The following is a 144,179-nucleotide window of genomic DNA, read 5'->3' on the forward strand; positions in this document are numbered from 1 at the left end:
GTCTTCTACCTGCATGAGACATTTTGTGAGATTCAGACTTTGCTAACGGCCATTGCTGCGATTTATGTACGTCACCATCACTACCATTGAAATAGCCTAAATAAACAGGTTTTTGTGACCCTAGGCTATGACCTCTTTGGCCTAGGGGCCCGAAACTCACCAGTCATGTTCCCCCTAAGGGTCCCTACAATGCTAGAAAATTTGCCACTGCTGAGTAATTGCCCTTTGAAAAGATGTGAGATTTTGGAACTGTAAATAGGAGGCCCAATGAAAGCCTATGGGTGATTTTACCAAATTTGGAGCCCTGTAACTCTGGTTTGCAGAGATGTAGGGAACCCATCTTTGGAGCCCAAGTCTAACAATATGTCTTCTACCTGCATGAGACATTTCGTGAGATTCAGACGTTGCTAACGGCCATTGCTGCGATTTATGTACGTCAGACTCGCCACCATTGAAATTGCCCAAATAAACAGGTTTTGTGACCCTAGGCTATGACCTCTTCAGCCTAGGACTGCATTGAACGCGACCCACGCATTGTGCGCATTCTGGACAACACCAATTACTGGGTTTATACCCTTCTGGATCCACGGTACAAACACAATGTTCCAAAACTGCTTGAAGAAAGAGCCAGACAGGTCAAAATGGAAGAATACCAGCAGGCCCTTGTGGAGACTTTAGAGAGGAGATTGACATCCTCCCCCTCCTCTAGCCAGTTGTACGCCGACAGACTGACTTCCGCAAACCCAGGACGACCAGGAGGGCAGCAAACAACACAAGCCGCAGCTAGTGCCCAAAAGGGAATGGTATCGGCAGTGTCCTTGGAGTGGGAACATTTTCTGACACCCATGCAGCAGCACACAGAACAGCAAGCGTGCAGATCCACCTCCAACACCGATCGCCTGGAGAAGATGGTCAAGGACTACATGTCAGATGGCGCAGCTGTGTTGAACAATCCATCTGCACCCTTCAACTATTGGGTATCGAAGCTAGACACCTGGCACAAACTGGCAATGTACGCAATAGAGGTGCTGGCTTGCCCGGCAGCCAGCGTTATGTCGGAACGCTGTTTCAGTGCTGCCGGAGGCATCGTCACAGATCGGCGGCGTATCCGCCTCTCCACAGAAAATGCAGACCGTCTGACTCAAATTAAAATGAATCAATCCTGGATTGGAAACGACTACGCAACACTCCCGGACCCCAACCAAGTAACATGAACAATGAACATCTGTGATGGGTTAGCGTTTCCGGTCCCTGTTTATTGAACCTCTCATCTGTATTACATTTATGACTGCATGGCGACAAAATGCAAATTGCTATCCGCACGCTTCTTGTCCTCATGCAAGGCCTGGGTTGTTGTGTCTCAAAGCGTGGCCTTCTCCTCCTGCGCCACCCTCCTCCTGTTCCATCACGTGTGCTGCTGCTGGGTTAGCGTTACCGGTCCCTTTTCCTGGAACCTCTTATATGTATTACATTTATGACTGCATGCCGACAAAAAGCATGTTACCTGTGCAAAGAAAACAGACATTTCCCGCATTTAAAAGACAGTTTTCCCTTTGAAACTTTAAAATCGATTTTCTCAAAAACTATAAGCTCTTTTTGCTAATTTTTTTTTCCTCTTGTACCCACTCCCAAGGTGCACATACCCTGTAAATTTGGGGTATGTAGCATGTAAGGAGGCTTTACAAAGCACAAAAGTTCGGGTCCCCATTGACTTCCATTATGTCCGGAGTTCGGGTCGAACACCCGAACATCGCGGCCATGTTCGGCCTGTTCGGCCCGAACCCGAACATCTAGATGTTCGCCCAACACTAGTGCCATGCAGGGTACATGTTTCAACTTTCCCAAATTCAAAGCGGAAAGAAGATTGCTGCCATTGTCACACACCACGTTGCCGATCTCCAGCTGGTGCGGGGTCAGCCACTGATCCACCTGTTTGTTAAGAGCAGCCAGGAGAGCTGCTCCAGTGTGACTCTCCGATTTTAGGCAAGACATGTCTAAGATGGCGTGACACCGTCATACCTGGCATGCAGCATAGGCCCTGCAGAGCTGGGGCTGTGTAGCTGGAGAGGATATCGCGGCACCAGCCAAGGAGGAGGAGGATGACGACAGCAAAGAGGATGTAGCAGGCGGAGAGGAGGTGGCAGGAAGCCTGCCTTCAAGCCGTGGAGGTGTCACAAGTTGGTCCGCTGCACAGCCTCGTACTCCCTGCTTGCCATCGGTCACCAGGTTGACCCAATGGGCTATGTAAGTAATGTAGCTGCCCTGACCGTGCTTGGCAGACCAGGCATCCGTGGTCAGGTGGACCCTTGACCCAAAGCTGTGTGCCAGAGATGACACCACTTGCCTCTCCAGTTCACGGTGCAGTTTGGGTATCGCATTTTTAGAGAAATAATTGAGGCCTGGCATCTTCCACTGCGGTGTCTCAATGGCCACAAATTTACAGAAGGCCTCAGAGTCCACCAGCTTGTATGGTAACAGCTAGTGAGCTAACAGTTCCGCCACACCAGCTGTCAGATGCCAGGCAAGGGGGTGACTGGCAGAAATTGGCTTCTTCCGCTCAAAGATTTCCTTCACAGACACCTGGCTGCTGTGGGAAGAGGAGCAGGAACCGCTCAAGGTCAGCGGAGGAGTGGAGGAGGGTGCCTGTGAAGGTGCAAGGGAGAAAGCAGCTGAAGATGCTGCACCTGAAAGAGGAAGAGGAGAAGGAGGGTGGCTTGTCTTTTGTGTGCTGCTTTTACTCAGGTGCTCTTCCCATTGCAGTTTGTGCTTTTTCTCCAGGTGCCTTCGTAAGGCACTTGTCCCTACGTGAGTGTTGGCTTTTCCAGGGCTCAATTTTTGGAGGCAGAGAGAACAGATGGCTTTGCTCCGATCTAAGGCAGACACACTAAAAAATGTCCAAACCGCTGAGCCCCCCTGGGGTGATGGCACTATGGTGGCCTCAGCAGCTGATGTTGAAGGGCATGTTGGCTGGCTGTCCATAGGTGGCGATACATGGCGCCGGACACTGCCAGTAGCTGTTTCTGATGATGAGCTCCCCCTGCTTCTTTTGGCAACTCATCTCCTCCTACTCCTCTCTGACTCCCCCTCTGAACTGTCCCCCTGTTCATCTCCTCTATTGGGAACATACGTGGGATCCATATCATCGTCATCATCATAATCATCCTGCCCAGCTTCGTTTGCCTCAGACACCTCCAAAACTGCACCAACAGCAGGTAGTTCATAATCTTCCTCCTCACACGTTACGTCCATAGTGTCGCCTAACTCACACATATGAGGTGGTGTAACTTGCTTAGCGCCTTCATCTTGTTGTTGCAGTAGTGGCTGGGAATCAGTGATTTCACCACCAAATAACTCCTGCAAAGTGTCAAGTGCAGCGGATGTGGTGCTTGTAGTAGCGCTGGTGGCTGCGGGAGATAAGGTGTTCTGTGTAAAATAGTCAACCACGTCCTGACAATCTTGGGAGTTGATGGCATGTGCCTTCTTCTGAGCACTGTACTTTGGGCCAAGGCTGCACAAAATCACATCAACACGACCTCGCACAGACCTGCTGGTGCCGGGTGGCCTTCCTCTGGGTCTGCCTCTACCTCTTCCTCTACCTGTTTTGTCCGTTTTGTCCATATCGGGGGGGGGGGGGGGAATGAAGTGAACAGGGATGAGCAGAAACTACGCTAGTGCGAATTTACGCATCGTAGTTCGCATCTACGCATTGTAGTTCGTAGGCGAAGTCTCAAAACTACGCTTACGATTTTACGCGTAGTGAAGTACCGTTACGCGTAGTTTACGCCCCTATGCGTAGTTCTCATGTGTATTGCAAAGTAAACTACGAATGCGTTATTCGCGTCTATTTTTTCACGTACGAATGTATGCATACAAAATTACGCATTGGAAAGGGGAATGTACGCACAGAAGAGTTACTAATACAAGCATTTGCAGAGGAATTCATGCGTACATTTTTATGCATAATGGCATAGGCATCCGCATGTACTATGCTACGCACTACGCGTAAGTGCGTATTTTAATGCATAGTCTACGAAATGCATACGAAGCAAATATTTGATTTTGAAGCCGTAGGTTGGCGAAGCGTAATTGCGTAAAACTACGCGTAGTTCCAGCGTAGCGAAGTTGGCTGACTACGACCATCTCTGGAAGTGAAAGGTATGCACTGACTTGACTAATACAATGTGCAGTCACACAGGTGTAGTTAACAGGTATGCATGAAGTGGTATATCACACTGCGTCCACTCACGTAGGTAGGTGGGTGCACTGAACACAACAGATAGGTATATGCAGTGATGAGGTGGGTTCACTCAACACAACAGCTAGGTACATGCAGTGATGAGGTGGGTTCACTGAACACAACAGCTAGGTATATGCAGTGATGAGGTAGGTTCACTGAACACAACAGCTAGGTATATGCTGTGATGAGGTGGGTTCACTGAACACAACAGCTAGGTATATGCTGTGATGAGGTGGGTTCACTCAACACAAAAGGTAGGTATATGCAGTGATGAGGTGGGTTCACTGAACACAAAAGGTAGGTATATGCAGTGATGAGGTGGGTTCGCTCAACACAAAAGGTAGGTATATTCAGTGATGAGGTGGGTTCACTCAACACAACAGCTAGGTATATGCAGTGATGAGGTGGGTTCACTGAACACAACAGCTAGGTATATGCAGTGATGAGGTGGGTTCACTGAACACAACAGCTAGGTATATGCTGTGATGAGGTTGGTTCACTCAACACAAAAGATAGGTATATGCAGTGATGAGGTGGGTTCACTGAACACAAAAGGTAGGTATATGCAGTGATGAGGTGGGTTCACTCAACACAAAAGGTAGGTATATGCAGTGATGAGGAGGGTTCACTAAACATAACAGGTACTAGGTATATGCAGTGATGGGTATTACAATGTGCACCTGTCACACAGGTAGTCACTGAGTGTGCTGGGCCTTGCTGGCAGTGGCACACACACAGTATGAATTAGCAAGCCTGTCTATGCAACACAAGCGTCAGTGGGACACACAGAAAAAAAAATAGATCACAAGAACAAGATTAGCTCTCAAAAGAGCTGTTGTGTGGTGCTATTTAAGCAATAAGAATCAGCCAGGAGCAAGCTAACAAGCCTATAACAGCCTAACTAATCTTTCCCTATGAGTGTCTGCCAGCAGCTGTCCCTTCTCTCACTATTGCAGGTACACGAGTGAGTGTAATGGCCGGCGGAGCCTGCCTTATATAAGGTGGGGAGTGGCTCCAGGAGAGAGTGTAGCCTGATTGGCTACAATGTGCCTGCTGACTGTGATGTAGAGGGTCAAAGTTGACCCTAATGGTGCACTATGGGGGTGAACCAAACTTCCGGAAAAGCTTGCGTTACATGGCGAACGCGAACCACCGGAAGTTCACCTGGAACCGTTCACAGGCGAACCATTCGGGCCATCTCTAGTAATCATGCATGGGTCCAGGAAGCATAGTAAGGATAGAGAGCAGGGTGGCTTTAGCTAATAGTTTCCTGGTCCAAAGTTACATTAGGAAAAAAAAAACACATTTCAATTAAATCCGATTTAAATAAATACAATGCACTTAATTTTAAAGAGGAACTTTACTGAATATAAATGTATGAATACAATTTGTATTTTGTACAACATTCATTTAGTCATTGTCTGCCCATTGTAAAACCTGTCCTCACCCTGATTTACAGCCTTAATGTATCTATTTATCACATATGGTTACATCTTTACTACAGGCAAGGTACATCGCTGTGGAATGTTATCCCCCTCCCCATGTGAAGTGTGCAGAAACAGCACCTGGGCCCATATGCAATTAACTTTTTATTTTTCTCTTTCACACTGGACCCTTTCACACTGGAGCGGTGTGGTGCGCATTTCAGCTTGACGCCACCCAATGTAAGTCTATGGGTTAAATCACATTACATGTCCGGTCCCTGAACATGCAGTCTGAAACTGGACATAATCTTAATTACAATTGAATTAATATTTTATGTTTTTTTTTTTTCTCTACGATCATGTTTGGTTGAATTCACAAACTCATTCTCTCATATGGCAATGGCTGGTAACCTGGTTACCATGCAAAGCCATAGCGTTTTTGAAGATTCATGCCTTTCACATTTTTCATAGCAACAACCATGTCGGTGGCAGATGGTCGATTCCTTGGTTCATAAGAAAAGCAGGATTTCAAAAGGGGCAGCTGCTTAAAATGCATTGAAGCTAATGAACGTGGTGGTCGTTGCAGGTTCATATCATGAAATATTTCTGTGCGTGTGGTCCAAGGCATTGCCTTAGTGAAAAGTTCAACAACTGTAGCTCCACCTGACCACATGTCAGACTTTCTGCTTGCTGGCTTTCCTTGCATGAGGCATTCAGGGGCCATGTAATAAACAGTCCCTCCCAATTGCCCAATCTTCTCATACATATCTGGACAAATGGTTATTCGAATATTTGCCAACCCCCAGTCTGTTAGAAGAGTTTTTTTTGTTCTTGCTTCAACCTATACAAAAAATGATACAGGTGATGTCTCCCAATACTATTGGAAATAAAATAACAAATGTATAATCTATAGGCAGTGATGAACTTACTAGAATATTAGCAGGTTTAATATCTTGATGTATTATATTTTTGGAATGAATATATTGCAAGGCTTGCATCAACTCTAGGCCAACATATAATTTATCTTCCTCTGAGATCTATAAAAAGCAAAAGAAAACAACAATATCAAGCTCCTATTTTGCACCAGAGTATGATTTATTCATCTATTTGTACTTGTTCAAAGTTCCGCAAGACTTGCAAGATAACATGTAGATCACCTTAGAACAGCACACAGAGACAAAGGGGGCCCAAATGGTGTAGTAGTGTCACTCAGTTATCAAATATGAAGATGTGAAGAGATACTCCCAAAATTAGGCAGTTAGGCAAGATCCCCAGGAGTTTGGTTAATCCATCTGGTAGGCCAATTGTATTTTGGGATCTACTCTAAGACATTGAATCTGCCAAAATACATTGACAGCTTTCTAAATGGTCTTATTTAAAATACCGTATCTTACATTAAATTGTACCCGAGGTGACATGTGACACGATGAGCTAGACATGTGTTTATATATTGACAAGGATACAGACTCTTATGCTGTGCACCTTCTGTTTTTTTTCTGCCTGAATTATCTATTCAGCTATGGAACAGTTTAAAAGGTCAATGATCCATGCATTTATACTCTGGGACACTTGAGACATTGCAATTAGAGATGGCTCGAACCTCAGTTGTAGTCAGTGTAGTTGTCAGTGAGAGAGTGTACTGATTGCTGTGTGCAAGCAGGTTCACTGATTCGCGTGCATATTAAATGGACGCTACTCAGTTCGGCACGGTGAGAGCCAAATGACAGCTCTCACCTCTGCCGCTAAACCAAATCAAATCAAAGTCAAATCAAATCAAATCAAAGATAGCTTTATTGGCATGACCAAGATTAATTACAGGTATTGCCAAAACAAGGGGAAAAAGGGGGGACATGGAAGGGGGTGGGGTATGGGGACAATGGCTAAGCAGTCTGTGGGCATTTTTTAGGTTTACAGTTCTGTTATGTTCCTCTCAGTCTGTGGCATGCTGTGACATAGTGTGCAGCGATTGTCACTGTGGATTCCTCTTCTCCCAGTAGGATATATGTTTTTCTCTTGTCTTCTAGTGTGAGAAAGTCTGGGAATAGTTCCAACAATTTCTTAAAGTAAGTGTCCCTGGTTGCAGTATATTTGGGGCAGTGCAGCAGGAAGTGGCTTTCATCCTCAAGGGTCTTCTGCTCACAGTGTTGGCATAGTCTCTCTTCCCTGGGTTTGTACGTCTGTCTGTGTCTCCCAGACTCTATTTCGAGGTTGTGAGCACTCAATCTGTAGACACTCAGGATTTTCCTCTCTTGAGAGTTTTGCAGCTTTTCCAGGTATGGGGCCATTTTATATTCTCTTTGTAGAGACTGGTATATGGTTAGCTTTTGTGACTGTTTTATTTCACTCCTCCATTTTTCCACATAGTCTTAGCTGTGGTGTGTTTTATCTGGACTTTTGTTATGACCTGTGGGTCGGGGGTTGGAGGGAGTATAGAGCTGACCACGACTTTCAGTGCACATGGCTTTTCTTGGTCTTCAATGTGCAGCATAGTATTTAACTCCGAGGCGGAGTTAAATACTATTCCCCCTCCGAGTTGTCGCAACTCGGAGGGAGATGTAATTCGGGGTCTGGCAGCCGCCAGAGCCCCAAATTACCGTTACATGCCCCGCGCAGCATAGCATTGCTGCTATGGGGCACCCAGTTTCAGCGCTCGGTTCTCAGAGCCGCGCGCCAAAATCATCTGTTTCACACTGATTCTATCTGTTACTGCTCTATTACTGAATGTATTCTTGTATTTAGCTAGCCAGTGAGTGATTAACTTAAGTTAGATGTAGTCAGTGTAGTAGTCAGTGACAGTGTAATGATTTGTTGTGCTTAGTGCAGGCAGGTTCAACTTCACACTTATTCTACTGCTCTATTACTGTATACTGTGCTAGCTAAGCCAGCCAGCCAGTGATCAACTTTAGTTAGTTGTGGTCAGTCACTAAGTTTAGTCAGTGACATTGTACTGCTCTATTAGTGCACTGCAGGCAGACCGCTGTCCATTAATTTTTGTGCCCTTTTATTATTTTACTGTAAATCACTTGTATTCAGCTCATAGCCAGTGATCAACTTCAGTTAGTTGCAGTCACTGCCACTGGTCAGTCACTAAGTTTAGTCAGTGACATTGTACTGTTCTATTAGTGCAGGCAGACCGATGTCCACTAATATTTGTGCTCTTTATTATTTTACTGTATCACTTGTATTCAGCTCATAGCCAGTGATCAACTTCATTTAGTTGCAGTCACTGCCACTGTTCAGTCACTAAGTTTAGTCCGTGACGTTGTACTGTTCTATTAGTGCAGGCAGACCGCTGTACACTATTTTTTTTTGCTCTTTATTATTTTATTGTATCACTTGTATTCAGCTCATTAGCCAGTGACCAACTTCAGTTAGTTGCAGTCACTGTGACTGTTCAGTGACTAAGTGACATTGTACAATGCTAGTGGCATGCAGACAGTTACTTTGCTGTGCACATAGTGCAGTCAGACTGCGGTGCTGTCCAGAGATTCTCATGGTCTATTACTGTATTCAGTATTTGTGCCATCTGCACATTTTTTTTGTTCTTTTCTGAAAAATCAATAAAAGCCCCCTGTTATATTCTGTCTGTCCCCAGGCCCACACACATATTGACTGTAAAAAGCATCACACTTTCTCCACCTTGAAATCTTGTGCCTAGTATGCAGCATGTCTGGCAGGGGTCGTGCATGTGGCAGGAGAGGGAGTGCCATTGCCTCCGCCACTTCTGGGACTGGTCCACGGCCAGGGAGGGGGTGCTCTGCTGAAGGGGGTGCAGCAGAGAGGCATCTATCCGCAGCACAGCCTGGGCCGAGTCAACCGACACTGGTGACACCCATTTTAAGCACCTTGGCTCGACGATGTGTGGTCGTTCAGGAGCTTTACTCACAGGCAATGATGGACATGACGGAGGAGCAGCCCATCATGAGTTTCTCACAGACCTCTGCTGTGAGCAGCACTCCCAGCGGCAGCAGCAGCCAATGCCCCACACAAGTTGTGACAATTACCCCAGCAGCCAGTGGTCAGCAGCCCTCCCCAGACAAGAGCGTTTTGTCCCTCAGTCCAGCGTCTGGGCGAGTATTGATGGCTGCCGTTGAGGAGATGATGGGGCCTGATGTGGAGGAGGATGTTGTGCTCGGGCCAGCATCCCATGTTTTTTTTTTTTTTTAGGATGATGAGGGGTCTGTGTCTGGGGATGTTGGGGTGGAAGAGGTGGTGGGTGGGTCAGGAGAAGAGTTCTTTAATTATGAAGGTGAGGATGAACTACTAAAGACGTTTTACTACTAAAGTCTGTGTTCCCAATGCCAGGGTCCACGGTTACATACAATTTTTGGGCACAATTCTCGTGCTATAGTGCCACAAATGAGAGGCCATGCCTTTCTGTGCTGCTGCTGAGTCCTTATTCCTCCTCCTCCTGCTGCTGCTGATGTTGTGTTTAGCTACTAAAGTCTGTGTTCCGAATGCCAGGGTCCATGGATACTTACAATGCCTTTCTGTTCTGCTGCTGAGTGGTTAGTCCTTCTCCTCCTCCTGCTGCTGATGTTGGAATTTAATACTTAAGTTTGTGTTCCCCAGGGGCAAATCCAGGATTTTCAAGGAAGGGATTCCTTAAAGGTCTCCCCCTCAGCTACGCACAATACAGTATAATAATATGGTAGGGTATCATGCTGGGTACACATAATGCAATTTCCTGTCCAACTGACAGGATCTGACAAGTATTTCCTAAATGTCCGATCTGCTCCCGATCAACAACGGGATTAATCAGAACCAGTTTGTATTCAGATAATAATAAGGACTGCCGACATTAATGAAGGGAAAGTGAAGCATTCACACAGCAGGAGCACAGGGCTGTGCTCATACCTGGCTCTGTTAAAGGAATACTGTAGGGGGAAAATTAGTTGACCTTATCCGGGGCTTCTAATGGTCCCCTGCAGACATCCTGTGCCCGCGCAGCTACTCACCGATGCTCCGGCCCCGCCTCCGGTTCACTTCTGAAATTTCAGCCTTTAAAGTCTGAAAACCACTGCACCTTCGTTGCCGTGTCCTCGGTCCCACTGATATCACCAGGAGCGTACTGCGCAGGCACAGACCATACTGGCCCTGCACAGTACGCTCCTGGTGACATCAGCGGGAGTGAGGACACAGCGATGCAGGCGCAGTGGTTTTCAGACTTTAAAGTATGAAATCCCAGAAGTGAACCGGATGTGGAGCCGGAGCATCAGTGAGTGGCTGTGCAGGCACAGGATGTCTTCGGGGGACCATTAAAAGCCCCGGGTAAGTTAAACTCAGTTTCCCCCGACCCCCCTTCAGTATTCCTTTAAGTTCCCCAGAGCTGCTCCATGCTCTGTACACATGCTGCTGCACCATGCTCTGTACACACGCTGCTGCACCATGCTCTGTACACACGCTGCTGCTCCATCCAAAGTCAACTGTAGCAGGGAAAGAAAGGGGTCAGTGCTGTGAGCTGCAGGATGCGTGCAAATATTCTGGTGTCTCAACTTGTGCCCCAGACACTGCACCAGCCCTGGTTTGAGGGGGGATTCTGGGAAGCTGTAATCCACCCCTGCATTTGCCTATGTTCCCACTGCCAGGGTCCACAGATGCATACAATTTTTGGGCACAATTATCATACTGAGGTACCACCTGTTAGGTGCCTTGCCTTTCTGTGCTGCTGCTGAGTGGTTAGTCCTCCTTCTTCTCCTGCTGCTGATGTTGGAATTTAATACTTAAGTCTGTGTTCCCACTGCCAGGGTCCATGGATGCATACAATTTTGGGGCACACTTATCATGCTGAGGTACCACCAGTTAGGTGTTTTGCCTTTCTGTTCTGCTGCTGAGTGGTTAGTCAATCTCCTCCTCCTACTGCTGATGTTGGAATTTAATATTTAAGACTGTGTTCCTAATGCAAGGGTCCATGGATACTTACAATTTTTGGGCAAAATTCTCATGCTGTGGTGCCACCAATGAGGGGCCAAGCCTTTCTGTGCTACTGCTGAGTCCTTAGTCCTCCTCCTTCTGCTGCTGCTGATGTCGTGTTTAACTACTAAAATCTGCGTTCCCAACGCCAGGGTCCATGGATACTTACAATTTTTGGGCACAATCCTCATGCTGTAGTGCCACCAATGAGGGACCATGCCTTTCTGTGCTGCTGCTGAATCCTTAGTCCTCCTCCTGCTGCTGCTGATGTTGTGTTTTACAACTAAAGTCTGTGTACCTACCACCAGGGTCCACTGATGCTACAATTTTTGGGCTGATAATTTATCGTGCTGTGGTGCCACCAGTGAGGTACCATACTCTTCTTCTGTGCTGCCGCAGAGTGCTGCTTAGTACTTCTGTTGCCGCCTCTCATGTCGTATTTAATGACAACAGCAGTCTGTGTAACCACCACCAGGGTCCATGGATGCTACAATGTTTGGGCTGATTTATTATGCTTTGGTGCCACCAGTGAGGTGCCATGGTCATTCTATGCTGCCGCGCTGACCACTTAGTCCTCCTCCTGCTGCTGCTGCTGATGTTCTATTTCACTACTAATGTCTGTGTTCCCACTGCCAGGGTCCACGGACAACTTTGCTGCCATGTCATTGCTATCGATGCAAGAAAAAAAAACATTTACAAAAACCTCTCTGGGTGTTTTTGTGGCATCTGCCACTCATCCTTCTCAGTGGTACCACCACCATCAGGTGCCATTGGGACTCGCCATCACCTCTGCGATTGCCTAAAGTGTATTTCCCTGTTTAAAACCAATTGTTACCAATTAATAGCCCCATATAAAGTGTTCCAATTAATAGCCCCATATAAAGTGTTAATTTAACTTTATAATCCATTTTCTCAAAAACGAAAAGTTCTGTTGGTATTTGTTTGTTTCCATGCAATTTGGGGGATTGTAGCATGTATGGGGGCTTTAATAATAGCTTAAACGCTATTCCGTGATCACTGCTGTGATTAGCCATGATTGCTTCATTCAGTCGAATTCGTGAGTCCGTCTCAAATCCAGAAATTAATCACACCGTTTCCGGATTTTTTTTCAATCATGGACAAATATGTTGAATCATGATTGGGGGTATCTGAGCACCACTTGTTATGGACGGCTTGAAGCTGTACCTTGTGTCATCTCTTTCCACTAGTTTCACAAGGAAAATCATGCACTGCCAGAGAAGGTTGCACAGCTACTTAATAGTGTTTCAGCTTCCACATCAGGATATTATGGATGGCTTGAAGCTGTACATTGTGGCATCTCTCTCCACTAGTTCCACAAGGAAAATCATGCGCTGCCAGAGAAGGTTGTGTGCTGGCAGACAGTGGGACTACAAATGCCAGCAGGCAACTGTCTGTGGGCTGCATCTATGCAGTGTCACCCACAAAAACAGCTATGCTTTAGTAAGTTAAATTACACAAATACAGTGGGAAGATATGCACTGGTATAATCTATATATATAATAGAGTAAGTGCCTCAACCTTCAAACAAGAAGAAGAAGTAGCGCCCTGCCCACAGGGCCGGTCCAAGCAGGAAGAAGGGGCTGGTCCAAGCAAGAAGAAGAAGTAGTGTCATATCAAACCAAGGGCAAAGAGGGATAATTTGCATATTCAGTAGCAGTGGGTAACCACAAATGTTCACTTATAGCTGAATTATTGCAGATTTGCTTCTGTTTTAAGAAGGAAAATTACACCAAGCTTTGCTTTTTTTAGTAGGAGGGCTTTTTGGTCTCTTTTATCCTCCTATATACATTCCGAGTGGTTTGGGTCACCCTGAGCTGCTTGGTTACTCTGTTGTACTGGTCCAAGCCCTATCTCATACACCCATATCAATCCCTGCTATGTACTGATGAGGACCAAAAGTCTGAAATAGACTGCCACATGTGGGTTTGATATGACTAGGTACAATTTAAAGCTATAGGGCTTGATTCACAAAGCAGCGCAAACTGTTTAGCACGGCTGTGCTAAACAGTTAACACGTAAAGTGCTGTTTGTGGACTTCTGTGCGTGCAAAGTGCCGTGATTTGCGCTATTGCGGTCTTTAGCGTGCACAATTTGTGCGATCGCGGACTCTTTTATCCTCCTATATATATTCTTAGTAGTTTGGGTCACCCTGAGCTGCTTGGTTACTCTGTTGTATTGGTCCAAGCCCTATCTCATACAGCCATATCAATCCCTGCCAAGTACTGATGAGGACTGAAAGTCTGAAATAGGCTGTCACATGTGGGTTTGATATGACTGTGTAAAATGTAAAGCTATAGGGCCTGATTCACAAAGCAGTGCCAACTGTTTAGCATGGGTGTGCTAAACAGTTAGCACGTGAAGTGCCGCGATTCGTGCGATTACGGTCTTTTGTGTGTGCAATTTGCCGCAAGTCGCACGATTGCGGAGTTTTGCGCGTGCAAACTGCTGCGATTCGTGCAAATTGTGCGCGCAAAAGACCGCTATCGCGCAAATCGCGGCACTTTGCGCGTGCAAAAGTCCACGAATGGCACTTCACGTGCTAACTGTTTAGCACACCCGTGCTAAACAGTTTGCACTGCTTTGTGAATCAGGCCCATAGGCTTGCTTGACTTACCAAGGGTGAAAAGGAATAATTTGCATATTTAGTAGCGGTGCATTGTGGGTAACCACAAATGTTCACTTATAGCTGAATTATTGCAGATTTGCTTCTGTTTTAAGAAGCCAAATTACACCAAGCTTTGATTTTTTTTTTAGTAGAAGGTCTTTTTGGTCCCTTTTATCCCCCTATACATTCCGAGTGGTTTGGGTCGCCCTGAGCTGCTTGGTTACTCTGTTGTACTGGTCCAAGCCCTATCTCATACAGCCATATTAATCCCTACCATGTGCTGATGAGAACCAAACATCTGAAACAGACTGTCTACATGTGGGTTTGATATGACTGTGTAAAATTTAAAGCTATAGGCTTGCTATACACCAGTGGATCTGGATGTTTGCTTGGGTTACTAAGGGTGAAAAATAATAATTGGCATATTTAGTAGTAGTGTATTGTGGGTAACCACTAATGTTTACTTATAGCTGAATTATTGCAGATTTCCTTCTTTTTTAAAAAGGCAAATTACACCAATACAGTGGGCGGCATTGCAGGAAGTGACAACAGTGGAACACACGCTGGAACACGGAAGAGGTGAGGCATCCCCGCCCGCTGCCTCTTACTAATAGTGGCGGCTGCTACTGTGCTTAAGCAGGAGGGGGAGCGCACTTGGGGGACCTAGGTGAGGGAGGGAGCGGGGGGGGGGGGGGGTGTCCTGCTGAGCTTAAGCTGGAGGGGGAGCACACATGAGGGACCCAGTTGAGGGGGGGTCCCCGCCGCTGTGCCCAATATCCCCTTCCTGCCCTCTACCCCCTTATGCGGCGTATGCTACGCCGCGGGTCGGCTAGTACAGTATAATACAGTGTGCTGGCAGACACAGTGGTGGGACTACAAATACCAGCAGGCAGCAACTGTCTGTGGGCTGTATAAATGCACTGGTATAATACAGTGTGCTGGGCCTGGCATAGTACAGCAAGGGCCACCTGCAACAGACAGGGCTGTATCTATGCATGTCAGTGTCACACACACACACACACACAGAAAAAAAACACATCAAAAGAATATAAGCTCTCAAAAGAGGTTTTTTTTTTTTTTGGGTGCTTTCAGTAACAAATTTCATTGAGGAGAAAGTTAACAGCCTAACTAAAGCTTTCCAGATCTTGAGCGATGTTTCTCCCTGCTCTCACTAAAACAGCAGCAGCAGACGAGAAAATACCAGATGCTGCTGCATTTTTAAAGGGATACTGTAGGGATCGAGGACACGGCAATGCAGGCGCAGTGGTTTTCTGACTTTAAAGTCAGAAATTCCAGAAGTGAACTGGAGGCGGGGCCGGAGCATCGGTGAGTGGCTGCGCCAACACAGGATGTCTGCGGGGGACCATTAGAAGCCCCGGGTAAGTTCAACTCATTTTCCCCCGACCCCCCTACAGTATCCCTTTAACCACTTGAGGACCACAGTCTTTCTACCCCTTAAGGACCAGAGCCTTTTTCTCCATTCAGACCACTGCAGCTTTCACGGTTTATTGCTCGGTCATACAACCTACCACCTAAATGGATTTTACCTCCTTTTCTTGTCACTAATACAGCTTTCTTTTGTTGCTATTTGATTGTTGCTGCAAGTTTAACTTTTTATTATATTCATCAAAAAAGACATGAATTTTGTCAAAAAAATGACTTTTTTAACTTTCTGTGCTGACATTTTTTAAATAAAGTAAAATTTCCTATACATTTGAGCACGAAAGTTATTCTGCTACATGTCTTTGATAAAAAAAAAACATTCAGTGTATATTTATTGGATTGGGTAAAAGTTATAGCGTTTACAAACTATGGTGCCAAAAGTGAATTTTCCCATTTTCAAGCATCTCTGACTTTTCTGCCCACCTGTCATGTTTCATGAGGGGCTAAAATTCCAGGATAGTATAAATACCCCCCAAATGACCCCATTTTGGAAAGAAGACATCCCAAAGTATTCACTGAGAGGCATGGTGAGTTCATAGAAGATTTTATTTTTTGTCACAAGTTAGCGGAAAATGACACTTTGTGACAAAAAAAAAAAAAGTTTCCATTTCTTCTAACTTGCGACAAAAAAAAATGAAATCTGCCACGGACTCACCATGCCCCTCTCTGAATACCTTGAAGGGTCTACTTTCCAAAATGGGGTCATTTGTGGGGTGTGTTTACTGTCCTGGCATTTTGGGGGGTGCCTAATTGTAAGCACCCCTGTAAAGCCTAAAGGTGCTCATTGGACTTTGGGCCCCTTAGCGCAGTTAGGCTGCAAAAAAGTGCCACACATGTGGTATTGCTGTACTTATGAGAAGTAGTATAATGTGTTTTGGGGTGTATTTTTACACATACTCATGCTGGGTGGGAGAAATATCTCTGTAAATGACAATTTTTTTATTTTTTTTACAGACAATTGTCCATTTACAGAGATATTTCTCCCACTCAGCATGGGTATGTGTAAAAATACACCCCAAAACACATTATACTACTTCTCCTGAGTACGGCGATACCACATGTGTGGCACTTTTTTGCACCCTAACTGCGCTAAGGGGCCCAAAGTCCAATGAGTACCTTTAGGATTTCACAGGTCATTTTGAGGCATTTGTTTTTAAGACTACTCCTCACAGTTTAGGGCCCCTAAAATGCCAGGGCAGTATAGGAACCCCACAAATGACCCCATTTTAGAAAGAAGACACCCCAAGGTATTCCGTTAGGAGTATGGTGAGTTCATAGAAGATTTTATTTTTTGTCACAAGTTAGCGGAAATTGATTTGAAGTGATTTTTTTCACAAAGTGTCATTTTCCGCTAACTTGTAACAAAAAATAAAATCTTCTATGAACTTACCATACTCCTAACGGAATACCTTGGGGTGTCTTCTTTCTAAAATGGGGTCATTTGTGGGGTTCCTATACTGCCCTGGCATTTTAGGGGCCCTAAACTGTGAGGAGTAGTCTTAAAAACAAATGTCTCAAAATGACCCTTGAAATCCTAAAGGTACTCATTGGACTTTGGGCCCTTTAGCGCACTTAGGGTGCAAAAAAGTGCCACACATGTGGTACCGCCGTACTTAGGAGAAGTAGTATAATGTGTTTTGGGGTGTATTTTTACATATACCCATTCTGGGTGGGAGAAATATCTCTGTAAATGACAATTGTTTGATTTTTTTTACACACAATTGTCCATTTACAGAGAGATTTCTCCCACTCAGCATGGGTATGTGTAAAAATACACCCCAAAACCCATTATACTACTTCTCCTGAGTACGGCAATACCACATGTGTGGCACTTTTTTGCACCCTAACTGCGCTAAGGGGCCCAAAGTCCAATGAGTACCTTTAGGATTTCACAGGTCATTTTTGTTTCAAGACTACTCCTCACGGTTTAGGGCCCCTAAAATGCCAGGGCAGTATAGGAACCCCACTAATGACCCCATTTTAGAAAGAAGACACCCCAAGGTATTCCGTTAGGAGTATGGTGAGTTCATAGAAGATTTTATTTTTTCACAAGTTAGCGGAAATTGATTTTAATTGTTTTTCTTCACAAAGTGTCATATTCCGCTAACTTGTGACAAAAAATAAAATCTTCTATGAACTCACCATACTCCTAACGGAATACCTTTGGGTGTCTTCTTTCTAGAATGGGGTCATTTGTGGGGTTCCTATACTGCCCTGGCATTTTAGGGGCCCTAAACCGTGAGGAGTAGTCTTGAAACCAAATGTCGCAAAATGACCTGTAAGATCCTAAAGGTACTCATTGGACTTTGGGCCCCTTAGCGCACTTAGGGTGTAAAAAAGTGCCACACATGTGGTACCGCCGTACTCAGGAGAAGTAGTATAATGTGTTTTGTGATGTATTTTTACACATACCCATGCTGGGTGGTAGAAATATCTCTGTACATAACAATTGTTTGATTTTTTTTACACACAATTGTCCATTTACAGAGAGATTTCTCCCACCCAGCATGGGTATGTGTAAAAATACACCCCAAAACACATTATACTACTTCTCCCGAGTACGGCGATACCACATGTGTGACACTTTTTTTGCAGCCTAGGTGCGCTAAGGGGCCCAACGTCCTATTCACAGGTCATTTTAAAGCATTTGTTTTCTAGACTACTCCTCACGATTTAGGGCCCCTAAAATGCCAGGGCAGTATAGGAACCCCACAAGTGACCCCATTTTAGAAAGAAGACACCCCAAGGTATTCCGTTAGGTGTATGGCGAGTTCATAGAAGATTTTATTTTTTGTCACAAGTTAGTGAAAAATGACACTTTGTGAAAAAAAACAATAAAAATCAATTTCCGCTAACTTTTGACAAAAATAAAATCTTCTATGAACTCGTCATACACCTAACAGAATACCTTGGGGTGTCTTTTTTCTAAAATGGGGTCACTTGTGGGGTTCCTATACCGCCCTGGCATTTTACGGGCCCAAAACCGTGAGTAGTCTGGAAACCAAATGTCTCAAAATGACTGTTCAGGGGTATAAGCATCTGCAAATTTTGATGACAGGTGGTCTATGAGGGGGCGAATTTTGTGGAACCGGTCATAAGCAGGGTGGCCTTTTAGATGACAGGTTGTATTGGGCCTGATCTGATGGATAGGAGTGCTAGGGGGGTGACAGGAGGTGATTGATGGGTGTCTCAGGGGGTGATTAGAGGGGAAAATAGATGCACTCAATGCACTGGGGAGGTGAACGGAAAGGGGTCTGAGGGGGATCTGAGGGTTTGGCCGAGTGATCAGGAGCCCACACGGGGCAAATGAGGGCCTGATCTGATGGGTAGGTGTGCTAGGGGGTGACAGGTGGTGACAGGAGGTGATTGATGGGTGTCTCAAGGTGTGATTAGTGGGGGGAATAGATGCAAGTAATGCACTGGCGAGGTGATCAGGGCTGGGGTCTGAGGGTGTGGGCGGGTGATTGGGTGCCCTAGGGGCAGATAGGGGTCTAATCTGATGGGTAGCAGTGACAGGGGGTGATTGATGGGTAATTAGTGGGTGTTTAGAGGAGAGAACAGATGCAATGCACTTGGGAGGTGATCTAACTGCGGGTCTGCAGGCGATCGGATGGTGTGGGTGGGTGATCAGATTGCCCGCAAGGGGCAGGTTAGGGACTGATTGATGGGTGGCAGTGACAGGGGGTGACAGGGGGTGATTGATGGGTGATAGGTGATTGGCAGGTGATTGACAGGTGATCAGTGGGTTATTACAGGGAAAAACAGATGTAATTAATGCACTGGCGAATTGATAAGGGGGGGGTCTGAGGGCAATCTGAGCGTGTGGGCGGGTGATTGGGTGCCCGCAAGGGGCAGATTAGGGTCTGATCTGATATGTAACAGTGACAGGTGGTGATAGGGGGTGATTGATGGGTAATTAGTGGGTGTTTAGAGAAGATAACAGATGTAAACAATACATTTGGGAGGTAATCTGACGGCGGGTTTGTGGGCGATCTAATGGTGTGGGTGGGTGATCAGATTGCCCGCAAGGGGCAGGTTAGGGGCTGATTGATGGGTGGCAGTGACAGGGGGTGATTGATGGGTGGCAGTGACAGGGGGTGATTGATGGATGATTGATAGGTGATTGACAGGTGATCAGTGGGCAGACGCGTATCTACTGGGATGCACATATGGCAAATGCCCTGGGTGCCTCCCCCTTCGAACAACATGGGGGGCGCAGAGTGAGAGTCATGAAAATCACCCTGCAGCCTGGACGGCTCAGTCTCCCTCATATATTTACATCAGCTGGCACAGGAACTTCCGGGAGGGAAGGAGGCGGAACCAGCAGCATGTGAGCCAGCCAGGAGGAAAGGGCAGCGCTGTATGGTAAAGCTATTGGGAGAAGGATTCCGAACTCTTTTCTCTCTTACTGTTTTTGCAGCCCCCTCCTGTGTTCCCCCACCACAGATTGTGTCTCTGTCCCAGGAGATAGCTGCAGCGCTGCGCTGGCGCTCCGAGCTGATGCTGCTGGTCTGACAGGATGTCCCACTCTTTCTCTTCATTGCAGCTCTCGCATTCCTCAAGCTTTCTTCATGTATGTTGTGTTTACTGACAATTATTTATGACACCCTCTGCTCTGTCTGTGAACCTTAACCATCGCCCTGCTGGCAGCTCTTTGGCAAGCTTTACTTCTCTCTTGTACACTTGTGGGTGTGTGTGCGTCTGGTACTTGTAGTGCTGTGTGTGTGTGTGGTGTGCCTGGGACTTGTAGTGTGTGTGTGTGTGTGTATGGTGTGCCTGGGACTTGTAGTGCTGCGTGTGTGTATATATGTATGGTGTGCCTGGGACTTGTAGTGCTGCGTGTGTGTATATATGTATGGTATGCCTGGGACTTGTAGTGCTGTGTGTGGTGTGCCTGGGACTTGTAGTGCTGTGTGTGTGTGGTGTGCCTGGGACTTGTAGTGCTGTGTGTGTGTGTGGTGTGCCTGGGACTTGTAGTGCTGTGTGTGTGTGTGTGGTGTGCCTGGGACTTGTAGTGCTGTGTGTGTGTGTGGTGTGCCTGGGACTTGTAGTGCCTTGTGTGTGTGGTGTGCCTGGGACTTGTAGTGCTCTGTGTGTGTGTGGTGTGCCTGGGACTTGTAGTGCTGTGTGTTTGGTATGCCTGGGACTTTTAGTGCTGTGTGTGTGTGGTGTGCCTGGGACTTGTAGTGCTCTGTGTGTGTATGGTGTGCCTGGGATTTGTGGTGTGTGTGTGTGTGGTGTGCCTGGGACATGTAGTGCTTTGTGTGTGTGGTGTGCCTGGGACATGTAGTGCTTTGTGTGTGTGGTGTGCCTGGGACATGTAGTGCTTTGTGTGTGTGGTGTGCCTGGGACATGTAGTGCTTTGTGTGTGTGGTGTGCCTGGGACATGTAGTGCTTTGTGTGTGTGGTGTGCCTGGGACATGTAGTGCCTTGTGTGTGTGGTGTGCCTGGGACATGTAGTGCCTTGTGTGTGTGGTGTGCCTGGGACTTGTAGTGCTGTGTGTGTGTGTGGTGTGCCTGGGACTTGTAGTGCTGTGTGTGTGTGTGGTGTGCCTGGGACTTGTAGTGCTGTGTGTGTGTGTGGTGTGCCTGGGACTTGTAGTGCTGTGTGTGTGTGTGTGGTGTGCCTGGGACTTGTAGTGCTGTGTGTGTGTGTGGTGTGCCTGGGACTTGTAGTGCCTTGTGTGTGTGGTGTGCCTGGGACTTGTAGTGCTCTGTGTGTGTGTGGTGTGCCTGGGACTTGTAGTGCTGTGTGTTTGGTATGCCTGGGACTTTTAGTGCTGTGTGTGTGTGGTGTGCCTGGGACTTGTAGTGCGCTGTGTGTGTATGGTGTGCCTGGGATTTGTGGTGTGTGTGTGTGTGGTGTGCCTGGGACATGTAGTGCTTTGTGTGTGTGGTGTGCCTGGGACATGTAGTGCTTTGTGTGTGTGGTGTGCCTGGGACATGTAGTGCTTTGTGTGTGTGGTGTGCCTGGGACATGTAGTGCTTTGTGTGTGTGGTGTGCCTGGGACATGTAGTGCTTTGTGTGTGTGGTGTGCCTGGGACATGTAGTGCCTTGTGTGTGTGGTGTGCCTGGGACATGTAGTGCCTTGTGTGTGTGGTGTGCCTGGGACATGTAGTGCCTTGTGTGTGTGGTGTGCCTGGGACTTGTAGTGCTCTGTGTGTGTGTGGTGTGCCTGGGACTTGTAGTGCTCTGTGTGTGTGTGGTGTGCCTGGGACTTGTAGTGCTCTGTGTGTGTGTGTGTGTGTGTGTGGTGTGCCTGGGACTTGTAGTGCTGTGTGTTTGGTATGCCTGGGACTTTTAGTGCTGTGTGTGTATGGTGTGCCTGGGACTTGTAGTGCTCTATGTGTGTATGGTGTGCCTGGGATTTGTGGTGTGTGTGTGTGTTGTGCCTGGGACTTGTAGTGCTGTGTGTGTGTGTGTGTGTGTGTGTGTGTGCCTGGTTCTTGAAGTGCTGTGTGTGGTTTGCATTTGTCACTTGGGGGGGCCTCACACTAGCTGCAGTTGTCACTTGGGGAGCAGCATTTATAACTTGGAGGGCCTCACTTTAGCTGCATGTATCTACATGTATCAATAAGAACATGTGGCCATGCCAACAGTTTAGACCCTCCAGAATTCACCTACAGGGCAAGTTATTTACTCTACTCCATCTGTAGGAAGATTAGGTGTCTACATTTTTTAGCAATTTGTAAAGGAAAAATTGCATCACTCCACCCCCATTTTTGAAAGGGGCGCAAATTAAGTTCTTGCCATGGGCGCCATCTTCCCTAGATACGCCACTGTCAGTGGGTTATTACAGGGAAGAACAGATGTAACTAATGCACTGGCGAATTGATAAGGGGGGGTCTGAGGGCAATCTGAGCGTGTGGGCGGGTGATTGGGTGCCCGCAAGGGGCAGATTAGGGTCTGATCTGATAGGTAACAGTGACAGGTGGTGATAGGGGGTGATTGATGGGTGATTGATGGGTAATTAGTGGGTGTTTAGAGAAGATAACAGATGTAAACAATACATTTGGGAGGTAATCTGACGGCAGGTTTGCGGGCGATCTAATGGTGTGGGTGGGTGATCAGATTGCCCGCAAGGGGCAGGTTAGGGGCTGATTGATGGGTGGCAGTGACAGGGGGTGATTGATGGGTGATAGGTGATTGGCAGGTGATTGACAGGTGATCAGTGGGTTATTACAGGGAAGAACAGATGTAATTAATGCACTGGTGAATTGATAAGGGGGGGTCAGAGGGCAATCTGAGCGTGTGGGCGGGTGATTGGGTGCCCGCAAGGGGCAGATTAGAGTCTGATCTGATAGGTAAAAGTGACAGGTGGTGATAGGGGGTGATTGATGGGTAATTAGTGGGTGTTTAGAGGAGAGAATAGATGTAAACAATAGATTTGGGAGGTGATCTGATGTCGGATCTGCGGGCAATCTATTGGTGTGGGTGGGTGATCAGATTGCCCGCAAGGGGCAGGTTAGGGGCTGATTGATGGGTGGCAGTGACAGGGGGTGACAGGGGGTGATTGATGGGTGATAGGTGATTGGCAGGTGATTGACAGGTGATCAGTGGGTTATTACAGGGAAGAACAGATGTAATTAATGCACTGGTGAATTGATAAGGGGGGGTCAGAGGGCAATCTGAGCGTGTTGGCGGGTGATTGGGTGCCCGCAAGGGGCAGATTAGGGTCTGATCTGATAGGTCAAAGTGACAGGTGGTGATAGGGGGTGATTGATGGGTGATTGATGGGTAATTAGTGGGTGTTTAGAGGAGAGAATAGATGTAAACAATGGATTTGGGAGGTGATCTGATGTCGGATCTGCGGGCGATCTATTGGTGTGTGGGGGGGGGGTGATCAGATTGCCCGCAAGGGGCAGCTTAGGGGCTGATTGTTGGGTGGCAGTGACAGGGGGTGATTGATGGGTGATTGATGGGTGATTGATGGGTGATTGACAGGTGATCAGGGGGGACAGATGCATACAGTACACAGGGGGGGGGTTCTGGGGGGGGGGGTCTGGGGAGAATCTGAGGGGTGGGGGGGTGATCAGGAGGGGGCAGGGGGGGGGGATGAAAAAAAAATAGCGTTGACAGATAGTGACAGGGAGTGATTGATGGGTTATTAGGGGGGTGATTGGGTGCAAACAGTGGTCTGGGGGGTGGGCAGGGGGGGGTCTGAGGGGTGCTGTGGGTGATCAGGGGGGGGGGGGCAGATCAGTGTGTTTGGGTGCGACATAGGGTGGCTGCAGCCTGCCCTGGTGGTCCCTCGGACACTGGGACCACCAGGGCAGGAGGCAGCTTGTATAATACACTTTGTATACATTACAAAGTGTATTATACACTTTGTAGCGGCGATCGCGGGGTTAACATCCCGCCGGCGCTTCCGTATGGCCAGTTGCCGGGGAAGCGCACGTCATCAATGACGCGATCGCTTCCCCGGCATGTAAATAGGACGCAACGCCCTAAGGCGTATTGCGGTCCTTTAGCTGTCCACTTTGCCGCCGCCCATGGGCTGTGGGCGGTCGGCAAGTGGTTAAATGAGGGGCAGGGGTCCAGGAAGGAGTGCAGCCTGATTGGCTGCCATGTGTCTGCTGACTATGATGCTGAGGGTCAAAGTTTAGCCCAATGATGAGGTATAGGGGTGGGTCGAACGCGCCATGTGTTCGTTACCCTCGGAGGGCAGGGATGACTGAGATCCATGCGGACTACCCGCCAGGCGAACCGTTTGGGCCATCTCTAATTGCAATTGAGCAGATATTTTAAAACATTAAATCTGCCTTGTAAATGTTTGTACATAAAATAAAGCCTTTAGATATCTAAAAAAGTCATTTTTAGGAGTAGGAGGACGGATCCAATTGGTTATATCTTTAGTTTATTTTCATCTCGGGTACACTTTAAAGATGTCATTTATTTATTCAGTGATGTGGAATAGGAAAATGGATGACAATTATGCATAGCAGATGTGTCATATCTTTATACTATAATAAACCCTTCCAAAGGGGGACAAAATAGTGACATTTTATTTAAAAGGGATGGATACATGTGTCAAGAACAAACAGAGTTTATATTGTATTCTATAACATCTATATTAACTCACAACTATTTCTTGTTCGGGGATCAGTACCATCTGCAATGTATTGGCACAGCTATGGGGACCAGGTTTGCGCTTCGGTTTGCCAATCAGTTCATGCCTGCATGGGAACGATCAGTTCCAGACCTGGTCACATGGCAACATTTTATAGATACTATAAAACTGATTGGGGAGGGGGGTGATTTACACTCCCTCAGTGATTATTGCAATTGACTGAATGATAATTTTGGGTTTGGGTATCGACAGTTGCCATTTAGAGACACAGCTGCATTGCTAAATTGTGTGCTTGTCATGTTTCTGCAGAGGATGGACCAAACTGTGTTTTGTTCAGTTTGATCACTGCTTGACTGAATATTTCGAGAGCTGACAGCTACAATTTTTGATTGTTTCTTTTGTGTAAGTAATTTTTATTAAATTTTTGCACATGGGTAAACAGGTTTTCAGTAGCTAAACAAGGATATTTGCATAGAAGGCTTATACAGTATTATAACAGTTTTCTTAACATGTTTATAACAAGAATTTGAACCTATAGAAAATAAAATGATAAATGAACAGTTGTCCTGAACAGTAGGACCTACTAAGATTAGGAACATTGTATAGTATACCAGTGGTGTAAAGGTCTCCTCTTATGGGAGAGGTAAAGGTTTTCCTATACAATGATCAGCAGCAAGGAGGCTATGGCAGCCCCTAGTGGGTATAAATGTGGGGTAGGAGTTCTAGATATCCGACCTAGAGAGGTGGTCATAAATATCCAAAATGTAGAATCTTTATTTAGATAGTAGGGTATTCGGTAGAAGCTTTGTATTTAGGTTACAGAGGACCTGGACTGCACTAATTGTTAGTGACCAGGACTTGTAACTCCTAGGGTGGTCTGGCAGAATAGTGGAACGGGGGATGGGAAGGGGGGGGGGAGAGGGGTCACACTTCAGGTGAGGGTGATTATGGTATTAAGGGTTAGCTGTTTATGTTATTAGGTCTATTTCTAAATCTAAATCTAAATCTCCATGGGATAGTATACGATGAGTACATCGTCTGCAAAGAGACAAATTTTGGATGATAAATGTTGTAAGGGGATGCCAGTGATCCTTGGATTGGATCTGATGGTTTCCGCTAGAGTTTCCATTACTAGGATGAAGATTAAGGGTGAGAGGGGACACCCCTGCCTCGTTCCGTTAGATATATCAAACGATTTAGATAGGAACCCAGATACATTCACACATGCTGAAGGGGATTTGTAAAGGGCCATGATGGCTTGGTGAAACTTCCCATTTACCCCAAATTTAGATAATACTGAACTCAGGAATCCCCAATGGACTCTGTCAAAGGCCTTCTCCGCGTCCAAGGACAGAAGCAGAGAAGGCCTTCGACCAGCCTCCAAGGAGTGCAGTAAGTTCAAGATTCTTCTAGTTCCATCTGCCGCTTGCCGGCCCTTTACAAATCCTACCTGGTCTAGCGAGATTATTTCCAATAAAATATTTAGTAGCCTATTGGCTAGTAATTTAGAGTAAAACTTTAGGTCACAGTTTAGTAACGAGATCGGACGGAAGTTGGAGGGGCTTGAGGGGTCCTTTCCAGGTTTCGGAATTACAGAAATAGTGGCTTTGGTGAACTCAGGGGGGATATGCCCCGTGGAGGAGAAATTATTGAAAAGGGAGTTCAATTTAGGGGCTAGTTGGGTGCTATAGGTTTTGTAAAATTCATTTGAGTAGCCATCGGGGCCTGGGGCTTTGTTAGATTTTGCCTTTAATATGACGTTGAGGGTTTCTGAAACTGTGAAGGGGGAGTTAAGTTCGTTTAGTTTGGTTTCAGGAATTGAGGGAAGGTTGAGGGCTGCTAAGAAACTAGATATCTTTTCTAGAGAAGGCTGAGGGGTTTCCTTGTCGTTTTTTAGGTTATATAAAGCTTTGTAAAAATCGCTGAAGGCGTCTGCAATTGCTTGAGGATCAAAAAGTTGTTGTTTTGTGAATGGGTGAATGAGTTTCGTTATTTTCCCTTTTGCTTGTCTATACTGGATCAGCCGGGCAAGTATCGGGCTGGCTTTGTTACTTTGATGATAGTAGGACATTTTTAGTCTGGTAAGTCTGAAGTCATATTCTGCTGCTAGTAAGGATCTCAACTCTTGTCTTAGGTTAAACAGGGCGCGTTCCCCTGCTAGAGTAGGATTAGCTTTGTGGGATATCTCTAGAGTTTTAATTTTATCTAGTAAGGAGTTTAAATTGAGAGTTTTGGATTTTTTGTTTTGGGCCCCTAATTTAATTAGGATGCCTCTGACATAGGCCTTGAAGGCTAGCCAGGTGGTAGCCTCTCCATCTTCCGTCCCATTGTTTAGATCAAAATACTCTTGGATGCCTTTGAGTATAGCTATTTTGTTTTCTTCAGAATTGAGCAAAGAGTTATTAATTCTCCACGGAGGTCTGGGAGACTTTGAGTAGTTAAAGTCAATTTGTAAGGTGATGGAGGCATGGTTTGACCATGTGATAGAGTGTATGTCCGACTTAGTAACTTTCAGGAGTGACCATCTGTTTACTAAGAAGATGTCAATTCTTGAGTAAGAGTGGTGGACCTGTGAGAAAAAGGTGTAGTCTTTTTCCGTGCCATGGGAGGTTCTCCAGGGATTAAATAGGTCTAACTGGGCTAATAAGGTAGATAAGTTGGGGGTATGTTTGTTGTGGTTTCTAGAAGAGTCCAAGCTTGGGTCAACCATTAGATTTAGATCTCCACCAATAACTAAGCCTGGAGGGTTGTCTTTGATCACTTTGGATAGGAGATTTTTCAAAAATTTGTGTTGGCCTGAGTTGGGAGCATATATGTTTAGGAGAGTACAAGGGGCTTGGTTGATAGTGCAGGAGATTAGGAGGAATCGGCCATGATTGTCGTTCTCAATGGAGTTAATCTTGACGGAAAGGTCTTTGTGAAATGCCACAAGAACGCCTCTTTTTTTTTATGAAAGTTATTGCAGATTATCTGCGGATAGTTGGGGTGGGTGCATTTAGGTGATATTCCTTCTATAAAGTCGGTTTCTTGTAAAAAGAGGATGTCTGTTTTTAATCTGATAGTTTCTTTCCACATGGAGTGTCTTTTTACTGGGGAGTTAAGACCTTTGACATTAACAGAGGTAAAGTTAACCATATTCTTTGTTGGGGCTGATGGTGACGCGGAAGATTAAGTGAGTGAATAGTGGGTTATAGATTTTAAGCCTTAACCAGAGGTGCGAAGGGGTGGAGGGGTAGGAAACGGGTGAAGACCATCCTTGCTTGTTAGGTGGGTACCAGGTGTCATCTAGGAAGATTTGGAGGATGATAGATGATACGTTTTGGTCGGATATTAGTCCTGCCATGTATGAGCTGCAAAACATAGCTCCCTGGAGGGGGAGAGAGTGACAGGGAACCCATTTTGTGGGTAATGTCACCTTGATTGAAATCATCAGGGTTGGGTGTAGGAGCTTGCTGCACCCTCTATGAGATTAGGTGCCAGTCTTGTGAGACTTTAGCTGCGGGTTGAGTGTGCTGAGGTTTCGGGGTAATTTCAATTACTTTAATTCCCCATGATAAGAGTAGTTTTGATCCGTCCCCAGGAGTGTGGATGATGAAAGTTTTCCCGCCTTTTGGAATGAGTAGTTTTGTTGGGAATCCCCAATGGTAGAGGATTTTATTATCTCTCAGAGCTTTGGTGATGGGTAGTAAGGCTCTCCGTTTAGCCAAGGTAGCTTGAGATAGGTCTGAGTAAAGGGTTATTCCTTTGTATGGTTCCAGAAGGGTCCCATTTTGTTTGATATGTTGGAGCAGGCTGTCTTTTGTGTGATAAAATTGGAAGTTGCAGATTACATCGCGAGGGACGTTGTCAGGGAGGTGTTGTGGCTTCGGTAGCCTGTGCACTCGCTCAATGGACTTCTCGATATCTGTGAGCTGAGGAAGCGTGGTGTGCACTAGATTTGTAATGTAATCTCTCAGCTGGGATTGCTGAATGGATTCATCCACTCCTCTGAATTTAAGGTTTGACCTTCTATTTCTGTCTTCTAAATCTGCAGCTTTCATTTTGAGCCAATTGATGTCTTGCTGATTGTGCTCCCAGCATTCTACTGTGTTGTTGTGCTCTTTGGTTAAGAGGGCTACACTGTGTTCTACGGTGGCCACTCTGTCCCCTAGATGGCTGATCGATTGTTGTAGGTGGTTAGTGACTTGTAAGAAGTCAGAAGCAATTGAGGATTTAAGTGACAGCAGGAGGTCTTTTAGATATGCCTGTGTTACTCCTTGCTCTGAGGCCGGGAATTGTTCCAGAACGGTGAGCTGATCTGGGGGAGGGACATCTAAGATGGCTGCCTGGCTTACCTCTTGTGGAGCCGAGAGTCTGGGTCTGGACTTCACCGGGCTTCTGCTGGTGGGAGAAGCTGTTTCTGGTGACGAGTCACCCGTGATGCCGCCGGTAAGAGATGTTTCTGGCCAGGGCTTTGTTGCTGCAGGTTCTCGGAGCGCCGCTGTGGTGTCCGCCTCCCCACCGTCGCCATCTTTGCTTGTGGAGCGGGCATGTATGCCCGCGAAGATCTCTGGCAGTTTTTGCATTTTCGGAGGCCCCTTTTTGCGCTTGAGCGATGCCTCTAGGTCCATCGGGGATTCCACCATGTGGTCTTTCCGAAAAGAGACAAGAAGGCCTCTCTGGCTTGCTTTGGTGCCGATTTATAGAGGGTGGCTGTGCGGAGCTCCTGCTCTAAGCGTCCGGCATGTACACGCGGCGGACACGCCCCCCAATTTTTGATTGTTTCTTAAAAAGGCAGTGAGAGTACATTTACATATTGGAGGTGTCAATGTACATATGGGTCTGGAACAATAATTCAGTTTTGTCCTGATCTTGTGGATGAGGAGGACTCCAACTTTACATTGTACCATTTATTTTACTGGGGGGGGGGGGGGGGGGGGGGGGCTACCCTGTTCCTTTTGGTGCAGTTGTGCTTGGTCTGCCAGAGGGCATAATACATGCCAGAAAATTTCAATAATTCACTTATTGAAATTGTGCAGTTTTAGGACCTCCCCAAATCTGAGTTTTGGGGCTCATTCAGGCCCAGTGTCCTTAAAAAGAACTAGGTGAGAATCGAGCAACTTGCCTACAATCGTACATTATTTACAGTAAATGATATATTATATAATTACAGTGATGTGAAAAACTATTTGCCCCCTTCCTGATTTCTTATTCTTTTGCATGTTTGTCACACTAAAATGTTTCTGCTCATCAAAAACCGTTAACTATTAGTCAAATATAACATAATTGAACACAAAATGCAGTTTTAAATGATGGTTTTTATTATTTAGTGAGAAATAAACTCCAAATCTACATGGCCCTGTGTGAAAAAGTAATTGCCCACCTTGTTAAAAAATAACTTAACTGTGGTTTATCAGACCTGAGTTCAATTTCTGTAGTCACCCCCAGGCCTGATTACTGCCACACCTGTTTCAATCAAGAAATCACTTAAATAGGAGCTATCTGACACAGAGAAGTAGACCAAAAGCACCTCAAAAGCTAGACACTATGCCAAGATCCAAAGAAATTCAGGAACAAATGAGAACAAAAGTAATTGAGATCTTTCAGTCTGCTGAAGGTTATAAAGCCATTTCTAAAGCTTTGGGACTCCAGCGAACCACAGTGAGAGCCATTATCCACAAATGGCAAAAACATGGAACAGTGATGAACCTTCCCAGGAGTGGTCGGCCGACCAAAATTACCCCAAGAGCGCAGAGAAAATTCATCCAAGAGGCCACAAAAGACCCCAGGACTACATCTAAAGAACTGCAGGCCTCACTTGCCTCAATTAAGGTCAGTGTTCACGACTCCACCATAAGAAAGAGACTGGGCAAAAACGGCCTGCATTGCAGATATCCAAGGCACAAACCACTTTTAAGCAAAAAGAACATTAAGGCTCATCTCAATTTTGCTAAAAAACATCTCAATGATTGCCAAGACTTTTGGGAAAATACCTTGTGGACCGACAAGACCAAAGTTTAACTTTTTGGAAGGTGAGTGTCCCGTTACATCTGGCGTAGAAGTAACACAGCATTTCAGCAAAAGAACATCATACCAACAGTAAAATATGGTGGTGGTAGTGTGATAGTCTGGGGTTGTTTTGCTGCTTCAGGACCTGGAAGGCTTGCTGTGATAGATGGAACCATGAATTCTACTGTCTACCAAAAATTCCTGAAGGAGAATGTCCGGCCATCTGTTTGTCAACTCAAGCTGAAGCAATCTTGGGTGCTGCAGGAGGACAATGACCCAAAACACACCAGCAAATCCACCTCTGAATGGCTGAAGAAAAACAAAATGACGACTTTGGAGTGGTCTAGTCAAAGTCCTTACCTGAATCCTATTGAGATGTTGTGGCATGACCTTAAAAAGGTGGTTCATGCTAGAAAACCCTCAAATAAAGTTGAATTACAACCATTCTGCAAAGATGAGAGGGCCAAAATTCCTCCAGAGCACTGTAAAAGACCTGTTGCAAGTTATCGCAAACGCTCGATTGCAGTTATTGCTGCTAAGGGTGGCCCAACCAGTTATTAGGTCCAGGGGGCAATTTCTTTTCCACACAGGGCCATGTAGGTTTGGAGTTTTTTTTCTCACTAAATAATAAAAACCATCATTTAAAACTGCATTTTGTGTTCAATTATGTTATCTTTGACTAATAGTTAAAGGTTTTTGATGAGCAGAAACATTTAAGTGTGACAAACATGCAAAAGAATGAGAAATCAGGAAGGGGGCAAATCGTTTTTCACATCACTGTATATCTTATTTCACTGGAATCGATTCCTAATCCAGGAGGTTAATGTGTCATGAGGATTGTGTCTAAATGTGGTAATGGTCTCATGCATTCATAGCTAGCTTACCACAAATTACATGGCAATTTAACCAATCATGGCAGTGACTAAAGTATTGGATTTTATTTAGCTGCTAATTTAGTTGGCATCATTCATTCTTTAAAATAATCACCCTAAATACATTGGGCCAGATTCAATTTGCTTTTTCTCCTAGGTGATGTTTTCACATTATAAATAAAGTGCCACTAGCAAGCAAGAAAATATGCCAAATAATTTTGATAGTAATATTCACATACTTTTTGCTACTTTTTCAACTGCAAAGTGCTGAAAGTTATTTTAAACAGAAGATGAAAAATTATCTCCTGAGAGAAAACTTAGGAGAAAAGGGGAATTGGATCAGGTCCATTGTGGCATCCAGATTCCAGGAGTGAATTATTTTCAATCTCATTGCTTAAAAACACGCTTCCAAATGCTCTTTTCTTGCAATATTGCATAGTTATTTATTGATTTCATTAATTAATGTTTCTAAATATATAAATCACATCTTTAAATTAGGAGACAGCAACCGAATGGACTCAACACCTTGTTACTTATCAATCAGAAACTTCCCTCATGAATAGTCGACAAACACCATGCCAACAAATTACAAAATATCAACACAAGTCAAATTGGATCTTGGGTGCATGTAGATATATAAAATGTAGATATATATACAAAAATGCTAATAAAGATTACTTTTATATATCTACATGCACCCAAGATCCAATTCATTAACTTGAGTTGGTATAATGTTTTTAAATGTTCCCATCGCAACTTACATACAAATAACAATGTATTGCTGATTATGGCTTACCTGCACTTTAGAGGTAGGTCCGTAAAGTATTTTTTCCAAATTATCTCCATGAATGTACTCATTTGCCAGCAGAATATGCCTGTCTGTTCTTGTGGCTGCCATGAGCTTCACTATGTTGGGATGATGTAATTCCCTAAATAAGACATTTTTTTTACACTTTTTGCATCTGTGTGTGTTTTTAGTTTCAAATTTTGGCAAAGAACTTTACAGTATTTAGAAATACTTGAATTATAGCACAGCTTTCACAAATAAAACCACGTGTTCCAGGTCAAGAGTAGTCAGAACAGGCAGACGGTCGATACCAGGGAATCAAATAACAAGGTACGGCATGCAGGAACGGGTGACCAGACACACATAGGTTTCAGGCAAAATGATCTGGCAGTTTACTAATGGCAGAGGCTGTCTGAAGCTTATGTGACTATTTGCAAATGTCCAGAGTGTTCCACCTGCAGGTGGGCTGAAGAACTGTATATTTCACAACTTGAAAGGGTAACATCCGCTGATGGACAGTGGAAGTCCAAACAAAAGTCCATAAACGCTGCCAGGATACCAGCAGGTACAGTTCATGACAGGGGCTCTAGTGGCAGATTTAAAGATGCTTTGTTGGCGCTCCCTGTTTTTTAGGATGGTGGTATCCCAGCGAGAAGTGGTGAGTCAGTAGGTTCAAGAAAAAAGGAAAAGAAAGAAGACAGGATAAATAAAAGAAAAAATAAGTGACATAAACAACTAAAGAATACAGTAAAAAAAAATATGGGGATCACCTTATTAAAGGAGGTTCCCAGATACCTTCTCCATTACCCATCCTACCTTCATGTATGGGGGTAGTTACCCCCACCTCTATAACATAGAAGTAAGGATGTTCCCCTGGTTCATGATATAAATAGGGCTTTGTAAGGGATGAGGAGGCTTGTCAAGAGGCGACACAGACCTCCCCCACTCCATATCATGTTCCAACCTCTTGTCCCCCATGCAGGCTTGTATATCCAAGTTACCTAATATGGGCATTATCAACCTGCATTGCCCATGACATTCACAACAAGAGGAAAGTGTGTGCATCAAACCTGCAAACTTGGCCTAATTGGCTTAATCAAGAGACATTGTTCATGCAAATTTGAATTTGCTTTTGCTTGCCAGAATATGCAGGGTTTTTTAACTAAAAACACTGCAAAACTATGCCCTGCGGGGATTAGTCAGTGCAGCATTTAACACCTTACCAAGGGCGCAAGAGGAGGTTCCCCATGCTCCCATGAAATGGGGGGCAGCAGAACAGAGCTCCAAGCCCTCTCACTGCTCAGAGACCCTGCAGCTGCACCCCAAGGGATGAGAAGCACAGGCACCCCCCCCCAAGCATGGCCAGTGCCAGAGGGAGCCATCCACACCACTCTCCGAAGGGATAGCTACCTACCTTTTAACACATTGCGTCCACATATGTCATTCAAAGGCTGCCAAATGAGCACAACCTGGGTGCTATCACACAGAGACGGGAGTGAAGCATGGGCCACCCCAAGCTGGTAACAGCTCAGGGGTGGCTCCCACGCACCACACCCAAGGGAGGGGGGTGAGGACAGGCGCAGATACCTTCCCCTGAGAGGGCCACCCACCACCCACCTCCAAAGGATAGAAGTGAACCGCATTCACAACAAGAGAAAAGTGTGTGCATCAAACCAAATGAAACCTGATATATCTGGCTTTGCAAACTTGGCCTAATTGGCTTAATAAAGAGGCATTGCTCATGAAAATTTGTATTTGCTTTTGCATGCCAGGATGTGCAGGGTCTTTTAACTAATTACACTGCAAAACTATGCCCTGCGGGGATTAATCAGCTCAGCATTTAGCACCTTACCAGGGGTGCCGCAAAGAGGCCCCCATGCTCCCATGAAACGAGGGGCAGCTTTAACAGAGCTCCAAGCCCTCTCACTGCTCAGAGACCCTGCAGCTGCACCCCGGGGAGGGAGGCTGGGAAGTGCAGACGCCCCTCCCCCCAAGCATGGCCAGTGCCAGGGGGAGCTGTCCACACCCGTCTCCCAAAGGATAGGTACTTACCTTTTTATGATATATCAGGTTCCACTTGGTTTGATGCACACACTTTTCTCTTGTTGTGAATGCGGTTCATTTCTATCCTTTGGAGGTGGGTGGCCCTCTAAGGGGAAGCTGTATGCGCCTTCCCTCCCCCCCTTGGGGTGCGGTGCGCGGGAGCCACCCCTGAGCTGTAACCAGCTTGGGGTGTCCCATGCTCCGCTCCCCTTTTCATTTGTTTGCTCGCAGGTTGTGCTCATTTGGCAGCCTTAGTATTGCATACATGGACGTCACGCAATGCGTTAAAAGGTAGGTAAACCTATCCTTTGGTAGAAGGGTGTGGACGGCTCCCCCTGAGACTGGCCATGCTTGGGGGGCTGCCTGCGCTTCTTAGCCTCCCCTGGGGTGCAGCTGCAGGGTCTCTGAGCAGTGAGGGCTTGGAGCTCTGTTAATGTTACCCCTCGTTTCTTGAAAGCATGGGGGTCCTCCTTGCGGTGCCCCTGGTAGGGTGCTAAATGCTGTGCTGACTAATCACGGATGGTCGTAGTCAGCCAACTTCACTACGCTTGAACTACGCATAGTTTTACGAAACTACGGCTTCGAAATCAAATATTCGCTTCATATGCATTTCGTAGACTACGTGTTAAAATACGCAATTACGCGTAGTGCGAAGCATAGTGTATGCGGACACTTATGCCATTTATGCAGAAAAATGTACGCATGAATTCCTCTGCAAATGCCTATACCAGGAATTCTTCTATGCGTACATTCCCCTTTCCAATGTGTAATTTTTGTACCTGGAATAACGCGTATAACACATTTGTAGTTTACTTCGCAATACACATGTGAACTACGCATAGGAGGCGTAAACTACGTGTAAAGATACTTCGCTATGCGTAAAATCGTAACCATAGTTTTGAAACTTCGCCTACGAACTACGATGCGTAGATGCGAACTACGATGCGTAAATTCGCACTGGCGTAGTTTCTGCTCATCCCTGGGTATAATTAGTTAAAAGACCCTGCATATTCTGGCATGTGAAAGCAAATGCAAATTTACATGAGCAATGCCTCTTGATTAAGCCAATTATGCCAAGTTTGCAAAGCCAGATATATCAGGTTCCACTTGGTTTGATGCATACACTTTCCTCTTGTTGTCCCTGACATGGAGGAACTTTGCAGGAGAGGGGCAGAAAACCTTCCCTTCACTAGTGATGGCCCAAACTGTTTACAGGCGGATAGTTTCTGGCGAAGAACGCATGTTTGTGTCGGCAGGCAAACACATGGCATACTGACCTGCTCCCTATACATCATCATGGAGCCAAACTTTGACCCCTCACTCCAGTCAGCAGGCACATGGCAGCCAATCAGCTAGCACTCCCTCCTGGACCACAACCCTCCATAAAAACGCTAGCATGGCAGCAATTTTACCCTCTGTCTGTGGCTGCTGTGAAGGAGTGTAGGGAGAGAGCATTTCTGCAGATAGGGAAAGCATTATGCTGGCCTCTGTTCTGTGTCCCCACTGAGTTTCTTGCTGTTGTGTCCTGAACAGTGCTGCTCATCCAGATTCCGGATATCCAGGTAACCCAGATATCCAACCTTTTTTCAGCTATCTGACCAGATTCGGATATCGGATACCTGGGCCCAAATCCGGATAGCTATGAAGATAGTCGCCAACTTTTGAAACATGTCGATGTAAGAAGGGCTCTTTGATAAATTAATCAAGCTGTCTCCACTGTTTGCAACAAAGTATGCATAGTGCGCAATATACGGCTTGCCTACACAAGCTCTGAGAGCAGCGGCCGCATTGGAACGCAGAGTGGGATGCAGGAGCCCGGAAGGGAAGTGACGTCACTCCCAGCTGGCAAACCACCCGGAAGCTGCACAGCCGGAACGAACGGAGCCGCAAGAGGATTACAGACGGACGCTATACCGGAGGAGGCGGCAAGAGGGAGCTGGAAAAGATTTCTGCTTGCGAGGCTACCGACCGGAGCCCGCATGAAACATCAGTAAAGCGGCAAGACGCGTAAGTGATTGCATGTGCTCCTCACTGAGGGGGAAAACCTCCCTAAAAAACGGAGGGTAGTGAAGTATATATACAAAAAGACTTGCCTAGTATACTCATCTGCACTGATTCTTTTTGAGATTTTTATATGGGGAATAATTTTTTATAGAGATTCAGGTGGCTCCATAGTATGCATGGGAGTATGCATGTGGATATGAAAGGGGCTTATTGTCTAAACTCCATTTCTAAGAAGTGTAAGATACGTGTAAGAGTCTGCAGACAAGATACTTCTTGAGGAACTTTTAAAAAAAACAGTGCATGATTTTTTATGATTCTATTTTTAATTGAAACAAACGGAATTTTATATAAAGACAAATAAACATACAAGTAACTAAAAACTTAGACACGAGCAATGTTCTCTTTTTTCTTTTTTGTTCTCCTAGCCCTTATCAAAGCCATAGGTCTCCAGTGGAGCAAAACCAAGCTACTAGATATGTTCAGCCTGAAAAATCAGGTTGTTGGTCATGTGGTCAACCGGCCATGCTGGATAAAATGGTTTGTGAATCCTGTTTTATGGAATTAGGAAGAGAAAAGGATTCTGACAATCAACAGATAATGTCTTTCATCCAGCAAGCAGTACAGGAATCATTTAATAAATTATCTGCTGCTCAAGCAACTTCTGTAGCGCAGCAGGCTCAGTCCGAGGAAGCTTCAACCTCGGCAATGCCATCACCAATGGGGTTCGACTTTGCACTTTGATCCCAGCTTTTGTGTCTGAAATAAAATCGGCGATAGGTTGGGAGGAAGACAAAACAACGTTACAGGAACCTGACAAATACTATCATCACTTGGATAGGCAGCCAAACAACTTTCCCTTTATGAAGGTAATTAAATAAATCTTTACGAAAGAGTGGAGTAAAGTGGATCAAAAGCCATCACTTTCAAATCGCTTTGCAAAATTATACCCATTAAGTGATGAAGATGCGAAAGTTATGGAATCTGCACCAGTGGTGGATGCATCCATCATGAGGCTAGCACGTCATGTGACTCTTCCCATGGACGATGCTGTATCTTTCAGCAACCCTCTTGACAGAAAGGTGGATACTGATATCAAGAAGGTGTTTCTGGCAGCCGGGGCAGCGTACAGGCCGGCGATAGCCTTAACCTCTCTGGCAAAAGCTGCTAAAGTGTGGATAGAGAATATTGAATTAGCTCTAAATTCTGATGCAGATAGACAAGATATAATAAAGGCCTTGGATGAGTTAAAATTAACCAGTGACTTTATGGGAGAGCCGGCCATAGACACCATTAGGTCATCAGCTAGAGCAATGCTTCATAACGTAACGGCAAGAAGAGCTCTTTGGCTAAAATCGTGGTCGGCAGACCAGTCATCTAGGAACAATTGGTGCAAGGTCCCTTTTGATGGGAAGCATCTCTTTGGCCCAGAGATGGATGACGCAATATCAAAAGTTACGGGAGGAAAATCAGGATTGTTACCCCAGGATAGAAAAACTCGTCCTTTTCGTCAGAAAACATCTAGGAAGCAAGCTTCGACAAGGTTTTAGCAAGCAAAATCATATAGGCCAGGGAGACAGTTTAACAAGAACTGGAAGGGTTCACAGTCATTTCTCAAATCAGGAAAACCAAAGTCTACCCTCAGTTCAGGACAAAGTCTGAAGGTACGTCCACCCAGTCACCCCCTGTAGGAGCAAGATTGCGCTACTTTTGGAAGAACTGGGTGGAATCAATAGACGATCCCTGGGTTCGAAGAACCCTGGAAAAGGGACATTCATGGAGATTCAAGAGGACTCCTCCACTAGCAAGATATGTGCAAACAAGAGTACCAAAGAATATGCAGAAGCGTCTGGTTTTGGAAGAGTATGTCGACTCCCTAGTGCAAGTGGAGGCAGTACTGCCGGTTTCCCGCAAAGACAGGTCCAGGGGAATATATTCTCCCTTATTCTTAGTGCCAAAGACGTCAGGGGGTTGGAGGCCGGTCTTAGACCTAAAATTCCTAAACAAGCATATAAAAATCCGACATTTCAGGATGGAGTCTTTGCAAACCATAATAAAGATGGTGAAGATAGGAGATTGGATGTCAACAATCGATCTCTCGGATGCATACCTACACATACCAATCAGACGCAGCTTTCAGAAATACCTAAGGTTCTCAATCAACAACAAGCATTGGTAATTCCAAAGTCTGCCATTTGGTCTCTCTGTAACCAATTTCTTGATTACTACAAGATTAATACTATTTCTGTGTGATATTTGTAATAACGGAAAGCTACTTCCTTATTTTAAAGAAAAATGTTAACAATTTATTAACTAAAGGAAACAGTGTTCAACCAATGTCCATAAAATATACAATTGTCTAACCAAAATGAACTTCTTCACTTTGGGTTGTTTTGACTGCAACTATCTATAAATGCACCAATTACTTGCCTATAATATAACAATATGCCATTACTCTTTCTCTTTAATAAATATCAATATCTGCTCTCTTCTTTTCTTCGACAACATTGAGTAATACTTGTTCTGCAAAAGAACCCTTTGTTAGCACTTTCAACATCTATCGCAATTTCATTTAAGGATATTTAGTGTTTACCAAATGCAATTTTTCTAATTGTTTCCAAACTGAGCTGAGTCTTTCCTAGACAGTCTTCACTTCTTTGCATGAGACCAAAAGAGCTTATTCAAATTTTCTAAAAAGTTACCTCCACTGAGTATTAATTGACTAACAGTTTTCTGTCCCTTGTCAGAGTCTCAACAAGAATGCTCAGTGAGAATAGAGTAAATAAAAACCTATTTTGTAAGACTTCCTAAGAGTGTGTTGCTTCCTAAATGTTCCAGGACAAAGATAATATGCAGGTATCCAGTGTCCGAAGTACTCCTTGGCCTAATAAAATCATGCTAATTTGTAATCCACAGGAAATCCTTAGAAGCCGTAGACTGGTTGCTAATAACTTTTTCTTTCACTCCAGGATATAAAACTCTCTCTCTTTCTTATTAACACTCAGAAGGAAAGTTCTTTAGCTCTTATGTAGATGTGTTATATTTTGCAGAAAACAAAGATGTACATCCAGGATAACAGTATTCTCTTTTCTTTATAGTCTTTCTGCTTGAATATCGTCAGTAAAGTTAAAGGTAATTTTTCAATTATCTTATTTTGAACCGATAAGAATGTATTTATAAATATCTTCTATGCTTCTTCTTTTTCAGCAACAAAGAACTAACAACTGAGGTAATTATCTTCTTAACTTTTCTATTTAATCAGTCCAGAACCACTACAAGAGAATACACACATATCTGCTAGGTGCTACAGTATATGTATCTTTGAGGCACAGGGGACATAAGAAAGGGACACTTGTTAGGAGTAACACAGCTGACTTTACTTGCTGGAGGTATACACAGCTGACAATAGTCTAAAAATTAATGGTATAATTTTCAGTATTAAAGTTTTGGTTAGCAGATATAGTGATATTCTGCTGCATAGATATGTTTATATTTCACTTTACATCTTAGGCAGTAGAAAACAAACACCAATCATAGGGCAGAATGCATCACAGCGGCTCCACATCTCAGTTTTGACAGGAATTTTGTTCAGCAGCTTTCAAACAGTTTTAGTGTTATCTGGACACTATTCTTTAAATAACACATTTGCTGACTGTAGTTTCGCTTACGTTATGTTATTTCATCGTCACACTTTTTCTTGTTTGCTTCTTTTCCATATACTGACTTCAATGTTTCTCTTTTTCTCTTTGGGTGCTTTGATTTCTCCTTTTAAAGGTGTATCTGAGCTATCTTTTATCATGTCACTCACTGGATTACTCAGTCTGTAAAAGCTCTGACTGAATGCTCTCTGGTTTCCCCGGCAACAAAGTCACTTATTTTCACAGCCTCTCTCACACCTCTCATCTGTGTCTCTCTGTTATATTGCCCTTCTTGCCTCTACTTGGTCCTGTCAGCTCTCCATGTCCCCCAAAGTATATCACGATCGCCTCCAGGCAAAAATTTCTGCCCCATCCTTCCTCTCCGCTGTCCCCAGACTCTCTGACAGGAAACCAGTAATTACTGGTTTAAATATAACCACTCCCCCACCTGCACACTGGAGACATTTCTAGAAAAGCTGTGTGGCTCACTGTCCGTTGAGAGGGGCGTGCATATCTCACACGTGCAGCACCGCCCTCTCTAGAGAGCAGAGTGGCCATATTAACTACTGGCCACTCACTCTTTTTGCTAGCAGTCTAACGCCAGCACTGCTCTTAGCAGCAGCGCTGGCCTGGCTAATATACATAAAAAAAAAAAAAAGTTTTCTTTTTGTAGCTGGCTACATCTCGACAGCTTCCAGAACCTTTTCGAAGATACTTCTTCCTGTAATAGCATCTTTGAGGCAGAAAGGTCTAAGAGTTTTCCACTGCCTAGACAACATCCTACTTGTCAATCAAAATCTTGCAGTGTTGCTGCAACATCAACAGCTGCTTCTAGAGGAGTTGCAGAGATTGGGATGGTTGGTGAACTTTCAAAAGAGCCAGCTGACCCCTTCGTAGGACATGATATTCTTGGGTGCCAGGTTCATCACGAAAGATAACAGAGTGTGCTTGCCCATACAGAAGATCATTATGATTCAGCAAAAGGTGAAGGCAGTATTGTCGCAGCGCACCATTCTAGCAAAACAGTGCCTAAGTCTTCTGGGGAGGTTCTCTTCAGTGATTCCAATGGTGAAGTGGGCACATTGGAATCTAAGAGTGTTTCAGAACTTTTTTCTCAGGTCATGGAACAAGAGGAATCTGTTACAGTCAGAAGTAGAGATGGGCCGAACGGTTCGCCGGCGAACGGTTCCACGCGAACTTCGGTGGTTCGCGTCCCGCTGGCGAACCTTTGCGGAAGTTCGGTTCGCCCCATAATGCACCTTGAGGGTCAACTTTGACCCTCTACATCACAGTCAGCAGGCCCAGTGTATCCAATTAGGCTACACTAGCCCCTGGAGCCCCACCCCCCCTTATAAGGCAGGCAGCGGCGGCCATTACGGTCACTCGTGTGCTGCCTGCGTTAGTGAGAGTAGGGCGAGCTGCTGCAGACTGTCTCTCAGGGAAAGATTAGTTAGGCTTAACTTGTTCCTGTCTGGATGCATACCTGTTCTGTGAACCCACCACTGCATACCTGTGCTGTGAACCCACCACTGCATACCTGTGCTGTGAACCCACCACTGCATACCTGTTCTGTGAACCCACCACTGCATACCTGTGCTGTGAACCCACCACTGCATACCTGTTCAGTGAACCCACCACTGCATACCTGTGCTGTGAACCCACCACTGCATACCTGTTCAGTGAACCCACCACTGCATACCTGTGCTGTGAACCCACCACTGCATACCTGTTCTGTGAACCCACCACTGCATACCTGTTCTGTTCAGTGGACCCGCCACTGTATACCTGTTTAGTGAACCCGCCACTGCATACCTGTTCAGTGAACCCGCCACTGCATACCTGTTGTGTTCAGTGAACCCGCCACTGTATACCTGTACTGTTCAGTGAACCCGCCACTGCATACCTGTTCTGTTCAGTGGACCCGCCACTGTATACCTGTTTAGTGAACCCGCCACTGCATACCTGTTGTGTTCAGTGAACCTGCCACAGTATACCTGTACTGTTCAGTGAACCCGCCACTGCATACCTGTTCTGTGAACCCACCACTGCATACCTGTTCAGTGAACCCACCACTGCATACCTGTTGTGTTCAGTGAACCCGCCACTGCATACCTGTTCTGTTCAGTGGACCCGCCACTGCATACCTGTTGTGTTCAGTGAACCTGCCACTGTATACCTGTTCTGTTCAGTGAACCCGCCACTGCATACCTGTTCTGTGAACCCACCACTGCATACCTGTTCAGTGAACCCACCACTGCATACCTGTTCTGTTCAGTGAACCTGCCACTGCATACCTGTTCTGTTCAGTGGACCCGCCACTGTATACCTGTTTAGTGAACCCGCCACTGCATACCTGCTGTGTTCAGTGAACCTGCCACTGCATACCTGTTCTGTGAACCCGCCACTGTATACCTGTTCTGTTCAGTGAACCCGCCACTGTATACCTGTTCAGTGAACCCGCCACTGCATACCTGTTGTGTTCAGTGAACCCGCCACTGTATACCTGTACTGTTCATTGAACCTGCCACTGCATACCTGTTCTGTTCAGTGAACCCACCGCATCAGTGCGCATACCTGTGCAGTTAAGTGAACCCACCTACCTACGTGAGTGCACGCAGTGTGATATACCACTCCGTGCATACCCGATATGGAAAAAACAGGTAGAGGAGGGATAGTGCCAGAGCCAGAGGAAGGCCACCCGGCAGGTCTGCGCGAGGTCGTGTAAATGTAATTTCGTGTGGACCTGGCCCACAGTACAGTGCTCGGAAGAAGGCACGTCCCATCACGTCCCAAGATTGTCAGGACGTTGTTGAGTATTTAGCGACACAGAACACCTCATCTTGCTCAGCCACCAGCGCTACTACTAGCACCACTTCCGCTGCATTTGACACTTCGCAAGAATTATTTACTGGTGAAATCACTGATGCACAGCCATTGTTGTTACAGCCAGATGAATTTTCACCAGCTCATATGTCTGCGTTACGCGGCAACACTATGGATGTAACGTGTAAGGAGGATGAAGGACCTACTGATGGTGCATGTTTGAATTTTTCTGAGTCAAGCGAAGCTGGGCAGGATGATTACGATGATGACGATGATAGGGATCCTCTGTATGTTCCCAATAGAGGAGATGAAGAGGGGGACAGTTCAGAGGGGGAGTCAGAGAGTAGTAGGAGGATAGAAGTTGCTGAAAGAAGCTGGGGCAGCTCTTCGTCAGAAACAGCTGGTGGCAGAGCCCGGCACCATGTATCGCCACCTATGTACAGCCAGCCAACTTGCCCTTCAGCATCAGCTGCTGAGGTCCTCATAGTGCCCACATCCCAGGGTGGCTCAGCGGTGTGGAAATTTTTTAATGTGTGTGCCTCAGATCGGAGCAAAGCCATCTGTTCGCTCTGCCAACAAAAATTGAGCCGTGGAAAGGCCAACACTCACGTAGGGACAAGTGCCTTACGAAGGCACCTGGAGAAAAGGCACAAACAGCAATGGGATGGCCACCTGAGCAAAAGCAGCAGCAGCACACAAAAGAAAAGTCACCCTCCTTCTCCTCTTCCTCCTTCAGGTGCATCATCTGCTTCTGCCGCTTTCTCCCTTCCACCTTCACAGGCACCCTCCTCCACTCCGCCTCTGCCCTTGAGCGGTTCCTGCTCCTCTGCCCACAGCAGCAGTCAGGTGTCCGTGAAGGAAATGTTTGAGCGGAAGAAGCCAATTTCGGCCAGTCACCCCCTTGCCCGGCATCTGACAGCTGGCGTGGCGGAACTGTTAGCTCGCCAGCTGTTACCATACCGACTGGTGGACTCTGAGGCCTTCCGTAAATTTGTGGCCATCGGAACACCGCAGTGGAAGATGCCAGGCCGCACTTATTTTTCGAGAAAGGCCATACCCCAACTGCACCGTGAAGTTGAGAGGCAAGTGGTGTCATCTCTTGCGAAGAGCGTTGGGGCAAGGGTACACCTGACCACGGATGCCTGGTCTGCCAAGCATGGGCAGGGCCGCTACATTACGTACACAGCCCATTGGGTGAACCTGGTGGTGAACGATGGCAAGCAGGGCGCAGCGGACCAAATTGTGACACCTCCACGGCTTGCAGGCAGGCCTCCTGCCACCTCCTCTCCTCCTGCTACATGCTCTTCGCTGTCCTCCTCCTCCTTGGCTGAGTGGCAGTTCTCCTCTCCAGCTACACAGCCCCAGCTCCGCAGGGCCTATGCTGCATGCCAGGTACGACGGTGTCACGCAGTGTTAGACATGTCTTGTCTCAAAGCGGAGAGTCACACTGGAGCAGCTCTCCTGGCTGCTCTTAAGAAACAGGTTGATGAGTGGCTGACCCCGCACCACCTGGAGATAGGCAACGTGGTGTGCGACAACGGCAGCAATCTGCTTGCCGCTTTGCATATGGGGAAGCTGACACACATACCCTGCATGGCACATGTCATGAATCTAGTGGTTCAAAGATTTGTGGCAAAGTACCCTGGCTTAGCGGATGTCCTGAAGCCGGCCAGGAAGTTCTGTGGGCATTTGAGGCGGTCTTACACAGCCATGGCACGCTTTGCGGAAATTCAGCGCAAAAACAACATGCCGGTGAGACGCCTCATTTGCGATAGCCCGACTCGATGGAACTCGACCCTGCTCATGTTCTCCCGCCTGCTAGAACAGAAGAAAGCCGTCACCCAGTACCTCTACAACTACAGTAGAACGAAACAGTCTGGGAAGATGGGGATGTTCTGGCCCGACAACTGGACACTGATGAAAAATGCATGCAGGCTCATGCGGCCGTTTGAGGAGGTGACCAACCTGGTGAGCCGCAGTGAGGGAACCATCAGCGACTTAATTCCCTTACGCTTACTTCTTGGAGCGTGCTGTGCGTAGAGTGGCGGATGAAGCTGTGAATGAGCGTGACCAGGAACCGCTATGGCAGGAACAGGCATGGGACCAATTTTCATCAGACCCAGCTGTTTCCTCAACACCTGCGGCAGCACAGAGGGGGGAGGAGGAGGAAGAAGAGAAGTCGTGTGCAGAAGATGAGTCAGACTCAGAGGATGATGAGCAAGGTGTTTCTTTGGGGGAGGAGGAGGAGGAGGGGACAGCGGCAGGAGAACAACCGCAGCAGGCGTCGCAGGGGGCTTGTGCTGCTCAACCTTCCCGTGGTATTGTTCGCGGCTGGGGGGAGGAGGTTGACTTACCTGACGTCACTGAGGAAGAGCAAGAGGAGATGGAGGGTACTGGATCCGACTTTGTGCAGATGTCGTCTTTTATGCTGTCCTGCCTGTTGAGGGACCCCCGTATAAAAAACCTCAAGGGGAATGAGCTGTACTGGGTGGCCACACTACTAGACCCTCGGTACAGGCACAAAGTGGCGGACCTGTTACCAACTCACCGGAAGGTGGAAAGGATGCAGCACATGCAGAACCAGCTGTCAACTATGCTTTACAATGCCTTTAAGGGTGATGTGACAGCACAACGCCAGCAAGGTACCACTGCCACTAATCCTCCTCCCGTGTCCACGCAGTCAAAGACAGGACGCTCCAGCGATCTCATGGTGATGTCGGACATGCGGACGTTCTTTAGTCCAACGCCTCGCCGTAGCCCTTCCGGATCCACCCTCCACCAACGCCTGGAACGGCAGGTAGCCGACTACCTGGCCTTAAGTGTGGATGTAGACACTGCTGTGAACAGCGATGAGGAACCCTTGAACTATAGGGTGCGCAGGCTTGACCTGTGGCCAGAGCTGTCCCAATTTGCCATCCAACTTCTCTCCTGCCCTGCCGCAAGCGTCCTGTCAGAGAGGACCTTCAGCGCAGCTGGAGGCATTGTCACAGAGAAGAGAAGTCGCCTAAGTCACAAAAGTGTTAAGTACCTCTCCTTTATCAAAATGAATGAGGCATGGATCCCGGAGGGCTGCTGCCCGCCCCAAGACTAAGTCAGTCCCCGCACACACAGCATCTCTGCCTGCACGCCGTGTGACTGGCTGCCTGGGCTGCCCCAAGAAGACTAAGTCGCTCCCAGTCCCTCCACACAGCATGTCTGCCTGCAGGCCGCTTGACTACCTTCTCCGCCACCACCAACAGGGTCCGGGACTCCAGGCGGATTGCTGAATTTTTTAGGCCGCTGCTAGCAGCGGCCGCTGTAATAATTTTTATGGTGCGTGTACATGACTGCCTAATTTTTCTGGCTGCACTGCGGGCAGCTGCAACAACAAAAGAAAAGGCATGTACAAGCACCCATTCCCCTTCGTGATCATTACCTTGCCGTGGTGAAGGGGCTTGCGTATCACAATGAAGCAATGACCGGCGCATAGATGAGTGTCTCGGGGGGCACACAAAAGATAATAAGGTCGTTGCTTCATTGTGGTCAGACCAAATTTGATCAGCTGGACAGTCACTGTTCTGTCATTCGGCTACATCAGCCAGGCGACCATATGGGCTGTAAAGCCACCAAAACCTGCACTCTCGCCATGGTGCGCACCAGTCCAGCACGGCCGTCACTACACAAACAGCTGTTTGCGGTGCGTTACACGGTGAGTTTGGTGTGTCAGTGTGAAGCAGTACCTTAATTACACTACCTGATTGATGTATACACATGCAAGATGTTTTAAAGCACTTTAGGCCTGTCATTTAGCATTCAATGTGATTTCTGCCCTTAAAACGCTGCTTTGCGTCAAATCCAGATTTCTCCTGGGGACTTTTGGCGTGTATCCCACTCCGCCATGCCCCCCTCCAGGTGTTAGACCCCGTGAAACATCTTTTCCATCACTTTTGTGGCCAGCATAATTTTTTTTTTTTTTTCAAAGTTCGCATCCCCATTGAAGTCTATTGCGGTTTGCGAACTTTAACGCGAACCGAACCTTCCGCGGAAGTTCGCGAACCCAGTTCGCGAACCTAAAATCGGAGGTTCGGCCCAACTCTAGTCAGAAGTTCATTCTACCTTTGTCAGTAAGGAACTCTCTTTATTGGTGGACTTGCAAGCACCATCTGCGGTTATGCCACCAGATTCAGCAGGAGGAGCCTGTGGTGATCCCAACAGACGCGAGTTTAAAAGGATGGGGGGCAAACTGCAAGGATGTGTGTGTCCAGGAGAAGTGGAGAATCTTTCCTCATCAGATTCCATCAAACATTCTGGAGCTCAGGGCAGCCTTCTTAGCTCTGTGAGCCTTCCGTCACTTGATAATAGGCAGATCAGTCTTGCTCCAAATAGACAATACGACAGCTGTCTCCTATATCCGAAGGCAAGGGGGGACAAGGAGTCAACCCATGTTGCGGGAAACTACGCACATCATGAATTGGGCACAGAGCAATCTTTCCAACCTGTCGGCAATTTACCTTCCAGGATCTCAGAATATTCTAGCGGATCAACTCAGCAGACAATTCTCCAATGCTCACGAGTCACGAGTGGGCCCTGAACCCAAGTGTGTTTCAGAAAATTGTTCAGAAGTGGGGTCTTTCGCAGGTAGATCTCTTTGCGTCTCACAAGAATACGAAGTTGAAGAAGTTCTTTTCTCTGCATCACCATCCAGCAGCATTGGGGACGGATTGTCTAGCGCACCCTTGGACATTCGAACTAGGGTATGCCTTCCCTCCGTTTCCAGTAATTAGTAATTCCTCCAAAAGCTATTGAAGGAGTCATGCATGATCATAGCTATATTGCCTTATTGGCCAAGGAGGCCGTGGTTTACACTTCTATGGGAGATTAGTGTGGAGGAACCATGGCAGCTTCCAGCAATGCCGGATCTGCTTTATCAAGGGAATCTGCTATACCCCAACAGCAGCAACCTCAGTTTAATGGCATGGAGGTTGAGAGGAAGAAATATAGAGACCTAGGATGTTCAGAGGAAGTGACCACTACTTTATTGAAGGCAAGAAAGACATCTACTAATACCACGTATCACAGAGTGTGGGAGAGGTTTGCTTCCTTTGCTATTTTGGAAAAATTTGATATGCTTAATCCAAAGGTACAGGATATCCTTAACTTCCTTCAAACAGGGGTGGAAAAGCAGTTAAGCCTGTCAGCCATTAAGGTGCAGATATCTGCCTTGTCTGCACTAACTAGCGAGAGATGGGCCTTTAACCCATTGGTAATGCAATTTGTTCAAGGAGTGCAGAAGATTAGGCCTCCCCGAAAACCTTTCTTCCCGCAGTGGGATTTATGTGTTGTCTTGGACGTCCTGAAAAGTCCTCCCTTTCATCCAGTGGAGTCCGCTTCTTTATGGAATATAACTCTACAAACAATCTTCCTTGTGGCCATAGCTTCTGCAAAAAGAGTTTTGGATTTACAGGCTCTGGGATGTTCTCAGAACCTTCTGCAATTTTATCCAGATGGACTTGTAATCAGACCAGTACTTCAGCACATTCCAAAGGTAGCATCATCTTTTCATATAAATCAAGAATTAACATTACCAACTTTCCCAGTGGACCATGAGTGTTACCCATTGGATGTAGGAAGGAGTGTGAGAGCTTACTTAGACAAGACAGTGGAATTCAGGTCCTCAGATTGTCTCTTTGTTAATGTGCAGGGTCCTAGAAAATGATATCCAGTAACATCCAGAACCATTGCTAACTGGCTGGTAAAAATGATTCAGAAGAGCTACAGAATAAAAGGTTTAAATGTGCCAGAGCAAATCCATGCTCATTCGACTAGAGGAATGGCTGCCTCATGGGCATCTTTTTCAAAAGTATTAGGAGAAACCATTTGTAGGGCAGCTAGCTGGTCTTCTTCTCATACCTTCTTAATGCATTATCATGTTGATCCTGCTTCTCTCACTACTCTTGAATTTGGAAGAGCTGTATTGTCTTCAGTCGATAAATAAATTGTTTTCTTTTTCATTCCCTCCCTCTTGTATGATATTTTATGTCCCAGGAGTAGTGTTGGGCGAACATCTAGATGTTCGGGTTCGGGCCGAACAGGCCGAACATGGCCGCGATGTTCGGGTGTTCGACCCGAACTCCGAACATAATGGAAGTCAATGGGGACCCGAACTTTTGTGCTTTGTAAAGCCTCCTTACATGCTACATACCCCAAATTTACAGGGTATGTGCACCTTGGGAGTGGGTACAAGAGGAAAAAAAATTTAGCAAAAAGAGCTTATAGTTTTTGAGAAAATTGATTGTAAAGTTTCAAAGGAAAAATTGTCTTTTAAATGCTGAAAATGTCATGTTTCTTTGCACAGGTAACATGGTTTTTACCGCCAGGCAGTCATAAATGTAATAAAGATAAGAGGTTCCATAAACAGGGACCGGTAACGCTAACCCAGCAGCAGCACAGAGCACACGTGATGGAACAGGAGGAGGCGCAGGAGGAGAAGGCCACGCTTTTTGAGACAACAACCCAGGCCTTGCATGAGGACAAGAAGCGTGCGGATAGCATGCTTTTTACCGCCATGCAGTCATAAATGTAATAAAGATAAGAGGTTCAATAAACAGGGACCGGTAACGCTAACCCAGCAGCAGCAGCAGCACACGTGATGGAACAGGAGGCGGCGCAGGAGGAGAAGGCCACGCTTTTTGAGACAACAACCCAGGCCTTGCATGAGGACAAGAAGCGTGCGGATATAGCAGCAATGCTTTTTGCCGCCATGCAGTCATAAATGTAATAAAGAGAAGAGGTTCCATAAACAGGGACCGGTAACGCTAACCCAGCAGCAGCAGCAGCACAGAGCACACGTGATGGAACAGGAGGAGGCGCAGGAGGAGAAGGCCACGCTTTGAGACACAACAACCCAGGCCTTGCATGAGGACAAGAAGCGTGCGGATAGCATGCTTTTTACCGCCATGCAGTCATAAATGTAATAAAGATAAGAGGTTCAATAAACAGGGACCGGTAACGCTAACCCAGCAGCAGCAGCAGCACAGAGCACACGTGATGGAACAGGAGGAGGCGCAGGAGGAGAAGGCTACGCTTTGAGACACAACAACCCAGGCCTTGCATGAGGACAAGAAGCGTGCGGATATAGCAATGCTTTTTGCCGCCATGCAGTCATAAATGTAATAAAGAGAAGAGGTTCCATAAACAGGGACCGGTAACGCTAACCCAGCAGCAGCAGCACAGAGCACACGTGATGGAACAGGAGGAGGCACAGGAGGAGAAGGCCACGCTTTTTGAGACGCAACCCAGGCCTTGCATGAGGACAAAAAGCGTGCGGATATAGCAATGCTTTTTGCCGCCATGCAGTCATAAATGTAATACAGATGAGAGGTTCCATAAACAGGGACTGGAAACGCTAACCCAGCAGCAGCAGCACACGTGATGGAACAGGAGCAGGCGCAGGAGGAGAAGGCCATGCTTTTTGAGACACAACAACCCAGGCCTTGCATGAGGACAAAAAGCGTGCGGATATAGCAGCAATGCTTTTTGCCGCCATGCAGTCATAAATGTAATACAGATGAGAGGTTCAATAAACAGGGACCGGAAACGCTAAACCATCCCAGATGTTCATTGGTCATGTTACTTGGTTGGGGTCCTGGAGTGTTGCGTAGTCGTTTCCAATCCAGGATTGATTCATTTTAATTTGAGTCAGACGGTCTGCATTTTCTGTGGAGAGGCGGATACGCCGATCTGTGGCGATGCCTCCGGCAGCACTGAAACAGCGTTCCGACATAACGCTGGCTGCCGGGCAAGCCAGCACCTCTATTGCGTACATTGCCAGTTCGTGCCAGGTGTCTAGCTTCGATACCCAATAGTTGAAGGGTGCAGATGGATTGTTAGACACAGCTACGCCATCTGACATGTAGTCCTTGACCATCTTCTCCAGGCGATCGGTGTTGGAGGTGGATCTGCACGCTTGCTGTTCTGTGGGCTGCTGCTGCATGGGTGTCAGAAAATTTTCCCACTCCAAGGACACTGCCGATACCATTCCCTTTTGGGCACTAGCTGCGGCTTGTGTTGTTTGCTGCCCTCCTGGTCGTCCTGGGTTTGCGGAAGTCAGTCTGTCGGCGTACAACTGGCTAGAGGAGGGGGAGGATGTCAATCTCCTCTCTAAAGTCTCCACAAGGGCCTGCTGGTATTCTTCCATTTTGACCTGTCTGACTCTTCAAGCAGTTTTGGAACATTGTGTTTGTACCGTGGATCCAGAAGGGTATATAAACCCAGTAATTGGTGTTGTCCCGAATGCGCACAATGCGTGGGTCGCGTTCAATGCAGTTTAGCATGAATTGAGCCATGTGTGCCAGAGTCCTACCAGAATCCTCATCATCCTCTTGTGAGCGTTGTGATAGTTGTTGTGATGCATCATAGTCGTCACCTTCTTCCTGGTCTGCTTCTGCTGACCATTCGCGCTGAATTGTGGAAGTCCAACGTGCACCGCTCTGGCCCTCGTCAGTGGTGGCAGGAAATTCCTGCTCCAACTCCAGCTGTTACTCCTCCTCTTCTTCATCATGTGTCAGCTTAGCCAACCTTAAAGCGCGAATGAGATTACTCCCATTATCACACACAACCATGGCCGGTTTCAGGTCCAGCGGTGCCAGCCACAAATCCATCTGTTCCTTTATTCCCCTCCAAATTTCCTCCCCTGTGTGCTGCTTATCCCCAAGGCAGATCAGCTTCAGCAACGCTTGCTGACGCATGCCAACAGCTGTGCTGCACTGCTTCCACGATCCTACTGCTGCTGGGTTAGCGTTTCCGGATGAGGTACAGCTTTGAGATGCGTTGGAGGAGAAGGAGTCAGAGAGGTAGGTGCTGTTGTTATCCAGTGGGAGGGACGGCGGTGCAGGTGTTTGCGGCGTGGGCAACACCCGCGCCGTAGCAGGTGAGGATTCGCTGCCAAGCTCCACAAGGTTCACCCAGTGCGCGGTAAGGGAGATGTATCGACCCTGGCCGAACGCACTCGTCCAGGTGTCAGTGGTGAGGTGAACCTTGCAGGCAACGGCATTCTTCAAGCTTCGGGTTATTTTGCTGACCACGTGCTCATGCAACTCAGGCACTGCAGAGCGCGCAAAGTGGTAGCGGCTGGGAACCACGTAACGTGGGATGGCCACTGACATCATGCCCTTGAAGCTGTTTGTCTCCACCACTCGATATGGCAGCATTTCGCAGGCCAGAAGCTTGGCTATGCTGGCTCTTACTGCCACGGCCCGGGGGTCATTTGCTGGCAATTTCCTCTTGCGCTCAAACATCTCCGAGACAGACAACTGAACCATAGGGCTGCACAACGAAGGGCTGTTGGTTGTTGTGTTTGATGAACACTGGGAGACCTCAAGAGCACTACTCCGGAAAGTGACAGTGTCAGCGTCATCTGATTTTTTGGAATGTTTTGAACCACGCAATGGCTGGGCTACTGCTGCTGCTGAGGCGGGTCTGGTGGGGAGTCTGGTGAACCCAAGGGAGGCAGTGTTGCTGGTGGTACCCTGTCCTGCCGCGTTTGCCCACAGAGTGGGATGTTTGGATAGCATGTGGCGGCTCATGCTGGTGGTGGAGAGGTTGTTAATACTTTTCCACCTGCTCAGGCGGGTCTTGCACACCTTGCAAATCGCCATGGTAACATCCTCAGTGCAGTCTTCAAAGAAAGCCCAGACTTTGGAGCACCTGCCTTGCTGGCGATTTCTGTTTGCGCCTCTTTTGCCTCTCACTTGAACTTCCACGCTTGTGGTGCCTGAAATTGCGCCGCCTACCTTGTGGCACAAGGCGAACTCGTGCAGCAGTGGGTTCTTCAACAGACTCATCTGTGCTGCTGCTACGACGGCGATGTTCTCGTTCACAAACAAAATCTGGGTCTATGTCCACATTGTCCATACCCTCCTCTTCCATCTCCTCAAACTCGTCATATGTCATTGTGGGGGGCCGCCGCCGTGGAGTACAGCTCCCCAGCACAACCGTCAGGGGAAACACCTCTTCCCTTGCCCCTCCCTCTTTCACCGGATTTCTTCCTCATTTCACTTATCCTTACAGTACACGCTGACTGGCAGCAGTACAGTGGCAGTACAGAAATGCTATACAGTGGTGGGTGAGCGGTGTACCACTATTGCCAGCAGCGACACAGAGCACAATGCTATACAGTGGCGGGTGAGCGGTGTACTACTGTTCCCAGCAGACAAAGAGTGGCAGTAAACACAATGCTATATAGTGTGGCTGAGCCGTGTACACAGAGTGGCAGTAAACACAATGCTATATAGTCTGCTATATAGTCACCCCGAACGGGGTGATGTTCTGCAGCACCCGAACAGTGGCGAACACTGTTCGCCCAACACTACTGGGAACGCAGATTTTAGTACCTAAACACACGATACAACATGTTTTCCGGGGTCGGACTCTGAGGCACATACAGATGGTCCCGATCATCATCCTCATCATCATACAACTCTTCTCCTGAGTCTGACCCACCCACCACCTCTGCCACCCCAACATCCCCAGACACAGTCACAGACCCCTCATCGTCCTCAACATTAACTTGGGATGCTGGCCTGAGCCCGACCTCCTCCTCCACATCAGGCCCCATCATCTCCTCAATGGCAGCCCTCATTAATCGCTCTGGCGCCGGACCGATGGACACAACGTTCTCCTCCGGGGAGGGCCGCTGCTGACCACTGGCTGCTGGGGTGGATGTTATAGCTTGCGTGGGGCGTTGGCTGTTGCTGTTGTTGGGAGTGCTGCTCACAGCGGAGGTCTCTGAGGAACTCATGGTGAGCTCATATAGTGGTTGACGGTGAGTGGAGTATTACTGATCCCAGCAATATACACACTGACTGGCAGAGTACGCAATGCTATATAGTCTGGCTGAGCCGTGTACACAGAGTGGCAGTGAACAATGCTATATAGTCTGGCTGAGCGGTGTACACAGAGTGGCAGTACACACAATGCTATATAGTCTGGCTGAGCCATGTACACAGAGTGGCAGTAAACAATAGTATATAGTCTGGCTGAGCGGTGTACACAGAGTGTCAGTAAACAATGGTATATAGTCTGGCTGAGCGGTGTACACAGAGTGTCAGTAAACAATGGTATATAGTCTGGCTGAGCGGTGTACACAGAGTGTCAGTAAACAATGGTATATAGTCTGGCTGAGCGGTGTACACAGAGTGGCAGTAAACACAATGCTATATATAGCGTGGTTGAGCGAGGTGCACAGTGGCAGTACACACAATGCTATATAGTCAGGCTAAGCCGTGTACACAGAGTGTCAGAAAACACAATGCTATATATAGCGTGGCTGAGCGAGGTGCACAGTGGCAGTACACACAATGCTATATAGCCAGGCTAAGCCGTGTACACAGAGTGTCAGAAAACACAATGCTATATATAGCGTGGCTGAGCGAGGTACACAGTGGCAGTAAACAATATATAGTGTGGCTGAACGAGCGGTGTACCACTATTCCCAGCAGACACAGAACAGTACACAGAATGCTATATAGTGTGGCTGAACGAGCGGTGTACTACTGTTCCCAGCAGACACAGAACAGTACACAGAATGCTATATAGTGTGGCTGAACGAGCGGTGTACCACTATTCCCAGCAGACACAGAACAGTACACAGAATGCTATATAGTGTGGCTGAACGAGCGGTGTACCACTATTCCCAGCAGACACAGAACAGTACACAGAATGCTATATAGTGTGGCTGAACGAGCGGTGTACTACTGTTCCCAGCAGACACAGAACAGTACACAGAATGCTATATAGTGTGGCTGAACGAGCGGTGTACTACTGTTCCCAGCAGACACAGAACAGTACACAGAATGCTATATAGTGTGGCTGAACGAGCGGTGTACCACTATTCCCAGCAGACACAGAACAGTACACAGAATGCTATATAGTGTGGCTGAACGAGCGGTGTACCACTATTCCCAGCAGACACAGAACAGTACACAGAATGCTATATAGTGTGGCTGAACGAGCGGTGTACTACTGTTCCCAGCAGACACAGAACAGTACACAGAATGCTATATAGTGTGGCTGAACGAGCGGTGTACTACTGTTCCCAGCAGACACAGAACAGTACACAGAATGCTATATAGTGTGGCTGAACGAGCGGTGTACTACTGTTCCCAGCAGACACAGAACAGTACACAGAATGCTATATAGTGTGGCTGAGCGAGGTACACAGTGGCAGTAAACAATGCTATATATAGTGTGGCTGAGCGAGCGGTGTACTACTGTTCCCAGCTGCGACACACAATGACTGGGGGGGACCCTGGCTAGCGTGGCTGGAGCGCGAACTACCCTGCCTGCCTACCCAAAGCTAAACCCACAGACAAATGGCGGAGATATGACGTGGTTCGGGTATTTATTTACCCGAACCACGTGACCGTTCGGCCAATCAGAGCGCGTTCGGGTCCGAACCACGTGACCCGTTCGGCCAATCACAGCGCTAGCCGAACGTTCGGGGAACGTTCGGCCATGCGCTCTTAGTTCGGCCATGTGGCCGAACGGTTTGGCCGAGCACCGTCAGGTGTTCGGCCGAACTCGAACATCACCCGAACAGGGTGATGTTCTGCAGAACCCGAACAGTGGCGAACACTGTTCGCCCAACACTACCCAGGAGTATGCCACCATCTTTGTGTCCAGGAAACAGGAAAATTGAATACTCACCTTTCGGTAATTTTCCTTTCCTGGAACAGAAAATGGCGGCATACGAATCCCTCCCTCCTGTTCATTTGAGGACTGATTTTCACGAGAATGGCGGGGGGGGGGGGGGGGGGGGGGGGAGCGGGGTTGTTTAATTTATTAGCAAATCTGTTCTATGGGGTCAGGGGGCGGAGCCTAACCCAGGAGTATGCCGCCATCTTCTGTTCCAGGAAAGAAAAATTAACGAAAGGTGAGTATTCAATTTTCCTGTTTCTACAGTGAAGGGTGGGCAAATCAGGCAGAGGAAAGTAAAGGAGGAAATAACATCAGGATTGGCTTCAAAATAGCCACAATTAAAATGGAAAATGCTAAGAAGGATTTTCTCTTTTTTTACTGTACAAAAATCACTAAAGTCAAACCGTGGACAGTGCAATACATATGTTATGTAAGTAGAGCAAGTATTTACAGTATATATGTGGTGCTTTTTTTTCTGAGATAGTATTGCCTATTAACCTTCCTGACGGTAACCCCACTGGAGGTTTTCTCAGGCCCTGGTGGGCCGATTTGCATAATTTTTTTTTTGCTGCACGCAGCTAGCACTTTGCTAGCTGCGTGAGCACACCGATCACCGCCGCCCCGCGCTCGATCACCGCTATCCACCTATCTTTGAATGGGATTTCCTGATCGGAGATCGCCCTGGGCTCGTTACATGATTTAAAAAATTTTTTTTAAAAAGACTGCTGCGCTGCCCCTTGGCGGATTTTAATAGACCGCCAGGAGGGTTAAAGAGACATGGCTGTTATTTCATTTCTCAATTAAAAAATGGCTAACGTTTTCCTTTAAGGGCTCCAAGTCATACAGTGTAGCAACAATGGCACTTTCAGGGCACTTATCCCAGCGTTTAAGGGTCCATATATACTTTAAATTTTGATTGGCCAATCACTGACCAATGTCACCACCTCCATGTAGTATGAAGTTCAACAGATATTGGCCCCTATGCAATTCACTTTTTCTCCATAGTTTTCTCCCAGGTGATATTTTTAAACTTGTCAATAAAATGCCTTTTAAGCAACCAGAAAGCTAGAAAATGCTCAAAATAATTTTGATAGTACTTATTCATCTACTTTTTGGTATTTTTTTAGTTGAAAAGTGTTGGAAAGTTATTTAAAATTGAGGATTAAAAATTATCTCCTAGGAGAAAACTCAGGTGAAAAAGAGAATTGCATATGGCCCATTGAATACTATGAGCAAATTGTGTATGTAAGCTCTCACACTACATTGAGGTGGTAAAATTGGTTAGTGATTGACCAATTAAAATTGGATGCACCCTTAGTGGAAATATGGCAGCACTTGATATAGCCCAGTGCCCAAACTCTCCAAACTTGACCTTCTCATTGTGGACAGAAATGTTACATAAGTTCTTCTACTACTCTGGCAATGAACTTTAAAGAGAACCTGTAACAAAAAAAATGCAGGCAGTCCCGAAGTGTCCCAGAATCCTTCCTTGGACAAGGCTGCCAACCGCTGATTTATTTACCTTTCTTGGCTCCAGCGGGGGTGCTGTTGTGGCTCTCCACTCGGAGATAAGCGAAAAATAGCCGATCTCCGTCGAGTCCTCTCTACTGCGCAGGCGACTTGCGCCTGTGCAGTAGAGCGGCCCAACAGCGATCGGCTATTTTTGCCTATCTCCGAGTGGAGAGCCGATACTGTGCCTGCGCTGGAGTTGGGAAGGTAAATATTTACATCCCCGCCGTTCCGAAGGAATTCCGTTGCCGCCGTGGGACACAGGAGGACGGGGGAAGCCTCCATAGTATCCGGAAGCTTCCCCCACCTGAGGTTTCTTTAAACAAGAGTATAGCTCATGTAGTAGAGATATTCTTTACAGCAGACAAGTAGAGTACTGTGCACACAAGCAAGTGAAAGAGGTACAGATGTATAGTCTGAAAATTGTAGGTGGCTATGAGCGCTCCTCAATCAGACCTACGTGTATCTCAATTGGAACTGTATATATCGTAAAAATTAAATGAATGAACATGTATCTATGGATCGCCACACAGTGGGGGGTAAACACCCTATTTGCATATATAGTATTTATCTGTGCAGGCGCTCAACATCAAGTCTCAACAATAATGACAGTTCCAGTATTTCAAGTCAATAGCAACAGTTCCAATTCCTGATGGACTTTATAGGTTAATAGTGACAGTTCAAATTGCTGATAATCTTCATAAACTCCACTCAAACAGACAGACCCACACTGGGTACTCTCACCGGATTTGCAGGCTGATTGTATTACAGATCAGCTAAAACGCGTATTTTTGATGACATCCCATCGGTCTCCAATCGAGCTTTTATCTAGAACTCAAACAGGGATACAAGGACATAGCGTAATCCAGTATACACTATAACGCAAGTGACATCAAGTGTAGCACTTTCACCCATACAGTGCCAAAACGGTGACAACCCTTCACCGATACTATGAAGGTAATGGTAACCGCTCACCAGATCACAGTGCTGACCACTTGTAGGAGATCAGCTAATGCGCTTTGTGATCCACCTTCAGAGTATGCAGCCTTCTTCCTGGTTACCTCAAACTCAGAAACAAACGCTGCATAGCGTAACTCTGTATTTATTAAAAGATTAAAATCACAGCAATACACTCACAAACATCCTTGAATCATGCGCATGTAAATAAATCCTCAGAAGGTCTCGTTAGCGTCCGTTTTCATCTGCAGCATGATTCAAGGATGTTTGTGAGTGTATTGCTGTGATTTTAATCTTTTAATAAATACAGAGTTACGCTATGCAGCGTTTGTTTCTGAGTTTGAGGTAACCAGGAAGAAGGCTGCATACTCTGAAGGTGGATCACAAAGCGCATTAGCTGATCTCCTACAAGTGGTCAGCACTGTGATCTGGTGAGCGGTTACCATTACCTTCATAGTATCGGTGAAGGGTTGTCACCGTTTTGGCACTGTATGGGTGAAAGTGCTACACTTGATGTCACTTGCGTTATAGTGTATACTGGATTACGCTATGTCCTTGTATCCCTGTTTGAGTTCTAGATAAAAGCTCGATTGGAGACCGATGGGATATCATCAAAAATACGCGTTTTAGCTGATCTGTAATACAATCAGCCTGCAAATCCGGTGAGAGTACCCAGTGTGGGTCTGTCTGTTTGAGTGGAGTTTATGAAGATTATCAGCAATTTGAACTGTCACTATTAACCTATATAGTTCATCAGGAATTGGAACTGTTACTATTGACTTGAAATACTGGAACTGTCATTATTGTTGAGACTTGATGTTGAGCGCCTGCACAGATAAATACTACAGATGTATAGTGCTTGAAGGACAGTGCATTCTCTTGCTTTACATTAGTTCTTCTCACATCATTTTAAAGACATTTGTGCAAAGCAAATCATACATAAAAAAGAAGAAAAAACCTTACATGCCAACTTGAATTTCATGAATTATAACCTTAATGTCTCCCCTTGCACAGCAGATTTCCTTAACAGCTGCAGGTGTGCCTTGATAAGTGCCTTTGTACACCTTCCCAAAGGCTCCTTCTCCAAGAATATAACGCCTATCAAACTGTATTTCTTCTCTGGGTACAAACTGCACTGGGGGAAGTCGTGCTGCTGTGGATAAAACAGATTCAAACTCATAAATAATTAGTCATTTTCTGAGTTCAGGAAAACAGGTTTTTTTTTTTTTGTCATTTGCATTTTTGTGCAACACACTCAGCATTTTGCTCCTGCACTCTCATCTTTATATATAAAGAGATATATTTATTAAACTGCAGTAAGCAGAATAACATATGTAAAGTTTTATCGCACCATGTGTAGAGCAGAATGCCATACATAACATGCAATACATTACGCTCTACTCATTGTGCATGAGACTTTACGCACATTTTTCTGCTTAAAGGGGAACTTCAGCCTAAACAAACATACTGTCATTAAGTTACATGAGTTATGTTAATTAGAATAGATAGGTAATATAATCTCTTACCCTGTTTTAAAAGAACAGGCACATGTTTTTGATTCATGGGGGCTGCCATCTTTGTCATGGGGGCAGCCATATTTTTGGTTGAAAGGAGGTGACAAGGAGCAGGAGACACAGTTCCAACTGTCCTGTGTCCTGATTACCCCTCCCAGCTGCACGCACTAGGCTTCAAATGTCAAATTCAAAATGTAAGAAAAAAAATTGCACCAAAACAGCAGAACAAGAGCAACAACAGCAGAAATCCCATCATGCTTTGCTCAGCATCAGGGGAAAAATGCCCTGGCAGTTTTCCTCTGTGCAGCTAAAAATCTTGTATAAGAGAAACAAAGTTCTGATGCTGTGAAACTGTTAAAGAAACACCAGGCCTTTTCAGTGCTGTTGAGTCGATTTTTAGTCTGGAGGTTCACTTTAATGCAATTTACTGAATACATTCCAAAATGCCTTGCTTTTTCTTGGATGTCTTTTAATCTATTTGGAGCTGTTTCTCAAAAAACAGAAGTTTGCCTTTTTCACCACCTAGCAACCACGTCACACCGATAAGCATGAATGAACATGGCGGCTCCCCCAGTTTCACATAATGTCAATTGGCGTTAAGTCCTGGGGACATGGTTTGCAGGGGATCCCGCGCACCGATGCGCGTGCATCCCACTTGAATGACAGAGTTTGCTCCGCCATCAGTCTACCTCGCCACTAGGAGACTGTTAGACGGCGAATGTATGTGTGTCTTTTGGAGGTAGGAAGTAAGTCTGCTCCAAGAAGTTTCTGCATGTAGCGTTGGTGGTATAGTGGTGAGCATAGCTGCCTTCAAAGCAGTTGACCAAGGTTCGATTCCTGTCCAATGTTTGTAAGCGTGCTTTTGACATCCTACAAATCCCTGGAAGACAAGACAAGAGGAGGAGGAGGAGGAGGGGGAGAAGGGAGGGTAAAAAAAAAAGCACAAGAACAAGATAAGCTCTCAAAAGAGCTGTTGTGGGTTGCTATTTTAGGAATAACAATCAGCCAGGAGCAAGCTAACAAGCCTACAAGAGCCTAACTAATCTTTCCCTATGAAAGTCTGTCAGCACCTTTCTTTTCACTAATTACTACAGGGGCACGAACGACTATAATGGCCGGCGCTGCCTGCCTTATATAAGGGGTGGGGTGGCTCCAGGAGATAGTGTAGCCTGATTGGCTACAATGGGCCTGCTGACTGTGATGTAGTGGGTCAAAGTTGACCCTAATGGTGCACTATGGGGGCGAACCGAACTTCCGGGAAAGTTCGCATTCGCATGCGATCGCGAACCACCCAAAGTTCGCCTGGAACCGTTTGCCGGCGAATCGTTCGGGCCATCTTGTGAGTGCTAAATTGACAGGCGTTTGCAAATAAATCACTTCTAGAAGTCTTATTAGCATATGAATTAGACCATAAATTTCAGATGCCCGGATTTGAGATTCTGAACAGTGAGGAGCGAAAATGCCAATACTTCTTTTGCATAAATTTTCGCAAAAATGTTAGCAAAATACTTGCGGTAAAAATGTTGTTTTCCACATTTTCATGCTTTTCGTGTTAAAAATATTATTTTTCTGTGATTTTGCAAAAAAATGCAAAAACGTGAAAATACAAGCTAGTTTTTGTTAATTTTTTTTTGTCAAATCAAAAATAGGATTTTCGATGCGAAAATGACGCACCAGTGTGTCATCTCGCTCATCGTGTGATTAGCAGGGAACGAGCACCCGTTCCCTGCAGGGGGACGGAGGAGACGGCCGTGGACAGCCTGCCAGCTGCAATCGGAGCTGACAGGCTGTACATGAAAAAAAATGTACAGCTGTCCCCAGAAGAGGCTCACAATCTGATCCCTTTCACAATCTGATCCCTCTCACAGGCTGATGCCTATGAGAGGTGATTATAGTAGTGGATCTCAGGGGGAGGGAGGGAATTTTTTGTTTTTTAAGTTTTTTTTTATTTATTTAAAATAAAATAACGTTAAAATTGATTTAAAAAAACCAAACACATTGCAGCAATCAGATCCCACCAACAGAAAGCTCTGTTGGTGTGAAGAAAAGGGAGTAAAATTAATTTGGCTGCTAAGTTGTATGACTGTGCAATGAATCGTTAAAGTGGCTCAGTGCTTAATTGTAAAAAAAATTGCCAGGTCACTAGGAGGATATAAGCCTGTGGTCCTCGAGAGGTTCATTAAAACCAGGGTTTAAGCAGGAATAAACTCCCTAGAGGACTTATTCTGCAATTACATCTTATCAGGTTTTCAAGAATTGTATCACAAATACCATATCCCTCAAGACCTTTTTACATTTTTAGCTATTGTTTTTTAGTATTTATATACCACTGACATCTTCCACAGCACTATAAAGAGTGTATATAGTCTTGACACTAACTGTCCCTCAGAGGGGCTTACAATTTAATTCCTACCATAGTCATATGTCCATATTATTATTATTTGGAATTATTGTATCTTCTAGGGCCAATTTTAGGAGAAAGTCAATTAAAGTGGACTTGAACTGTTGCCCAGGACAGAAGGAAACCATAGAGAAATGTACCCTGTATGTATTTGGAGAGTTTAGCCTGTCTAATTCACCCTCATCTGCAAAAGTTCGAGTTTGAGCGAATCATGCAAACTGCAATAGACTTCAATAGGCAGGTTAACTTTAAAAACTTCAAACACTGTTTCTGGCCACAAAAGTGATGGAAAAGATGTTTCATGGGGTCTAACACCTGGAGGGGGGCATGGCGGAGTGGGATAAACATCAAAAGTCCCGGGGAAAATTACAGATTTGATGCAGAGCAGGGTTATAATCCCTAAAGGGCAGAAATCGCATTGCATTGGATGCCTAAAGTGCTTGAAAACATCTTGCGTGTGTATACATTGATTATTACTTAGTGTAAGTAATGTACTGCTTCACACTGACAGACCAAACTCACTGTGTAACGAACCGCAAACAGCTGTTTGTGTAGTGATGGCCGTGCTGGACTGGTGCGCACGATGGCGAGAGTGCAGCCGAAAGCACTTTTCAAGCCTAAATGGTCGGGCTGAGGTAGCTCAATGACAGAACACCAGTAACTGTCCAGCTGATCGAATTTGGTCTGTCCACAATGAAGCAATGACCTTATTTACTTTGGTGTGCCCCCCAACACACTCATATAGCCGGTCATTGCGTCATTGTGATACGCAAGCCCCTTCATCGCGGCAAGGTAACGATCACAAAGGTGAATTTACACTTGTACTTGCCTTTTGTTTTGTTGTTGCAGCCACAGTGCAACCAGAAAAATTAGGCAGGCATGTACACGCAGCAGAAAAAAATATTCTTTTTGTTAGCAGCCTAAAAAATTAGGCATTCACCTGGAGTCCTAGACCCTCTTGGTGGTGGCGGAGAAAGCAGTCAAGCGGCCTGCAGGTAGAGATGCTGTGTGGGGACTGACTTAGTCTTCGGGCAGGCAGTAGCCCTACAGGATCCATGTCTTATTCATTTTGATAAAGGTGAGGTACTGAACACTTTTTTGACGTTTTTTCTTCTCACTGACAATGCCTCCGGCTGCGCTGAAGTTCCTTTCTAGGAAGCTTGAGGCAGGGCAAGCCCGGAGTTGGATGGCAAATTGTGACAGCTCTGGCCACAGGCCAAGCCTGCGCACCCAGTAGTCCAGGGGTTCATCACTGCTCAGACTGTCGATGGTTCTTTCTCTACCATTGTTAAAGCTTATATATATTTTATTAAATTACTTTTTTTCTGCTGTTTGTGCAGTTCCTTCAACAAGAATCTGTTATGGAGGGCAAGTCTGCCATTCATTCAACTGTATGATAAACTTCTCATGGTACTTTCTCAGTACCATGGTGACCACGGGTAACGGGCCTGGAATCAGGGTTCGATTCCGGTCCGTAGTGGGAGCCTGAGAAACGGCTACCACCACACGTCCAAGGAAGGCAGCAGGCACGGCACGCAAGTCCTGACTCAGGGAGGTAGTGACAAAAATAACAATACAGGAGGACTCTTTTGAGGCCCTGCTGTATAATGATGAGACAAATACACTTGAAAACCTTTAACAAGAATCTGTTATGGAGGGAAAGTCTGCCATCCATTCAAGTGAAAGGTATGCACTGACTGCCAGGTATAATACAATGTGCAGTCACAGATGCAGTGAAACGTATGCACTGACTGGACTAATACAGTGTGCAGTAACACAGATGCAGTGAAATGTATACACTGACTGCTGGTATAATACAATGTGCAGTCACACAGATGCAGTGAAAAGGTATGAAGTAACTGGTATAATACAATGTGCAGCCACACAGATGCAGTGAAAGGTATGCAGTGACTGGTATATAAAACAATGTGCAGACACACAGATGCAGTGAAAGGTATGCAGTGACTGGTATAATACAATGTGCAGTCACAGATGCAGTGAAAGGTATTCACTGACTGATATATAAAACAGTGTACACTCACACAGATGCAGTGAAAGGTATGCAATGGCTGTTATAATACAATGTGCAGTTACACAGATGCAGTGAAAGGTATGCAGTGACTGATATAATACAATGTGCAGTCACAGATGCAGTGAAAGGTATGCACTGACTGGTATATAAAACAGGGTGCAGTCACACAGATGCAGTGAAAGGTATGCAGTGACTGGTATAATACAATGTGCAGTCACACAGATGCAGTGAAAGGTCGGGCTAGTAAAAAAGGGCGCACAGGGATAGTGGACAAAAAGGGCGCCGCCATAGACTGCAATGCAAAATATCGGCTATTCGGCGCCCGGCAGGAAAAAAGGGCGCCCGAGAAATAGCGGTTACAAAGATCGTGTTAACAAAAGTTTTCGTTTACAAAATAAGGTTTATAACAAATATCGTTTACAAGTTCGTTTTGAGTTTGTGTTATACTTATTTTTTCGTTTTTAAATTTCGCTTATATCAGTTTTAACTTATTTTTTAGTTTTAAAATTTCGCTTACAAAAGTATAAGAACTACATTTTCGTTTACACTTCTTTGATCATTTAAAAATTTGTTTTCATATGTATAATGCTTAAATACCGTTTTCAACCTTATTGTATTAGAAATACATCGCTTTTGGTATTAACATTTATTTTTACACTTATAATGCGTTGATTATAGTTAATAAAATATCGCTTTTAATATTACTGTTATTTTAAGTTTTCGAATGCGTACATGATTGTAAGGCTATCTATTGTATTGTATATATTTATATATACTTTTCTCTATTTATAATATTAATGTATATGTGATTTTAAGGCTATTTATTCTATTACAAATATATAAATTATTTTATTCAAGTTATTTGTAGAGAAGATAAATTTTTTTTTTCATGTTATTTGTAGAGAAGTATTTTAAGGATTAAATATATTATTGTTTATATGTGTTTAGAGTGTTTGTGCGGTGGGGATGGTTAGGTTTAGGCATTACCAGGGGGTCTAGGGGTTAGGGATAGGTACAGGGAGGGTTAGGTATAGTTACAGTATAATATAGGCAACCAGGGGGTGGATAGGGTTAGGCACCACCAGGGGGGTCTTAGGGTTAGGCACCACCAGGGGGGTCTTAGGGTTAGGCACCAACCGGGGGGGTCTTAGGGTTAGGCACCACCAGGGGGGTCTTAGGGTTAGGCACCACCAGGGGGTCTTAGGGTTAGGCACCACCAGGGGGGTCTTAGGGTTAGGCACCACCAGGGGGGTCTTAGGGTTAGGCACCACCAGGGGGGTCTTAGGGTTAGGCACCACCAGGGGGTCTTAGGGTTAGGCACCACCAGGGGGGTCTTAGGGTTAGGCACCACCAGGGGAGTCTAGGGGTTAGGGATAGGTACAGGGAGGGCTCTGTGTGAGAGTAAGGTTAGGTATAGTTACAGCACAATATATGTAATATATACAATTTATTAAATTATATATATTTAAACAAAGAGGGGTCTAGGGGTTAGGGATAGGGAGAAATCTGTGTGAGCCTACAGTTTGGTAAAATTACAGTAAAATATCTTTAAAACCTACCATTGCATTGCTATGCTTAATACAAGTCTAAATATCGTTTTTGTTATAGACGCAATTTGATGTTTTTTTCAGAATTCGTTTGTTGTTATAGACGGTATTTTGCCATTTCATTTCCGTTTATTTAACCTATTTAGCACTAAATTTACGTTTACAACCTCTTAAACGAAAAATATGGTTTTGCATTAAAACTTACAATTTCGGCTATACCCCGCGCCCTTTTTTCCAGGCGCCCTTTTTTGATAGACGCGTGAAAGGTATGCAGTGACTGGTATATAAAACAGTGTGCAGTCACACAGATGCAGTGAAAGGTATGCAGTGACTGGTATAATACAATGCGCAGTCACAGATGCAGTGAAAGGTATTCACTGACTGGTATATAAAACAGTGTGCAGACCCTGCTTCCTAAACCAGATGCTGATCACTCTACCCCAGCAGGATTTAGACCTATATCTATTCTTAACAATGATATTAAACTCTTTGCTAAAATCCTGGCTTCCAGATTTGGTTCTATGGTGGGTGATCTCGTTGCTCCCGCTCAAACTGGATTCATTCCAGGTAGGCAAGGCTCTGATAATGTGAGACTAGCAGTTAATGTATTACAGGATGCTGAACTTAAGAATTCCAGGTTCATGATGTTAGGTCTAGATATTAGTAAGGCATTTGATTCAGTGGGTTGGCAATATTTGACCGCTGCTTTGGAAGGCTTTGGCCTGACCGGCCCTATAATTACAGCAGTTTCAGCATTATATGACTCCCCATCTACAGTATTCCGCATCCCTGGTGCATCATCTGCTCCTGTTCAGCTCAAACGTGGGACCCGTCAGGGTTGCCCTCTCTCGCCATTGCTATTTGCTCTCGCTTTGGAGCCCCTAGCGGTGGCGATTAGACGTCATCCAGACATCCATGGTTATGGAATTGACAATGTTAAATTAACCTTGTATGCTGACGATGCACTCCTGTTCTTGACTAGACTCATAACAACCATGCACAACTTGTTTCAAATATTAGATAAGTTCGCAAAATGTTCTGGCCTTACGGTAAACCCCTCTAAATCCACAGCTCTTCCGATCAATCTATATCCACATACAATCAAATGGATAGACTCTACATATGGGTTCAAATGGAGTAAAACTAAATTTAAATATTTGGGAGTCTTTCTTACTCCTCGCTATGGGGACCTGCACGGAACTAACTTCTTGCATGCAGTTAACAGTATTACTCAACTCTTGAAGACTTGGTCCTCATAAGGTCTCATGGCTAGGTAGATGTGTAGCATGTAAAATGATCATTCTCCCCAAACTGTTATATTTGTTTCGCATGCTCCCAATAACTATATCTAAAAAATCCTTGTCTAGCATACAGTCACAGATTAATAAATTTATTTGGGATGGCAAACCAGCTAGAATTCGAGCGCAAGTCCTGTACAGACCTCCTCTGAAGGGTGGCATCGGTTTACCTAGTCTTTGGCACTATTATTTAGCTTCTAAACTTAGTCAAATCTTAGATTGGGGAATAAATTCTAACCCCCCTACCTGGTATCAGTTTGAATCTACTTCAATCTTTTCATTTCATTTCATTTATCTTCATTGGTCACAGTCGTATCTAAAAGAGACACATTAACTCTCGCTAGCAAGAACAGGATTGTTTCGTCCCTGACTAAGCTGTGGATTTCGATTGCCGCTTCATATAAGCTTATGACCCTTCCCTCCTCCAGGATCTCCATTTTTGGTAATCCTCGTTTTATTCCTGCTTTTAGGAACCCACAATTGTTTTCCTGGTGGAGGGACAAGGGCCTTTTTACTGCTAATAAATTTTGGATCTGTGATGTTCCAATTACATTTAATATGCTCAGATTTAGTCAAGATGCTCCCCCGGAAGAGGCATTCCGATTTTGTCAAATTAAACATTACTTCTCCTCCATCTTTTCTTCACCTCCAGTGTTTGATCCCTCGATGTTTGAGTCACTTTATTTTGGATTCTCATGACGAAAAGGATTAATTTCATCTTTATATGCCCTGTTGTTAGGCCGTGATAGTGAGAATAAAATGTCATATATAAGAGCCTGGGAACGAGACTTGGGAATTCAATTAGATCTTACAAATTGGTCTTATATCCGAACCACTGTCTCTAGTGTAGTCAAGTCTAATATGGTTAAGGACACGGCGTTTAAGATCTTATTTCGCTGGTATTATACCCCGGCTAAAATTCATAAAATTTATCCCTCAGTTCCATCGACTTGTTTTAGAGGATGTGGAATGGAAGGATCGTTGATGCATGTCTTTTGGGACTGCCCCAGAGCGCAGCGGTTTTGGGACTCATGGAAAACTATGATTCAGGAGGTGTTTGGCTTTCCGGTTTCATTGTCTGCTTCCCAGGCCCTGTTATATACCTTCAACGATGATGTGCCAGGTAGATTTAGGCCTCTATATAGATATATGCTACTAGCCGCTCAGTGGTCAATAGCCTTCAAATGGAAATCCACCGATCTGGAGCTAACACTGGTTACTCAACGACTGGACCTAATGATGATTATGGATCGGGTGTATTATTATAGTATTGAGAATATGACAAGATTTGATCTCATTTGGGAATCCTGGAAAATATATAGGCGTTCTTAATCTCCCCTGGACATATGTGTATATTAATCACAGTATGATACATAAGATTGGAGTTATCTAGGACTCTTGTAATCAGATGTTATATGAAGGGTTTTATTTTAGTTCTTTATTATTTTGTGTGTTTCTTTATTTTTATGTATGTGTTAGAGAGAGCATTATAATATCATTTTGTGGACTTAAAGGACGAACTGCTTCCTGGGATCTCAGCTGGAGGTACTTGGTGCCCCATTTCCCAGGCCGAGCGGCCAGACTATCTGAATCAGGCTCTCTTGAGGCTCTCTCTTTTTCTTTGATGTTTAGTTGGAGTGTTAACACTTTTTATCTGTTTTGCTTTCAAAAGCTTTGTATTTTTTGCTGATCTGCTCAATAAAGCTTTTTAATACGTAAAACAAATAAAAAAATAAAAGAGTGTGCAGTCACACAGATGCAGTGAAAGGTATGCAGTGACTGATATAATACAATGTGCAGTCACACAGATGCAGTGATAGGTATGCATTGACTGGTATATAAAACAGTCACACAGATTCAATGAAAGGTACTGACTGCTAGTGTAATACAATGTGCATTCACACAGATGCAGTGAAAGGTATGCAGCGACTGGTATAATACAATGTGCAGTCACACAGATGCAGTGATAGGTATGCATTGACTGGTATATAAAACAGTCACACAGATTCAATGAAAGGTACTGACTGCTAGTGTAATACAATGTGCATTCACACAGACAGGGGTCGAGTCCTGCGTGCACAGCGCAGGCCCAGTATGGTCTGTGTCTGCGCAGTACACTCCTGGTGACATCAGCGGGAGCGAGGACACGGCAACGCAGGCGCAGTGGTTTTCTGACTTTAAAGTCAGAAATTCCAGAAGTGAACTGGAGGCGGGGCCAGAGCATCGGTGAGCGGCTGCGCGGGCACAGGATGTCTGCGGGGGACCATTAGAAGCCCCGGGTAAGTTCAGCTCATTTTCCCCCGACCCCCCTACAGTATCCCTTTAAGTTGATGAAATTGATCATTGTATATGAAGAACAACGGTTGGTTGATTTGAGGTTGCAGGTCTCGGAGGTCAAACAGACTCTTGCAAGGCTTGACACCCTTAATGTCATTCTCAAACAAGGAGTCAGTTTTGCCAGCAGAAAGGCCCCCACATTGGGGAGCATTTTGTCCCCTAGCTTGTTTACCACCGGCACACAACGACCGTGCTGGTTAACTACCCAAGGTTCATACAGATGCAATTTTTCTACTTGTAATTATTGCAGTGTTCATAACACCACTCGATCTATCATCTCCCTCTCTAACGGAAAAGGTTTTCCCATTAGACAATACATCAATTGTCACACGAAGTCCGTTGTCTATCTTATTTCATGTTCCTTATGTCAGGTACAATATGTGGGGTGTACTACCCGACACCTCAGACAACGGATAAGTGAACACTATAGAGGAGCTGGCTGGCTTACTGTAGAAATATCTAATGTGGCTAAGCATTTTAGGTCGGTCCACTCCGGTGACATGTCCTCATTTTCATTCCAAGGTATAGAGCGTGTCCAAAGACCTTTGAGAGGAGGGGACGCCTATAAACGTCTTCTCACTCGAGAAGCATATTGGATTTTCCAGCTAGGGACACGCTCACCGAGAGGCCTTAACGCCAGATGGGACTTACACTCAGTCACCTGAGAGAGAGATACATATAGGCCTCAATTCACTAACCTTAACTCCTGTCTTTAATACCTCTTCTGAGCTGTTTTACAGTTATCACAATTACATCACCATGGTGATAACTGTAAAACAGCTCAGAAGAGTTATTAAAGACAGGAGTTAAGCTTAGTGAATTGAGGCCATATTGTCCTTGTGTTTCTGCTTCTGTGCTTTTGTCCTTGTTTTGTCTTGCCTTGAACCATGTGTTTGCTATATACAATATTGTTTGTATTTATTGCTGCGTAATCTTGCAACGTATCTAATCCTTAGCATTTTATACTTCCTGTATATGTTTTTATGCTGATCACATTGTTTGGGTTACTGCCCAATCTTTTATGATACATTTTTTGTGAAGGTGGAGCCTTGAGTAGGTGGTGTTGGGTGTGGTCCCACTCCTTTTAAGGATCACCTTTGCTCACCTGCACCTATGCTATGATTAAGGACGTGCAACGTCCGAAACATGTCAGCATGTGGTGATGGTTTTTAGCCCTTATGTGTTGATTCAATAAAGCCGTTTGATTCTACCGACATCGTGCGGAACTCACTTTCTACAGCAATACACCTGGCTACATATACTGGGGCCACTATACACCTGGCTACATATACTGGGGCCACTATACACCTGGCTACATATACTGGGGCCACTATACACCTGGCTACATATACTGGGGCCACTATACACCTGGCTACATATACTGGGGCCTCTATACACCTGGCTACATATACTGGGGCCACTATACACCTGGCTACATATACTGGGGCCACTATACACCTGGCTACATATACTGGGGGCCACTATACACCTGGCTACATATACTGGGGCCACTATACACCTGGCTACATATACTGGGGCCACTATACACCTTGCTACATATACTGGGGGCCACTATACACCTGGCTACATATACTGGGGCCACTATACACCTGGCTACATATACTGGGGCCACTATACACCTGGCTACATATACTGGGGCCACTATACACCTGGCTACATATACTGGGGCCACTATACACCTGGCTACATATACTGGGGCCACTATACACCTGGCTACATATACTGGGGCCACTATACACCTGGCTACATATACTGGGGCCACTATACACCTGGCTACATATACTGGGGCCACTATACACCTGGCTACATATACTGGGGCCACTATACACCTGGCTACATATACTGGGGCCACTATACACCTGGCTACTTATACTGGGGCGGTACTTATCCGTTAGCCGGGCGCATCCGGCAGGTGGCGCTAATTACTATTCCCCCTCCAGGCCGACATGGATAGTAGGGAAAGATGTAACTCTGGTGGAGTTTTGTCGCCACCTGCCGGATGCGCCCGGCTAACGGATAAGTACCACTGGGGCCACTATACACCTGGCTACATATACTGGGGCCACTATACATCTGGCTACATATACTGGGGACACTATACACCTGGCTACATATACTGGGGACACCTATACACCTGGCTATACTGGGGACACCTGAACACCTGGTTACATATACTGGGGACACCTGGCTATACTGGGGACACCTATAGACCTGGCTACCTATTCTGGGGACATCTATACACTTGGCCACCTATTCTGGGGACAACTATACACATGGCTACTTATACTGGGGACACCTATAGACCTGGCTAGCAATACAGGGGGTACCTATTTTGGGAGAATTGCTGTCAGCTATGTATTTTTGGGGAACCGCTGATGCCAGATTACGTGTATTTTGGGGAACCGCTGCCAGATTGTGTATGTACGGGGACCACTGCTGCCAGATTACATGTATTTTACATGTATTTTGGGTGATCTACTACCAGGTTTCACGTATTTTGGGAAACTGCTTCCAGATTATGTGTATTTTTCGGCGCGCCGCGCTTCACGCTGCGCACAGGTTTTTGGGGTGAGTCCACTCACTTCTTTTTCCAGGACTAGACCCCTGCACACAGATGCAGTGAAAGGTATGCAGTGACTGATATAATACAATGGGCAGTCACAGATGCAGTGAAAGGTATGCACTGACTGGTAAATAAAACAGTGTGCAGTCACACAGATGCAATGAAAGGTACTGACCGCTGGTGTAATACAATGTGCATTCACAGAGATGAAGTGAAAGGTGCTGCTGCCAGATTGTCTATTTTGGGGGAACCACTGCCATATTATCTGTATTTTGGAGGAACCTCTGCCAGATTATGTGTATTTTTGGTGAAATGCTGTCAGATCTACTTTTTGGGGATACACTACGACAGATCTCAAACTTCCCCTGGCAGACCTTTTATACCACTGCTAAGGCCATGTATATTTGGCCCCACCCGTGACCACGCCCACGCTATGCTTAACCACGCCCATTTTTCGGCGCGCCACGCTTCACGCGGCGCACAGGTTTTTGGGGTGAGTCCACTCACTTCTTTTTCCAGGACTAGACCCCTGCACACAGATGCAGTGAAAGGTATGCAGTGACTGATATAATACAATGGGCAGTCACAGATGCAGTGAAAGGTATGCAGTGACTGATATAATACAATGGGCAGTCACAGATGCAGTGAAAGGTATGCACTGACTGGTAAATAAAACAGTGTGCAGTCACACAGATGCAATGAAAGGTACTGACCGCTGGTGTAATACAATGTGCATTCACAGAGATGAAGTGAAAGGTATGCACTGACTGTGCTGGGCCTGGCACAGTATAGCAATTAGCAAGGGCCAGCTGCGACAGACAGGGCTGTATATGCAGTGTCAGTGGCACAAAAAAAAAAATCCCAAGAACATTACGTCTTAAAAAAGCTTTTTGTGGTGCTTTTCAGGAATAAATATCAGAAAGTAGCAAGCTAACAGACCTCCTAACTATCGCTTTCCCTATCTCTCCAATGTCTCTCCCTTCTCTCACTAATATCAGCAGCAGACATAGTGAGAAAATGGCCGACGCTGCTGCCTTTTATGGGGGGGGGGGGGTCCAGGAGGTAGTGCAGCCTGATTGGCTGCCATGTGTCTGCTGACTGTGACGTAGAGGGTCAAAGTTTAGCCCAATGAAGTAGTATAGGGGGCGGGTCAAACTCGCTATTTGTTTGTGTTTCGACGCGAATGCGAACCCCCCATTGTTCGCGCGAAGAAGTTCGCCGGAGAACCGTTCGGGCCATCTCTACAGATAAGCTAATTTGAAAGCACAGGATGTTAACAATATATAAGAAAAATACCTACATTCTTTAAACCCTGTGACCACAATACCACAACTAATTAGTGGGTTTTGAAATAGATCCACAAGACACTATGAAGGGGGTTAAACAGCTTAAAATAATCTCAAATTGTACTTGTGCTGATAGTGTTCTAAAATTCGTTTTTCTGAGTGCACGACCTGTGTGTGCACCCCACACACTGTAATTTTACGAGAGGTGCAGACAATAATGTAAATATTGCAACTGATAAAACCCTTAAAGTGAACGGGAACCGCATTTAAAAAAAATGAGACAGATACTTACCCAAGGAGAGGGAAGGCTCTGGGTCCTATAGAGCCTTCCAGCTCCTCTCCTGGTCCCCTCATTCCAGTGCTGGCTCGCCCGGTAGCAGTATTTGACTAATTTAGTCAAATACTGCTTTACCCGGCCGAAGGAGGCTTCAGAAGTCTTCAGGGAGACCGAGTGCTCCTGAAGAAGGGCGGCCCTGTACGCTCTCTTGCACACTCAGCTGTTTACATTCACACTGTCACTCTCTGCCGCTCCCCCGCCTCCTCCATAGTGCCGCTCCCTGCCTGCGTCCCTTTCCTCCAATCAGCGGGGAGGGAAGGGAAGCAGGCGGGGAGCGGCGCTATGGAGGAGACGGAGGAGTGGCGTAGAGTGACAGTGTGAATATAAACCGCTTGCTAGCATTACGCTGCGTGTCGTTAGCACGGTTTTATTTATGGGGACCACAGAGCGCACGGGAGGCCTGGGGGAATGCTGTATAGTAACAGAGGCTGGTGATTATATGCACAACCAGCCTCTGTGTGCTAATAGGATTCTGAAAACCTACCTCGGGTTCTCTTTAACCACTATGCGACCGCCTAACGCAGGATGGTGGCAGCAGAGTGGCTCTCTCGTTCCTCCGCAGGTAGCGTGACATCGCAAGTGGACATTTCCTGCAGTAAACATGGCGGGCCATGGCGATCAGCCTGCCAGCTGCGTCCGGAGCTGGCAGGCTGAAATCATAAAAAAAGCAAGTGTATGTATGTGTAGTGTATGTATTGCAGTCTAGGGCTAATTTACAGGGGGTGGGGAAGACACAGGGCTTGATTCACAAACAGTTAGCACGTGAAGTGCCGTTCGCGGACTTTTGCACGCGCAAAGTGCCGCGATTTGCGCTATCGCAGACTTTTGCGTGCGCAAATTGCGAATCGAGGCACGCAAAAGTCCGTGAACGGCACTTCATGTGCTAACTGTTTAACACTCGTGCTAAACAGTTAGCACGGCTTTGTGAATCAAGCCCATAGTTTAAAAAAAAAATAAAAGATCATCTTTAATAAGAAAAATAAATAAATACACATTGCAGCAGCAATCAGAGACCACCAAAAGACTGCTCTATTAGTGGGAAGAAAAGGAGATAAAATTCATTTGGGTGCTATGTTGTATGACCGAACAATAAACCATTAAAGCTGTGAAGTGCTGAATTGTAAAAAATGGCCTGGTCACTAGGGGGTATAAATCTCTGGTCCTCAAGTGGTTGAGGACAGTACAATAATGACAAGTAGAATATCCACAAAGACACAAGCCCCTAACAAATAGTCATGTGCAACTTGCTGCTACTGGAAAAGTATTGAAAAGACTTGAGTGGAATAGGAGGATTTGATTTCAATAGGCTGCAATTTCACTTCCAAATTCACATGCAGGAAAATGCTGCAGTGAGTGGCCCTAAAACAACAATTTAGTACCTCAGCTGGGAAGTATGTCAATGATGTCTGCCTACCCTATACATATTACACAAAATCCTGCACTGAACAGTTCTACACACTATGAGCTCGATTCACTAACTGGTGATAACTTATCACGTGTTAAGGCTTTGCACGTGCAAACTTGCGTGCTAAGCATTTTGCACGGTCAAAGTTTATGCCGTTCGTGTGCTAAGTTTTAGTAAGTGCACTTTGCACGTGATAACTATGGCGCTACGCGTGTTAACCTATTAGAGTGTATGCTTAGCACCCCTGTGCTAAGCAGGTTTGCACGCAATGAAATGCGCGCAAAACTTTACGCGCGTAAAGCTTTACGTGCATGATATCATGTGCAAAGCAGCTTTGCACGGGCGTGCTCTTAGCATGCTTTTGTGAATCAAGCCCTATATGCCTTGTAAAACTGGTGCCCATGTGTCTGTTGCATTGTGGACTTGTACTTCGCTTGGCTTTATGAGGAGGCACAGGATTTGTGGATAACTAGAGCTTTGCAGTGGTTAATATCAGGGCAGTTTCTAGGCTAAATTTCACCCAGGGCAAGGGTGTAAAAATCTCCTTCCCCCCATGGAGCCAGGCATAGGTGCCCGCAGTATAGATTAGCTACGTAGGTGCCTTTAGTATAGGGTAGCCTGTATAGATGCCACCAGTATAGGTTAGATAGGTAGGTGCCCCAGTATAGGTTAGATAGGTAGGTGCCTGCAGTATAAGTTAGCTACGTAGGTGCCTTCAGTATAGGTTAGCCCGTATAGTTGCCACCAGTATGGGTTAGATAGGTAGGTACCCCCAGTATAGGTTAGATAGGTAGGTGCCTGCACTTCTGCAGTATAGGTTAGATAGGTAGGTGAGTGTAGTATAGGCTAGATCTGTAGGTGCCTGCAGTATAGGTTAGATAGGTAGGTGAGTGCAGTATACGTTAGATAGGTAGGTTAGTGCAGTATCGGCTAGATAGCTAAGTGCCAGTACAGGTTAGATAGGTATGTGTCTGTAGTATGGGTTAGATAGGTAGTTGCCTGCAGTATAGGTTAGATAGGTAGGTTCTCACAGTATAGGTAAGATAGGTAGGTACCCCCAGTATAGGTTAGATAGGTAGGTTCCCGCAGTATAGGTTAGATAGGTAGGTTCCCGCAGTTTAGGTTAGATAGGTAGGTTCCCGCCATATAGGTTAGATAGGTATGTGTCTGCAGTATAGGTTAGATAGGTAGGTTCCTGCAGTATAGGTTAGAAAGGTAGGTTACCCCAGTATAGGTTAGTTAGGTAGGTTCCCGCAGTATAGGTTAGATAGGTAGGTTCCCCCGGTATAGGTTAGATAGGTAGGTTCGCACAGTATAGGTTATATAGGTAGGTGAGTGCAATATAGGTTAGATAGATTGGTGAGTGCAGTATAGGTTAGATAGGTAGGTTAGTGCAGTATAGGTTAGATAGGTAGGTTAGTGCCAGTATAGGTTAGATAGGTATGTGTCTGTAGTATAGGTTAGATAGGTAGTTGCCTGCAGTATAGGTTAGATAGGTAGGTTCTCGCAGTATAAGTTAGATAGGTAGGTTACCCCAGTATAAGTTAGATAGGTAGGTTCCCGCAGTTTAAGTTAGATAGGTAGGTTTCCGCAGTATAGGTTAGATAGGTATGTGTCTGCAGTATAGGCTAGATAGGTAGGTTCCCACAGTATAGGTTAGATAGGTAGGTTCCCGCAGTATAGGTTAGATAGATAGGTTCCCGCAATATAGGTTAGATAGGTAGGTTCGCGCAGTATAGGTTATATAGGTAGGTGAGTGCAATATAGGTTAGATAGGTTGGTGAGTGCAGTATAGGTTAGATAGGTAGGTTAGTGCAGTATAGGTTAGATAGGTAGGTTAGTGCCAGTATAGGTTAGATAGGTATGTGTCTGTAGTATAGGTTAGATAGGTAGTTGCCTGCAGTATAGGTTAGATAGATAGGTTCCCGCAATATAGGTTAGATAGGTAGGTTCGCGCAGTATAGGTTAGATAGGTATGTGTCTGCAGTATAGGTTAGATAGGTAGGTTCCCCCGGTATAGGCTAGATAGGTAGGTTCCCACAGTATAGGTTAGATAGGTAGGTTCCCGCAGTATAGGTTAGATAGATAGGTTCCCGCAATATAGGTTAGATAGGTAGGTTCGCGCAGTATAGGTTAGATAGGTATGTGTCTGCAGTATAGGTTAGATAGGTAGGTTCCCCCGGCATAGGTTAGATAGGTAGGTTCGGGCAGTATAGGTTAGATAGGTAGGTTCCTGCAGTATAGGTTAGATGGGTAGGTTCCCACAGTTTAGGTTAGATAGGTATGTGCGGGAAGAAAAGCGGGCATAGCAGTTATAACTCACCTTCCGCCACCGATCCTGCGCAGCTTTAATGTCCTTCCTTTCCCACCATCTGTCTCATTAGTAACAGCGATCCCTGTGATGACATCACAGGGGGTGCTGTTACCATGCGACGGACGCAGGGGGAGGAAGAACATTTAAGCCGCAGGGGGTTTGGCTGAAAAATGTGAGTTATAACTATGATGTCCACTCCCCCCGCTGCTGCGCTCCCATCCTGCCACTCAATATGGCGCCCCGAGGGGCTGGGTTAATATATATCTCAAGTGACATTTTGAGTGTGGGGAGTCAATTTCCTCTTATTGTTTTTCTCTGTCTGAGTTTTTAAAGGGATCCTGAGCAGTGGATTAAATTGAAATTAATACTTACCTGGGGCTTCCTCCAGCCCACCATATGCCACAATGTCCCCCGATGTCCTTCTGGCTCCTCTCTGTGTCCGTTGGTGGCTCCTTTACCGGCGGCTTTTGGACGGAGTGTTAGCCCAACACTACCTGGACCGGGACCCTCCGCGTCATCATGCCGGCCGCTACACGTCATCGCGGTGGCCGGCATGACAGTCCTGTGCATGCGTGGTTCAGAGTTAGAAAACTGTGCATGTGCACGTCTGCCACACCAGCCGGCGTGATGATGCATAGCGTCCCAGTCTAGGAAGTGTTGGGCCAAAAGTCGCCAGTAACGGAGCCTCCAGCGGGACCAGGAGAGGAGACACGCGGCCTACGGTGGGCTGGAGGAAGCCCCAGGTAAGTACCAATTTCAATTTAATCCACTTTTCGGGATCCCTTTAATAGTGATTGATTTTGGTTGATTGATTTTTGGTTTCAAAAACAGCAAGGGTAAAAGCTAATAGAGACCTCTTACATAGGGCAAAACTATGCGTTAAGTGGAAAAGCTCTCAAGAGGCAATGGGGCAGTAAGTAAGTGGAAACCACCCTGATAGGATGGGGTTAAGGATCAGTGAAATATGCCCCCATAAAAATAATAGGGATATAATATATTGTAGGGTGGAGCCCTTGGTTACCTGCGGACTTCTTTCTCCTCTGAATATCCTCTTGAGGTCTTGTGCACAAGGGAGGAACTGGGTTTTAAGCAGCTATTTTCTCTTACCTTCTATTACTGTACTTTTATCAACCCCATTGATATATTAAAAAAAAAAAAACATTTTTTCTTGGTTGAACTTGATGGACAGATGTCTTTTTTCATCCAATCTAGGTTACTGTGTTACTATTTACAGTAAGTCAATGACCATGATAGGAACACCTTTTGAAGAAAGTTCTAATTTCCGCAAAAAATGTATATCTTGTGTTAGGTGAAAACTACAAGCTCCTCCCTGCAGCCTACCTTTTGCTGAAGTCTTCTTCTGATCTTGTTGGACCCCTCCATCTTCAACACTATTTTTTTGTTTGAAATCTTTAAGCAAAGCAATAATCCCTGTAGGGGGTAAAAAAAAAAAAAAAATAGGGTTATTGTGGAGGACAGCATGGATTCATATCTTAATAGACACCTGCTACAAATTTATGAACATTCAGCAGGATATTGGTAGAAAGTTCTTGATAGCATAGCTATATGGGCAGACATGTGGCAGATGTAATTTGCTGTAATTTGTAATTTGTGGCAGATGTGTGAGTTGGTAACATCTCCGCCACTTTGTGCCTATAACGAGGATCTAGTAGTGTGGCCATCCAGTACAGGTCATTCCCCTTGAGTTTTTTTTATACGGGGGTCCCTCAACAGGCTGGACAGCTTGAAAGACGCCATATGAACAAATCTGAATGCAGACATACTATCCATCTCCTCTTGCTCTTCCTCAGTGATGTCAGGTAAGTTCTCTCCTCCCCCCAGCCATGAAGAATACCACGGGATTGTTATGCAGCACAAGCCCCCTGCGACGCCTGCTGCGGTTGTTCTTCCACCTTCTCCTCAAAAAAACACCTTCCAAATCACTTGACTACTCTTCCCCACACGACTCTTCCTCCTCCTCCCCCCTCCTCTGTGCTACCGCAGGTGTTTAGGAAACATCTGGTTCTGCTGAGAATTGATCCCACAACTCTTCCTTCTGAAGAGGTGCAGCTAAATGTGCAGTTGTCACACACACACAGGTACCGTGAACAGGTGCAGTGACTGGTATATAACACTGCATGCTTCTGTCACCCAGCTGCAGTAAACATGAAAAGGTATGCAGTGATTGGTATTACAAATGTGCAGCTGCCTGTCACACCCGTGCAGTGAAAAGGTAGGCACTGAATGTGCTGGACCTGGCAGTGGCACAGTAGGAATTAGCAAGGGACCAAGGGCCAGCTGTGACTGACTGACAGGGCTGTATATGTAAGTGTCAGTGGGACACACACACACACACACACACACACACACACACACACACACACACACACACACACACACAAATTAGATCACAAGAACAACATTAGCTCTCAAAAGAGCTGTTGAGGGGTGCTTTTTAGCAATAAGTATCAACAGGAGCAAGCTAACAAGCCTAACAAGAGCCTAACTAAGCTTTCCCTTTGTCTCTGCAGCAACTCTCTCTTCTCTAATTACTGCAGCCACACGAGTGAGGGAAATGGCCGATGCTGCCTGCCTTTTATAAGTGGGGGGAGGGGGGCTCCAGGAGGGAGTGTAGCCTTATTGGCTACCATGTGACTGCTGACTGTGATGTAGAGGGTCAAAGTTGAGCCTAATGATGTAATATAGGGGGCGGATCGACCTCGCATATAGTTTGCGGTTCACCACGAACACAAACCACCGAAGTTTGTGTGTTAGTGTTCGCATGCAAAGCGTTTGAGCCATTTCTATGGTTGAATCAGCCTGCAAGGTGCTCCGCCACTGGCATTGGGTACCAGCCAGGCTATCTCACTTATCTGGCATGAACACAGGTCACTGTTGTAGAGGATGTGAAGCCAAAGGTGACATACTGCATAACTTTTGGTCATTTACAATGCTCACTAGGTTTTGGTCCAGAGTGTATAGACTGTTTCAATCACTGTTCAGTAAAACTATCCTGAACGACCCCTGGTCAGCCCTGTTCCATTTTAAGATTGAGCCCTTATGCAAATATCAGAGTGTGTTAGCTCACTTATTATTTGTTGCGGTGAAGCAGACAGTTGTGTGAGCCTGGAGGACGCACTTTGCTTCCTTTGAAGAAGTAAAGAGCAGAGTTAGAGCATTTATGGTGCAAGAATGGCTGGCTAGTGTCCTGGAAGATAGGATCAAGAAATTTCACAAAGTATGGGACCCTTGATGACTATGGGCTTGATTTTACAAAGCCGTGATAACTCTTATCACGGGCGTGCTAAAGTTTTTGCGTGTGCTGTAACGTGCGTAAAGTTTTCAGCGCGCAAATGCAAATTTGCGTGCAAAATCGCGGCCGTTTTGGAGTGCAAACATGAGTTTGCGTGCAAAATCGCGCCCGTTTTCTCACACAAATTTGCTTTTGTGCGCAAAAAAACGTTACGCCTGTTACAGCGATATTGCGACCGTGATACAGCAGTTATCACGTGATAAGTGCTATCACAGCAGTTATCACGTGATAAGTGCTATGATATGTGATAGCAGTTATCACGTGATAACTGCTGTGATAGCACTTATCACGTGATAACTGCTATCACAGCAGTTATCACACTTTAGTGAATCAAGCCCATAGTGTATTGTTTGCTGGTGGTGGTGCTTAGACCTTACCCTGATCCTTGCTTTCCCTCCTTTCCTTTCCCCTCTTCCCCCTTGTCTTATCTTCTCCTTGCCTACCTTTCTTTCTCTGTTGGCAGCTTTCTATTTTTTCTCTCCTTGGTCTTTTAGGCCTATTGGTGCTGTACACAGCTGGAACCCGGCACTCTCTATAGAGCCTTACAGAATTACTGACTGTTATTTTAAATGTGATGCTTAGTGCGAGAATAATGAGACTCTCTGTGTAATTTTATGTTCTTCAAGTTCATGTCTTTGGGCTCGATTCACAAAGCGGTGCTAACCCAGTTAGAGACTTTAGGCATGATAACCATTGCACCACGCCAGTGAAAAGCCAGTTTAGTGGCCATATGCAATTCACTTTTTTACCGGAGTTTTCTCCTAGGAGATAATTTTTCATCGTTGATTTAAAATAGTTTTCCAGTACTTTTTAACTAAAAAAGTAACAAAGTAGGTGAAAAAGTAATATTAAAATCATTTTGAGCATTTTCTCGCTTTCTGGTGGCTTCAAAAGCATTTTATTGACAAGTTTAAAAACATCACCCAGGAGAAAACTCAGGTGAAAAAGTGAATTGCATATGGGCCCAGGTGTGATAAGTTTAGGCATGATAAGTTTAGGTGTGATAAGTTTAGGCATGCTAAGTTTAGATAAGTTTAGTTCGCTTGCAAAGTCCCGCACGCAAAGCAGCGCCATTAAACTTTATGCGAAGTGCACCAGACTTTGCTAGCGCAAAACTTTTGATCAGCTGTGCACTGCGGTGCTAACCCAGTTGGTGCTTAAACTTATCACTCCTAAACTTATCACACCTAAACTTATCATGCCTAAACTTATCACACCTAAACTTATCACACCTAAACTTATCATGCCTAAACTGAGTTTAGGCATGATAAAGGGCTTTTCACCAGCATGCTAACTGTTAGCACCGCTTTGTGAATCAGGCCCTTTGTGTTTCATCTCTGTGATGTGCAGCGTACCTGCGAGCTCCCTCCCATCCCCCTGGCCCGTCCTCGTCCTGTCCCAACAGCTTTTGCAGTTTTACTGTACTTATTTCACTGATTTTTTTTTTAAGATTTTTAGCAGTTTAAATTTGGTTTATAGTCAATTTTCCACGAAGTTATTCTGGAATAAACATGACAAATGGTGAGAAAAAAATAAAAGGCAGTTGCCAGATTGTCTCCTATTTTGATTGGACAATGAAAATATTGCTGTTTGCGGTCTAAAAATAGACATTCTGTAATCTCTGACTTGTGATGAGTTTGTTAGTTTATGATAATTCAAACAGCATTATTTCTTTCTTAGAGGGAACTTACCTTCGGCAAAAACCCTCTTCTGAGTTTGCCGGTGAATTTCTTGCTGCTCCTGATTCTTTAGAGCTGTTGGGAAAAGGTAGAGTTACTGTTGTATGGAGCAGCAAAGATGCATATCATTATAAAACATATCTGCTGCTGGGAAAGTTTTACCAGTTGCACTTTGTTGCTAATTTTAACCTTAAAGCAGGGCCTGGATGGGCGAGGGAAAGGAGCTGAGGAAGGCCTCCCATGATAGGGGTAGCCCTCTGTCCGGGAGTGTAAGGGGTTAATTGTTGGGGGCAGACCTGAGCTAGAAGGGAGGCGGGTCAGATAGAGCGAGGCTAGGGCAGGAAGCATGTCAGCAGAAGGGGAGGAGCCAGAATGGGAGGAGATTGAGGCAGGAAAGTTGTTCCTTTGCTCGATCTCATGTTTGATTCTACCGCCGCGATGGAGGACGTTGAGAGCCTGCTGGGCATGGTAAGGAGCAAGGCAGCAGTGAAGGGACCTCAGTGGGTGGCCTAGCAGTTGGCTCAGAGGTCGACGAGCAGCGCCGGTGACCAGGCAGGGTCGACGAGCGTGCGCATTTCTAGGCTTCCGGAGCGGCTGAGCCCCAGCACATCCCCCTGAGGTCAGAGGAGAGGCCTCCAGGAGGTCGGATGGAAATAGTGGTCGGATCAAGGCTTTAAGGCCAGGAGTATCGGCTGATCAGGACCCGCGTCCGGTGCAGCCAGGTGAGACAAGTTATAATGCAAATATTACATGTGATACTCATTTGGGGGATGTTTTAGTGAGAAGGGGTGAGAATAGTAATATGGTGGGTAGTAGTAGGGGGTCAGTGCCTGTAGTCGATAAGACGTCAGTCACCTCAGGTCCAGCAGACGGTTCATCACTGACTTTATCCCTCATTAATTCTTTGTTGGTGGGCATCCAAGATTCTTTGCAAGGGGCTAGCCGAGCCCAGGTGGTAGCACCAAGTAAGTCGCAGGTGATGGCATGGGTTCCGCCCCTAGTAGGAAGTTCGCCTGTAATAGTGCCGCCTGGGAGTTCTGTTGGTTAGCTCAGTGGTAATGTGGCAGCAAGCGTGGCAGGCACTGCCTTGCTGCAAAATGCCCTGTATGACAAGGAAACAGATTTGGTGCGTTTAGCGGACTCTGCAAAAGGTGAGTTGTACCTTACGTTTTTCGGGACTGTTAGGGCTGAAACATCTGAAACAAGAGGTGCAGGAAAGAATATGGAAGGGATAATATATCGAGATTTTCTTATTGTTACTAGTGTTGGGCGAACATCTAGATGTTCGGGTTCGGGCCGAACAGGCCGAACATGGCCGCGATGTTCGGGTGTTCGACCCGAACTCCGAACATAATGGAAGTCAATGGGGACCCGAACTTTTGTGCTTTGTAAAGCCTCCTTACATGCTACATACCCCAAATTTACAGGGTATGTGCACCTTGGGAGTGGGTACAAGAGGGAAAAAAATTTAGCAAAAAGAGCTTATAGTTTTTGAGAAAATCGATTTTAAAGTTTCAAAGGGAAAACTGTCTTTTAAATGCGGGAAATGTCTGTTTTCTTTGCACAGGTAACATGCTTTTTGTCGGCATGCAGTCATAAATGTAATACATATAAGAGGTTCCAGGAAAAGGGACCGGTAACGCTAACCCAGCAGCAGCACACGTGATGGAACAAGAGGAGGGTGGCGCAGGAGGAGAAGGCCACGCTTTGAGACACAACAACCCAGGCCTTGCATGAGGACAAGAAGCGTGCGGATAGCAATTTGCATTTTGTCGCCATGCAGTCATAAATGTAATACAGATGAGAGGTTCAATAAACAGGGACCGGAAACGCTAACCCATCACAGATGTTCATTGTTCATGTTACTTGGTTGGGGTCCGGGAGTGTTGCGTAGTCGTTTCCAATCCAGGATTGATTCATTTTAATTTGAGTCAGACGGTCTGCATTTTCTGTGGAGAGGCGGATACGCCACCGATCTGTGACGATGCCTCCGGCAGCACTGAAACAGCGTTCCGACATAACGCTGGCTGCCGGGCAAGCCAGCACCTCTATTGCGTACATTGCCAGTTTGTGCCAGGTGTCTAGCTTCGATACCCAATAGTTGAAGGGTGCAGATGGATTGTTCAACACAGCTACGCCATCTGACATGTAGTCCTTGACCATCTTCTCCAGGCGATCGGTGTTGGAGGTGGATCTGCACGCTTGCTGTTCTGTGTGCTGCTGCATGGGTGTCAGAAAATTTTCCCACTCCAAGGACACTGCCGATACCATTCCCTTTTGGGCACTAGCTGCGGCTTGTGTTGTTTGCTGCCCTCCTGGTCGTCCTGGGTTTGCGGAAGTCAGTCTGTCGGCGTACAACTGGCTAGAGGAGGGGGAGGATGTCAATCTCCTCTCTAAAGTCTCCCCAAGGGCCTGCTGGTATTCTTCCATTTTGACCTGTCTGGCTCTTTCTTCAAGCAGTTTTGGAACATTGTGTTTGTACCGTGCATCCAGAAGGGTATAAACCCAGTAATTGGTGTTGTCCAGAATGCGCACAATGCGTGGGTCGCGTTCAATGCAGTCCTAGGCCGAAGAGGTCATAGCCTAGGGTCACAAAACCTGTTTATTGGGCAATTTCAATGGTGGCGAGTCTGACGTACATAAATCGCAGCAATGGCCGTTAGCAACGTCTGAATCTCACGAAATGTCTCATGCAGGTAGAAGACATATTGTTAGACTTGGGCTCCAAAGATGGGTTCCCTACATCTCTGCAAACCAGAGTTACAGGGCTCCAAATTTGGTAAAATCCCCCATAGGCTTTCATTGGGCCTCCTATTTACAGTTCCAAAATCTCACATCTTTTCAAAGGGCAATTACTCAGCAGTGGCAAATTTTCTAGCATTGTAGGGACCCTTAGGGGGAACATGACTGGTGAGTTTCGGGCCCCTAGGCCGAAGAGGTCATAGCCTAGGGTCACAAAAACCTGTTTATTGGGGCTATTTCAATGGTAGTGATGGTGACGTACATAAATCGCAGCAATGGCCGTTAGCAAAGTCTGAATCTCACGAAATGTGTCATGCAGGTAGAAGACATATTGTTAGACTTGGATTCCAAAGATGGGGTCCCTACATCTCTGCAAACCAGAGTTACAGGGGTCCAAAATTGGTAAAATCCCCCATAGGATTTCATTGGCTCCCTATTTCACTTTCCAAAATCTCACATCTTTTCAAAGGGCAATGGCTCAGCAGTACCAAATTTTCTAGCATTGTAGGGACCCTTAGAGGGAACATGACTGGTGAGTTTCGGGCCCCTAGGCCGAAGAGGTCATAGCCTAGGGCTACAAAAACCTGTTTATTGGGGCTATTTCAATGGTAGTGATGGTGACGTACATAAATCGCAGCTATGGCCGTTAGCAAAGTCTGAATCTCACGAAATGTCTCATGCAGGTAGAAGACATATTGTTAGACTTGGATTCCCAAGATGGGGTCCCTACATCTCTGCAAACCAGAGTTACAGGGGTCCAAAATTGGTAAAATCCCCCATAGGATTTCATTGGCTCCCTATTTCACTTTCCAAAATCTCACATCTTTTCAAAGGGCAATGGCTCAGCAGTACCAAATTTTCTAGCATTGTAGGGACCCTTAGGAGGAACATGACTGGTGAGTTTCGGGCCCCTAGGCCGAAGAGGTCATAGCCTAGGGTCACAAAAACCTGTTTATTGGGGCTATTTCAATGGTAGTGATGGTGACGTACATAAATCGCAGCAATGGCCGTTAGCAAAGTCTGAATCTCACGAATTGTGTCATGCAGGTAGAAGACATATTGTTAGACTTGGATTCCAAAGATGGGGTCCCTACATCTCTGCAAACCAGAGTTACAGGGGTCCAAAATTGGTAAAATCCCCCATAGGATTTCATTGGCTCCCTATTTCACTTTCCAAAATCTCACATCTTTTCAAAGGGCAATGGCTCAGCAGTACCAAATTTTCTAGCATTGTAGGGACCCTTAGAGGGAACATGACTGGTGAGTTTCGGGCCCCTAGGCCGAAGAGGTCATAGCCTAGGGTCACAAAAACCTGTTTATTGGGGCTATTTCAATGGTAGTGATGGTGACGTACATAAATCGCAGCAATGGCCGTTAGCAAAGTCTGAATCTCACGAAATGTCTCATGCAGGTAGAAGACATATTGTTAGACTTGGATTCCAAAGATGGGGTCCCTACATCTCTGCAAACCAGAGTTACAGGGGTCCAAAATTGGTAAAATCCCCCATAGGATTTCATTGGCTCCCTATTTCACTTTCCAAAATCTCACATCTTTTCAAAGGGCAATGGCTCAGCAGTACCAAATTTTCTAGCATTGTAGGGACCCTTAGGGGGATCATGACTGGTGAGTTTTGCCACTGCTGAGCCATTGCCCTTTGAAATGGTGTGAGATTTTGGAACGGTAAATAGGAGGCCCAATGAAAGCCTATGGGGGATTTTACCAATTTTGGACCCCTGTAACTCTGGTTTGCAGAGATGTAGGGACCCCATCTTTGGAATCTAAGTCTAACAATATGTCTTCTACCTGCATGAGACATTTCGTGAGATTCAGACGTTGCTAACGGCCATGGCTGAGATTTATGTACGCCACCATCACTACCATTGAAATAGCCCCAATAAACAGGTTTTTGTGACCCTAGGCTATGACCTCTTCGGCCTAGGGGCCCGAAACTCACCAGTCATGTTCCCTCTAAGGGTCCCTACAATGCTAGAAAATTTGGTACTGCTGAGCCATTGCCCTTTGAAAAGATGTGAGATTTTGGAAAGTGAAATAGGGAGCCAATGAAATCCTATGGGGGATTTTACCAATTTTGGACCCCTGTAACTCTGGTTTGCAGAGATGTAGGGACCCCATCTTTGGAATCCAAGTCTAACAATATGTCTTCTACCTGCATGACACATTTCGTGAGATTCAGACTTTGCTAACGGCCATTGCTGCGATTTATGTACGTCACCATCACTACCATTGAAATAGCCCCAATAAACAGGTTTTTGTGACCCTAGGCTATGACCTCTTCGGCCTAGGGGCCCGAAACTCACCAGTCATGTTCCTCCTAAGGGTCCCTACAATGCTAGAAAATTTGGTACTGCTGAGCCATTGCCCTTTGAAAAGATGTGAGATTTTGGAAAGTGAAATAGGGAGCCAATGAAATCCTATGGGGGATTTTACCAATTTTGGACCCCTGTAACTCTGGTTTGCAGAGATGTAGGGACCCCATCTTTGGAATCCAAGTCTAACAATATGTCTTCTACCTGCATGAGACATTTCGTGAGATTCAGACTTTGCTAACGGCCATTGCTGCGATTTATGTACGTCACCATCACTACCATTGAAATAGCCCCAATAAACAGGTTTTTGTGACCCTAGGCTATGACCTCTTCGGCCTAGGGGCCCGAAACTCACCAGTCATGTTCCCTCTAAGGGTCCCTACAATGCTAGAAAATTTGGTACTGCTGAGCCATTGCCCTTTGAAAAGATGTGAGATTTTGGAAAGTGAAATAGGGAGCCAATGAAATCCTATGGGGGATTTTACCAATTTTGGACACCTGTAACTCTGGTTTGCAGAGATGTAGGGACCCCATCTTTGGAATCCAAGTCTAACAATATGTCTTCTACCTGCATGAGACATTTCATGAGATTCAGACTTTGCTAACGGCCATTGCTGCGATTTATGTACGTCACCATCACTACCATTGAAATAGCCCCAATAAACAGGTTTTTGTGACCCTAGGCTATGACCTCTTCGGCCTAGGGGCCCGAAACTCACCAGTCATGTTCCCCCTAAGGGTCCCTACAATGCTAGAAAATTTGGTACTGCTGAGCCATTGCCCTTTGAAAAGATGTGAGATTTTGGAAAGTGAAATAGGGAGCCAATGAAATCCTATGGGGGATTTTACCAATTTTGGACCCCTGTAACTCTGGTTTGCAGAGATGTAGGGACCCCATCTTTGGAATCCAAGTCTAACAATATGTCTTCTACCTGCATGAGACATTTCGTGAGATTCAGACTTTGCTAACGGCCATTGCTGCGATTTATGTACGTCACCATCACTACCATTGAAATAGCCCCAATAAACAGGTTTTTGTGACCCTAGGCTATGACCTCTTCGGCCTAGGGGCCCGAAACTCACCAGTCATGTTCCCCCTAAGGGTCCCTACAATGCTAGAAAATTTGCCACTGCTGAGTAATTGCCCTTTGAAAAGATGTGAGATTTTGGAACTGTAAATAGGAGGCCCAATGAAAGCCTATGGGGGATTTTACCAAATTTGGAGCCCTGTAACTCTGGTTTGCAGAGATGTAGGGAACCCATCTTTGGAGCCCAAGTCTAACAATATGTCTTCTACCTGCATGAGACATTTCGTGAGATTCAGACGTTGCTAACGGCCATTGCTGCGATTTATGTACGTCAGACTCGCCACCATTGAAATTGCCCAATAAACAGGTTTTGTGACCCTAGGCTATGACCTCTTCGGCCTAGGACTGCATTGAACGCGACCCACGCATTGTGCGCATTCTGGACAACACCAATTACTGGGTTTATACCCTTCTGGATGCACGGTACAAACACAATGTTCCAAAACTGCTTGAAGAAAGAGCCAGACAGGTCAAAATGGAAGAATACCAGCAGGCCCTTGTGGAGACTTTAGAGAGGAGATTGACATCCTCCCCCTCCTCTAGCCAGTTGTACGCCGACAGACTGACTTCCGCAAACCCAGGACGACCAGGAGGGCAGCAAACAACACAAGCCGCAGCTAGTGCCCAAAAGGGAATGGTATCGGCAGTGTCCTTGGAGTGGGAAAATTTTCTGACACCCATGCAGCAGCACACAGAACAGCAAGCGTGCAGATCCACCTCCAACACCGATCGCCTGGAGAAGATGGTCAAGGACTACATGTCAGATGGCGTAGCTGTGTTGAACAATCCATCTGCACCCTTCAACTATTGGGTATCGAAGCTAGACACCTGGCACAAACTGGCAATGTACGCAATAGAGGTGCTGGCTTGCCCGGCAGCCAGCGTTATGTCGGAATGCTGTTTCAGTGCTGCCGGAGGCATCGTCACAGATCGGCGGCGTATCCGCCTCTCCACAGAAAATGCAGACCGTCTGACTCAAATTAAAATGAATCAATCCTGGATTGGAAACGACTACGCAACACTCCCGGACCCCAACCAAGTAACATGAACAATGAACATCTGTGATGGGTTAGCGTTTCCGGTCCCTGTTTATTGAACCTCTCATCTGTATTACATTTATGACTGCATGGCGACAAAATGCAAATTGCTATCCGCACGCTTCTTGTCCTCATGCAAGGCCTGGGTTGTTGTGTCTCAAAGCGTGGCCTTCTCCTCCTGCGCCACCCTCCTCTTGTTCCATCACGTGTGCTGCTGCTGGGTTAGCGTTACCGGTCCCTTTTCCTGGAACCTCTTATATGTATTACATTTATGACTGCATGCCGACAAAAAGCATGTTACCTGTGCAAAGAAAACAGACATTTCCCGCATTTAAAAGACAGTTTTCCCTTTGAAACTTTAAAATCGATTTTCTCAAAAACTATAAGCTCTTTTTGCTAAATTTTTTTCCCTCTTGTACCCACTCCCAAGGTGCACATACCCTGTAAATTTGGGGTATGTAGCATGTAAGGAGGCTTTACAAAGCACAAAAGTTCGGGTCCCCATTGACTTCCATTATGTTCGGAGTTCGGCCATGTTCGGCCCGAACCCGAACATCTAGATGTTCGCCCAACACTACACGTGACCCGTTCGGCCAATCACAGCGCTAGCCGAACGTTCGGGTAACGTTCGGCCATGCGCTCTTAGTTCGGCCATATGGCCGAACAGTTTGGCCGAACACCATCAGGTGTTCGGCCGAACCCGAACATCACCCGAACAGGGTGATGTTCTGCAGAACCCGAACAGTGGCGAACACTGTTCGCCCAAAACTAATTGTTACCTCTGGATAAATTTAATTTAGATCGAGTCAAGCCACACCGTGAGCAAGAAGGAGGAGGGGGAGCGTAGAAGGTACCGGCTTATTCCCAGGACTTTTCAAAATTGGTTCCAGGCATTTTGAATTTATGCCAGCATTCTGGGGGAAAAGCAGCCGGAATGTTGTTCTGTGTTGTTTTGTTACCTTGACTGTATAGGAGAGGCGCACAGGGTATATGGAGGCTCGGCGTGGCTACGTTACGACGAGCACTTCAGGCAGTGCAAAGCGATTCGCCCATCTGTGAGATGGGATCAAAAAGACATTGGTATGTGGATGCAGCTCATGATCCCAGTGACAAAGAACAATCAGCCCTTTCAGGGTACAGCCGGTGGCTCAGGTACCGCTGGGCAGCCGGCCAATAGGAAGCCAGGAGTGTGCTGGAAGTTCAACGAAGGAGCATGTAAGTTCGCCGGTTCATGTAGGTTTTAAGCACAAATGCTCTTCCTGTGGAGGGAGTCATACAGTCCCGAAGTGCTTTCACCAGAATAAGGGACGTACCACCGATTCTTCGGGTAAGAGGGAGGACCCCAGTGAGAGTGGAAAAGATGGATCGATATCTAAGTAAGTATCCAGATGCCTAAATAGCTGAGTTTCTGCATAGGGGGTGTTTTGGAAGGTTATGTGATTCCTAGTTTTTGGGTTTTGGGGTCACAATCACCTTATCACAATTTAAAGTCAGTGATGCTACACCCGGAAGTTGTTTCAGTTAAACTGCAGAAAGATGTAGATTTGGGTCAAATGGCATGCTCATTTTAGGAACCCCCGATTGATGATTTGGTAGTATCTCCATTAGGTTTAGTGCCAAAAAAAGAACCAGGTTCCTATAGGATAATTCACCATCTCTCTCATCCAAGAGGGTTTTCAGTGAATAATGGCATAGATCCTGATGCCTCCTCGGTCATTTATACATCATTTGACATGGCAGTACGGTTGGTCAAACGGGCGGGCAAGGGAGTGCTGCTTACCAGGGCAGTTTCTAGACTAAAATGTACACAGGGCGAGGGTGTAAAAATTGTGCCCCCCCCCCCCTCCTCTGCGGAGCCAGGTATAGGTGCCCTTAGTTTAGCCAGGTATACGTGCCTGCAGTTTAGGTTAGCCAGGTCTAGTTGCACTCAGTATAGGTAGCAAGCTATAAGTCCCCCAGTATAGGTAGCCAGGCATAGGTACCCCAGTATAGGTAGCCAGGCATAGGTGCCCCAGTATAGTTGCCCCCAGTATAGGTTAGCCAGGTAGGTGCCTCCAGTATAGGTAGCCAGTATAGTTGCCCCCAGTATAGGTTAGATAGGCAGGTTCCCCCAGTAGAGAATAGATAGGTTGGTGCCCCCGGTACAGGTTAGATAGGTAGGTGCCCCCAGTATAGATTAGATAGGTAGGTGCCCCCAGTATAGGTTAGATAGGTAGGTGCCCCCAGTACAGGTTAGCTAGGTGGGTGCCTCTAACAGGGAGACAGAATAGTTGCCCCCAGCATAGGTTAGTTAGGTGCCTCCAATATAGGTAGCCAGTATAGTTGCCACCAGTATAGGCTAGGTAGGTAGGTAGGTGCCCCCAATATAGGTTAGATAACTAGGTGCCCCCAGTATAGATTAGATAGGTATATGCCTCCAGTATAGGTTAGATAGGTAGCTGCCCCCCAGTATAGGTTAGATAGGTAGCTACCCCCATTATAGTTTGGATTGGTAGCTGCCCCCCAGTATAGGTTAGATAGGTAGCTGCCCCCCAGTATAGGTTAGATTAGGTAGGTGCCCCCCAGTATAGGTTAGATAGGTAGCTGCCCCCCAGTATAGAATAGATTAGGTAGGTGCCCCCCAGTATAGGTTAGATAGGTAGCTGCCCCCCAGTATAGGTTAGATTAGGTAGCTGCCCCCCAGTATAGGTTAGATAGGTAGCTGCTCACCAGTATAGGTTAGATTAGGTAGCTGCCCTCCAGTATAAGTTAGATGAGGTAGGTGCCCCCAGTATAGGTTAGATTAGGTAGGTGCCCCCAGTATAGGTTAGATAGGTAGCTGCCCCCCAGTATAGGTTGGATTAGGTAGGTGCCCCCAGTATAGGTTAGATAGGTAGGTTCCCCCCAGTATAGGATAGATAGGTAGCTGCCCCCCAGTATAGGTTAGATAGGTAGCTGCCCCCCAGTATAGGTTAGATGAGGTAGGTGCCCCCCAGTATAGGTTAGATAGATAGGTGCCCCCAGTATAGGTTATATAGGTAGCTGCCCCCCAGTATAGGTTAGATTAGGTAGGTGCCCCCCAGTATAGGTTAGATAGGTAGCTGCCCCCCAGTATAGGTTAGATAGGTAGCTGCCCCCCAGTATAGGTTAGATTAGGTAGCTGCCCCTCAGTATTAGTTAGATGAGGTAGGTGCCCCCAGTATAGGTTAGATTAGGTAGGTGCCCGTAGTATAGGTTAGATAGGTAGGTGCCCCTCAGTATAGGTTAGATTAGGTAGGTGCCCCTCAGTATAGGTTAGATTAGGTAGGTGCCCCCAGTATAGGTTAGATAGGTAGGTGCCCCCCAGAATAGGTTAGATAGGTAGCTGCCCCCCAGTATAGATTAGATAGGTAGCTGCCCCCCAGTATAGGTTAGATGAGGTAGGTGCCCCCCAGTATAGGTTAGATAGGTAGGTGCCCCCAAGTATAGGTTAGATAGGTAGCTGCCCCAGTATAGGTTAGATTAGGTAGGTGCTCCCAGTATAGGTTAGATTAGGTAGGTGCCCCCAGTATAAATTAGATTAGGTAGGTGCCCCCCAGTATAGGTTAGATTAGGTAGGTGCCCCCCAGTATAGGTTAGATAGGTAGCTGCCCCCCAGTATAGGTTAGATAGGTAGCTGCCCCCCAGTATAGGTTAGATAGGTAGGTGACCCTTCCGGAAGCAGCATGTGTATCAGCGTGTGTGCAGAGGAGGTGACCAGCGATTGGAACCTGGGAGGTGAGTTGTTACTGTTAGCGCTTCCCTGCTGGCTGCTCCGCTCTGCATCGGAGGGGGGAGCAGGAGGGCAGCCCGGAGAGGAAGGAAGGGAGAGGTCGGTCTGCCCTCCCCGCGGCTGACTTCCCCCTCCGTTATAGCGCCCCCCCCTTCTTCAACGCTCAGGGCACCAAGAAACGGCCATGCTGCTTGCAAAAACTGATGTGGAAGTAGCCTTCTGGTTGTTACCTGTTCACCCAGAGGGTTTCTGCCTGTTAGGTTGTTTTTGAGATGGAGAGTTGTATGTAGATTGTTGCTTGCCAATGGGGTGCTCCATATCCTGCTCTTACTTCGAACATTTTAGTTTGTTTGCTGAATGGGTAGTCAACAGTGGCGGCTCAAGGAATTTTTTTTAGGGGGTGCTATGCAGGTGCTGGACCAATTTCCGGGGTAGCTGATGACCGTCGGTGCATCGCGTGCCGTGGCAAAAAATGGGTGTGGCTACAATCTCGGCAAAAATGGGCGTGGTCATGACCGGATGAGGGCGGGGCTAACTATAATTTAAAGTGAACCCGGGGTGAGAGTGATATGGAGGCTGCCATATTTATTTCCTTTTAAACAATTCTAGTTGCCTGGCAGCCCTACCGATCTATTTGGCTGCAGTAGTGAACTGAATTACACCAGAAACAAGCATGCAGCTAATCTTGTCAGTTCTGACAATATTGTCAGAAACCCTAGACCTGCTGCATGCTTGTTCAGGGTCTATGGTTGAAATAATTAGAGGCAGAGGACCTACACGGCAGCCAGGCAGCTGGTATTGCTTAAAAGGAGATACAGTGGGTTGCAAAAGTATTCGGCCCCCTTGAAGTTTACCACATTTTGTCATATTACTGCCACAAACATGAATACATTTTATAGGAATTCCACATGAAAGACCAACACACATGAGAAGTGGAATGAAAATCATACATGATTCCAAACATTTTTTACAAATAAATAACTACAAAGTGGTGTGTGCATAATTATTCGGCCCCCTTTGATCTGAGTGCAGTCAGTTGCCTATAGACATTGCCTGATGAGTGCTAATGACTAAATAGAGTGCACCTGTGTGTAATCTAATTTCAGTACAAATACAGCTGCTCTGTGAGGGCCTCAGAGGTTGTCTAAGAGAATACTGGGAGCAACAACACCGTGAAGTCCAAAGAACACACAAGACAGGTCAGGGATCAAGTTATTGAGAAATTTAAAGCAGGCTTAGGCTACGAAAAGATTTCCAAAGCCTTGAACATCCCACGGAGCACTGTTCAAGCGATCATTCAGAAATGGAAGGAGTATGGCACAACTGTAAACCTACCAAGACAAGGCCATCCACCTAAACTCACAGGCCGAACAAGGAGAGCGCTGATCAGAAATGCAGTCAAGAGGCTCATGGTGACTCTGGACTAGTGTTGGGCGAACAGTGTTCGCCACTGTTCGGGTTCTGCAGAACATCACCCTGTTCGGGTGATGTTCGAGTTCGGCCGAACACCTGACGGTGCTCGGCCAAACCGTTCGGCCATATGGCCGAACTAAGAGCGCATGGCCGAACGTTCCCCGAACGTTCGGCTAGCGCTGTGATTGGCCGAACGGGTCACGTGGTTCGGACCCGAACGCGCTCTGATTGGCCGAACGGTCACGTGGTTCGGGTAAATAAATACCCGAACCACGTCATATCTCCGCCATTTGTCTGTGGGTTTAGCTTTGGGTAGGCAGGCAGGGTAGTTCGCGCTCCAGCCACGCTAGCCAGGGTCCCCCCTGTCATTGTGTCACTGCTGGGAACAGTAGTACACCGCTTGCTCAGCCACACTATATAGCATTCTGTTTACTGCCACTCTGTGTACCTCGCTCAGCCACACTATATAGCATTCTGTTTACTGCCACTCTGTGTCTGCTGGGAATAGTAGTACACCGCTTGCTCAGCCACACTATATAGCATTCTGTTTACTGCCACTCTGTGTACCTCGCTCAGCCACACTATATAGCATTCTGTTTACTGCCACTCTGTGTCTGCTGGGAATAGTGGTACACCGCTCGCTCAGCCACACTATATAGCATTCTGTTCACTGTTCTGTGTCTGCTTGGAATAGTGGTACACCGCTCGCTCAGCCACACTATATAGCATTCTGTTTACTGTTCTGTGTCTGCTGGGAATAGTGGTACACCGCTCGCTCAGCCACACTATATAGCATTCTGTTTACTGTTCTGTGTCTGCTGGGAATAGTGGTACACCGCTCGCTCAGCCACACTATATAGCATTCTGTTTACTGTTCTGTGTCTGCTGGGAATAGTGGTACACCGCTCGCTCAGCCACACTATATAGCATTCTGTTCACTGTTCTGTGTCTGCTGGGAATAGTGGTACACCGCTCGCTCAGCCACACTATATAGCATTCTGTTTACTGTTCTGTGTCTGCTGGGAATAGTGGTACACCGCTCGCTCATCCGCACTATATAGCATTCTGTTCACTGTTCTGTGTCTGCTGGGAATAGTGGTACACCGCCCGCTCAGCCACACTATATAGCATTCTGTTCACTGTTCTGTGTCTGCTGGGAATAGTGGTACACCGCTCGCTCAGCCACACTATATAGCATTCTGTTCACTGTTCTGTGTCTGCTGGGAATAGTGGTACACCGCTCGCTCATCCGCACTATATAGCATTCTGTTCACTGTTCTGTGTCTGCTGGGAATAGTGGTACACCGCCCGCTCAGCCACACTATATAGCATTCTGTTCACTGTTCTGTGTCTGCTGGGAATAGTGGTACACCGCTCGCTCAGCCACACTATATAGCATTCTGTTTACTGCCACTCTGTGTACCTCGCTCAGCCACACTATATAGCATTCTGTTTACTGCCACTCTGTGTCTGCTGGGAATAGTGGTACACCGCTCGCTCAGCCACACTATATAGCATTCTGTTCACTGTTCTGTGTCTGCTTGGAATAGTGGTACACCGCTCGCTCAGCCACACTATATAGCATTCTGTTTACTGTTCTGTGTCTGCTGGGAATAGTGGTACACCGCTCGCTCAGCCACACTATATAGCATTCTGTTTACTGTTCTGTGTCTGCTGGGAATAGTGGTACACCGCTCGCTCAGCCACACTATATAGCATTCTGTGCACTGTTCTGTGTCTGCTGGGAATAGTGGTACACCGCTCGCTCAGCCACACTATATAGCATTCTGTTCACTGTTCTGTGTCTGCTGGGAATAGTGGTACACCGCTCGCTCAGCCACACTATATAGCATTCTGTTTACTGTTCTGTGTCTGCTGGGAATAGTGGTACACCGCTCGCTCATCCGCACTATATAGCATTCTGTTCACTGTTCTGTGTCTGCTGGGAATAGTGGTACACCGCCCGCTCAGCCACACTATATAGCATTCTGTTCACTGTTCTGTGTCTGCTGGGAATAGTGGTACACCGCTCGCTCAGCCACACTATATAGCATTCTGTTCACTGTTCTGTGTCTGCTGGGAACAGTAGTACACCGCTCGCTCAGCCAGAGTATATAGCATTGTGTTTACTGCCACTCTGTGTACACCGCTCAGCCAGACTATATACCATTGTTTACTGACACTCTGTGTACACCGCTCAGCCAGACTATATACCATTGTTTACTGACACTCTGTGTACACCGCTCAGCCAGACTATATACCATTGTTTACTGCCACTCTGATTCTGCTGGGAACAGTAGTACACCGCTCGCTCAGCCAGACTATATAGCATTGTGTTTACTGCCACTCTGTGTACACCGCTCAGCCAGACTATATACCATTGTTTACTGACACTCTGTGTACACCGCTCAGCCAGACTATATACCATTTTTTACTGAAACTCTGTGTACACCGCTCAGCCAGACTATATACCATTGTTTACTGCCACTCTGATTCTGCTGGGAACAGTAGTACACCGCTCGCTCAGCCAGACTATATACCATTGTTTACTGACACTATATAGCAGACTATATAGCATTGTGTGTACACCGCTCAGCCAGACTATATACCATTGTTTACTGACACTCTGTGTACACCGCTCAGCCAGACTATATACCATTGTTTACTGCCACTCTGATTCTGCTGGGAACAGTAGTACACCGCTCGCTCAGCCAGACTATATACCATTGTTTACTGACACTCTGTGTACACCGCTCAGCCAGACTATATACCATTGTTTACTGCCACTCTGATTCTGCTGGGAACAGTAGTACACCGCTCGCTCAGCCAGACTATATACCATTGTTTACTGACACTATATAGCAGACTATATAGCATTGTGTGTACACCGCTCAGCCAGACTATATACCATTGTTTACTGACACTCTGTGTACACCGCTCAGCCAGACTATATACCATTGTTTACTGCCACTCTGATTCTGCTGGGAACAGTAGTACACCGCTCGCTCAGCCAGACTATATACCATTGTTTACTGACACTCTGTGTACACCGCTCAGCCAGACTATATACCATTGTTTACTGCCACTCTGATTCTGCTGGGAACAGTAGTACACCGCTCGCTCAGCCAGACTATATACCATTGTTTACTGACACTCTGTGTACACCGCTCAGCCAGACTATATACCATTGTTTACTGCCACTCTGATTCTGCTGGGAACAGTAGTACACCGCTCGCTCAGCCAGACTATATACCATTGTTTACTGACACTATATAGCAGACTATATAGCATTGTGTGTACACCGCTCAGCCAGACTATATACCATTGTTTACTGACACTCTGTGTACACCGCTCAGCCAGACTATATACCATTGTTTACTGCCACTCTGATTCTGCTGGGAACAGTAGTACACCGCTCGCTCAGCCAGACTATATACCATTGTTTACTGACACTCTGTGTACACCGCTCAGCCAGACTATATACCATTGTTTACTGCCACTCTGATTCTGCTGGGAACAGTAGTACACCGCTCGCTCAGCCAGACTATATAGCATTGTGTTTACTGCCACTCTGTGTACACCGCTCAGCCACACTATATAGCATTGCGTACTCTGCCAGTCAGTGTGTATATTGCTGGGATCAGTAATACTCCACTCACCGTCAACCACTATATGAGCTCAACATGAGTTCCCCAGAGACCTCCGCTGTGAGCAGCACTCCCAACAACAGCAACAGCCAACGCCCCACGCAAGCTATAACATCCACCCCAGCAGCCAGTGGTCAGCAGCAGCCCTCCCCGGAGGAGAACGTTGTGTCCATCAGTCCGTCGCCAGAGCGATTAATGAGGGCTGCCATTGAGGAGATGATGGGGCCTGATGTGGAGGAGGAGGTCTGGCTCAGGCCAGCATCCCAAGTTAATGTTGAGGACGATGAGGGGTCTGTGTCTGGGGATGTTGGGGTGGCAGAGGTGGTGGGTGGGTCAGACTCAGGAGAAGAGTTGTATGATGAGGATGATGATCGGGACCATCTGTATGTGCCTCAGAGTCCGACCCCGGAAAACATGTTGTATCGTGTGTTTAGGTACTAAAATCTGCGTTCCCTCCCAGTAGTGTTGGGCGAACAGTGTTTGCCACTGTTCGGGTTCTGCAGAACATCACCCTGTTCGGGGTGACTATATAGCAGACTATATAGCATTGTGTTTAATGCCACTCTGTGTACACGGCTCAGCCACACTATATAGCATTGTGTTTACTTCCACTCTGTGTCTGCTGGGAACAGTAGTACACCGCTCACCCGCCACTGTATAGCATTGTGCTCTGTGTCACTGCTGACAATAGTGGTACACCGCTCACCCACCACTGTATAGCATTTCTGTACTGCCACTGTACTGCTGCCAGTCAGCGTGTACTTTAAGGATAAGTGAAATGAGGAAGAAATCCGGTGAAAGAGGGAGGGGCAAGGGAAGAGGTGTTTCCCCTGACGGTTCACGTACAGGCCACAGGGGAGCACCCAAGAAAACCCACTCAATACTGCCCATGTTGTCCAGGACAACAACCCTCACAGATCCAAAAGAACAGGACCAGATAATTACTTGGATGACCTCTCAAGCGTCCAGCAGTGGGTTAAGCAGCACCAGCACATCACGCACGAGGTCCGAGTCCTCAGCCAGTTAAAGTCTGGGCTTTCTTTGAAGACTGCACTGAGGATGTTACCATGGCGATTTGCAAGGTGTGCAAGACCCGCCTGAGCAGGGGGAAAAGTATTAACAACCTCTCCACCACCAGCATGAGCCGCCACATTCTATCCAAACATCCCACTCTGTGGGCAAACGCGGCAGGACAGGGTACCACCAGCAACACTGCCTCCCTTGGGTTCACCAGACTCACCACCAGACCCGCCTCAGCAGCAGCAGTAGCCCAGCCATTGCGTGGTTCACAACATTCACAAACATCAGACGATGCTGACACTGTCACTTTCCGGACTAGTGCTCTTGAGGTCTCCCAGTGTTCATCAAACACAACAACCAACAGCCCTTCGGTGTGCAGCGCTACGGTTGAGTTGTCTGTCTCTGAGATGTTTGAGCACAAGAGGAAATTGCCAGCAAATGACCCCCGGGCCGTGGCAGTAACAGCCAGCCAGCATAGCCAAGCTTCTGGCCTGCGAAATGCTGCCATATCGAGTGGTGGAGACAAACAGCTTCAAGGGCATGATGTCAGTGGCCATCCCACGTTACGTTGTTCCCAGCCGCTACCACTTTGCGCGCTCTGCAGTGCCTGAGTTGCATGAGCACGTGGTCAGCTAAATAACCCGAAGCTTGAAGAATGCCGTTGCCTGCAAGGTTCACCTCACCACTGACACCTGGACGAGTGCGTTCGGCCAGGGTCGATACATCTCCCTTACCGCGCACTGGGTGAACCTTGTGGAGCCTGGCAGCGATTCCTCACCTGCTACGGCGCGGGTGTTGCCCACGCCGCAAACAGCTGGATAACAACAGCAGCACCTACCTCTCTGACTCCTTCTCCTCCAACGCATCTCAAAGCTGTACCTCATCCGGAAATGCTAACCCAGCACCAGCAGCAGTAGGATCGTGGAAGCAGTGCAGCACAGCTGTTGGCATGCGTCAGCAAGCGTTGCTGAAGCTGATCTGCCTTGGGGATAAGCAGCACACAGGGGAGGAAATTTGGAGGGGAATAAAGGAACAGACGGATTTGTGGCTGGCACCGCTGGACCTGAAACCGGGCATGAAGCTAGACACCTGGCACGAACTGGCAATGTACGCAATAGAGGTGCTGGCTTGCCCGGCAGCCAGCGTTATGTCGGAACGCTGTTTCAGTGCTGCCGGAGGCATCATCACAGATCGGCGTATCCGCCTCTCCACAGAAAATGCAGACCGTCTGACTCAAATTAAAATGAATCAATCCTGGATTGGAAACGACTACGCAACACTCCTGGACCCCAACCAAGTAACATGACCGATGAACATCTGGGATGGTTTAGCGTTTCCGGTCCCTGTTTATTGAACCTCTCATCTGTATTACATTTATGACTGCATGGCGGCAAAAAGCATTGCTGCTATATCCGCACGCTTTTTGTCCTCATGCAAGGCCTGGGTTGTTGTGTCTCACAAAGCGTGGCCTTCTCCTCCTGCGCCTCCTCCTGTTCCATCACGTGTGCTGCTGCTGCTGCTGCTGCTGCTGCTGGGTTACCGTTGCCGGTCCCTGTTTATGGAACCTCTTATCTTTATTACATTTATGACTACATGGCGGTACAAAGCATGCTATCCGCACGCTTTTTGTCCTCATGCAAGGCCTGGGTTGTTGTGTCTCACAAAGCGTGGCCTTCTCCTCCTGCGCCTCCTCCTGTTCCATCACGTGTGCTGCTGCTGCTGCTGCTGCTGCTGGGTTACCGTTGCCGCGTGGTCCCTGTTTATGGAACCTCTTATCTTTATTACATTTATGACTACATGGCGGTACAAAGCATGCTATCCGCACGCTTTTTGTCCTCATGCAAGGCCTGGGTTGTTGTGTCTCACAAAGCGTGGCCTTCTCCTCCTGCGCCTCCTCCTGTTCCATCACGTGTGCTGCTGCTGCTGCTGCTGCTGCTGGGTTACCGTTGCCGCGTGGTCCCTGTTTATTGAACCTCTTATCTTTATTACATTTATGACTACATGGCGGTACAAAGCATGCTATCCGCACGCTTTTTGTCCTCATGCAAGGCCTGGGTTGTTGTGTCTCACAAAGCGTGGCCTTCTCCTCCTGCGCCTCCTCCTGTTCCATCACGTGTGCTGCTGCTGCTGCTGCTGCTGGGTTAGCGTTGCCGCGTGGTCCCTGTTTATTGAACCTCTTATCTTTATTACATTTATGACTACATGGCGGTACAAAGCATGCTATCCGCACGCTTTTTGTCCTCATGCAAGGCCTGGGTTGTTGTGTCTCACAAAGCGTGGCCTTCTCCTCCTGCGCCTCCTCCTGTTCCATCACGTGTGCTGCTGCTGGGTTAGCGTTGCCGCGTGGTCCCTGTTTATTGAACCACTTATCTTTATTACATTTATGACTGCATGGTGGTACAAAGCATGCTATCCGCACGCTTCTTGTCCTCATGCAAGGCCTGGGTTGTTGTGTCTCAAAGCGTGGCCTTCTCCTCCTGCGCCACCCTCCTCCTGTTCCATCACGTGTGCTGCTGCTGGGTTAGCATTACCGGTCCCTTTTCCTGGAACCTCTTATATGTATTACATTTATGACTGCATGCCGACAAAAAGCATGTTACCTGTGCAAAGAAAACAGACATTTCCCGCATTTAAAAGACAGTTTTCCCTTTGAAACTTTAAAATCGATTTTCTCAAAAACTATAAGCTCTTTTTGCTAAATTTTTTTTTCCTCTTGTACCCACTCCCAAGGTGCACATACCCTGTAAATTTTGGGTATGTAGCATGTAAGGAGGCTTTACAAACCACAAAAGTTCGGGTCCCCATTGACTTCCATTATGTTCGGAGTTCGGGTCGAACACCCGAACATCGCGGCCATGTTCGGCCTGTTCGGCCCGAACCCGAACATCTAGATGTTCGCCCAACACTACTCTGGACGAGCTGCAGAGATCTACAGCTCAGGTGGGAGACTCTGTTCATAGGACAACTATTAGTCATGCACTGTACAAAGTTGGCCTTTATAGAAGAGTGGCAAGAAGAAAGGCATTGTTAACAGAAAGCATAAGAAGTCCCATTTGCAGTTTGCCACAAGCCATGCGGGGGACACAACAACCATGTGGAAGAAGGTGCTCTGGTCAGATGAGACAAAAATGGAACTTTTTGGCCAAAATGCAAAACGCTATGTGTGGCAGAAAACGAACACTGCACATCACTCAGAATGCACCATCTCCACTGTCAAATATGGTGGTGGCAGCATCATGCTCTGGGGGTGCTTCTCTTCAGCAGGGACAGGGAAGCTGGTCAGAGTTGATGGGAAGATGGAAGGAGCCAAATACAGGGCAAACTTGGAAGAAAACCTCGTGGAGACTGCAAAAGACTTGAGACTGGGGCGGAGGTTCACCTTCCAGCAGGACAATGACCCTAAACATGAAGCCAGGGCAACAATGGAATGGTTTAAAACAAAACATATCTATGTGTTAGAATGGCCCAGTCAAAGTCCAGATCTAAATCTAATCGAGAATCTGTGGCAAGATCTGAAAACTGCTGTTCACAAACTCTGTCCATCTAATCTGACTGAGCTGGAGCTGTTTTGCAAAGAAGAATGGGCAAGGATTTCAGTCTCTAGATGTGCAAAGCTGGTAGAGACATACCCTAAAAGACTGGCAGCTGTAATTGCAGCAAAAGGTGGTTCTACAAAGTATTGACTCAGGGGGCTGAATAATTACGACGCAAAGACAGAGGGCCCAAGTTTTAGTGACCCTTTCCCGAGAAAATTCACATAATTGTGCAGGTTTTCTCAAGAAAATACACATAATGTGAGCAGATTTGAACGAAAAACACGTTCAATAATTTGGCAGATCTGACCCCAATATGGACAATCGGTAGCAGATATGACCCCAATATGCACAATCGGTAGCAGATATGACCCCAATATGCACAATCGTTAGCAGATATGACCCCAATATGCACAATCCTCAGCAGATCTGACCACAATATGCACAATCCTCAGCAGATATGACCAAAATATGCACAATCCTCAGCAGATCTGACCACAATATGCACAATCCTCAGCAGATCTGACCACAATATGCACAATCCTCAACAGTTCTGACCACAATATGCACAATCCTCAGCAGATCTGACCACAATATGCACAATCCTCAGCAGTTCTGACCACAATATGCACAATCCTCAGCAGTTCTGACCACAATATGCACAATCCTCAGCAGTTCTGACCACAATATGCACCACCTGTTGAAAAAGAAAAACCCATTTACTCACCTACAGTCAGAAGACCTCCTGTCCCGACCTCCTGTCCCGACCTCAATATGCACAATCGGTAGCAGATATGACCCCAATATGCACAATCGGTAGCAGATATGACCCCAATATGCAGAATCCTCAGCAGATCTGACCACAATATGCACAATCCTCAGCAGATATGACCAAAATATGCACAATCCTCAGCAGATCTGACCACAATATGCACAATCCTCAGCAGATCTGACCACAATATGCACAATCCTCAACAGTTCTGACCACAATATGCACAATCCTCAGCAGATCTGACCACAATATGCACAATCCTCAGCAGATCTGACCACAATATGCACAATCCTCAACAGTTCTGACCACAATATGCACAATCCTCAGCAGATCTGACCACAATATGCACAATCCTCAGCAGTTCTGACCACAATATGCACAATCCTCAGCAGTTCTGACCACAATATGCACAATCCTCAGCAGTTCTGACCACAATATGCACCACCTGTTGAAAAAGAAAAACCCATTTACTCACCTACAGTCAGAAGACCTCCTGTCCCGACCTCCTGTCCCGACCTCCTTGTGGCGCGCAGCTCCAATGATCCTCTTCTTTCCCGTCGTCACATAACTTCCTGCCTGCATTACCCCACTCTGAGAGCAGGGCTATGGGAAAATGGCCACCTGAAGCCCTGCACTGCAGACTCGAAGTCTGCAGAGCAGGGCTTTCGGAAGCCATCTTACTGTAGCCCTGCTCTGCTGCTTCGGGCTGCCACTGTGAACTGACTCGGCGTCTCTTAGACGCCTGAAGTCAGTTCACGCCAGGGGGTGCTTGGACAATTCTAGGGGGTGCTTGAGCACCCCCTTGCACCCCCCTGGTGCCGCCCCTGGTAGTCAAAGAGGTTTCAGGTTTACAGTCGGTCATACATTACATTACCTGGATGACTTTCTGTTCATTGGCGGACAAGAATCTTCAGAATGCACATCCATGAGGCAAGAATGCGTGCAGTTTGGCATACCATTGGCAGAGGATAAAACTGAGGGTCCACGGAGTTCAATAAAATTCCTGGGCATTGTCATCGACTCCGTTGCCATGGAGTGCAGATTGCCCAGTGTCAAGGTGGACTACTTGCATCTAACCATCACAAGGGCACTAGAGTCCAAAAAGGTCGTGTTATGGGAGCTCCAGTTGCTTCTTTGAAAACTAAACTTCGCTTGCAGAATTATACCCATGGGGCGTATTTTCTGCAGGCAGTTGGCAAGAGCTACAGCAGGCGTCATATCACCACATCATAGGGTTCGGTTGGTGTCAGAGCAGAAGGAGGATTTGGGCATGTGGTTAGTATGTTTGGTGGAGTTTAATGGTTGTTCCATATGGATGGAAGAGGCTCTCGCAAACCACGACTTGGAGTTGTTCACGGACGCAGCTGGATTTTTGGGCTTTGGAGTATTCTTCTCTGGTAAGTGGTGCGCTGAGCTCTGGCCTGAATCATGGGAACCATTAGGCTTGACGAAGAACATAGTATTGTTAGAGCTATTTCCCATTCTGGTGGCAGTAGAGCTGTGGGGACCTTTGTTGAGAAACAAGAAAATTCGGTTCAATTGCGATAACATAGGTGTGGTTCTGGCAATCAATCGGTTGTTGGCATCATCACCTCCGGTGGTGAGAGTCCTTCCTCAATTAGTGCTAAGCTGTTTGAGATTCAACATGTTGATTTTTGCAGTCCATTTTCCTGGCATTGAGAACGAGGTGGCTGACGCTCTTTCTCTGTTTCAATGGCAGAAATTTTGGAGCCTCGTCCCGGGAGCAGAACGGCAAGGTCTTCCTGCTCCCCGGCCTTATGGAGAATACCTGTGGGCATATAGAAAATTGGATTTCTCAATCCTTGTCTGCATCAACCTGATCTGTGTACTCAGCGGTGTGGAGTCAATGGGAGGTTGGAGGTTGCCACTCGGATGAGGAACGATTTTTGCTGTTACGATATATGGCAGAGAAAGGGTTTGCGGGGGTCTCCCCTGGGGTGCTAGGGAAGAATTTGGCCACACTTTCATTTTGGTTTAAATGACAAGGTTTAACAGATGTCACTAAGGATTTTAGAGTCTGCATGGCCTTGAAGGGTTTGCGGAGAAAAGCCAAGGCCCCCCGGGACTCCAGGCGCCAAGTTATGTTCGGATTGTTAGTTTCAATATTAGGTAAGCTAAGCGGGACATGTAGTTCACAATATGAGGAGTTTTTGTTTAGTGCTGCTTTTGTTTTGGATTTCTTTGGGGCCTTCAGGGTGAGCGAGCTAGTGAATAGAGATTGCCCGAACCTCCGATTATTTTAGGTTCGCGAACTTCCACAAAAGGTTCAGTTCGCACAAACTTTTGCAAACCGCAATAGACTTCAATGGCGATGCGAACTTTGAAAACTAGAAACATTTATGCTGGCCACAAAATTGATCGAAAAGATGTTTCAAGGGGTCTAACACCTGGAGGGGGGCATGGATGAGTGGGATAGACGCCAAAAGTCCCGGGGAAAAATCTGGATTTGACACAAAGCAGTGTTTTAACATCTTGTGTGTGTATATATCTATCAGGAAGTGTAAATCTTTCTCCTCCCTCCTCCTCCTCCGGAGGAGGAGGATCTTGTCTTCCAGGGATTTGTAGGATGTTAAATGCACTCTCACATACATTGGCCAGGAATCAAACCCAGATCAACTGCTTGGAGGGCAGCTATGCTCCCCACTATACCACCAACACTACAGGCTGAAGCCAGCCTAGCTGGCCTGGGAAGAATGAAAAGCTAGGTGGCCATGAAAACATTCCTGCTAACCTAAAGATTACTTGTGTCTTACAACACATTGGCTTAAGACTTTACCAAATCCAATGCTCCAATATGGGGAAGCTTCTCTGTTTGCTGTTTTTTTTTTTTTTTTTAAGTGTGGTGAAGGCCCCAAAGTTCACTCATCTCTTCAACTACTAGAAAGGCCCAGGAGTAGTCTTAGCTACCATAATATCTATGTTATGGCAGGGCCCTTATTACACTTTCTCTTACAGGGCTATGGAAACCGTTTTGCCCATGCGATAAAGTGAGGTGCAAAAATGAAATCATGCCTAGCAGAGGATAGCATCAATCCATCAACCTCTGGGTTATGGGCCCAGCACACTTCCACGGCGCCACTCTGCTTACATTTGTATACAATCTTCAAGTTTAAGAAGGATACATTAGTTGAAATAGCTACACTACAATCTATGTTACAGCAAGGCCCTAATGACACTTTCTCTTAAGAGGCTATGGCCGCCGATTGGCCCATGTGGTAAAGCAAGGTGTAAAAAATAAAGGACACCTAGCAGAGGATGGTTTCGATCCATCAACCTCTGGGTTATGGGCTCAGCACACTACTGCTGTGCCACTCTGCAGTCTGCTTACATTTATATGCAATCTTCAAGTTTAAGAAGGGTACATTAGTTGAAATAGTTACACTACAATCTATGTTACAGCAAGGCCCTAATGACACTTTCTCTTAAGGGGCTATGGCGGCCATAGCCCCTTAAGAGAAAGTGTAATGAGGGCCCTGCCTTAACATAGATATTACGGTAGCTAAGGCTACTCCTGGGCCTTTCTTGTAGACAGAGAAGCTTCCCCATATTGGAGCATTGGATTTGATAAAGTCTTAAGCCAATGTGTTGTAAAAGACACAAGTAAGCTTTAGGTTAGCAGGAATGGTTGCATGGCCACCTAGCTTTTCATCCTTCCCAGGCCAGCTAGGCTGACTTCGGCCTGTAGTGTTGGTGGAATAGTGGTGAGCATAGCTGCCCTCCAAGCAGTTGATCTGGGTTTGATTCCTGGCCAATGTATGTGAGTTGGCTTTTGACATCAAATCCCTAAGCAAGCTCATTTTTCTCTTGGATATATCACAATGGTACATGCTAGGCTGGCTTCAGCATGTAGCATTGTAGTGTGTTGTGTTGGTGGTATAATGGTTAGGATAACAGTCTACCAAGTGGTTGACCTGGGTTCGATTCACAGCCAATGTATGTGAGTTGGCTTTTGACAGCCTACAAATCCCGAAGCAAGCTAATTTTTCTCTTGGATATATCACAATGGTACATGCTAGGCTGGCTTCAGCATATAGCATATAGCATTGTAGTGTGTTGTGTTGTTGGTATAATGGTTAGGATAGCAGCCTACCAAGTAGTAGGCCTCAGTTCGATTCCTGGCCAATGTCTGTGAGTTGGCTTTTGACATCCCTAAGCAAGCTCATTTTTCTCTTGGATATATCATAATGGTACATGCTAGGCTGGCTTCAGCATGTAGTGTTTGTGGTGGTATAGAAGTGAGGAGTGCTGCCTTCCAAGCATTAGACTTAGGTTCGATTCCCAGCCAATGTATGTAAGCTGGCTTTTGAAATCCTACAATTCCCTGGAAGACAAGACCCTCCTCCTCCTGCTGCGGAGGAGGAGGGGAGAAAGCAAAGGAGGAGTGGGGTGCTGTCAGAATCTGCTCTGCTGGTCTTTATTCCTTGGACTGTGTTTTTTCCTATGCAGCATGCATGGTGCAGTCTAAGGAAAAGAGGCCTTTCTGTCAGTTTGCAAGACTGACTGATTTGCACTTATCTTGCAGATCTGCTTGTCTGCTTCCTTTGGAGGTTTAGTATAAATGTCACTTTGTAATGGATTGCGGAGACACCGCTGCGCGTTCTGACAGTGAGGCGGTTGTTTCCACGTTCAGACCGGCGGTTTCTCCGCAGCAGCATGCGTCTGGTTTGTCTGAACCTAGTAGTGCACACAGATGGAGAGTTACGTGCGCGCGCGCTGCAAGACAAGCTCTTTATGCCAATAGGAGAGGGGTCAGCTGATCAGGACGATCAGCTGATCTCGGTGTAGCAGGGAATTGGCTGAAGGGAACTGGGCGGCGCTGAGGAGCGCTTTGCTATATATACTCCGTGCCTGTCACTTGCTGGTTGTCTGGCGTTGCGAATGCTTATGTGTTAGCACTCAGACCTTAGTCAGATCTCTCAGTGTGGTGGAACCAGGAGGACCTGGGAATCCACACTTAGCCAGATTACAGTGTTACTATTGTGTTTTACTTCAGACTAGTTCCAGGGTGTTGTGACTACGGACCTCACACCCAAGACTAGGGATACTGTGTTACTATTGTGTTATACTTCAGACTAGTTCCGGAGTGTTGTGACTACGGACCTCACACCCAAGACTAGAGATACTGTGTTACTATTGTGTTATACTTCAGACTAGTTCCAGGGTGTTTAGACTACGGACCTCACACCCAAGACTAGGCCTTAACTGATTACCTGTTGCCAACCTTGCCTGTCCGACCCTTCTGGCTGACACCCGCCCCCTGGGCGTTCGGTCCATCTGCAGGGACCCCCTGTCTCTCAGAGGGACCTCTCTGCAAAACAGTCAGGGACCCATCCTCTAGGAGTTCTTTGACTGCAGTAGAGTCTGACTCTTATGGTTGTAGTCATCTGCTCCTCAGGTGACCCTACTCATTACTGTTGCACCAAACACTTACACGGTTCATATGTCCAGAGGTTAGTTATACTTGTATTATTGGTGATTCTGCAGATCATTAATAATCAGGTATAAATCTGTATTCTTGGTGATACTGCAGATCACCAATAATCAGATTCTCTCTGTGTTGCTGACACCGATCGTTACAGAACGCCAGACCAAAAAAACAAAATGGACGCACTTAACAGTCGTCTTGATACACTCACCACCTCGGTGGAAAATCTCATCAGAGTGATGGACGGTCAGCAGGCCCAGATCTCTGTTTTATCTGGGTCTCTACAGGTCCTTCAGACGACTGTAAATTCAGTGCGATCTCCTCCAGTTACAGACCTACGGATGTCTGTACCCGAAAGGTTTTCTGGTAATATACCTGACTTTCAGAATTTTAAGAATCGTGTAATGTCATATTTTGAATTAAGACCTAACTTGTCAGGAACAGAGGCACAGAGGATTATATTTATTAAGACCCTACTCTCAGGAGATGCTCAAACTTGGGCATATAGCATGCAGACAGGGAACGAAGCGCTAACATCAGTAGAGGGATTTTTTTAAGTCCATGGCCATAATTTATGATGATCCGGACATTGCCTCTACTGCTGAGCGGAAGTTAAAGACCTTGCGTCAAGGCAAGGACCCAGTAGAAGTCTATGCAGCTGAATTCATAAAGTGGTCAGTGTCAGCTAGGTGGGGGGCTTTTGCATTGCTAGATTGTTTTTTGTCAGGGCTGTCAGATGCAGTTTCAGAGTTGATGTTGGGACACCCTGAACCAAAAACTATTGACGAGGCAATCTCTTTAGCAGTACGGGTTGATCGCCGGTTGCGGTATCGAAAGCAAACCCGTGGTAGAAACATGGTCAGATATGTCTCTTATGCTTCTCCTCCACCCGCCTCACCTCCGCCAGAACCAATGCAAATTGGTCAGTCTAAGTTGACACGGATAGAGAAGAATTACAGGAAAACAGAACAGCTCTGTTTATACTGTGCAGTCGGGAAAAGCTGCCGCCTAGGTGTAGTCAGAGGTAATACCCTAGGCGCACAGTCTTTACCTCTAGATAACAATCGTCTGCTCCTTCCCTGTTCTGTCACATGGGAGGGTCGGACTGTTGCCACTGAAGCTTTCATTGACTCTGGTTCAGCGGCTAATTTTATAGATTACGAGTTTGCAAAAAGATTGGGAATTCACATGCTTCCACTGGATCAGCCGATTCTGGTCACTGCTGTAGATGACTCTCCTCTGCAGAGTAGACATCCCTTGTCCCGTACTCCAAATTTAAGATTCAGTGTTGGGGTACTGCATGGGGAAGATCTGCAATTTCTGGTCTTGCATATGGCAACTTCTGCCATCATTCTTGGCATGCCCTGGTTACAACTCCACTCCCCTCAGATAGACTGGGTTTCAGGTCAGCTAACGAGCTGGTCACCCCATTGTTATCATCATTGTTTGGCGAAGGTAACCATGGGTCATACCAATATTCAGGTTGAAGGAGTGCCAAGACAATACGCAGAATTTGCTGACGTTTTCTGTCCCAAGGCAGCAGATAAACTTCCCCCCCACTGTGCCTTTGATTGTCCCATAGATTGGAGATCTGGTTGTATGCCACCCAGGGGTCACCTCTATAACCTGTCTGGGCCTGAGAAACTAGCTATGCAGGAATACATCAGAGAAAAGTTGGCTAAAGGGTTCATCCGTCCCTCCCGTTCACCTGCAGGGGCAGGTTTCTTTTTTGTAAAGAAAAAAGACGGAGACCTCCGTCCTTGTATTGATTATCGAGGCCTGAATAAAATCACAGTGAAAAATCGTTACCCTTTACCCTTGATTGACGATTTGTTCACACAGGTGACCGACGCCAAGATTTTCTCAAAGCTAGATCTAAGAGTTGCATACAACCTAGTGTGTATTAGGGATGGTGACGAATGGAAGACAGCCTTCAACACGCCCGACGGGCATTACGAGTACCTGGTGATGCCCTTCGGGTTGTGTAATGCTCCGACCGTCTTCCAGGAGTTAATTAACGAGGTGTTCAGGGAAGTGTTGGGGAAGTTTGTCCTGATCTATTTGGACGATATATACTGATCTTTTCGTCCAATCTCACTGAACATCGCAGGCATGTTAGGTTTGTGCTAGAAAAGCTAAGACAGAATCAGCTTTATGCCAAACTGGAGAAATGCCTCTTCGAAGTAACCTCGGTTGCCTTCTTGGGGTACATCATCTCCACCTCTGGTCTTTCAATGGACCCAGGGAAGGTCTCTGCTGTCCAGGAGTGGCCTCAGCCTGTTGGACTGAAAGCACTCCAGAGATTTCTGGGGTTTGCCAACTATTACAGAAGGTTCATTAAGGGGTACTCTACCATCATCGCTCCCCTCACCAGTCTCACCAAAAAAGGGGCTGACACTCATCACTGGTCAACAGAAGCTCATACGGCCTTTTCTACCCTTAAGAAACTGTTCTGTTCCGCACCTATACTGAGACACGTTGACGTCACCTTTCCTTTCATTGCAGAAGTTGATGCTTCAGAGGTGGGGGTGGGAGCTGTATTGTCTCAGAGGTCAGGCTTGCAGGGCAAGCTCCACCCATGTGCCTACTTTTCCCGTAGATTTTCACCCGCAGAGAAAAACTACGACATAGGCAACCGGGAGCTTTTAGCCATTAAGTTAGCTTTTGAGGAATGGCGACACTAGCTTGAGGGTGCAGAACACACCATCACAGTTTATACAGATCATAAGAATTTGGAGTATATAAAGGGTGCTAAGAGACTTAGCCCTCGCCAGGCCCGATGGTCCCTGTTCTTTGCAAGATTTAGATTTATAATTACATATACTCCTGGTAGTAAGAACATCAAGGCCGATGCCTTATCCAGGTGTTTCGAACCTGAGACAGTGCAGCCTGCAGCCCCTGAGACCATCATACCTCAGAAGGTAGTTCTGGCAGCCACTGAGACCTGGAAGGATTGGACAGTCACTTTGAGTCCTTACCAACAAGATATCCCAGAGGGGAAGCCTGATGGGGTCATGTTTGTGCCACTGCCTTTCCGTTTGCAACTCCTACAACTGTTTCATTCACACAAAAATGCTGGTCATCCTGGGGCCACCAGAACTCAGGATCTACTGGCTAGATGTGCCTGGTGGCCTACATTGGCAACAGATTGTAAGGAGTTTGTAAGAGAGTGTGCCGTATGTGCAAGGAGTAAACCCTCTCATCAGGCCCCTGTTGACACTTTACAGTCCTTGCCAGTCCCCAGTGAACCATGGACCCATATCTCCATGGATTTCGTGGGTGAACTCCCTCGGTCTGAAGGCAAGTCAGTCATTTGGGTGGTAGTGGACAGATTCAGTAAGATGGCTCATTTTGTCCCTCTGAAAGGACTCCCCTCGGCCCAGGAATTGGCTGATCTCTTCATCCAGCACATTTTCCGGCTGCATGGCATTCCGGAGAGTGTAGTGTCAGATCGGGGAGTCCAATTTGTTTCAAAGTTTTGGAGGGCCTTCTGCCATCAATTAGACATGGATCTCGCATTTTCATCAGGCTACCACCCACAGACCAACAGCCAGACCGAGAGAGTTAACCAATCCCTGGAACAGTTCCTCAGGTGTTATGTTGCAGATGCGCAATCCGAATGGGTAACATTTTTGCCATTTGCGGAATTTGCGCACAACAATTTAAAAAAGCTCCTCTTCTGGGTTTTCCCCATTTCAGGTGGTGTCGGGAAGATCACCTAAGTTTGCTCCCTTGCCGGTCGCATCCACATCCTTTCCGGCTCTGGAGGATTGGCAAAGGGCCCTGAGGGAGATTTGGGGAATGGTTAAGAAAAACCTGGGGAAAGCTTTTCAAACCCAGAAAAGACAGGCAGATAAGAGACGGTCTGTAGTGTGGAAATTCTCTCCAGGAGATTTGGTATGGGTGTCCACTCGTCATTTGGCCCTGAAGCAACTGTCACCCAAGCTGGGTCCTAGATTTATCGGACCTTTTCCAGTAGCCAGGAAAATCAATAATCTCACTTAACTTATGCGATTGATCTCCCAGCCAGTATGAGAGGTGTGAGATCATTCCATGTGTCTCTTTTAAAGCCAGCAGTACACGTGGATTCCTCTCTCTCCCCCCCCCCCCCCCCCGTATGTTGGTGGATGACCAACCAGAGTATGAGATTGAAAAGATCCTAGATTCTCATCTGGTGCAGAATTCTGTGCAATACCTGATCCACTGGAAGGGATATGGCATAGAGGAGAGATCTTGGGTGCCAGATTGTCGCATGCACGCGGAGGAATTAAAGAAAGAGTTTCATGACTTACATCCTGGGAAGCCTGGTGGAGAGTGTCCGGAGTACTGTAATGGATTGTGGAGACACCGCCGCGCGGTCTGACAGTGAGGCGGCTGTTTCCGCGTTCAGACCGGCGGTTTCTCTGCAGCAGCATGGGTCTGGTTTATCTGAACCTAGTAGTGCACACAGATGGAGAGTTACGCTGCAAGACAAGCTCTTTATGTCAATAGGAGAGGGGTCAGCTGATCAGGACGATCAGCTGATCTCGGCGTGGCAGGGGATTGGCTGAAGGGAACTGGGCGGCGCTGAGGAGCGCTTTGCTGTATATACTCCGTGCCTGTCAGTTGCTGGTTGTCTGGCGTTGAGAATGCTTATGTGTTAGCACTCAGACCTTAGTCAGATCTCTCAGTGTGGTGGAACCAGGAGGACCTGGGAATCCACACTTAGCCAGATTACTGTGTTACTAATGTGTTATACTTCAGACTAGTTCCAGGGTGTTGTGACTACGGACCTCACACCCAAGACTAGGGATACTGTGTTACTATTGTGTTATACTTCAGACTAGTTCCAGGGTGTTGTGACTACGGACCTCACACCCAAGACTAGGGATACTGTGTTACTATTGTGTTATACTTCAGACTAGTTCCGGGGTGTTGTGACTACGGACCTCACACCCAAGACTAGGGATACTGTGTTACTATTGTGTTATACTTCAGACTAGTTCCAGGGTGTTGAGACCACGGACCTCACACCCAAGACTAGGCCTTAACTGATTACCTGTTGCCAACCTTGCCTGTCCGACCCTTCTGGCTGACACCCGCCCCCTGGGCGTTCAGTCCATCTGCAGGGACCCCCTGTCTCTCAGAGGGACCTCTCTGCAAAACAGTCAGGGACTCATCCTCTAGGAGTTCTTTGACTGCAGTAGAGTCTGACTCTTATGGTTGTAGTCATCTGCTCCTCAGGTGACCCTACTCGTTACTGTTGCACCAAACACTTACACGGTTCAGGTGTCCAGAGGTTAGTTATACTTGTATTATTGGTGATTCTGCAGATCATTAATAATCAGGTATAAATCTGTATTCTTGGTGATACTGCAGATCACCAATAATCAGATTCTCTCTGTGTTGCTGACACCGATCGTTACACACTTCCTCCCAGAATTCCTTGCTCAACATAGTTTTCTGATTAGGGAAACTTACCTTGGAACCTCAGCCTCTTTTGTACTTTGTTGCAAATATTCTAGTGTAGTTAAGTATTGGGGAGTGCATCTTGCATTCCCTATAGTGCAGTCAGGCTCTGTTACTATTTGTACTGTTTATTCCTGTGCTGTCTTGTCTTTGTCCTTGCGATTGTACTGTCGCCTGCGGTGGCTGACAGTGAAACGTTTGGTCTCCTTCCTAGATCACATTCACCCTAGCGGTAGAGGCGGTGGATCTCCTTTGTCTGACTCTTGGAGTATAACCTTAGCTGCGGCTGCTACTGGTTACTCCTTTAGTCTGTCTTGTCCAGCACGAACGCTTGCTGTTGTCTAAGGTGAGGCAACTGATTAGCAAGCGTTCGCGTTATTTCTCTGTCGTCATTGTTTGTGTTATTTTGTTAGTTAGGGTTGGTACATTTTGTCACTGTTACGCTTATCGTGCGGTGGCCGTACCGTTACCGTGCTTGTCTTTGTTGCGCATATCGTGCGGGACCGCGTTTAGCTAGTTCATTTGTTATTTTCTTTGACGTTCAGATTGTGGTTCTTTGCTGTGTCTTTCTTACTCAGTCACGCTCTGTCTTTACTCAGTCTTGTGTTGCTGATAGCAATCGCTTCTCTTGCGATTAGCTTTCTCACTCTGGTCTGCTCTGATGTGATACGTCTACCATCGCGGAGTGGCAACTAGATTGGTGGACATTCATGTTGTCTGTCTCGGTCTTTGCTTTCTTCTGAGTTATTGCTTTGTTGCTCAGTCGGGCAATTTCAATCTGGCATCTGTGGTTGTACAGGGGACTTGTTCCTCTGTACTCCACAGTTCCATCTGCAGGTTGGAATTCTCCTCTGTTGTTCTATCCTGCTTAATCGTGCAATTTCAATCTGGCATCTGTGGATGTGCAGAGGGTTTATTCCTCTGCACTCCTCAGCTCCATCTGCTGGTTGGAATTCTCCTCTACAAATCAATACTGGGTACTTTGCTTCTGTGACTGTGGCGATTTCCTCCTGCTTCAGCACGCGTGGTGAGCGCTGGCTGGAAATCGCCCGCAGATCATTACAGGTGCTATATAAGGAATAACAATCAGCCAGGAGCAAGCTAACAAATCTACAAGAGCCTAACTAAGCTTTCCCTAGCAGAGTCTGTCAGCAGCTGTCCCTTAACTAATTACTGCAGGCAGACGACTAAGTGAACAGGCTGGAGAACCTTGCCTTTTATAAGTGGGGGTGGGGCTCCAGGAGTGAGTGTAGTCTGATTGGCGATAATGTGCCTGCTGACTGTGATGTACAGGGTCAAAGGTGACCCTCATAGAGCATCATGGGGGTGAACCAAACTTCCGCAATAGTTCGCCTTCGCTGGCGAACGCAAACCACCCAAAGTTCGCCTGGAACTGTTTGCGGGCGAACCGTTCGGGCCATCTCTAACCCCCGCCTCAGCAGCAGCGTGAAGGCCCACCACTGCCAAGCGCTGCTGCAGATGGTCAGCCTGGGGAAGAACAAGATTATGGCAGACCACGTCCTGGCCAAGCTCCGAGAGCAGGAGAGGAGTTGGCTGACCCCCAGAGGCCTCAGAGTCGGAGAGGTGGTGGCCGACAATGGGGCAAACTTAGCTGCTGCCATCCACCGGGGAAACCTCACCCACATCCCCTGTCTGGCCCACGTCCTGAACCTGGTGGTGCAGAAATTCCTGCACACCTACCAGGGGATGGACACTCTTTTGGGAGCAGCAAGGAAAACCGTGGGTCATTTTCACTGCTCGGGTGGTGCCACAGCTAGCCGTGCAGCTAGAGCTGAACCTCCCACGGCACCGGCTCATTATAGACGTTCCAACACGCTGGAATTCCACCCTGGCAATGTGTGAACGTCTGGTTGAACAGAGGCGGGTTGTCAGCCTCTACCTGGCCAAAGCAACCTTGGAGGCCAACTTGTCCGGAACCGGCACCACCCACCTCCCGGACATCATCCTCAGTGCTGATTGGGGAAAAATGCAGCTGGTGTTCGTGGTGCTGGCACCCTTCCTGGAGGCCACCAACATGGTCAGCCGGGACCATGCGTCGCTGTGTGAGTGGGTGACCATGGTGTGCATGCTGGAAAAGGCCCTCGATGCTCTGCTGGAAGTGGGAGAGGAAGCCTCGATCCAGCAGGAGCAGCAGAGTCCACCTCTGTGCGGCAGGAGGAGGAGTTGGAGGACTTGGAGGAGTTGGAAGTCCCTGACCTTGAAGAGGAGGGGGCACAGCGGAGTGCAGCTGCAGTAGTGCGGGGGTGGAGAGAGCAAGATGAGGCTCCAGAATCAGAGGAGGAGAACAGCACTGTCAGCAGGCCAGAAGATGATGGGTCAGCAGAGATGGCAACCCTCTTCCCCATGGCAGCGCACATGCTGCAGTGCCTGCACAAAGACCCAAGGGTGAAGCAGATGTGTGCTCAGGAGGACATCTGGATCACCCTGATGCTGGACCCACGGCTGAAGGGGAAGCTGGCTCAGTTCCTGCCTGTAGGAGGAGACCCTGTGCGCCAAATGAGGGACTTGCAGCAGATTCTGGTTCCGCGCTTTGAGGAAGCCTTCCCCCAGACTCCCACCCCCCCCCTGCTGTCACAGTCCAGCCAGCACAGCAGCAGGTGCCTGCATCCAGAAGCAGCAGGCGTCCAACAAACATGCTGTCTCTGACAAAGGCGCTGTATACCATGCCAGTACCGCTGCCTACAGAGAAGGTGCCTACAGCAGCATCCGGCTCTCAAAGACAGAACCAGCACCTAACCCGGATGGTGGCCGACTATATGGGGTCCTACAGCGGGCTTGACACCGACACCACTGTGGACCCCTTGGAGTACTGGGTCAAGCACCTGGATATCTAGAGCAAGCTGGCGCAATACGCCCTGGAAGTGCTGTCCTGCCCGCCTTCCAGCGTGATGTCAGAAAGGTGCTTCAGTGCGGCCGGTGGCGCGGTCACTGAGAAGCGCTCTTGTCTGTCCAGCCAGTCTGTGGACAGACTGACTTTTTAAAAAATGAACCAGGCTTGGGCGGTTGGTAAGTTCCTGGCCCCTGTTGTTGGCAAGAGGGGGAAATGAAGTGGCTGAGTGGGAATCACTATGCCTGCTTCACCACCCTTTACCACCACAACCTCCTGACTCCATCTTGATTAAGCCAGGTTAAAAAAAAATTCACAGCCGTGGTACCAGCACACTAAGTGCCATGGTCAACTATGTAAACACAATTGCTGTGTAATTTTTTGGGAGGTGTCTAGCACAGACACCTCCAAAAAAATTACACAGCAATTGTGTTTAGATAGTTCGCCATGGCACTTGTAGAGGTACCACGGCTCAGTCCAAGTTGTGGGGAGGCCCCAACTGCGGCAGTACGACCGCTTCCTTGAACCTAGTCCTGATGTTAATTGACAGCCATTTTTTTATTCTTTTTGGGGGGATTTTAAGTCCCCACATCATCAGTGTTTCCATTTACAAAATAATGAAGCTACATGCCTCATATACCCTTAAAAATGTTTTTAAAGCAATTTAAAGTCAACTTCCGGTTTTCCATTTAAAGTCAACTTTCGGATATCCGGCCCGGATTCGGATTGGAAAATTTTTGATCCAGATATCCGACCCGGATCGGATAGAGGGGTATCCAGATCCGAATTAGTTCCAGATAGTGAAAAGTGGTATCCAAGCAGCACTGCCCAATAGAGCACTGAAAGCACGCCAAAAACGGGATACAAATTGAATGCCCCTGTCTGACACTATGCTTTATGGAATTCCATGTAATCGGAACACATGAATCACAAACAATTTAGCCAGTTCTTGAGCAGAGGGCAGACCAGAGAGGGGTACAAAATGTGCCATCTTGCTGAAACAGTCTACAACAACCCAGATTACTTTTTTACCCCCCGAGGAAGGCAAATCTACCACAAAATCCATTGATAAATTCGACCATGGTCTAGCTGGAATAGGTAGGGGCATAAGATGACCTCGGGGAGCGACCCTAGAGACCTTATTTCTAGCACAAGTGGCACATGCTCCCACGAAAGCCTTACAATCTTTCTTTATGGAAGGCCACCACACATGACAGGACAAAAGTTCTAACGTCTTGGTCTCACCAGGATGCCCTGCAATGAAATAACTGTAGAATTTGAAGTCGAAGGTGTAAAAGAACGTAATCTAAGTTAGGAGGCTTTCCAGGAGGACTCTCTTGCTGAAAGGACAGCAGTGAATCATATAGATCAGGGAACTCTTGCGTGTGAATGGCCGCAAGAACGCAATGAGAGGGCACAATCATTTTAGGAGTGGTAACCTGAGATATTTCTTCTTCTAGATAAGGCATCAGCCTTTACATTCTTGGAACCTGGCTTGTATGTGATAGTGAAATTTGAACCGGGAAAAAAACATTGCCCATCGTGCTTGCCTGGGATTGAGCCTTTTAGCCCCCTCAATGAATGGTAACTGGTAATAAAATTTTCTTTATTTTAAGGGGAAGCAACGGCTCGCCCAAGTGAAGTTCCCTTACTTAACCTAGGCTCTGGAGTTTTCCGGAGCCTTCTTTGCAGAACAAGACTGTGCAAAATGACCCTTCCCACCACAATACATACAAAGACCTTCCTGTCTTCTTCTGAGTTTCTCAGCGGGGGAGAGTTTGGTGAAACCCAGTTGCATGGGCTCTTCGCTAGAAGGGGGAGAAAAGCTACTCGGCCTAACAAGAAGAGTAAGCCCTACCCTGACGTCGGTGCCTAATCCGTCTATCTACCTTTATAGCCAAAGTGAAAGCCTCCTCTTAAGTCTTGGGTTCAGGGTGACTTACTAAGACATCATTCACAGAATCGGCTGAGCCGAACAAAAATTGATCTAGGAGTAGAAATGGGCCGAACGGTTCGCCGGCGAACGGTTCCAGGCGAACTTTGGGTGGTTCGCCTTCGTCGGCGAAGGCGAACTTTACCGGAAGTTCGATTTGCCCCATAATGCTCCTTTAGGGTCAACTTTGACCCTCTACATCACAGTCTGCAGGCACATTGTAGCCAATAAAGCTACACTCAGTCCTGGAGCCACTCCCCCCCTTATATAAGGCAGGCTCCGCCGGCCATTACACTCACTTGTGTGCCTGCAATAGTGAGAGTAGGGCGAGCTGCTGCAGACTGTTTTTCCTAGGGAAAGATTAGTTAAGCTCTTGGCTTGTTAGCTTGCTCCTGGCTGATTCTTATTGCTATAATAGCACCCAGCAACAGCTCTTTTCAGAGCTAATCCTGTTCTTGTGTTTTGTTTTTTTTGTTTTTTCTGTGTGTCACTGACACTTGTGTTTTATAGACAGCTTTTGTTATTTCTTACTGTGTGCCACTGCCAGCCCAGGCCAATCATAATCACACACCAGTGTCAGCTACACATTGTGTAATACCCATTATTACTGCACTTGTGTTGTATAGACAGCTTTTGAAATAAATTATATATATATATATATATATATATATACCTACCTAGCTGTTGTGTTCAGTGAAACCACCTCATCACACAGCATATAACTGACTGTTGTGTTCAGTGAATCCGCATCATCAGAGCATATATCTTTACCTGACTGTTGTGTTCAGTGAATCCGAATCATCACAGCATATACCTTTACCTGACTGTCGTGTTCAGTGAATCCGCCTCATCACAGCATATACCTGACTGTTGTGTTCAGTGAAACCGCCTCATCACAGCATATACCTTTACCATATACCCCAGATAGCCAGGTAGATATCTCTCTCTCTCTCTCTCTTAGTAGGGATGGTCACCGCTTTCCGCGGAATTGTATTTTCCGGAATTTTTAGGCGGAAATTGGTCATTCCGTTCCGTTTGGTCGGAACGGAATTGCTTTTTCAATCTGGCGGAATTCCAAAATTGCCTGTGATATTCTGCCGGTATCCGTTGATGGTTTTAAGCTGAAAATTCAGTTCAAAGGCATCAAGTCCTAGAGAGAGAGAGAGAGAGAGCTCATTTTTCTCTTGGGTATATCACAATGGTACATGCTAGGCTGGCTTCAGCATGTAGTGTTGGTGGTGGTATAGTGGTTAAGTGAGTTACCTACCACACACTCAGACCTGGGTTCTATTCCAAGCCAATGTGAGTTGGCTTTTGACATGCTACAAATCCTTAAGCAAGCCAATTTTTCTCTTGGATATATCATAATGGTACATGCTAGGCTGGCTTCAGCATGTAGTGTTGGTTGGGGTATAGTGGTTAAGTGAGTTACCTACCACACTCAGACCTGGTTTCTATTCCCAGCCAATGTGAGTTGGCTTTTGACATGCTACAAATCCTTAAGCAAGCTAATTTTTATCTCGGATTGATCATAATGGTACATGCTAGGCCGGCTTCAGCATGTAGTGTTGGTGGTGGTATAGTGGTTAAGTGAGTTACCTACCACACACTCAGACCTGCGTTCTATTCCCAGCCCAGCCTGGGTTCAATTCCCAGCCACGGTATTTAAGCTGGCTTTTGAAATACTACAATTCCCTGGAAGACAAGACCCTCCGGGAGGAGGGAGGAAGGAAGAAAAGGACTAAGGGAACAGTTAATAGGGTATATGGGCTACCATATAGGATAAACAAGGTTACTTTAGCGATTTTTTAAATTTTTCCGACGGAATCCGGAATTCCACGGAATTTCGTACAAATCCGGCGGAATTTTCATAGCGACGGAATTTAACACTGACGGAATCCGTGATTTCTGGCGGAACGGAATTTGCTCTTTCCGATCATCCCTACTGGGGGGTTGGCACACCAAAGATAATAAGGTCATTGCTTTATTGTGGTCAGACCAAATTTGATCAGCTGGACAGTCACTGTTCTGTCATTCAGCTACATCAGCCGGGCGACCATATGGGCTGTAAAGCCACCATCACCTGCACTCTCGTCATGGTGCGCACCAGTCCAGCATGGCCATCACTACACAAACGGCTATTTGCAGTCACTGCATACCTTTCACTGCATCTGTGACTGCACATTGTATTATACCTGGCAGTCAGTGCATACCTTTCACTTGAATGGATGGCAGACTTGCCCTCCAGAACAAATTCTTGTGAAAGGCAAGTGGTGTCATCTTTGTTCGCCATAACAAATTCTCGTTAAAGGATTTAAAGTTAATTCATTTCAAATACAGCAAGCCCTCGAAAGTCCTCCCGTATTGTTATTTTTGGTCACTACCTCGGGGCGGGCATGCCATGCCTGCTGCCTTCCTTGGTTGGATGTGTGGTGGTAGCCGTTTCTTAGGCTTCAACTCCGGAACGGAATAGAAACCGGATTCCCCGGCCATTACCCGTGGTCAGTCACCATGGTACTGAGAAACTAGTACCATCGAAAGTTTCACACAGTTGAAGAAATGGCAGACTTGCCCTCCATAAAACATTCTTGGCAAATGCTTTCGAGTTGGTTTGTCTTACGCTGGGTCAAGGGTCCATCTGACCACAGATGCCTGGTCTGCAAAGCACGGTCAGGGCAGGTACAGCATGGGTCTCAGCAGGCTCCCACTTCGGACCGGAATCGAACCTTGATTCCTCGGCCATTACCCGTGGTGACAATGGCAGACTTTCCCTCCATAACACATTCTCATTAAAGGATTTAAAGTGAATTAATTTCAAAAACAGCAGGGTCTCGAAAGTCCTCCCGTATAGTTATTTTTGGTCACTACCTCGGGGCGGGCATGCCATGCCTGCTGCCTTCCTTGCCTGGATGTGTGGTGGTGTCCGTTTCTTAGCCTCCAACTCCGGAACGGAATAGAAACCGGATTCCCCGCCCATTACCCGCGGTCAGTCACCATGGTACTGAGAAACTAGTACCATTGAAAGTTTCACACAGTTGAAGGAATGGCAGACTTGCCCTCCATAAAACATTCTTGGCAAATGCTTTCGAGTTGGTTTGTCTTCCGCTGGGTCAAGGGTCCATCTGACCACAGATGCCTGGTCTGCAAAGCACGGTCAGGGCAGGTACAGCATGGGTCTCAGGCTCCCACTTCGGACCGGAATCGAACCTTGATTCCCCGGCCATTACCCGTGGTGACAATGGCAGACTTGCCCTCCATAACACATTCTCGTAGCAGGTACTGAACAGCAAGTAGAAAATGTAATTAAAAAAAAATAGATATAAGCTAAGCTTTAACAATGGTAGAAAAAGTACCATCAAAAGTTGATAAGGCAGTCAGACATTACCTGATATCACTGAGAAAGAGCAATCTCGCCATGTTGCGCACCAGTCCAGCATGGCCGTCACTACACAATCAGTTTGCGATGCGTTACACAGTGAGATTGGTCTGTCAGTGTGAAGCAGTACACTAATTACACTCCCTGATTGATGTATACACATGCAAGATGTTTTAAAGCACTTTAGGCCTGCAATTTAGCATTCAATGTGATTTCTGCCCTTAAAACGCTGCTTTGCGTCAAATCCAGATTTTTCCCTGGCACTTTTGGCGTGTATCCCACTCCGCCATGCCCCCCTCCAGGTGTTAGACCCCTTGAAACATTTTTTCCATCACTTTTGTGGCCAGCATAAGTGTTTCTAGTTTTCAAAGTTCGCCTCCCCATTGAAGTCTATTGCTGTTCGCAAAAGTTTGTGCGAACCGAACCTTCCGCGGAAGTTCGTGAACCCGGTTCGCGAAGCAAAAATCGGAGTTTCGGCCCATCTCTATCTAGGAGTGCTGCCCCACCCCATTTAATAGAAACCGACCATCTCCTGAACTCAGCAGCATACTCCTCGACAGTATGACGGCCCTGACGGAGATATCTTAATTTACGAGTAGCTGTAGCTGATATGTCAGGATCAGCATAAATGGTTGCTATGGCATCAAATAAACTTTCTATGGAGGTGAGAGCTTCATGATCAGGAATCAAACCATAGGCCCAGGTTTGAGAGTCACCCTGAAGTAAAGTTTTTATTAGTGTGATCTTCTGTGACTCGGTTCCAGAAGATCTGGATCTAACTTCAAAATAGGACATACAACGATTCCTAAAATTACTGAAATCAGATAGTGAACCCGTAAATTTATCTGCTAAAGGCATTTTAGGCTCTAAGACAGGCATGCTAGGAGCGCTTGAAGGAGCATGCTGATTATTGGCATTAGCAGAGACATTCATCTGAGCTAGAGTGGTAGACAATTGAGTCAACTGGGTCTGCTGGGTGGAAACCTGCTCAGTGAGTCGATTGACAGCTCCTAGGAGTAGGAATGCTCATTCGGATTCCGCGGAAATGCAATTTCTGAAATTCCGCTCGGAAATTGCATTTCCGCATCGGAATGCGGAAATCGGTAATGCAAGTGCCTTAGTCCGCCGGAAATCGCGGAAATTCCGCCCGACTTTAACATTGATTTTCTCAAAAACTACAAGGTCTTTTTGAAAACTTTTTTTTGCATCTTGTTCAAAAGATTCAGTTTAATAACCCCTGAAAATTTGGTGTTTCTAGGACTTACGGGGGCTTTGCTATTAACCGCTAAAGTCGGCGGATTTTTACTGTAGTGCAAAATGCAGAAAATCTGCTTCTGCCTATTTTCTGCATTTACATTACAGGAAAAATCCGCCGACTTTAACGGTTAATAGCAAAGCCCCCGTATGTCTTAGAAACACCAAATTATCAGGGTTTATAAAACAGAACCTTCTGAACAAGATGCAAAAAAAAGTTTTCAAAAAGACCTTACAGTTTTGAGAAAATCGATGTTAAAGTCGGGCGGAATTTCCGCGATTTCCGGCGGAAATTCCGCATTGGAATGCGGAAATTGGTAGCGGAAAGCGGAATCGGTATTTGGCAATGGCGGAATGCGGAATTACCGCGGAATCGGAAATTGGCATTTCCGACCATCCCTACCTAGGAGTGCCAAGATCTGTTTTTGAAGCTAATGGGCTTTGATAATACTAATGGGTCTTGATAATATCACGCTGGTGCATGAAGAGGACTAGCATAATAATTGCAATACACAGTGCTAGTGAGAAAAGCGTAGTCTCAGAAACGGGTCGAGGTCGTACACAAGAGCAGATAGCAACAGTACAGAAGGGTTAGGCAAAATCGTAGTCAAATAACAGGCAGAGTCATACACATAGGTCAGTTGTCAGTTGTATTGGAGGGGTTACACAGGAGCAAAGTCATACACAGATATCAGATGTCAATAGTATAGAGGGGCTAGGCAGATTCGAGGTCGAGGAGGCAGGCAAAAGGTCAGTACACAGATAAATATACAATATTACAAATATATAATACTGACTGACTAGAGTACATATATATTGTGCTGATGCGCAATATATGAAATGTAGCTCTCACAGATTCTCACTAGGCTAAGGGCCAAGAACCAGCGAACTGATTAGTATTAAGGCCAGTGAGCAAATGACTCACTTGGCCTGAAATACCCAAGAGGCAGGGCAGATCCCACCCCCAGGATGAAAGCCCCTCCTGTCAGACACGCCTCCTCAGCCTGTAAAGGCTTCTCTGCCCCGCGCACCCCCGACAAGAGGAACTGAGCATGCAAGTCTGTTGATGCACCACCGGAGGGATGCCGTCGGAAGCTGGCAGAACGGAAGTCCCATCACCAAAGACACCGCGGGACCCGCCGCTGGAAGGTAAGATCGTTAAACACGTACTGGGGCTTTGCTATTAACCGCTAAATTCAACAGCGAGTGACTACTATAAAAAGTGCAAACACAATTTTTTTACAAAAAAAATTGTGTTAAATGGGAATGGCGAACAGTCCAAGTTCACCAGGAACTGTTTACAGGTCAACTGTTTGGGCCATTTCTAAAACTGACCGTTATTGTAAATGTGATGCTTAGTGCAAAAATAATAAACAGCATTATTTGTTTCTGAGGGAATTTACCTTCTGCTAACATCCTATTCTGGATCTCCTGTTGAATTTGTTGCTGCGCCCAATTCGTTGCAGCTAAACCAAAGAAAAAGGTAGGGTTACTAATGTATGGAGCTAATTAGTATATCATTATAAAACATACCTGCTGGGAGAAATTAATAAGAGTACATGAACACCCACTGCAAGAGAAAGTTTTACAAGTTCCACTTCATTGCTAATTTTAACCTAATAAAGCTGCAATACAAACAATTCAGACCAACCTTTGTCAGACCAATGTTGTTATCATGCAATTCCTTGATATATATATATATATATTTTTTTTTTTATTGGAAACCACAAAGCAACATATAAGGGATCTTAAGCATAGTCATCATAAATGTATTCAACAATGTTACCACAAAAACCCTGAAACATCATATGAAATCTCCTCCATAAAACCGACTGCAGAAAGACTGTAGCTGCATCATGTAGCCCCTGATTGGAGTGCATTCCTTAACTCAGGACACAAGTTGCATGCATATTTTATATCTTCAGGCCTAACGTTACACTGTAAATTCTGACTGTTAGAATGTAAGTATACTGGAATTCTAGGCCTCAGGTACTGAAGTCTAAAGACTTGAGATACAGAGTCTCTTTAAGCAGAGTTTCTCGGAGATAAATGATACAGTCATGTACTGGGAATATGTTCCTTTGTAGAAGGCCACAGGTCTAATTGTCCCCGACAGGCAGACCACGGGAACATTAAACATAGGCCATATTTATCAACATGGGATTCTTTGCGACTAGGGGAAAGGGGCTCATAGAATATTTATCAAGTAGGTGTGTATCATGACACCATAAGGGGTCTGAGCCAATTGTAGGCTTGGAGGTATGGCTCAGATGATGTCAGAATTTAACTCTTTGATGTTCATATAAAGAGGGAGCACGGAGGGAAAACGGTACTGTACTCTACTTTCCAGCTATCCGGCTCTCTATGCTTCCTAGTTAGAATACTAGCTTCCTGTATGTATGATGTAAATATATGTGATGTACATAGGACATAGGAAAGACTATTTATACTTTAAAGAAATCAAACTGTAACACAAGATGCTTAATAAACCCCTTTGAAAGGTGAAGAAGGCTGTCTCCGCTCTATCTCCTGTATGCTGTCGCTGTAAATTGCAGCTCTGAAGAGTTGCTGGTGCCGGAGCTAAAGGTGATTTCTTACACTGACATCCATCAAGGCAATAATGTGTGCAAATAGCAATGTTCACCAAACTCACCCTGTGGCCCATATGCAATTAACTTTTTCTTTTGAGTTTTTTCCTAGGAGATAATTTTTCATCTTCTATTTAACTACTTCCCGACCGCCGTATAGACAAAAGGGCGGCCGGGAAGTGGACGCCGCAAGGACCGCCGTATTGACAAAATGTGGCGGTCCTTGTATGGGCATGGGCGGAGCGATCGCGTCATCCGTGACGCGATCCTCCGCCTCCGCCTGGCGCCGCTCACCCGCCGCAACATCCCGCCGGCCATACGGAAGCGCCGGCGGGATGTTAACCTGACGATCGCCGCATACAAAGTGTATAATACACTTTGTAATGTTTACAAAGTGTATTATACAGGCTGCCTCCTGCCCTGGTGGTCCCAGTGTCCGAGGGACCACCAGGGCAGGCTGCAGCCACCCTAGTCTGCACCAAGCACACTGATTCCCCCCCCCTTGCCCCAGATCGCCCACAGCACCCATCATACCCCCCCTCCCCAACCCCCAGACCCCTGTTTGCACCCAATCACCCCCCTAATCACCCATCAATCACTCCCTGTCACTATCTGTCAACGCTATTTTTTTTTATCCCCCCCCTGCCCCCTGCTCCCTCCTGATCACCCCCCCACCCCTCAGATTCTCCCCAGACCCCCCCAGACCCCCCCCCCATGTACTGTATGCATCTATCCCCCCTGATCACCTGTCAATCACCTGTCAATCACCTGTCAATCACCTGTTAATCACCCGTCAATCACCCGTCAATCACCCCCTGTCACTGCCACCCATCAATCAGCCCCTATCCTGCCTCTTGCGGGCAATCTGATCACCCCCCCACACCAATAGATCGCCCGCAGATCCGACGTCAGATCACCTCCCAAATCCATTGTTTACATCTATTCTCTCCTCTAAACACCCACTAATTACCCATCAATCACCCATCAATCACCCCCTATCACCACCTGTCACTTTTACCTATCAGATCAGACCCTAATCTGCCCCTTGCGGGCACCCAATCACCCGCCCACACGCTCAGATTGCCCTCTGATCCCCCCTTATCAATTCACCAGTGCATTAATTACATCTGTTCTTCCCTGTAATAACCCACTGATCACCTGTCAATCACCTGCCAATCACCTATCACCCATCTGTCACCCCCTGTCACTGCCACCCATCAATCAGCCCCTAACCTGCCCCTTACGGGCAATCTGATCACCCACCCACACCATTAGATCGCCCGCAAACCCGCCGTCAGATTACCTCCCAAATGTATTGTTTACATCTGTTATCTTCTCTAAACACCCACTAATTACCCATCAATCACCCATCAATCACCCCCTATCACCACCTGTCACTGTTACCTATCAGATCAGACCCTTATCTGCCCCTTGCGGGCACCCAATCACCCGCCCACACGTTCAGATTGCCCTCAGACCCCCCCCCCCCCTTATCAATTCGCCAGTGCATTAATTACATCTGTCCTTCCCTGTAATAACCCACTGATCACCTGTCAATCACCTGCCAATCACCTATCACCCATCAATCACCCCCTGTCACTGCCACCCAACAATCAGGCCCTAACCTGCCCCTTGCGGGCAATCTGATCACCCACCCACACCAATAGATCGCCCGCAGATCCGACATCAGATCACCACCCAAGCGCAGCGTTTACATCTATTCTCTCCTCTAAACACCCACTAATTACCCATCAATCACCCATCAATCACCCCCTATCACCACCTGTCACTGTTACCCATCAGATCAGACCCTAATCTGCCCCTTTGCGGGCACCCAATCACCCGCCTACACGCTCAGATTGCCCTCAGACCCCCCCTTATCAATTTGCCAGGGCATTATTTACATCTGTCCTTCCCTGTAATAACCCACTGATTACCTGTCAATCACCTGTCAATCACCCATCAATCAACCCCTGTCACTGCCACCCATCAATCACCCCCTGTCACTGCCACCCATCAATCAGCCCCTAACCTGCCCCTTGCGGGCAATCTGATCACCCACCCACACCAATAGATCGCCCGCAGATCCGACATCAGATCACCACCCAAGCGCAGTGTTTCCATCTATTCTCTCCTCTAAACACCCACTAATTACCCATCAATCACCCATCGATCACCCCCTATCACCACCTGTCACTTTTACCCATCAGATCAGACCCTAATCTGCCCCTTGCGGGCACCCAATCACCCGCCTACACGCTCAGATTGCCCTCAGACCCCCCCTTATCAATTCGCCAGTGCAATATTTACATCTGTTCTCCCCTGTAATAACCCACTGATTACCTGTCAATCACCTATCAATCACCCATCAATCACCCCCTGTCACTGCCACCCATCAATCACCCCCTGTCACTGCCACCCATCAATCACCCGCTGTCACTGCCACCCATCAATCAGCCCCTAACCTGCCCCTTGCGGGCTATCTGATCACCCACCCACACCAATAGATCGCCCGCAGATCCGACGTCCGATCACCTCCCAAGTGCAGTGTTTACATCTGTTCTCTACCCTAAACACCCACTAATTACCCATCAATCACCCCCTGTCACTGCTACCTATCAGATTAGACCCCTATCTGCCCCTAGGGCACTCAATCACCCGCCCACACCCTCAGAATGCCCTCAGACCCCAGCCCTGATCACCTCGCCAGTGCATTGCTTGCATCTATTCCCCCCTCTAATCACACCTTGAGACACCCATCAATCACCTCCTGTCACCCCTTAGCACACCTACCCATCAGATCAGGCCCTAATTTGCCCCGTGTGGGCTCCTGATCACTCGGCCAAACCCTCAGATCCCCCTCAGACCCCCTTCCGATCACCTCCCCAGTGCATTGATTGCATCTATTTTCCCCTCTAACCACCCCCTGAGACACCCATCAATCACCTCCTGTCACCCCCCTAGCACTCCTATCCATCAGATCAGGCCCAATACAACCTGTCATCTAAAAGGCCACCCTGCTTATGACCGGTTCCACAAAATTCGCCCCCTCATAGACCACCTGTCATCAAAATTTGCAGATGCTTATACCCCTGAACAGTCATTTTGAGACATTTGGTTTCCAGACTACTCACGTTTTTGGGCCCGTAAAATGCCAGGGCGGTATAGGAACCCCACAAGTGACCCCATTTTAGAAAAAAAGACACCCCAAGGTATTCTGTTAGGTGTATGACGAGTTCATAGAAGATTTTATTTTTGTCAAAAGTTAGCGGAAATTGATTTTTATTGGTTTTTTTTCACAAAGTGTCATTTTTCACTAACTTGTGACAAAAAATAAAATCTTCTATGAACTTGCCATACACCTAACGGAATACCTTGGGGTGTCTTATTTCTAAAATGGGGTCACTTGTGGGGTTCCTATACTGCCCTGGCATTTTAGGGGCCCTAAACCGCGAGGAGTAGTCTAGAAAACAAATGCCTCAAAATGACCTGTGAATAGGACGTTGGGCCCCTTAGCGCACCTAGGCTGCAAAAAAGTGTCACACATGTGGTACCGCCGTACTCAGGAAAAGTAGTATAATGTGTTTTGGGGTGTATTTTTACACATACCCATGCTGGGTGGGAGAAATTTCTATGTAAATGGACAATTGTGTGTAAAAAAAATCAAACAATTGTCATTTACAGAGATATTTCTCCCACTTAGCATGGGTATGTGTAAAAATACACCCCAAAACACATTATACTACTTCTCCTGAGTACGGCGGTACCACATGTGTGGCACTTTTTTAAACCCTAAGTACGCTAAGGGGCCCAAAGTCCAATGAGTACCTTTAGGATTTCACAGGTCATTTTGCGACATTTGGTTTCAAGACTACTCCTCACGGTTTAGGGCCCCTAAAATGCCAGGGCAGTATAGGAACCCCACAAATGACCCCATTCTAGAAAGAAGACACCCAAAGGTATTCCGTTAGGAGTATGGTGAGTTCATAGAAGATTTTATTTTTTGTCACAAGTTAGCGGAAAATGACACTTTGTGAAAAAAACAATTAAAATCAATTTCCGCTAACTTGTGACAAAAAAATAAAAACTTCTATGAACTCACCATACTCCTAACGGAATACCTTGGGGTGTCTTCTTTCTAAAATGGGGTCATTAGTGGGGTTCCTATACTGCCCTGGCATTTTAGGGGCCCTAAACCGTGAGGAGTAGTCTTGAAACAAAAATGACCTGTGAAATCCTAAAGGTACTCATTGGACTTTGGGCCTTTTAGCGCAGTTAGGGTGTAAAAAAGTGCCACACATATGGTATTGCCGTACTCGGGAGAAGTAGTACAATGTGTTTTGGGGTGTATTTTTACACATACCCATGCTGGGTGGGAGAAATACCTCTGTAATTGACAATCTTTTGATTTTTTTACACACAATTGTCCATTTACAGAGTTATTTCTCCCACCCAGCATGGGTATGTGTAAAAATACACCCCAAAACACATTGTACTACTTCTCCCGAGTACGGCGATACCACATGTGTGGCACTTTTTTGCACCCTAACTGCGCTAAAGGGCCCAAAGGCCAATGAGTACCTTTAGGATTTCACAGGTCATTTTGAGAAATTTCGTTTCAAGACTACTCCTCACGGTTTAGGGCCCTTAAAATGCCAGGGCAGTATAGGAACCCCACAAATGACCCCATTTTAGAAAGAAGACACCCCAAGGTATTCCGTTAGGAGTATAGCGAGTTCATAGAAGATTTTATTTTTTGTCACAAGTTAGCGGAAATTGATTTTAATAGTTTTTTTTCACAAAGTGTCATTTTCCGCTAACTTGTGACAAAAAATAAAAACTTCTATGAACTCACTATACTCCTAACAGAATACCTTGGGGTGTCTTCTTTCTAAAATGGGGTCATTTGTGGGGTTCCTATACTGCCCTGGCATTTTAGGGGCCCTAAACCGTGAGGAGTAGTCTTGAAACGAAATTTCTCAAAATGACCTGTGAAATCCTAAAGGTACTCATTGGACTTTGGGCCCTTTTGCGCAGTTAGGGTGCAAAAAAGTGCCACACATGTGGTATCGCCGTACTCAGGAGAAGTAGTATAATGTGTTTTGGGGTGTATTTTTACATATACCCATGCTGAGTGGGAGAAAGATCTCTGTAAATGGACAATTGTGTGTAAAAAAAATTAACAAATTGTCATTTACAGAGATATTTCTCCCACCCAGCATGGGTATGTGTAAAAATACACCCCAAAACACATTGTACTACTTCTCCTGAGTACGGCAATACCACATGTGTGGCACTTTTTTGCAGCCTAACTGCGCTAAGGGGTCCAAAGTCCAATGAACACCTTTAGGCTTTACAGGGGTGCTTACAATTTAGCACCCCCCAAAATGTCAGGACAGTAAACACACCCCACAAATGACCCCATTTTGGAAAGTAGACCCTTCAAGGTATTCAGAGAGGGGCATGGTGAGTCCGTGGCAGATTTCATTTTTTTTGTCGCAAGTTAGAAGAAATGGAAACTTTTTTTTTTTTTTTTTTGTCACAAAGTGACATTTTCCGCTTACTTGTGACAAAAAATAATATCTTCTATGAACTCACTATGCCTCTCAGTGAATACTTTGGGATGTCTTCTTTCCAAAATGGGGTCATTTGGGGGGTATTTATACTATTCTGGAATTCTAGCCCCTCATGAAACATGACAGGGGGTCAGAAAAGTCATAGATGCTTGAAAATGGGAAAATTCACTTTTTGCACCATAGTTTGTAAACGCTATAACTTTTACCCAAACCAATAAATATACACTGAATGGGTTTTTTTTAATCCAAAACATGTTTGTCCACATTTTTCGCGCTGCATGTATACAGAAATTTTACTTTATTTGAAAAATGTCAGCACAGAAAGTTAAAAAATCATTTTTTTGCTAAAATTCATGTCTTTTTTTGATGAATATAATAAAAAGTAAAAATCGCAGGAGCAATCAAATAGCACCAAAAGAAAGCTTTATTAGTGACAAAAAAAGGAGCCAAAATTCATTTAGGTGGTAGGTTGTATGAGCGAGCAATAAACCGTGAAAGCTGCAGTGGTCTGAATGGAAAAAAAGTGGCCGGTCCTTAAGGGGTAGAAAGCCCTAGGTCCTCAAGTGGTTAAAATAGCTTTTCAGCACTTTGCAACTGAAAAAGTACCAACAAGTAGGTGAAAAAGTACTGACAAACTTATTTTGAGTATTTCCTTGATTGCTTGTGTTTTAAAAGGCATTTTATTGACCATTTTTAAAATATCACCTAGGAGAAAACTAAGGAGAAAAAGTTAATTGCATAAAGGCCAGTGTGTTTATGTAAACCCGCCTCTGATGGACATGACATGCACAGCCATTACTGACACCTAATGTGTGTTCACAGAGGTGCTCTGCTTGCTATAACTGAATTGCTGTTGTTTATCCCCTGCTTATTGCCTGAAGAAGTGGGCTGTGCCCGCGAAACGCGTTGCATCTTTGGGGTATTTTCAATAAATGTGTATATCTATATATTTACAGTCCTTGGTGTCTGCTTTAACGGAGGTGAGTCCACCGCTTCCTCCCAGCAATTTTTTAAAAATTTTATGTACTTTTATTCTTCTGGCGCCTCTGTTCACCTACCAACCTAATGTGTGTCTAACCTCAAAGGCATTAATGCGCATGATGCAGGTTAAAGTGAGTGGAGGAATCTCCCTAGTGATTCCCGTGATCGCCGGGAAAGCTGATGCTCATTGTGTCTTTCCACTCCCTGGCGGATTGCATGGTGCCATGTCTAGTATAGCCTTAGTCAGTGGCCAGCGGCAGATTCCCGCTGCAACACTTAGTACAGCTAGAGTCAAAGTAAGCATCTTTACATTTTTGCTCCAAGGCTCCCCATTGGTCTGTTAATTTAAAGATGCTTTTTGCTTTAGCTATACTAAGTATAGCTACAGCGTTGCGGTGGAGCAGCGGTGTGGCGTGGGAGTGGAAGAGATCTCAATCAAGCATGTTAAAGGATACTGGCGTGAGACTTTTCTAAGGCTATTGGCATTTGAACATTTTTTAAAGGTACAAGTACGTATTTATGGTTAATTAACCACTTACCGACCGCCCACTGCACAGGGGCGGCCATAAAGTGGATCCTGCAAGGACCGCCGCATGTACAATTGGCGGCAGTCCTTGTACGGGCATGGGCGGAGTGATCGTGTCATTCGTGACGCGATCAGCCACCGGTGACAGGCTCCGCCCCCCTCGCGCTGTAACCCGCCGGTCGTTCGGAAGTGCCGGCGGGTTACTAGCACCCGGATCGCCGCATACAAAATGTATAATACACTTTGTAATGTATACAAAGTGTATTATACAGGCTGCCTCCTGCCCTGGTGGTCCCAGTGTCCGAGGGACCACCAGGGCAGGCTGCAGCCACCCTAGTCTGCACCCAAGCACAGTGATTTCCCCCCCCCCTGCCCCCTGATCGCCCACAGCACCCCTCAGACCCCCCCCTGCCCACCCCCCAGAACACTGTTTGCACCCAATCACCCCCCCTAATCACCCATCAATCACTCGCTGTCACTATCTGTAAACGCTAATTTTTTTTATGCCCTAAACTGCCCCCTGCTCCCTCCTGATCACCCCCACCCCTCAGATTCTCCCCAGACCCCCCCCCCCTGTGTACTGTATGCATCTATCCCCCCTGATCACTTGTAAATCACCTGTCAATCACCTGTCAATCACCCATCAATCTACCCTAAATACCCACTAATCACCCATCAATCACCCATCAATCACCCCCTATCACCGCCTGTCACTATTACCCATCAGATCAGACCCTAATCTGCCCCTTGCGGGCACCCAATCACCCGCCTACACACTCAGATTGCCCTCAGACCCCTCCTTATCAATTCGCCAGTGCATTATTTACATCTGTTCTTCCCTGTAATGACCCACTGATCACCTGTCAATCACCTGTCAATCACCCCCTGTCACTGCCACCCATCAATCACCCCCTGTCACTGCCACCCATCAATCAGCCCCTAACCTGCCCCTTGCGGGCAATCTGATCACCCACCCACACCAATAGATCGCCCGCAGATCTGACGTCAGATCACCTCCCAAGTGCATTGTTTACATCTGTTCTCTACCCTAAACACCCACTAATTACCCATCAATCACTCCCTGTCACTGCCCCTAGGGCACTCAATCACCCGCCCACACCCTCAGAATGCCCTCAGACCCCAGCCCTGATCACCTTGCCAGTGCATTGCTTGCATCTATTCCCCCCTCTAATCACACCTTGAGACACCCATCAATCACCTCCTGTCACCCCCTAGCACACCTACCCATCAGATCAGGCCCTAATTTGCCCCGTGTGGGCTCCTGATCACTCGGCCAAACCCTTAGATCCCCCTCAGACCCCCTTCCGATCACCTCCCCAGTGCATTGATTGCATCTATTTTCCCCTCTAACTACACCTTGAGACATCCATCAATCACCTCCTGTCACCCCCCTAGCACTCCTATCCATCAGATCAGGCCCAATACAACCTGTCATCTAAAAGGCCACCCTGCTTATGACCGGTTCCACAAAATTCGCCCCCTCATAGACCACCTGTCATCAAAATTTGCAGATGCTTATACCCCTGAACAGTCATTTTGAGACATTTGGTTTCCAGACTTCTCACGTTTTTGGGCCCGTAAAATGCCAGGGTGGTATAGGAACCCCATAAGTGACCCCATTTTAGAAAAAAGACACCCCAAGGTATTCTGTTAGGTGTATGACGAGTTCATAGAAGATTTTATTTTTTGTCAAAAGTTAGCGGAAATTGATTTTTATTGGTTTTTTTTCACAAAGTGTCATTTTTCACTAACTTGTGACAAAAAATAAAATCTTCTATGAACTCGCCATACACCTAACGGAATACCTTGGGGTGTCTTCTTTCTAAAATGGGGTCACTTGTGGGGTTCCTATACTGCCCTGGCATTTTAGGGGCCCTAAACCGTGAGGAGTAGTCTTGAAACAAAAATGACCTGTGAGATCCTAAAGGTACTCATTGGACTTTGGGCCCCTTAGCGCAGTTGGGGTGCAAAAAAGTGCCACACATGTGGTATTGCCGTACTCAGGAGAAGTAGTATAATGTGTTTTGGGGTGTATTTTTACACATACCCATGCTGAGTGGGAGAAATATCTCTGTAAATGGACAATTGTGTGTAAAAATAAATCAAACAATTGTCATTTACAGAGATATTTCTCCCACCCAGCATGGGTATGTGTAAAAATACACCCCAAAACACATTATACTACTTCTCCTGAGTACTGCGGTACCACATGTGTGGCACTTTTTTACACCCTAAGTGCGCTAAGGGGCCCAAAGTCCAATGAGTACCTTTAGGATTTCACAGGTCATTTTGCGACATTTGGTTTCAAGACTACTCCTCACAGTTTAGGGCCCCTAAAATGCCAGGGCAGTATAGGAACCCCACAAATGACCCCATTCTGGAAAGAAGACACCCAAAGGTATTCCGTTAGGAGTATGGTGAGTTCATAGAAGATTTTATTTTTTGTCACAAATTAGCGGAAAATGACACTTTGTGAAAAAAAACAATTAAAATCAATTTCCGCTAACTTGTGACAAAAAATAAAATCTTCTATGAACTCGCCATACTCCTAACAGAATACCTTGGGGTGTCTTCTTTCTAAAATGGGGTCATTAGTGGGGTTCCTATACTGCTCTGGCATTTTAGGGGCCCTAAACCGTGAGGAGTAGTCTTGAACCCAAATGTCTCAAAATGACCTGTGAAATCCTAAAGGTACTCATTAGACTTTGGGCCCCTTAGCGCAGTTAGGCTGCAAAAAAGTGCCACACATGTGGTTCTGCCATGCTCAGAAGAAGTAGTATAATGTGTTTTGTGGTGTATTTTTACACATACCCATGCTGGGTGGGAGAAATATATCTTTTTTATTTTTTTTTCTTGTCACAAACTGTCATTTTCCGCTAACTTGTGACAAAAAATAATATCTTCTATGAACTCACTATGCCTCTCAGTGAATACTTTGGGATGTCTTCTTTCCAAAATGGGGTCATTTGGGGGGTATTTATACTATCCTGGAATTCTAGCCCCTCATGAAACATGACAGGTGGTCAGAAAAGTCATAGATGCTACAAAATGGGAAAATTCACTTTTTGCACCATAGTTTGTAAACGCTATAACTTTTACCCAAACCAATAAATATAGGCTGAATGTTTTTTTTTTTTTATCAAAAACATGTTTGTCCACATTTTTCGTGCTGCATGTATACAGAAATTTTACTTTATTTGAAAAATGTCAGCACAGAAAGTTAAAAAAAAATCATTTTCTTGACAAAATTCATGTCTTTTTTTTATGAATATAATAAAAAGTAAAAATCGCAGCAGCAATCAAATAGCACCAAAATAAAGCTTTATTAGTGACAAGAATAGGAGCCAAAATTCATTTAGGTGGTAGGTTGTATGAGTGAGCAATAAACCGTGAAAGCTGCAGTGGTCTGAATGGAAAAAAAGGGTCTGGTCCTTAAGAGGGGTAAAGCCCACGGTCCTCAAGTGGTTAAGAATATTAAAATACTTTTTTCGTTGTGTTTTTATACTTTTTTCTCCTAGGGAGGGAACTGGTATCTGGGCTGGGGTCCCTTTCTTAAGGGGGACACCCAGATGCCACCATGAACTCCCTCCAGGGCATCATCACCCCCCCCACCTCCTCCTGGAGCACCGGAGGTGGGCAAGAGTACCTTGTCCATGGATTGGGGGAGGCTTAGCCACCCCTCTCCCCAGAGTCCTCCCATATCATGGGACATGCCGGCTGGTATAGCTTAGGGTGCAAAGCCCCACGTGGCTGGGGCTCCGCAATCTGGTTATCCTAGCCTGAATGGGGACAAGGGGTTAAAGAGGCTCAGGAGGAGGGACCCTACATCATTTTTTTTATTTCCCACACTCTGAAAATATATATAAAAATAAAAATACAGTGGGATGCGAACGTTTGGGCAATCTTGTTAATGGTCATTATTTTCTTGTATAAAAGGTTGGTTTTTGCGATAAAAAATGTCAATTAAATATATCATATAGGAAAGACACACAGTGATAGTTGAGAAGTGAAATGAAGTTTATTTGATTTACAGAAAGTGTGCAATAATTATTTAAATAAAATTAGGCAGGTGCATAAATTTGGGCACTGTTGTCATTTTATTGCTTCCTAAACCTTTACAACTAACTATTTGAACTCAAATTGGCTTGGTAAGCTCAGTGACCCCTGACCTACATATACAGGTGAATCCAATTATGAGAAAGAGTATTTAAGGGGGTCAATTTTAAGTTTCCCTCCTCTTTAAATGTTCTCTGAAGAGTAGCAACATGGGGGGCCCCAAAACAACTCTAAAATGACCTGAAGACAAAGATTGTTCACCATTATGGTTTAGGGGAAGGATACAGAAAGCTGTCTCAGATATTTCAGCTGTTTGTTTCCACAGTTAGGGACATATTGAGGAAATGGTAGACCTCAGGCTCAGTTCAAGTTAAGGCTCAAAGTGGCAGAAAAATCTCAGATAAACAGAAGTGACGAATGGTGAGAACAGTCAGAGTCAACCCACAGACCAGCACCAAAGGCCTACAGCATCATCTTCCTGCAGATGGAGTCACTGTGCATCATTCAACCATTGTTGCACTTTACACAAGGAGATGCTGTATGTGAGAGTGATGCAGAGGAAGCCTTTTCTCCACCCACAGCACAAACAGAGCCGCTTGAGGTATGCTAAAGCACATTTCGACAAGCCAGCTACATTTTGGAATAAGGTGCTGTGGACTGATGAAACTAAAATTGAGTTATTGGGGCGTTATGCATGGAGGAAAAATAACACAGCATTCTGAGAAAAACACCTGGGGCTGTGTGGCCAGTGCAGGGACTGGGAATCTTGTCAAATTTGAGGGATGCATGGATTCCACTCAGTATCAGCAGATTCTGGAGACCAATGTCCAGGAATCAGTGGCAAAGCTGAAGCTGCGCCGGGGATAGATCTTTTAACAAGACAACGACTCTAAACACTGCTTAAAATCCACTAAGGCATTCATGCAGAGGAACTAGTGCAACGTTCTGGAATGGCCATCTTAGTCCCCAGACCTGAATATAATTGAAAATCTGTGGTGTAAATTAAAGAGCACTGCCCTTGCTCAGAAGCCATCAAACCTGAGCTGTTTTGTTAGGAGGAATGGTCCAAAATACCTTCAACCAGAATCCAGACTCTCATTGGAACCTACAGGAAGCATTTAGAGGCTGTAATTTCTGCAAAAGGAGGATCTAGTAAATATTGATTTCATTTCTTTTTTGTGGTGCCCAAATTTATGCACCTGCCTAGTTTTGTTTAAACAATTATTCCACACTTTCTGTAAATCAAATAAACATAATTTCACTTCTCAAATATCATTGTGTGTGTCTCCTATATGATATATTTAACTGACATTTTTTATTGAAACAACCAACGATTTATACAGGAAAATCATGATGATTAACAAGGTTGCCCAAACTTTCGCACCCCACTGTAAATACATTTATTTACATGTTAATACATTATCTTTCATTTTACTGCAGTATTTTTGCTACTTTTTCATTTAACTTTAACATTGATTTTCAAAAAAAACTATAAGTTCTTTTTGAAAAATAATTTTCTTCTTGTGAATCAAGGCCATTGTGTTAGTATATTATATGCTGTAAATAATCTTTTAGAGCAAAGAAGAAATACTGGGTTATATTCCACTTTAACATACCCTGCAAATTTGGTGTTTTTAGCATGTTCAGGGGCTTTGCTATTAACCGCTAAAGTCAGCAGCCATGAAAACATTTCTCATACTCAAAACAAGAATTTAAAATTGATTTTCTCAAAAACTGTACGGTCATTTTGAAAACTGTTTTCTTTTTTCTTGTTTCCACTATGCCGCTTAATACAGCTGGCAAATTTGGTGTGTCTAGCACGTATTGGGGCTTTGCTATTAACTGCTAAATTTGACAGCGAGTGACTACTGTAAAAAGTGCGAATACAATTTTTTTGCAAAAATATTTGTGTTCAATGTGAACGGCGAACAGTTCAAGTTCACCAGGAACTGCTTACCGGGGAACTCTTTGGGCCATTTTAATTACTGACCGTTATTGTAAATGTGATGCTTAGTGCAAAAATAATAAACAACATTATTTGTTTCTGAGAGGGAACTTACCTTCTGCTAACACCCTATTCTGGATCTCCTGTTGCATTTGTTGCTGCACCCAATTCGTTGCAGCTAAACCAAAGAAAATGTTAGGGTTACTACTGTATGGAGCTAATTAGCATATCATTATAAAACATACCTGCTGGGAAAAATGAATAAGTGTACATGAACACCCGCTGCAAGAGAAAGCTTTACAAGTACCACTGCATTGCTAATTTTAACCCTAATAAAGCTGCAATACAAATATTTCAGAAATGCTATCATTACCATGCAATTCTTGGAAAAAAAAATTATATATGTATATATATATATATATATATATATATATATATATATATATATATATATAATTTTTTTAATTTTTTTTTTTACTTAAAAACCACAAAGCAATATAAGGGAGCTCAAGGCATAGTCATCATAAATGTATTCAGCAAACAATGGTAGCACAAAAACCCTGAAACACCATATAAAATCTCCCCCCATAAAACCAACTGTGCATAGACTGGCGCTGCATCATATAAGCCCCTGATTGGAGTGCATTCCTTAACCTAGGACACAAGTTTCATGCATACTTTATATATCTTCAGGCTGAACTTTATACTGCGAATTGTGACATCCATCAAGGAAATGGTGTGTGCAAATAGCAATCTTTGCTAAACTCACCCCGTGTGTTTATGTAAACACGCCTCTGATGGACATGCTATACGCAGCCATTACTGACACCTAATGTGTGTCAAGCCTCAATGGCATCAATGCGCAAGATGCAGGCTAAAGTGAGTGGAGGAATCTCCATAGTGATTTACGTGATCGCCAGAAAAGCTGATGCTCAGCAATGTCTTTCCACTGCCTGACGGATTGCGTGGTGCCTCGTCCCGTATAGCCTAAGTCAGCGGCCAGCGGCAGATTCCTTCCTCACATTAGATACACCAACACTGAGCTTGGAGGAAGGTTGGGGAGGCACGGGGGAGTGGCACACCAGCCTGAGGACATCACAGACACTTGAAGTGTTTTGCCCAATGCGACGTCTTCTGACTTATGACCTCAGCTTAAAGGGTCCCCCTCCTGAGCCTTTTTAACCCCTTGTCTCCCATGCAGGCTGTCATAGCCAGAATGCGGAGCCCCAGCCAAGCGGGGCTTTGCACCCTGAGCTATACCAGCCCGCATGGTCCATGGTATGGGGGGGGGGGGGGCTCCAGGGGAGAGGGGTGGCCAATCCTCCCCCTCTCCCTCCAATCCATGGACACCTATATCCACGGAAAAATCCCATGCCAATATTCTCTGATGAGCTTGATTAACTATCTCTGCCACACCCGATGCCACACCTCCAGTATAGCTAGATGCTACCTCCTGTGTCTTTCCGCTTTACTCCCCGCCCACCAATTGAGGCTACGTATGGTATGGGTGCTCCAGGGTGCCAGCGTGGGTGCGTGCGATAGGTGCGGTGGATGGGGACAAGAGCGGGAACCATGCAGAAGGTAGCCTCTAGCTACACTTAGTATACAGTGGCTTGCAAAAGTTTTCGGCCCCCTTGAAGTTTTCCACATTTTGTCACATTACTGCCACAAACATGAATCAATTTTATTGGAATTCCATGTGAAAGACCAATACAAAGTGGTGTACACGTGAGAAGTGGAACGGAAATCATACATGATTCCAAACATTTTTTACAAATCAATAACTGCAAAGTGGGGTGTGCGTAATTATTCAGCCCCCTGAGTCAAAACTTTATAGAACCACCTTTTGCTGCAATTACAGCTGCCAGTCTTTTAGGGTATGTCTCTACCAGCTTTGCACATCTAGAGACTGAAATCCTTGCCCATTCTTCTTTGCAAAACAGCTCCAGCTCAGTCAGATTAGATGGACAGCGTTTGTGAACATCAGTTTTCAGATCTTGCCACAAATTCTCGATTGGATTTAGATCTGTACTTTGACTGGGCCATTCTAACACATGAATATGTTTTGTTTTAAACCATTCCATTGTTGCCCTGGCTTTATGTTTAGGGTCGTTGTCCTGCTGGAAGGTAAACCTCCGGCCCAGTCTCAAGTCATTTGCAGATTCCAAAAGGTTTTCTTCCAAGATTGCCCTGTATTTAGCTCCATTCATCTTCCCATCAACTCTGACCAGCTTCCCTGCCCCTGCTGAAGAGAAGCACCCCCAGAGCATGATGCTGCCACCACCATATTTGACAGTGGAGATGGTGCATTCTGAGTGATGTGCAGTGTTAGTTTTCCGCCACACATAGTGTTTTGCATTTTGGCCAAAAAGTTAAATTTTGGTCTCATCTGACCAGAGCACCTTCTTCCACATGTTTGCTGTGTCCCCACATGGCTTTTGGCAAACTGCAAACGGGACTTCTTATTAGGGATGCTCATTCGGATTCCGCGGAAATGCAATTTCTGAAATTCCGATCGGAAATTGCATTTCCGCATCGGAATGCGAAAATCGGTAATGCAAGTGCGTTAGGCAGATTTCTGCCGGAAATCGCGGAAATTTCCGCCGGAAATCGCGGAAATTCCACCTGACTTTAACATCGATTTTCTCAAAAACTATAAGGTCTTTTTAAAAACTTTTTTTTGCATCTTGTTCACAAGATTCAGTTTATAAACCCTGAAAATGTGGTGTTTATGGAACTTAGGGGGCTTTGCTATTAACCGCTAAAGTCGGCGGATTTTTACTGTAATGTAAAATGCAGAAAAACTGCATCTGCCTATTTTCTGCATGTACATTACAGTAAAAATCCGCCGACTTTATCGGTTAATAGCAAAGCCCCCGTAAGTCCTAGAAACACCAAATTTTCAGGGTTTATTAAACAGAATCTTGTGAACAAGATGCAAAAAAAAAAGCTTTCATAAAGATCTTATAGTTTTTGAGAAAATCGATGTTAAAGTCGGGCGGAATTTCCGCGATTTCCGACGGAAATTCCGCATTGGAATGCGGAAATTGGTAGCGGAAAGCAGAATCGGTAATTGGCAATGGCGGAATGCAGATTTACCGCGGAATCGGAAATTGGCATTTCCGACCATCCCTACTTCTTATGCTTTTCTGTTAACAATGGCTTTATTCTTGCCACTCTTCCATAAAGGCCAACTTTGTGCAGTGCATGACTAATAGTTTTCCTATGGACAAATTCCCCCACCTGAGCTGTAGATCTCTGCAGCTCATCCAGAGTCACCATGAGCCTCTTGACTGCATTTCTGATCAGCGCTCTCCTTGTTCGGCCTGTGAGTTTAGGTGGACGGCCTTGTCTTGGTAGGTTTACAGTTGTGCCATACTCCTTCCATTTCTGAATGATCGCTTGAACAGTGCTCCGTGGGATGTTCAAGGCTTTGAAAATCTTTTTGTAGCCCAAGCCTGTTTTAAATTTCTCAATAACTTGATCCCTGACCTGTCTGGTGTGTTCTTTGGACTTCATGGTGTTGTTGCTCCCAATATTCTCTTAGACAACAACCCGAGGCCGTCACAGAGCAGCTGTATTTGTACAGATATTAGATTACACACAGGTGCACTCTATTTAGTCATTAGCACTCATCAGGCAATGTCTATGGGCAACTGACTGCACTTAGACCAAAGGGGGGTTGAATAATTACGCACGCCCTACTTTGCAGTTATTGATTTGTAAAAAATGTTTGGAATCATGTATGATTTTCGTTCCACTTCTTACGTGTACACCACTTTGCATTGGTGTTTTACGTGGAATTCCAATAAAATTGATTCGTGTTTGTGGCAGTAATATGACAAAATGTGAAAAACTTCAAGGGGGCCGAATACTTTTGCAAGCCACTGTAGCTAGAGCCAAAGTAAGTATCTTTAAATTTTGGCTCCAAAGCTTCTCATTGGTCTGTTAATTTAAAGATGGTTTTTGCTTTAGCTATACTTAGTATAGCTAGTAGCTAGAGCAGTACGGTGGAGCAGCAGTGTAGCGTGGAAGTGGAAGAGATATTCAATCAAGCATTTTAAAGCATATCGGTGTGAGACTTTTCTGAGGCTATTGGCATTTGAACATTTTTTTTAAGGTACAGGTAAGTATTTATGATTAATTAGGAATATTAACATATTTTTTTTAGTTGTTGTATTTTTATACTTCTTTCTCCTGGGGAGGGAACTGGTATCTGGGGTACCCTTTTTAAAGGGGACACCCAGATGCCACCATGAACCCCCTCCAGGACGTCATAGCCCCCCACCTCCTCCTTGTCCATGGAGTGGGTGAGCACCTTGTCCATGGATTGGGGGAGGCTTGGCCACCCCTCTCCCTCAGAGCCCTCCCATACCATGGGCCATGCCGGCTGGTATAGTTCAGGGTGCAAAGCCCCACACGGCCGGGGCTCCACATTCAGGCTATCCCAGCCTGCATGGGGACAAGGGGTTAAAGTGGCTCGGGAGGGGGCACCCTACATCATTTTTTATTTCCCACACTCTGAACATATATAAAAAAATAAAAAATAAATATGTTTATTTACATTATCTGTCAATACATTATCTGTCGTTTTACTGCAGTAACTTTGCTACTTTTTTCCTTTAACTGTAACATCAATTTTTTCAAAAACTATAATGTCTTTTTAAAAAATGTTTTTTTCTTGTTCCCAGTGTCCTCCTTAACATACCCTGCAAATTTGGTGTTTCTAGCATGTTCGGAGGCTCTGCTATTAACTGCTAAAGTAAGCAACCATTAAAACATTTCCCACACAGGGTTGCTCGTAAACTACGCCAGCG

The 144,179-nt window shown here is 46.1% G+C and overlaps 1 protein-coding gene across 1 annotated transcript; it reads right to left on the reverse strand.

The window, feature by feature from the left end:
• Positions 1 to 5,662: 5,662 nt before the first annotated feature.
• On the reverse strand, positions 5,663 to 82,105 carry LOC137525543 (serine/threonine-protein kinase mos-like). Its single transcript, XM_068246673.1, has 6 exons — positions 82,067 to 82,105; positions 78,404 to 78,493; positions 58,971 to 59,160; positions 32,371 to 32,503; positions 6,591 to 6,698; positions 5,663 to 6,502 (listed from the first exon to the last, which is right to left on the reverse strand). Coding segments are annotated over exons 3-6 (669 nt in total). The 5' UTR covers positions 58,973 to 59,160; positions 78,404 to 78,493; positions 82,067 to 82,105; the 3' UTR covers positions 5,663 to 6,076.
• Between the last annotated feature and the right edge of the window lie 62,074 nt (positions 82,106 to 144,179).

This window comes from Hyperolius riggenbachi, chromosome 7 (assembly GCF_040937935.1).
Source record: "Hyperolius riggenbachi isolate aHypRig1 chromosome 7, aHypRig1.pri, whole genome shotgun sequence".
Classification (NCBI taxonomy): domain Eukaryota; kingdom Metazoa; phylum Chordata; class Amphibia; order Anura; family Hyperoliidae; genus Hyperolius; species Hyperolius riggenbachi.

Excerpts from the sequence above, each read along its gene's own strand:
- LOC137525543 (XM_068246673.1), bottom strand. Across the intron at positions 6,699-32,370 it reads GACCTACCTCTAAAGTGCAG|ATCTCAGAGGAAGATAAATT; the intron begins GTAAGCCATAAT and ends TGCTTTTTATAG. Across the intron at positions 6,503-6,590 it reads TTAAACCTGCTAATATTCTA|GTTGAAGCAAGAACAAAAAA; the intron begins GTAAGTTCATCA and ends TTTTTTGTATAG.